Source organism: Oncorhynchus nerka, unplaced genomic scaffold (genome assembly GCF_034236695.1).
Source record: "Oncorhynchus nerka isolate Pitt River unplaced genomic scaffold, Oner_Uvic_2.0 unplaced_scaffold_1040, whole genome shotgun sequence".
In the NCBI taxonomy this organism is placed as follows: domain Eukaryota; kingdom Metazoa; phylum Chordata; class Actinopteri; order Salmoniformes; family Salmonidae; genus Oncorhynchus; species Oncorhynchus nerka.
In genome coordinates, this window is record NW_027040267.1 from 62,070 (window position 1) to 205,656 (window position 143,587).

The 143,587-nt window shown below is 48.2% G+C and overlaps 2 protein-coding genes across 3 annotated transcripts; one reads left to right on the forward strand and one right to left on the reverse strand.

Annotated features, from left to right (window-relative positions):
- The first annotated feature begins 41,068 nt into the window (after positions 1–41,068).
- LOC115122002 (serine/threonine-protein phosphatase 2A 55 kDa regulatory subunit B delta isoform) lies at positions 41,069–92,367 on the forward strand. 2 transcript variants are annotated; one of them, XM_065016311.1, is made up of 10 exons: positions 41,069–41,279; positions 41,528–41,602; positions 62,523–62,620; positions 62,780–62,945; positions 64,428–64,540; positions 69,844–70,021; positions 83,127–83,291; positions 85,602–85,771; positions 89,887–89,978; positions 91,091–92,367. In XM_065016311.1, exons 1-10 carry the CDS (start codon positions 41,273–41,275, stop codon positions 91,368–91,370), a joined length of 1,344 nt encoding a protein of 447 aa, XP_064872383.1. In that variant the 5' UTR covers positions 41,069–41,272; the 3' UTR covers positions 91,371–92,367. The 2 variants fall into 2 exon arrangements, with proteins under 2 accessions (XP_064872383.1, XP_064872382.1); XM_065016310.1 differs by lacking the exon at positions 41,069–41,279 and adding an exon at positions 41,347–41,439.
- A 4,909-nt stretch (positions 92,368–97,276) lies between these two features.
- LOC115117456 (BCL2/adenovirus E1B 19 kDa protein-interacting protein 3-like) lies at positions 97,277–112,770 on the reverse strand. Its single transcript, XM_065016309.1, has 6 exons — positions 112,422–112,770; positions 110,976–111,426; positions 110,561–110,636; positions 109,895–110,001; positions 106,257–106,406; positions 97,277–99,101 (listed from the first exon to the last, which is right to left on the reverse strand). Exons 1-6 carry the CDS (start codon positions 112,438–112,440, stop codon positions 99,053–99,055), a joined length of 852 nt encoding a protein of 283 aa, XP_064872381.1. The 5' UTR covers positions 112,441–112,770; the 3' UTR covers positions 97,277–99,052.
- Between the last annotated feature and the right edge of the window lie 30,817 nt (positions 112,771–143,587).

Consider the following 143,587-nt stretch of genomic DNA (forward strand, 5'->3'; position numbering starts at 1 on the left):
CAGCTCAGGTGATTGGCTGGTTTACTGGAGCCAGGAAAGAGGTAAGGTGTGTTGGTTTTGTATTCATCAGTCCATCATTTTGTTCTACAATTGCAGGTCAAAGTTGGGGTCGTTAAAAGCAGGGCCTTTTCTATGTGCTGACCCTGTTTAATAGCAGGGCCTTTCCTATGGGCTGACCTGTTTAATAGCAGGGCCTTTCCTATGGGCTGACCCTGTTTAATAGCAGGGCCTTTCCTATGGGCTGCCCTGTTTAATAGCAGGGCCTTTCCTATGGGCTGACCCTGTTTAATAGCAGGGCCTTTCCTATGGGCTGACCCTGTTTAATAGCAGGGCCTTTCCTATGGGCTGACCCTGTTTAATAGCAGGGCCTTTCTATGGGCTGACCCTGTTTAATAGCAGGGCCTTTCCTATGGACTGACCCTGTTTAATAGCAGGGCCTTTTCTATGGGCTGACCCTGTTTAATAGTCAGGGCCTTTTCTATGGGCTGACCCTGTTTAATAGCAGGGCCTTTTCTATCTGACCCTGTTTAATAGCTTTCCTATGGGCTGACCCTGTTTAATAGCAGGGCCTTTTCTATGGGCTGACCCTGTTTAATAGCAGGGCCTTTTCTATGGGCTGACCCTGTTTAATAGCAGGGCCTTTCCTATGGGCTGCCCTGTTTAATAGCAGGGCATTTCTATGGGCTGCCCTGTTTAATAGCAGGGCCTTTCCTATGGGCTGACCCTGGGACCTTGGTCTGGGTGTTGTGTTGTTGTGTGTATTTTCATTAACACTGCATTATCTGACAGAAGGTGAATGGGTTGGAATCTGCATTATCTGACAGAAGGTGAATGGGTTGGATTCTGCATTATCTGACAGAAGGTGAATGGGTTGGAATCTGCATTATCTGACAGAAGGGGAATGGGTTGGATTCTGCATTATCTGACAGAAGGTGAATGGGTTGGAATCTGCATTATCTGACAGAAAGTGAATGGGTTGGATTCTGCATTATCTGACAGACGGTGAATGGGTTGGAATCTGCATTATCTGACAGAAAGTGAATGGGTTGGAATCTGCATTATCTGACAGACGGTGAATGGGTTGGATTCTGCATTATCTGACAGAAGGGGAATGGGTTGGATTCTGCATTATCTGACAGAAGGTGAATGGGTTTGATTCTGCATTATCTGACAGAAGGTGCATGGGTTGGATTCTGCATTATCTGACAGAAGGGGAATGGGTTGGATTCTGCATTATCTGACAGAAGGGGAATGGGTTGGATTCTGCATTATCTGACAGAAGATGAATGGGTTGGATCCTGCATTATCTGACAGAAGGGGAATGGGTTGGATTCTGCATTATCTGACAGAAGGTACATAAGTTCGATTCTTTGTCAAGGTTTTTGTAGAGCGCGGTTCATTCATTCTGGTTGTGCAGGTTTAGTGAACGTTAACCACTACAGATGAATTTATAGGAGTCAAATTTGCAGGGAAAAAAAGTCCAAATTGACAGTCAAAGTATCACCATATGGTTGGTACACAGGTACTTGTTGAAGGTTTGGTTGTTGCAATGAGAGGCAAGAGATTGGATGAGCGCAACAGATGGAGGAATCAAGGACTTCCTGTAGTTCTAGAAGTGTGCCAGTGGTTTAATACTCCCCATCCACAAGACTGTAGTTTTTATTGGGAGTGTTTGTGGAGTAGATCTGTTGCCGTATGCTAAACGGTTTAGTATCTCAGTGTGAGTACACACACTCCAATAACCCTTGTCCCTAGCGATATTAGTTTCATCAAAACCAATACGCGATGCATCATCTTTTGACATATGTTCCTTCGTGGCGGACTCCTAACACAGAATCTGTGGTCTGTATAAAATGGAAAAGTGTTGCAGTACCGCGGAACTGAAATATCAATGGGACTGACGTCGTCACGGGAATAGCAGAGGCATCCAACCGCTCATCCGACGCACACAGAGCTGTCAGAAACACATGGTGTCAGATATCACCCCAGCCCGGAGAAGACGTAATACCGTTGGAGATATTGTGGTGACCTCGGGGCCCGTGTGTTACCAATGATAGGACGAGAGCAGACAGCAGATGGATGGAGAGCATTACACCGTCCCATGGAGACCTACTGTACTCAGCAGCAGGCTCGATCTACAGAGAGGAGGGGGTGGGGGAGGGACACGTGCTGTATGGAGCCAAAGATAGACCAACTGTTATGGACAACAGCAGTGTTGGGGTAATAGTTGTTTTGCTATGGACCTAAATGATACCCAGATTGTTCATGCCAAGGGTATGTTAAGGGTGTGTTACATTTGTTTTGAATACCTCTCTCTGTCTCTGTCTCTCTCTTTCTCTGTCTGTCTGTCTTTCTCTCTCTGTCTCTGTCTCTCTCTCTCTGTCTGTCTGTCTTCTCTCTCTCTCTCTCTTCTCTGTCTGTCTGTCTTTCTCTCTCTGTCTCTCTCTCTATCTCTCTGTCTCTCTCTCTGTCTCTCTCTCTATCTCTCTCTCTGTCTCTCTCTCTGTCTATCTCTCTGTCTATCTCTCTGTCTCTCTCTCTCTCTCTCACTCTCTCTCTCACTCTCTGTCTCACCCACTCTCTGTCTCTCTCTCTCCTGTCTCTCTCTCTCTCTCTCTCACTCTCTGTCTCACCCACTCTCTGTCTTTCTCTCTCTGTCTCTCTCTCTGTCTATCTCTCGCTCTCTCTCTCTCTCTGTCTCTCTCTCTATCTCTCTCTCTGTCTATCTCTCTGTCTATCTCTCTGTCTCTCTCTCTCTCTGTCTCTCTCTCTATCTCTCTCTCTGTCTCTCTCTCTCTCTCTCTCTGTCTCTCTCTCTGTCTATCTCTCTGTCTATCTCTCTGTCTCTCTCTCTCTGTCTCTCTCTCTATCTCTCTCTCTGTCTCTCTCTCTATCTCTCTCTCTGTCTCTCTCTCTATCTCTCTCTCTGTCTCTCTCTCTGTCTATCTCTCTGTCTATCTCTCTGTCTCTCTCTCTCTCTCTCTCTCTCTCTCTCACTCTCTGTCTCACCCACTCTCTGTCTCTCTCTCTCTCATTATTTAACAATTCATAGTATAGGAAGTAATACAGTTTAAAATAGCTGTAATAAAATGTCCCAAACAATCTTCATCTTAATAATTAAGGACAAATCTCTGATGTGATGCAAAAAAAAAGAAGATAATTTGATGATGTTTAATTTAAATTGAATTTGAATATGATCCCTGATCAGCTGATACCATGACAACAGCTTGTCTTCCTGGGGTCCTACACAACGGTAATAAGACACGTATCAGCCAGTTCACTGCTTTCTGCCCTGGACACATGACACAGTGATAAATATTACATCTAGTCAAAATCATCTCCATGCTAATGGATAAATGACAAGGTAAAATGGACATGTTTTCCAAGTGGAGGCAGTAGGTCAGAAATAGAATACATACAGTGGAAAGTAAAAGTATGTGAACCCTTTGGGATTACCAGGCTGTTGATCGCCACACTGATAGGTAAGAGCTCGCCACTAAAACAACCCAAAATGGCACCCTATTCCCTTTATAGTGCACTACTTTTGACCAGGGCCCATAGGACACTATAGGGAATAGGATGCCATTATGGACTCAGGCACAGTCTGTCTCTACATGAGGCTCCGTTGTTGTAGTGTCCCCATTGGGTCAGTTATGAAGTCCTACTGAACTATGTACAATGACAGTCTGTCTCTATATAAGGCTTGTTGTAGTGTCCGTTGTTGTAGTGTCCCCATTGGGTCAGTTATGAAGTCCTAACTATGTACTGACAGTCTGTCTCTATATGACAATGACAGTCTGTCTCTATATGAGGCTCCATTGTTGTAGTGTCCCCATTGGGTCAGTTATGAAGTCCTACTGAACTATGTACAATGACAGTCTGTCTCTATATGAGGCTCCGTTGTTGTAGTGTCCCCATTGGGTCAGTTATGAAGTCCTACTGAACTATGTACAATGACAGTCTGTCTCTATATGAGGCTCCGTTGTTGTAGTGTCCCCATTGGGTCAGTTATGAAGTCCTACTGAACTATGTACAATGGAAAGTAAAAGCATGTGAACCCTTTGGAAATACCTGGATTTCTGCATAAATTGGTCATAAAATTGCATCTGATCTTCATCTAGGTCACAACAACAGACAAACACAGTGTGCTTAAACTAATAACACACACATTTTTGTATTTGTCTTGTCTATATTGAATACATAATTTAAACATTCACAGTGTAGGTTGGAAAACGTATGTGAACCCTAAGGCTAATGACTTCTCCAAAAGCTAATTGGAGTGAGGAGTCAGCTAACCTGGAGTCCAATCAATGAGACGAGATTGGAGATGTTGGTTTATTGCTGCCTTGCCCTATAAAAAACACTCACAAAATGTGAGTTTGCTATTCACAAGAGGCATTGCCTGATGTCAACCATGCCTCAAACTAAAGAGATCTCAGAAGATCTATTTTAAGAATTGTTGACTTGCATAAAGCTGGAAAGGGTTACAAAAGTATCTCTAAATGTCACGTGTTCTTCCTCTCCGGCCTCTAGGTCACCAGGATGCTCGTTAGGGCGCACATCTGTCACCAGCGTTACGCGCATATTGACACTCACCTGGACTCCATCACCTCCTTGATCACAACACTATGTGTGGAGAAAAGAAGGCCCAGCATACCAACATCAAAACCTCATTCCAACTGTAAAGTATGGTGGAGGGAGCATCATGGTTTGGGGCTGCTTTACTGCCTCAGGGCCTGACAACAATAACGTCATCAATATAAAAGGTAAACTAGAAAGGCGGACTCTCGGTTTTGCGCATGAAAAATCTCTGGGAGACTGAATGGTCCACTCATTCAGAGTGGTCTTGTTCTCTCATTTTTCAGAATACAAGTCTGAAACAATTACTAAAGACTGTTGACATCTAGTGAAAGCCATAGGAAGTGCAATTTGAGTCCTAAGTCAATGGATACTGTAATGGCATTCAATAGAAAGCTACAAATATTTAAAAAATACCACTTCCTGAATGGATTTTTCTCAGGTTGTTGCCTGCCAAATCAGTTCTGTTATACTCACAAACATTATTTGAACAGTTTTGGAAATGTAGAGTGTTTTCTATCCAAATCTACCAAGTATATGCATATCCTAGCTTCTGGGCCTGAGTAGCAGGCAGTTTACTTTGGGCACGCTTTTCATCCGGAGGTGAAAATAGCGCTCCCTACCCTAGTTAAGCAGACTATGTTTGTCTATTGTTATTAGATGAAGATGACTTAGATGAAGATCAGATCAAATCTGATGACCAATTTATGCAGAAATACAGGTAATTCCAAAGGGTTCACACACAGTACATGTACACAAACACCAACAAGGGGCCCCAGAATGATTATCCCCCAAAGGCATTGGGATGCATCCCAAATGAAACCCCATTCCCTACATAGTGCACTACTTTTGACCAGAGCCCTATGGGTCTTAGTTAAAGGTAGTGTACACTACTTTTGACCAGAGCCCTATGGGTCTTAGTTAAAGGTAGTGTACACTACATTTGACCAGAGTCCTATGGGTCTTAGTTAAAGGTAGTGTACACTACATTTGACCAGAGACCTATGGGTCTTAGTTAAAGGTAGTGTACACTACATTTGACCAGAGTCCTATGGGTCTTAGTTAAAGGTAGTGTACACTACATTTGACCAGAGACCTATGGGTCTTAGTTAAAGGTAGTGTACACTACATGTGACCAGAGCCCTATGGGTCTTAGTTAAAGGTAGTGTACACTACATTTGACCAGAGACCTATGGGTCTTAGTTAAAGGTAGTGTACACTACATTTGACCAGAGACCTATGGGTCTTACTTAAAGGTAGTGTACACTACATTTGACCAGAGACCTATGGGTCTTACTTAAAGGTAGTGTACACTACATTTGACCAGAGACCTATGGGTCTTAGTTAAAGTTAGTGTACACTACATTTGACCAGAGTCCTATGGGTCTTAGTTAAAGGTAGTGTACACTACATTTGACCAGAGTCCTATGGGTCTTAAAGTTAGTGTACACTACATTTGACCAGAGACCTATGGGTCTTAGTTAAAGGTAGTGTACACTACATTTGACCAGAGTCCTATGGGTCTTAAAGTTAGTGTACACTACATTTGACCAGAGACCTATGGGTCTTAGTTAAAGGTAGTGTACACTACATTTGACCAGAGACCTATGGGTCTTAGTTAAAGGTAGTGTACACTACATTTGACCAGAGTCCTATGGGTCTTAAAGTTAGTGTACACTACATTTGACCAGAGACCTATGGGTCTTAGTTAAAGGTAGTGTACACTACATTTGACCAGAGACCTATGGGTCTTAGTTAAAGGTAGTGTACACTACATTTGACCAGAGTCCTATGGGTCTTAAAGTTAGTGTACACTACATTTGACCAGAGACCTATGGGTCTTAGTTAAAGGTAGTGCACACTACATTTGACCAGAGTCCTATGGGTCTTAGTTAAAGATAGTGTACACTACATTTGACCAGAGCCCTATGGGTCTTACTTAAAGGTAGTGCACACTACATTTGACCAGAGACCTATGGGTCTTACTTAAAGGTAGTGCACACTACATTTGACCAGAGCCCTATGGGTCTTACTTAAAGGTAGTGCACACTACATTTGACCAGAGCCCTATGGGTCTTACTTAAAGGTAGTGTACACTACATTTGACCAGAGACCTATGGGTCTTACTTAAAGGTAGTGCACACTACATTTGACCAGAGTCATATGGGTCTTAAAGTTAGTGTACACTACATTTGACCAGAGACCTATGGGTCTTAGTTAAAGGTAGTGTACACTACATTTGACCAGAGTCCTATGGGTCTTAAAGTTAGTGTACACTACATTTGACCAGAGACCTATGGGTCTTAGTTAAAGGTAGTGTACACTACATTTGACCAGAGTCCTATGGGTCTTAAAGTTAGTGAACACTACATTTGACCAGAGACCAATGGGTCTTAGTTAAAGGTAGTGTACACTACATTTGACCAGAGACCTATGGGTCTTAGTTAAAGGTAGTGTACACTACATTTGACCAGAGTCCTATGGGTCTTAAAGTTAGTGTACACTACATTTGACCAGAGACCTATGGGTCTTAGTTAAAGGTAGTGTACACTACATTTGACCAGAGACCTATGGGTCTTAGTTAAAGGTAGTGTACACTACATTTGACCAGAGTCCTATGGGTCTTAAAGTTAGTGTACACTACATTTGACCAGAGACCTATGGGTCTTAGTTAAAGGTAGTGCACACTACATTTGACCAGAGTCCTATGGGTCTTAGTTAAAGGTAGTGTACACTACATTTGACCAGAGTCCTATGGGTCTTAAAGTTAGTGTACACTACATTTGACCAGAGACCTATGGGTCTTAGTTAAAGGTAGTGTACACTACATTTGACCAGAGTCCTATGGGTCTTAAAGTTAGTGTACACTACATTTGACCAGAGACCTATGGGTCTTAGTTAAAGGTAGTGTACACTACATTTGACCAGAGACCTATGGGTCTTAGTTAAAGGTAGTGTACACTACATTTGACCAGAGTCCTATGGGTCTTAAAGTTAGTGTACACTACATTTGACCAGAGACCTATGGGTCTTAGTTAAAGGTAGTGTACACTACATTTGACCAGAGACCTATGGGTCTTAGTTAAAGGTAGTGTACACTACATTTGACCAGAGTCCTATGGGTCTTAAAGTTAGTGTACACTACATTTGACCAGAGACCTATGGGTCTTAGTTAAAGGTAGTGCACACTACATTTGACCAGAGTCCTATGGGTCTTAGTTAAAGATAGTGTACACTACATTTGACCAGAGCCCTATGGGTCTTACTTAAAGGTAGTGCACACTACATTTGACCAGAGACCTATGGGTCTTACTTAAAGGTAGTGCACACTACATTTGACCAGAGCCCTATGGGTCTTACTTAAAGGTAGTGCACACTACATTTGACCAGAGCCCTATGGGTCTTACTTAAAGGTAGTGTACACTACATTTGACCAGAGACCTATGGGTCTTACTTAAAGGTAGTGCACACTACATTTGACCAGAGTCCTATGGGTCTTAAAGTTAGTGTACACTACATTTGACCAGAGACCTATGGGTCTTAGTTAAAGGTAGTGTACACTACATTTGACCAGAGTCCTATGGGTCTTAAAGTTAGTGTACACTACATTTGACCAGAGACCTATGGGTCTTAGTTAAAGGTAGTGTACACTACATTTGACCAGAGTCCTATGGGTCTTAAAGTTAGTGTACACTACATTTGACCAGAGACCAATGGGTCTTAGTTAAAGGTAGTGTACACTACATTTGACCAGAGACCTTAAAAGGGTCTTTTGAGTTAAAGGTAGTGTACACTACATTTGACCAGAGACCTATGGGTCTTAGTTAAAGGTAGTGCACACTACATTTGACCAGAGACCTATGGGTCTTAGTTAAAGGTAGTGTACACTACATTTGACCAGAGACCTATGGGTCTTAGTTAAAGGTAGTGTACACTACATTTGACCAGAGACCTATGGGTCTTAGTTAAAGGTAGTGCACACTACATTTGACCAGAGTCCTATGGGTCTTAGTTAAAGATAGTGTACACTACATTTGACCAGAGCCCTATGGGTCTTAGTTAAAGGTAGTGCACACTACATTTGACCAGAGTCCTATGGGTCTTAGTTAAAGATAGTGCACACTACATTTGACCAGAGACCTATGGGTCTTACTTAAAGGTAGTGCACACTACATTTGACCAGAGCCCTATGGGTCTTACTTAAAGGTAGTGCACACTACATTTGACCAGAGCCCTATGGGTCTTACTTAAAGGTAGTGTACACTACATTTGACCAGAGACCTATGGGTCTTACTTAAAGGTAGTGCACACTACATTTGACCAGAGTCCTATGGGTCTTAAAGTTAGTGTACACTACATTTGACCAGAGACCTATGGGTCTTAGTTAAAGGTAGTGTACACTACATTTGACCAGAGTCCTATGGATCTTAAAGTTAGTGTACACTACATTTGACCAGAGACCTATGGGTCTTAGTTAAAGGTAGTGTACACTACATTTGACCAGAGTCCTATGGGTCTTAAAGTTAGTGTACACTACATTTGACCAGAGACCTATGGGTCTTAGTTAAAGGTAGTGTACACTACATTTGACCAGAGACCTATGGGTCTTAGTTAAAGGTAGTGTACACTACATTTGACCAGAGTCCTATGGGTCTTAAAGTTAGTGTACACTACATTTGACCAGAGACCTATGGGTCTTAGTTAAAGGTAGTGTACACTACATTTGACCAGAGACCTATGGGTCTTAGTTAAAGGTAGTGTACACTACATTTGACCAGAGTCCTATGGGTCTTAAAGTTAGTGTACACTACATTTGACCAGAGACCTATGGGTCTTAGTTAAAGGTAGTGCACACTACATTTGACCAGAGTCCTATGGGTCTTAGTTAAAGATAGTGTACACTACATTTGACCAGAGCCCTATGGGTCTTACTTAAAGGTAGTGCACACTACATTTGACCAGAGACCTATGGGTCTTACTTAAAGGTAGTGCACACTACATTTGACCAGAGCCCTATGGGTCTTACTTAAAGGTAGTGCACACTACATTTGACCAGAGCCCTATGGGTCTTACTTAAAGGTAGTGTACACTACATTTGACCAGAGACCTATGGGTCTTACTTAAAGGTAGTGCACACTACATTTGACCAGAGTCATATGGGTCTTAAAGTTAGTGTACACTACATTTGACCAGAGACCTATGGGTCTTAGTTAAAGGTAGTGTACACTACATTTGACCAGAGTCCTATGGGTCTTAAAGTTAGTGTACACTACATTTGACCAGAGACCTATGGGTCTTAGTTAAAGGTAGTGTACACTACATTTGACCAGAGTCCTATGGGTCTTAAAGTTAGTGAACACTACATTTGACCAGAGACCAATGGGTCTTAGTTAAAGGTAGTGTACACTACATTTGACCAGAGACCTATGGGTCTTAGTTAAAGGTAGTGTACACTACATTTGACCAGAGTCCTATGGGTCTTAAAGTTAGTGTACACTACATTTGACCAGAGACCTATGGGTCTTAGTTAAAGGTAGTGTACACTACATTTGACCAGAGACCTATGGGTCTTAGTTAAAGGTAGTGTACACTACATTTGACCAGAGTCCTATGGGTCTTAAAGTTAGTGTACACTACATTTGACCAGAGACCTATGGGTCTTAGTTAAAGGTAGTGCACACTACATTTGACCAGAGTCCTATGGGTCTTAGTTAAAGATAGTGTACACTACATTTGACCAGAGCCCTATGGGTCTTACTTAAAGGTAGTGCACACTACATTTGACCAGAGACCTATGGGTCTTACTTAAAGGTAGTGCACACTACATTTGACCAGAGCCCTATGGGTCTTACTTAAAGGTAGTGCACACTACATTTGACCAGAGCCCTATGGGTCTTACTTAAAGGTAGTGTACACTACATTTGACCAGAGACCTATGGGTCTTACTTAAAGGTAGTGCACACTACATTTGACCAGAGTCCTATGGGTCTTAAAGTTAGTGTACACTACATTTGACCAGAGACCTATGGGTCTTAGTTAAAGGTAGTGTACACTACATTTGACCAGAGTCCTATGGATCTTAAAGTTAGTGTACACTACATTTGACCAGAGACCTATGGGTCTTAGTTAAAGGTAGTGTACACTACATTTGACCAGAGTCCTATGGGTCTTAAAGTTAGTGTACACTACATTTGACCAGAGACCTATGGGTCTTAGTTAAAGGTAGTGTACACTACATTTGACCAGAGACCTATGGGTCTTAGTTAAAGGTAGTGTACACTACATTTGACCAGAGTCCTATGGGTCTTAAAGTTAGTGTACACTACATTTGACCAGAGACCTATGGGTCTTAGTTAAAGGTAGTGCACACTACATTTGACCAGAGTCCTATGGGTCTTAGTTAAAGATAGTGCACACTACATTTGACCAGAGCCCTATGGGTCTTACTTAAAGGTAGTGCACACTACATTTGACCAGAGACCTATGGGTCTTAGTTAAAGGTAGTGCACACTACATTTGACCAGAGTCCTATGGGTCTTAGTTAAAGATAGTGTACACTACATTTGACCAGAGCCCTATGGGTCTTACTTAAAGGTAGTGCACACTACATTTGACCAGAGACCTATGGGTCTTAGTTAAAGGTAGTGTACACTACATTTGACCAGAGTCCTATGGGTCTTAAAGTTAGTGTACACTACATTTGACCAGAGACCTATGGGTCTTAGTTAAAGGTAGTGCACACTACATTTGACCAGAGTCCTATGGGTCTTAGTTAAAGATAGTGTACACTACATTTGACCAGAGCCCTATGGGTCTTACTTAAAGGTAGTGCACACTACATTTGACCAGAGACCTATGGGTCTTACTTAAAGGTAGTGCACACTACATTTGACCAGAGCCCTATGGGTCTTACTTAAAGGTAGTGCACACTACATTTGACCAGAGCCCTATGGGTCTTACTTAAAGGTAGTGTACACTACATTTGACCAGAGACCTATGGGTCTTACTTAAAGGTAGTGCACACTACATTTGACCAGAGTCCTATGGGTCTTAAAGTTAGTGTACACTACATTTGACCAGAGACCTATGGGTCTTAGTTAAAGGTAGTGTACACTACATTTGACCAGAGTCCTATGGATCTTAAAGTTAGTGTACACTACATTTGACCAGAGACCTATGGGTCTTAGTTAAAGGTAGTGTACACTACATTTGACCAGAGTCCTATGGGTCTTAAAGTTAGTGTACACTACATTTGACCAGAGACCTATGGGTCTTAGTTAAAGGTAGTGTACACTACATTTGACCAGAGACCTATGGGTCTTAGTTAAAGGTAGTGTACACTACATTTGACCAGAGTCCTATGGGTCTTAAAGTTAGTGTACACTACATTTGACCAGAGACCTATGGGTCTTAGTTAAAGGTAGTGCACACTACATTTGACCAGAGTCCTATGGGTCTTAGTTAAAGATAGTGCACACTACATTTGACCAGAGCCCTATGGGTCTTACTTAAAGGTAGTGTACACTACATTTGACCAGAGACCTATGGGTCTTAGTTAAAGGTAGTGCACACTACATTTGACCAGAGTCCTATGGGTCTTAGTTAAAGATAGTGTACACTACATTTGACCAGAGCCCTATGGGTCTTACTTAAAGGTAGTGCACACTACATTTGACCAGAGACCTATGGGTCTTACTTAAAGGTAGTGCACACTACATTTGACCAGAGCCCTATGGGTCTTACTTAAAGGTAGTGCACACTACATTTGACCAGAGCCCTATGGGTCTTACTTAAAGGTAGTGTACACTACATTTGACCAGAGACCTATGGGTCTTACTTAAAGGTAGTGCACTACATTTGACCAGAGTCCTATGGGTCTTAAAGTTAGTGTACACTACATTTGACCAGAGACCTATGGGTCTTAGTTAAAGGTAGTGTACACTACATTTGACCAGAGTCCTATGGGTCTTAAAGTTAGTGTACACTACATTTGACCAGAGACCTATGGGTCTTAGTTAAAGGTAGTGTACACTACATTTGACCAGAGTCCTATGGGTCTTAAAGTTAGTGTACACTACATTTGACCAGAGACCAATGGGTCTTAGTTAAAGGTAGTGTACACTACATTTGACCAGAGACCTATGGGTCTTAGTTAAAGGTAGTGTACACTACATTTGACCAGAGTCCTATGGGTCTTAAAGTTAGTGTACACTACATTTGACCAGAGACCTATGGGTCTTAGTTAAAGGTAGTGTACACTACATTTGACCAGAGACCTATGGGTCTTAGTTAAAGGTAGTGTACACTACATTTGACCAGAGACCTATGGGTCTTAAAGTTAGTGTACACTACATTTGACCAGAGACCTATGGGTCTTAGTTAAAGGTAGTGTACACTACATTTGACCAGAGACCTATGGGTCTTAGTTAAAGGTAGTGTACACTACATTTGACCAGAGTCCTATGGGTCTTAGTTAAAGGTAGTGCACACTACATTTGACCAGAGACCTATGGGTCTTAGTTAAAGGTAGTGCACACTACATTTGACCAGAGTCCTATGGGTCTTAGTTAAAGATAGTGTACACTACATTTGACCAGAGCCCTATGGGTCTTACTTAAAGGTAGTGCACACTACATTTGACCAGAGACCTATGGGTCTTACTTAAAGGTAGTGCACACTACATTTGACCAGAGCCCTATGGGTCTTACTTAAAGGTAGTGCACACTACATTTGACCAGAGCCCTATGGGTCTTACTTAAAGGTAGTGTACACTACATTTGACCAGAGACCTATGGGTCTTACTTAAAGGTAGTGCACACTACATTTGACCAGAGTCCTATGGGTCTTAAAGTTAGTGTACACTACATTTGACCAGAGACCTATGGGTCTTAGTTAAAGGTAGTGTACACTACATTTGACCAGAGTCCTATGGGTCTTAAAAGTTAGTGTACACTACATTTGACCAGAGACCTATGGGTCTTAGTTAAAGGTAGTGTACACTACATTTGACCAGAGTCCTATGGGTCTTAAAAAGTTAGTGCACACTACATTTGACCAGAGACCTATGGGTCTTAGTTAAAGGTAGTGTACACTACATTTGACCAGAGACCTATGGGTCTTAGTTAAAGGTAGTGTACACTACATTTGACCAGAGTCCTATGGGTCTTAAAGTTAGTGTACACTACATTTGACCAGAGACCTATGGGTCTTAGTTAAAGGTAGTGTACACTACATTTGACCAGAGACCTATGGGTCTTAGTTAAAGGTAGTGTACACTACATTTGACCAGAGTCCTATGGGTCTTAAAGTTAGTGTACACTACATTTGACCAGAGACCTATGGGTCTTAGTTAAAGGTAGTGCACACTACATTTGACCAGAGTCCTATGGGTCTTAGTTAAAGATAGTGTACACTACATTTGACCAGAGCCCTATGGGTCTTACTTAAAGGTAGTGCACACTACATTTGACCAGAGACCTATGGGTCTTACTTAAAGGTAGTGCACACTACATTTGACCAGAGCCCTATGGGTCTTACTTAAAGGTAGTGCACACTACATTTGACCAGAGCCCTATGGGTCTTACTTAAAGGTAGTGTACACTACATTTGACCAGAGACCTATGGGTCTTACTTAAAGGTAGTGCACACTACATTTGACCAGAGTCCTATGGGTCTTAAAAGTTAGTGTACACTACATTTGACCAGAGACCTATGGGTCTTAGTTAAAGGTAGTGTACACTACATTTGACCAGAGTCCTATGGGTCTTAAAGTTAGTGTACACTACATTTGACCAGAGACCTATGGGTCTTAGTTAAAGGTAGTGTACACTACATTTGACCAGAGTCCTATGGGTCTTAAAGTTAGTGTACACTACATTTGACCAGAGACCTATGGGTCTTAGTTAAAGGTAGTGTACACTACATTTGACCAGAGACCTATGGGTCTTAGTTAAAGGTAGTGTACACTACATTTGACCAGAGTCCTATGGGTCTTACTTAAAGGTAGTGTACACTACATTTGACCAGAGACCTATGGGTCTTAGTTAAAGGTAGTGCACACTACATTTGACCAGAGACCTATGGGTCTTACTTAAAGGTAGTGCACACTACATTTGACCAGAGCCCTATGGGTCTTAGTTAAAGGTAGTGCACACTACATTTGACCAGAGCCCTATGGGTCTTACTTAAAGGTAGTGTACACTACATTTGACCAGAGACCTATGGGTCTTACTTAAAGGTAGTGCACACTACATTTGACCAGAGCCCTATGGGTCTTACTTAAAGGTAGTGCACACTACATTTGACCAGAGACCTATGGGTCTTAGTTAAAGGTAGTGTACACTACATTTGACCAGAGTCCTATGGGTCTTAAAGTTAGTGTACACTACATTTGACCAGAGACCTATGGGTCTTAGTTAAAGGTAGTGCACACTACATTTGACCAGAGCCCTATGGGTCTTACTTAAAGGTAGTGTACACTACATTTGACCAGAGCCCTATGGGTCTTAGTTAAAGGTAGTGCACACTACATTTGACCAGAGACCTATGGGTCCTAGTTAAAGGTAGTGTACACTACATTTGACCAGAGCCCTATAGTTAAAGGGAGTGTACACTACATTTGACCAGAGTCCTATGGGTCTTAGTTAAAGGTAGTGTACACTACATTTGACCAGAGACCTATGGTTAAAGGTAGTGTACACTACATTTGACCAGAGTCCTATGGGTCTTAAAGTTAGTGTACACTACATTTGACCAGAGACCTATGGGTCTTAGTTAAAGGTAGTGTACACTACATTTGACCAGAGTCCTATGGGTCTTAAAGTTAGTGTACACTACATTTGACCAGAGACCTATGGGTCTTAGTTAAAGGTAGTGTACACTACATTTGACCAGAGTCCTATGGGTCTTAAAGTTAGTGTACACTACATTTGACCAGAGACCTATGGGTCTTAGTTAAGGTAGTGTACACTACATTTGACCAGAGACCTATGGGTCTTAGTTAAAGGTAGTGTACACTACATTTGACCAGAGTCCTATGGGTCTTAAAGTGAAGTGTACACTACATTTGACCAGAGACCTATGGGTCTTAGTTAAAGGTAGTGCACACTATTTGACCAGAGTCCTATGGGTCTTAGTTAAAGTAGTGCACACTACATTTGACCAGAGCCCTTTGATCTTAAAATGGAAAAATAATCCAGGCATTTGAAGAGACCTATGGGTCTTAGTTAAAGGTAGTGTACACTACATTTGACCAGAGTCCTATGGGTCTTAGTTAAAGATAGTGTCACTATGATTTGACCAGAGCACCTATGGGTCAACACCCCAAAGGTAGTGCACACTACATTTGACCAGAGACCTATGGGTCTTACCTTCCTAAGGTAGTGCACACTACATTTGACAGATCCCTATGGGTCTTACTTAAACGTAGTGATGACTCATTTGACCAGAGCTATGGGTCTTACTTAAAGGTAGTGTACACTACATTTGACCAGAGACCTATGGGTCTTACTTAAAGGTAGTGCACACTACATTTGACCAGAGTCCTATGGGTCTTAATGTTAGTGTACACTACATTTGACCAGAGACCTATGGGTCTTAGTTAAAGGTAGTGTATTACATTTGACCAGAGTCCTACTTAAAACTTAGTGTACACTACATTTGACCAGAGACCTATGGGTCTTAGTTAAACCTGTAGTGTACACTACATTTGACCAGAGTCCTATGGGTCTTAACCTGTAGTTAGTGTACACTACATTTGACCAGAGACCTCTTAGTTAAGGTAGTGTACACTACATTTGACCAGAGACCTATGGGTCTTAGTTAAACCTGTAGTGATACACTACATTTGACCAGAGTCCTATGGGTCTTAAAGTTAGTGTACACTACATTTGACCAGAGACCTATGGGTCTTAGTTAAAACCTGTAGTGTACACTACATTTGACCAGAGACCTATGGGTCTTAGTTAACTGTAGTGTACACTACATTTGACCAGAGACCTATGGGTCTTAGTTAAAGGTAGTGCACACTACATTTGACCAGAGTCCTATGGGTCTTAGTTAAAGATAGTGTACACTACATTTGACCAGAGCCCTATGGGTCTTACTTAAAGGTAGTGCACACTACATTTGACAACAGAGACCTATGGGTCTTACTTAAACCTGTAGTGCACACTACATTTGACCAGAGCCCTATGGGTCTTACTTAAAGGTCCTACATTTGACCAGAACCCTATGGGTCTTATTAACAACCTTTAGATGGTAGTGTACACTACATTTGACCAGAGACCTATGGGTCTTACTTAAAGGTAGTGTTGATTTGACCAGAGTCCTATGGGTGTATCCTTAGGTCCTACATTTGACCATAACCTGTGGGTCTTGATGTTAACCAAGTGTACACTACATTTGACCAGAGTCCTATGGGTCCATAACCTTAGTGTACACTACATTTGACCAGAGACCTATGGGTCTTAGTTAAAGGTAGTGTTGATTTGACCAGAGTCCTATAGGTCTTAAAGTTAGTGTCCTACATTTGACCAGAGACCTATGGGTTAGTTAAAGGTAGATGTGACACTACATTTGACCAGAGTCCTATGGGTCTTATAACCTGTAGTGTAGTGTGAAACAACATTTGACCAGAGTCCTATGGGTCTTAACCTTAAAGTGTAGATGTGACACAACATTTGACCAGATCCCTATTTGAACCTGTAGTGTTGATGTGAAACAACATTTGAGACCCTATGGGTCTTACTTAAAGGTAGTGTACACTGAAACATTTGACCAGAGACCTATGGGTCTTAACCTTAAAGGTAGTGTACACTACATTTGACCAGAGTCCTATGGGTCTTGTAGTGTTGATGTACACTACATTTGACCAGAGACCTATGGGTCTTAGTTAAAGGTAGTGTACACTACAACCCAGAGACCTTGACCAGATGTATCCAGAGTCCTATGGGTCTTAACCTGTAGTTAGTGTACACTACATTTGACCAGAGACCTATGGGTCTTAGTTAAAGGTAGTGCACACTACATTTGACCAGAGCCTATGGGTCTTAGTTAAAGATAGTGTAAACAACATTTGACCAGAGCCCTATGGGTCTTACTTCCAAACCTGTAGGTAGTGCACACAACATTTGACCAGAGACCTATGGGTCTTACTTAACCTGTAGGTAGTGCACACTACATTTGACCAGAGCCCTATGGGTCTTAACCTTAAAGGTAGTGACACTACATTTGACCAGAGCCCTATGGGTCTTACTTCCAAACCTGGTAGTGTACAACATTTGACCAGAGACCTATCCTTAGGTCTTACTCCATAACCTGTAGGTAGTGAACAACTACATTTGACCAGAGTCCTATGGGTCTTAAAGTTAGTGTTGACTACATTTGACCAGAGACCTATGGGTCTTAACCTGTTAAAGGTAGTGATACACTACATTTGACCAGAGTCCTATGGGTCTTAAACCTGTTTGAGTGTACACAACATTTGACCAGAGACCTATGGGTCTTAACCTTAAAGGTAGTGTACACTACATTTGACCAGAGTCCTATGGGTCTTAAAGTTAGTGTACACTACATTTGACCAGAGCCCTATGGGTCTTACTTAAACCTGGTAGTGTACACTACATTTGACCAGAGACCTTGGGTCTTACTTAAACCTGTAGTGTTGACACTACATTTGACCAGAGCCCTATGGGTCTTACTCCATAAAGGTAGTGCACACTACATTTGACCAGAGCCCTAGATGGGTCTTACACCTACATTTGAACCAGAGCCCTATGGGTCTTACTTAAAGAAGTGCACACCTTTGACCAGAGCCCTATTCTTAGTTAAAGGTAGTGAAACAGATGTATCCCTATGGGTCTTACTTAAAGGTAGTGTACACTACATTTGACCAGAGACCTATGGGTCTTACTTAAACCTGTAGGTAGTGCACACTACATTTGACCAGAGCCCTATGGGTTGATTACTTAAAGGTAGTGCACACTACATTTGACCAGAGCCCTATGGGTCTTACTTAAACCTGTAGTGCACACAACATTTGACCAGAGCCCTATGGGTCTTACTTAAAGGTAGTGGAAACAACCTTTAGATGTATCCTTACACTACATTTGACCAGAGCCCTATGGGTCTTAGTTAAACCTGTAGTGCACACTGATGTGACCAGAGCCCTATGGGTCTTACTTTAGGTCCTACATTTGACCATAACCTGTAGTGGGTCTTAGTTTGATAGTGAAACAACCTTTGACCAGAGCCCTATGGGTCTTAGTTAAACCTGTAGTGCACACTACATTTGACCAGAGTCCTATGGGTCCATAACCTTAAAGGTAGTGTACACTACATTTGACCAGAGCCCTATGGGTCTTAGTTAAAGGTAGTGTACACTGACATTTGACCAGATGATCCTTAGTCCTACTTAATAACCTGTGGTGTCTTAGTTAAAGGTAGTGTACACTACATTTGACCAGAGCCCTATAGTTAAAGGTAGTGTACACTACATTTGACCAGAGTCCTATGGGTCTTACTTAAAGGTAGTGTACACTACATTTGACCAGAGACCTATGGGTCTTAGTTAAAGGTAGTGTACACTACATTTGACCAGAGTCCTATGGGTCTTACTTAAAGGTAGTGTACACTACATTTGACCAGAGACCTATGGGTCTTAGTTAAAGGTAGTGTACACTACATTTGACCAGAGTCCTATGGGTCTTACTTAAAGGTAGTGTACACTACATTTGACCAGAGTCCTATGGGTCTTAGTTAAAGGTAGTGTACACTACATTTGACCAGAGCCCTATAGGTCTTAGTTAAAGGTAGTGTACACTATCATGGGAAATCGGGAGCCATTTGAGTGCCATTTCTTTACTGTAAGTTACCATTTACTCGTTACAACACAGCGGCATCATTTCACCTTTGACCTTACAATATCGTGTAGGAGGCATGTGAAGTACACCGAGTTAAAAATGGATGCCAATGTCACAAGCCTGAAATGTAACAGCTCAATGTGAGACTTTCAACCAAGAGGCATTTGATCTTGAAAATGGAAAAATAATCCAGGCATGTGAAGGGTTATGATGCTGTTACATGTGTTCAATGTGTCAGGTCTATTGACTCTGCTGTCTGGCTGGCTACGTTAATGGTCATATGATTACCATCCACCATGTCAACACCCCCACACAGGGGGGCACCGACACAGAGCACTCTCTGCCTCTTGACTGACAGCCATGGTAATGATTGCTGGATCCTTCCTATAGAGAGGTGACTCTGTTTGCACACCAAGGGGGGGGGTTCTACTCCCACAACGCCATGTGATGAATCAGGGCTGACAGGAAATGTAGTGTTGATGTGAAACAACCTTTAGATGTATCCTTAGGTCCTACTCCTACATAACCTGTGGTGGAACTGTAGTGTTGATGTGAAACAACCTTTAGATGTATCCTTAGGTCCTACTCCTACATAACCTGTGGTGGAACTGTAGTGTTGATGTGAACCAACCTTTAGATGTATCCTTAGGTCCTACTCCTACATAACCTGTGGTGGAACTGTAGTGTTGATGTGAACCAACCTTTAGATGTATCCTTAGGTCCTACTCCTACATAACCTGTGGTGGAACTGTAGTGTTGATGTGAAACAACCTTTAGATGTATCCTTAGGTCCTACTCCTACATAACCTGTAGTGGAACTGTAGTGAACACGTGAAGGAGTGAAAACATTTTCACAAACGTACGATGGAGCTAAAGTCAAGGATTTTACATTGGAGGTTTCCCAGAATTAATATGTTCTTCATTTACATTCCTGATAATAACAACCTCTACTACCAGTCCTGTTAATAACAACCTCTACTACTACTAACCAGTCCTGTTAATAACAACCTCTACTACTACTAACCAGTCCTGTTAATAACAACCTCTACTACTACTAACCAGTCCTGTTAATAACAAACTCTACTACTACTAACCAGTCCTGTTAATAACAAACTCTACTACTACTAACCAGTCCTGTTAATAACAAACTCTACTACTAACCCTAACCAGTCCTGTTAATAACAAACTCTACTACTACTAACCAGTCCTGTTAACAACAACCTCTACTACTACTAACCAGTCATGTTAATAACAAACTCTACTACTACTTACCCTAACCAGTCCTGTTAATAACAACCTCTACTACCAGTCCTGTTAATAACAACCTCTACTACTACTAACCCTAACCAGTCCTGTTAATAACAAACTCTACTACTACTAACCAGTCCTGTTAATAACAAACTCTACTACTACTAACCAGTCCTGTTAATAACAAACTCTACTACTACTAACCCTAACCAGTCCTGTTAATAACAAACTCTACTAACCCTAACCAGTCCTATTAATAACAAACTCTACTACTACTAACCCTAACCAGTCCTGTTAATAACAAACTCTACTACTACTAATCCTAACCAGTCCTGTTAATAACAACCTCTACTACTACTAACCAGTCCTGTTAATAACAACCTCTACTACCAGTCCTGTTAATAACAACCTCTACTACTACTAACCAGTCCTGTTAATAACAACCTCTACTAACCAGTCCTGTTAATAACAACCTTTACTACTAATAACTCTAAACAGTCCTGTTAATAACAAACTCTACTACTACTAACCTCTAACCAGTCCTGTTAATAACAAACTCTACTACTACTAACCAGTCCTGTTAATAACAAACTCTACTACTACTAACCAGTCCTGTTAATAACAACCTTTACTACTAATAACAAACTCTAAACAGTCCTGTTAATAACAAACTCAACTACTACTAACCCTAACCAGTCCTGTTAATAACAACCTTTACTACTAATAACTCTAAACAGTCCTGTTAATAACAAACTCTACTACTACTAACCCTAACCAGTCCTGTTAATAACAACCTCTACTACTACTAACCCTAACCAGTCCTGTTAATAACAACCTCTACTACTACTAACCAGTCCTGTTAATAACAACCTCTACTACTACTAACCCTAACCAGTCCTGTTAATAACAAACTCTACAACGACTAACCAGTCCTGTTAATAACAAACTCTACTACTACTAACCCTAACCAGTCCTGTTAATAACAACCTCTACTACTACTAACCCTAACCAGTCCTGTTAATAACAACCTCTACTACTACTAACCCTAACCAGTCCTGTTAATAACAAACTCTACTACGACTAACCAGTCCTGTTAATAACAACCTCTACTACTACTAACCAGTCCTGTTAATAACAACCTCTACTACTACTAACCCTAACCAGTCCTGTTAATAACAACCTCTACTACCAGTCCTGTTAATAACAAGTATTACATAAGATCAAACATATTGAACATGAAGTTAAGATATCTTGTCTTGATGTTTACCACTATAGGATATAACTGTCACGAATCCGACCGAAGGACACTCCCCTTCCTGTTCGGGTGGCGCTCGGCTATACTAACGTCAGTCCTGTTAATAACCGGCTACTAGCTGCTACTGATTATTTCCTCCCCTCCTTATGTGTTGATTGAGTGCACCTGTTTTGAGTTAGGTAATATAGTAGTAGGCTTTATTAACCAGCCGGCCCACAGAGTTCCTTGTGGGGGATTAATTATTGTGACCATCTGTTTTAGTGTACTTGTGTGCACGTCTATGGGTTTTGTGTTTTTCCCATTTTGTGGGTTTTTCCTGGACCATTTAAGTCCCCCTGTTTGTTCATTACGCCGTGTGTGTTCGTGTGGGTTGGCTTATGTTACTACTACGTTTGTCCTGTTAATTAAAATGGCACTCACCTGAACTCTCTGCTTAATTGACTCCTCACCCACTACAACTCAGATCGTTAATAACAACACTGTCAACTCCTTTAAATTGACGTTTACCACTATAGAATATAATAGTGTCACTCCTTTAAATTGACAAACTTTACCACTATAGGATATAATACTGTATAGTATTACATAAGATCAAACATATTGAACATGAAGTTAAGATATCTTGTCTTGATGTTTACTACTAACCCTAACCAGGATATAATACTGTCAGTCCTTTAAATTGACGTTTACCACTATAGGATATAATACTGTCAGTCCTTTAAATTGACGTTTTACCACTATAGAATACAATACTGTGGCTGCTTTAAATTGATATTCACCAGCATAGAACAACAAGAATCAGAATCTCTATGTTCACAGCAGTCGGTAAAACTGAGAGGTGTTGTTGGTCTAGACCTTTCACTGAACCGTGTTTTGTAACATGTTTGAAATCAGACGTTGGAGTTGCATCAGGCCAGATTTCACGGAGGAGTCAGTCCTCAGACAGACAGACACAGATCTCCTGAGGAGACATTTCCATGTCAAAAGGAAGATCGCTGAGATTGAAAGTAAAGCAGTTTTCCACCTCTTTTCAAATATGATTTATTTTGGTAGAGTACCACACAGGAATAGAGATGTCACATTGCATTTCCCCACATAAGACATCCTGATATTTCATCCTCTCTACTCATCTAAAGCTTTATAAAACTCCTGTTAACTGTCAATCCACACATCTCAAGACAACAGGGTATCCCAAATGGCACCCTATTCCCTATACTAGTCCACTACTATGGCACCCTATTCCCCTGTATAGTGCACTACTACGGCACCCTAATCCCTAACCATAGTGCACTACTATGGCACCCTATTCCCTGTATAGTGCACTACTGTTAATACCCTAATCCCTATATAGTGCACTACTATGGCACCCTATTCCTACTAACCAGTCCTGTATAGTGCATTACTAACCACCCTATTCCCTATATAGCGTACTACTTTTGACAAGGGCCCATTTTCCCAACGCTAAGGTATCGTCAAATCTCAGAGTATATCATGTTCAATAAATTGATTGAGTTCTATTTTTCCACTTCTAGGCTACTGTCTGTTTATTTGTCTCAATATATGTTATGATGTGTAGCCTAGCATGTGCTAAATCTGGGATTTAGTGCGTTTGTGTTGGGTAAGAAAAACATTAGAATAAGCCATAGTAGTGCACTATGTAGGGAATAAGGTGCTGTTGGGGATGTATCCCAACAGGTATCAGTGATAAGAGTCTTCCTGATGCTCCATGAAATTGTCACACCCTGATCTGTTTGACCTGTCTTTGTGCTTGTCTCCACCCCCTTCCAGGTGTCGGCCATCTTCTCCATTATCCCCTGTGTATTTATACCTGTGTTCTCTGTTTGTCTGTTGCCAGTTCGTTTTGTTTCATGAAACCTACCATCGTTTGTTCCCCTGGTCCTGTCTCTTCTTGCTCCTGTTTTCTAGTCCTTCCTGGTTTTGACCATTCTGCCTGCCCTGACCGTGACCCTGAGCCTGCCTGCCCTGACCCTGAGCCTGCCTGCCCTGACCCTGTCCTGCCTGCCCTGATCCTGAGCCTGCTGTTCTGTACCTTACCCCACCTGTCTGGATTATTGACCCTGGTGAACCCTGACCCTGAAACTGCCTGCTGTTCTGAACCTTTTGCACCCTCTCTAGATTACTGACCCCTGCCTGCAACTTTGACCTGTCGTCTGCCTGTCTTTGACCTGTCGTCTGCCTGTCTTTGACCTGTCGTCTGCCTTCCTTTGACCTGTCGTCTGCCTGTCTTTGACCTGTCGTCTGCCTTCCTTTGACCTGTCGTCTGCCTGTCTTTGACCTGTCGTCTGCCTTCCTTTGACCTGTCGTCTGCTTTCCTTTGACCTGTCGTCTGCCTGTCTTTGACCTGTCGTCTGCTTTCCTTTGACCTGTCGTCTGCCTGTCTTTGACTATGGTGCTATCTACCAACCAGGACCTTTATATTAACCATGTTATCTACGGTGCTATCTACCAACCAGGACCTGTATATTAACCATGTTATCTATGGTGCTATCTACCAACCAGGACCTTTATATTAACCATGTTATCTATGGTGCTATCTACCAACCAGGACCTGTATATTAACCATGTTATCTATGGTGCTATCTACCAACCAGGACCTTTATATTAACCATGTTATCTAACCATAACCAGTGCTATCTACCAACCAGGACCTTTATATTAACCATGTTATCTACGGTGCTATCTACCAACCAGGACCTGTATATTAACCATGTTATCTATGGTGCTATCTACCAACCAGGACCTGTATATTAACCATGTTATCTATGGTGCTATCTACCAACCAGGACCTTTATATTAACCATCCTGTTATCTATGGTGCTATCTACCAACCAGTCCTTTATATTAACCATGTTATCTACGGTGCTATCTACCAACCAGGACCTGTATATTAACCATGTTATCTATGGTGCTATCTACCAACCAGGACCTTTATATTAACCATGTTATCTATGGTGCTATCTACCAACCAGGACCTTTATATTAACCATGTTATCTATGGTGCTATCTACCAACCAGGACCTTTATATTAACCATGTTACCTATGGTGCTATCTACCAACCAGGACCTTTATATTAACCATGTCTATGTTATCTATGGTGCTATCTACCAACCAGGACCCTTTATATTAACCATGTCTATGTTATCTAACTGGTGCTATCTACCAACCAGGACCTTTATATTAACCATGTCTATGTTATCTATGGTGCTATCTACCAACCAGGACCTTCATATTAACCATGTTATCTATGGTGCTATCTACCAACCAGGACCTTCATATTAACCATGTTATCTATGGTGCTATCTACCAACCAGGACCTTTATATTAACCATGTTATCTATGGTGCTATCTACCAACCAGGACCCTTTATATTAACCATGTCTATGTTATCTATGGTGCTATCTACCAACCAGGACCTTTATATTAACCATGTTATCTAACGTCCTATCTACCAACCAGGACCTGTATATTAACCATGTTATCTATGGTGCTATCTACCAACCAGGACCTGTATATTAACCATGTTATCTATGGTGCTATCTACCAACCAGGACCTTTATATTAACCATGTTATCTATGGTGCTATCTACCAACCAGGACCTTTATATTAACCATGTTATCTACTAACCAGTCCTGCTATCTACCAACCAGGACCTGTATATTAACCATGTTATCTATGGTGCTATCTACCAACCAGGACCTGTATATTAACCATGTTATCTATGGTGCTATCTACCAACCAGGACCTTTATATTAACCATGTTATCTACGTCCTGTGCTATCTACCAACCAGGACCTTTATATTAACCATGTTATCTACGGTGCTATCTACCAACCAGACCTGTATATTAACCATGTTATCTATGTGCTATCTACCAACCAGGACCTTTATATTAACCATGTTATCTATGGTGCTATCTACCAACCAGGACCTTTATATTAACCATGTTATCTATGGTGCTATCTACCAACCAGGACCTTTATATTAACCATGTTACCTATGGTGTATCTACCAACCAGGACCTTTATATTAACCATGTCTATGTTATCTATGGTGCTATCTACCAACCAGGACCCTTTATATTAACCATGTCTATGTTATCTTGGTGCTATCTACCAACCAGGACCCTTTATATTAACCATGTCTATGTTATCTATGGTGCTATCTACCAACCAGGACCTTCATATTAACCATGTTATCTATGGTGCTATCTACCAACCAGGACCTTCATATTAACCATGTTATCTATGGTGCTATCTACCAACCAGGACCTTTATATTAACCATGTTATCTATGGTGCTATCTACCAACCAGGACCCTTTATATTAACCATGTCTATGTTATCTATGGTGCTATCTACCAACCAGGACCTTTATATTAACCATGTTATCTACGGTGCTATCTACCAACCAGGACCTGTATATTAACCATGTTATCTATGGTGCTATCTACCAACCAGGACCTGTATATTAACCATGTTATCTATGGTGCTATCTACCAACCAGGACCTTTATATTAACCATGTTATCTATGGTGCTATCTACCAACCAGGACCTTTATATTAACCATGTTATCTACGGTGCTATCTACCAACCAGGACCTGTATATTAACCATGTTATCTATGGTGCTATCTACCAACCAGGACCTTTATATTAACCATGTTATCTATGGTGCTATCTACCAACCAGGACCTTTATATTAACCATGTTATCTATGGTGCTATCTACCAACCAGGACCTTTATATTAACCATGTTACCTATGGTGCTATCTACCAACCAGGACCTTTATATTAACCATGTCTATGTTATCTATGGTGCTATCTACCAACCAGGACCCTTTATATTAACCATGTCTATGTTATCTATGGTGCTATCTACCAACCAGGACCCTTTATATTAACCATGTCTATGTTATCTATGGTGCTTTATCTACCAACCAGGACCTTCATTATTAACCATGTTATCTATGGTGCTATCTACCAACCAGGACCTTCCATATTAACCATGTTTGTCTATTGCTATCTACCAACCAGGACCTTTATATTAACCATGTTATCTATGGTGCTATCTACCAACCAGGACCTTTATATTAACCATGTCTATGTTATCTATGGTGCTATCTACCAACCAGGACCTTTATATTAACCATGTTATCTACGGTGCTATCTACCAACCAGGACCTGTATATTAACCATGTTATCTATGGTGCTATCTACCAACCAGGACCTGTATATTAACCATGTTATCTATGGTGCTATCTACCAACCAGGACCTTTATTTTAACCATGTTATCTATGGTGCTATCTACCAACCAGGACCTTTATATTAACCATGTTATCTGTCTTTGACGGTGCTATCTACCAACCAGGACCTGTATATTAACCATGTTATCTATGACCTGCTATCTACCAACCAGGACCTTTATATTAACCATGTTATCTATGGTGCTATCTACCAACCAGGACCTTTATATTAACCATGTTATCTATGGTGCTATCTACCAACCAGGACCTTTATATTAACCATGTTACCTGGTGCTATCTACCAACCAGGACCTTTATATTAACCATGTCTATGTTATCTATGGTGCTATCTACCAACCAGGACCCTTTATATTAACCATGTCTATGTTATCTATGGTGCTATCTACCAACCAGGACCCTTTATATTAACCATGTCTATGTTATCTATGGTGCTATCTACCAACCAGGACCTTCATATTAACCATGTTATCTATGGTGCTATCTACCAACCAGGACCTTCATATTAACCATGTTATCTATGGTGCTATCTACCAACCAGGACCTTTATATTAACCATGTTATCTATGGTGCTATCTACCAACCAGGACCCTTTATATTAACCATGTCTATGTTATCTATGGTGCTATCTACCAACCAGGACCTTCATATTAACCATGTTATCTATGGTGCTATCTACCAACCAGGACCTTTATATTAACCATGTTATCTATGGTGCTATCTACCAACCAGGACCTTTATATTAACCATGTTATCTATGGTGCTATCTACCAACCAGGACCTTTATATTAACCATGTTATCTATGGTGCTATCTACCAACCAGGACCTTTATATTAACCATGTTATCTACGGTGCTATCTACCAACCAGGACCTGTATATTAACCATGTTATCTACGGTGCTATCTACCAACCAGGACCTGTATATTAACCATGTTATCTATGGTGCTATCTACCAACCAGGACCTTTATATTAACCATGTTATCTATGGTGCTATCTACCAACCAGGACCTTTATATTAACCATGTTATCTATGGTGCTATCTACCAACCAGGACCTTTATATTAACCATGTTATCTATGGTGCTATCTACCATCCAGGACCCTTATATGAACCATGTCTATGTTATCTATGGTGCTATCTACCAACCAGGACCTTTATATTAACCATGTTATCTACGGTGCTATCTACCAACCAGGACCTGTATATTAACCATGTTATCTACGGTGCTATCTACCAACCAGGACCTGTATATTAACCATGTTATCTATGGTGCTATCTACCAACCAGGACCTTTATATTAACCATGTTATCTATGGTGCTATCTACCAACCAGGACCTTTATATTAACCATGTTATCTATGGTGCTATCTACCAACCAGGACCTTTATATTAACCATGTTATCTATGGTGCTATCTACCATCCAGGACCCTTATATGAACCATGTCTATGTTATCTATGGTGCTATCTACCAACCAGGACCCTTTATATTAACCATGTCTATGTTATCTATGGTGCTATCTACCAACCAGGACCTTTATATTAACCATGTTATCTATGGTGCTATCTACCAACCAGGACCTTTATATTAACCATGTTATCTATGGTGCTATCTACCAACCAGGACCTTTATATTAACCATGTTATCTATGGTGCTATCTACCAACCAGGACCTTTATATTAACCATGTTGCCTATGGTGCTATCTACCAACCAGGACCTTTATATTAATCATGTTATCTATGGTGCTATCTACCAACCAGGACCAACCTGGGGAGGTACACTGGTTCTATTCCAGACAGTATCACAGCGGTCTGACTGAACATATTCAGTGATGACTGAACATAAATCCTCTGAGGGTTTTTAATATTTACTTGACTGTTTTCTATAGCAGGAACTTCTCTCTGCCACCTCACCTTTCTCTGCCTCCCCCACCTTTCTCTGCCTCCCCCACCTTTCTCTGCCTCCCCCACCTCTCTGCCACCTCCACCTTTGTCTGCCACCTCCACCTTTCTCTGCCACCTCCACCTTTCTCTGCCACCTCCACCTCTTCTCTGCCACTCCCACCTCTCTCTGCCACCTCCACCTTTCTCTGCCACCTCCACCTTTCTCTGCCACCCCACCTCTCTCTGCCTCCCCCTCATTTCTCTGCCAACTTCATCTCTCTCTGCCACCCCTCTCATTCTGCCACCTCCATCTCTCTCTGCCACCCCCACCTCTCTCTGCCACCTCCATCTCTCTCTGCCAACCTCCACCTTTCTCTGCCACCCCTGCCACCTCACCTTTCTCTGCCACCTCTCTCTGCCACCTCCACCTTTCTCTGCCACCTCACCTTTCTCTGCCTCCCCCACCTTTCTCTGCCACCTTCTCCTTTCTCTGCCACCTCCTCCTTTCTCTCTGCCAACCTCCTGCCATCTCTCTCTCTGCCACCTCCATCTTTCTCTGCCAATCCCACCTTTCTCTGCCAACTCCCCCCCCCAAAAAAGTGCCCTTATCAGATCACATAGGGCTCTTCAGGTTCACAGGTAAAGGTAGGGGTTGTCTCTACTTTAGGGGTGGGTGGGTGGTGTCATATGAGACTGGCTAGGTCCTGCCTGTTTATTGAATCGTCTGTCATCCAATAGAGAGTCTAGTTACTATAGCTGTAGAGACTGTTGGAGCTGGTCTCAGCAGTAAACCAACAGCTTGTTAAGTGAATAGAGATTCTAGTTACTATAGCTGTAGAGACTGTTGGAGCTGGTCTCAGCAGTAAACCAACAGCTTGTTAAGTGAATAGAGAGTCTAGTTACTATAGCTGTAGAGACTGCAGGAGCTGGTCTCAGCAGTAAACCAACAGCTTGTTAAGTGAATAGAGATTCTAGTTACTATAGCTGTAGAGACTGCAGGAGCTGGTCTCAGCAGTAAACCAACAGCTTGTTAAGTGAATAGAGAGTCTAGTTACTATAGCTGTAGAGACTGCAGGAGCTGGTCTCAGCAGTAAACCAACAGCTTGTTAAGTGAATAGAGATTCTAGTTACTATAGCTGTAGAGACTGTAGGAGCTGGTCTCAGCAGTAAACCAACAGCTTGTTAAGTGAATAGAGAGTCTAGTTACTATAGCTGTAGAGACTGTAGGAGCTGGTCTCAGCAGTAAACCAACAGCTTGTTAAGTGAATAGAGATTCTAGTTACTATAGCTGTAGAGACTGTAGGAGCTGGTCTCAGCAGTAAACCAACAGCTTGTTAAGTGAATAGAGAGTCTAGTTACTATAGATGTAGAGACTGTAGGAGCTGGTCTCAGCAGTAAACCAACAGCTTGTTATGTGACTAGAGAGTCTAGTTACTATAGCTGTAGAGACTGTAGGAGCTGGTCTCAGCAGTAAACCAACAGCTTGTTAAGTGAATAGAGATTCTAGTTACTATAGCTGTAGAGACTGTAGGAGCTGGTCTCAGCAGTAAACCAACAGCTTGTTAAGTGAATAGAGAGTCTAGTTACTATAGATGTAGAGACTGTAGGAGCTGGTCTCAGCAGTAAACCAACAGCTTGTTATGTGACTAGAGAGTCTAGTTACTATAGCTGTAGAGACTGTAGGAGCTGGTCTCAGCAGTAAACCAACAGCTTGTTAAGTGAATAGAGATTCTAGTTACTATAGCTGTAGAGACTGTAGGAGCTGGTCTCAGCAGTAAACCAACAGCATACAGTACCATCTACTGTATGCTGCTCTGTACCATCACTCATTCATATATCCTTATGTACATATTCTTTATCCCCTTACACTGTGTATAAGACAGTAGTTTTAGAATTGTTAGTTAGATTACTTGTTGGTTATCACTGCATTGTCGGAACTAGAAGCACAAGCATTTCGCTACACTCGCATTAACATCTGCTAACCATGTGTATGTGACAAATAAAAATTTGATTTGATTTGAACAGCTTGTTATGTGACTAGAGAGTCTAGTTACTATCGCTGTAGAGACTGTAAGAGCTGGTCTCTGCAGTAAACCAACAGCTTGTTATGTGCATTCTTATCATTCTGAGTTATTGTAGCTATATATAGTCCTTTGGTATTCCATGTATAGCATCTGTGTCGAGACACTGATCTAGGATCATTTTTGTCTTTTAGATCATAATGAATGAGAGGTTTATGGAAAAGGGAAGGCCTGATCCTAGATCAGTACTTCTACTACTCCTACTACTAGGAACTAGTACTTAATACAGGCCCAGGACATCATGCATCTGAAGATGTGGATTTAAAGTTTCCCTTTAGGTATGTTACCTTGTATAATGTTCATTTTAAAGGAGGTGGTTCACTTTTTTTTCTTCTTTTTTTTTTAACCAAATCTCTATTTTTGTCGTCATTCTGAACTTTATCCGGAATGTTATATTCCATTTTGTTGGACTCGAGCGATACTCTTCCGTGTGCGAGCATGCTTGTGTTTTCTCATTTCTCGTTACCATGACAACGGAAGCAGAAATCACACGGATGCTCGCACATGGAAAAGTATCGCTCGAGTTCAACAAAATAGAATATAACGTTGCTGATAATGTTCGGAAATAACACAATCTCACGAACATGCAAAGACTAGAATCACTATACTAAAAGCTTTTGTGTTTCTAAAATGGCTCCGGCAGCGCTGGACAGGCGGGAGCACCTGTAAGGATGAGACGGAGAGACAGCCTGGTTGGGGGGGATGCCACCGGAGGGCTGGTGCGTGGAGGTGGTACCGGATAGACCGGTACCGGATAACATTAAAAAAATGATATTTGGTCAAAGAAAAGTGAACCAGTCCTTTAAAGTAGGTTAGGTTCTAGAAGGTAAGAGCATTATGACAAGAGAGGAGGAACCATAGCTTGACTAAAGTGTCTAAATCAAATCAAATCAAATGTATTTATATAGCCCTTCGTACATCAGCTGATATCTCAAAGTGCTGTACAGAAACCCAGCCTAAAACCCCAAACAGCAAGCAATGCAGGTGTAGAAGCACGGTGGCTAGGAAAAACTCCCTAGAAAGGCCAGAACCTAGGAATAAACCTAGTGAGGAACCAGGCTATGAGGGGTGGCCAGTCCTCTTCTTGCTGTGCCGGGTGGAGATTATAACAGAACATGGCCAAGATGTTCAAATGTTCTACTGCTCTGAAACATCCAGGTAGGTCTCAAATGGCACCCTATTCCCTATGATAGGGCACTACTTTGTATTGTTGCCCTGCACTAGACAGGGAAAGGATGCGATTTGAGCCACGTCCACTGTCTCTTATGACCCAGGTATGAACATGACGGTGCTTTTCCCTGCCTTTTTCAGCTTCCCTTCTGACTCACACAGCTTTTATATCAGACAGAACGACAGAGCACAGAAAGGATGTCAGGGTAGAAGAGGAGTAAACACACTCCAGTCTCTCTCTCTCTCTGGGTTATTGAAGTCGTAAAGAGCTCATACGCCTTATCCTTCTTTTAGATTTCCACGTGTATATTTGTTTGATAATAAATGTATTTTATTTTATTTTATTTCACCTTTATTCAACCAGGTAGGCTAGTTGAGAACACCTTTATTTAACCAGGTAGGCTAGTTGAGAACACCTTTATTTAACCAGGTAGGCAAGTTGAGAACACCTTTATTTAACCAGGTAGGCAAGTTGAGAACACCTTTATTTAACCAGGTAGGCTAGTTGAGAACACCTTTATTTAACCAGGTAGGCTAGTTGAGAACACATTTATTCAACCAGGTAGGCTACATTTACATTACATTTAAGTCATTTAGCAGACGCTCTTATCCAGAGCGACTTACAAATTGGTGCGTTCACCTTAAGACATCCAGTGGAACAGCCACTTTACAATAGTGCATCTAAATATTTTAAGGGGGGGTGAGAAGGATTACTTTATCCTATCCTAGGTATTCCTGAAAGAGGTGGGGTTTCAGGTGTCTCCGGAAGGTGGTGATTGACTCCGCTGTCCTGGCGTCGTGAGGGAGTTTGTTCCACCATTGGGGGGCCAGAGCAGCGAACAGTTTTGACTGGGCTGCGCAGGAACTGTACTTCCTCAGTGGTAAGGAGGCGAGCAGGCCAGAGGTGGATGAACGCAGTGCCCTTGTTTGGGTGTAGGGCCTGATCAGAGCCTGGAGGTACTGAGGTGCCGTTCCCCTCACAGCTCCGTAGGCAAGCACCATGGTCTTGTAGCGGATGCGAGCTTCAACTGGAAGCCAGTGGAGAGAGCGGAGGAGCGGGGTGACGTGAGAGAACTTGGGAAGGTTGAACACCAGACGGGCTGCGGCGTTCTGGATGAGTTGTAGGGGTTTAATGGCACAGGCAGGGAGCCCAGCCAACAGCGAGTTGCAGTAATCCAGACGGGAGATGACAAGTGCCTGGATTAGGACCTGCGCTGCTTCCTGTGTGAGGCAGGGTCGTACTCTGCGGATGTTGTAGAGCATGAACCTACAAGAACGGGCCACCGCCTTGATGTTAGTTGAGAACGACAGGGTGTTGTCCAGGATCACGCCAAGGTTCTTAGCGCTCTGGGAGGAGGACACAATGGAGTTGTCAACCGTGATGGCGAGATCATGGAATGGGCAGTCCTTCCCGGGAGGAAGAGCAGCTCCGTCTTGCCGAGGTTCAGCTTGAGGTGGTGATCCGTCATCCACACTGATATGTCTGCCAGACATGCAGAGATGCGATTCGCCACCTGGTCATCAGAAGGGGGAAAGGAGAAGATTAATTGTGTGTCGTCTGCATAGCAATGATAGGAGAGACCATGTGAGGTTATGACAGAGCCAAGTGACTTGGTGTATAGCGAGAATAGGAGAGGGCCTAGAACAGAGCCCTGGGGGACGCCAGTGGTGAGAGCGCGTGGTGAGGAGACAGATTCTCGCCACGCCACCTGGTAGGAGCGACCTGTCAGGTAGGATGCAATCCAAGCGTGGGCCGCGCCGGAGATGCCCAATTCGGAGAGGGTGGAGAGGAGGATCTGATGGTTCACAGTATCGAAGGCAGCCGATAGGTCTAGAAGGATGAGAGCAGAGGAGGCTAGTTGAGAACACCTTTATTTAACCAGGTAGGCAAGTTGAGAACACCTTTATTTAACCAGGTAGGCAAGTTGAGAACACCTTTATTTAACCAGGTAGGCTAGTTGAGAACACCTTTATTTAACCAGGTAGGCTAGTTGAGAACACCTTTATTTAACCAGGTAGGCTAGTTGAGAACACCTTTATTTAACCAGGTAGGCTAGTTGAGAACACCTTTATTTAACCAGGTAGGCTAGTTGAGAACACCTTTATTTAACCAGGTAGGCTAGTTGAGAACACATTTATTCAACCAGGTAGGCTAGTTGAGAACACATTTATTCAACCAGGTACGCTAGTTGAGAACACATTTATTCAACCAGGTAGGCTAGTTGAGAACACATTTATTTAACCAGGTAGGCTAGTTGAGAACAAGTTCTCATTTGCAACTGCGACCTGGCCAAGATAAAGCATAGCAGTGTGAACAGACAACACAGAGTTACACATGGAGTAAACAATTAAAATGCATAATTTTCCCACAGCCATATAATGACTATACAGTGTACAGTATGTATGTATGTATGTATGTGTGTATGTATGTATGTATGTATGTATGTATGTATGTATGTATGTATGTATGTATGTATGTATGTATGTATTTATGTACAGGACCAGTCAAAAGTTTGGACACACCTACTCATTCAAAGGTTTTTCTTTATTTTATTTTACTATTTTCTACATTGTAGAATAGTAGTGAAGACATCAAAACTATGAAATAACACATGTGGAATCATGTACTGTCGTAATCAAAAAAGTGTTAAACAAATCAAAATATATTTTAGATTTTAGATTCTTCAAATTTACCACCCTTTGCCTTGATGACAGCTTTGCACACTCGTTGACTGGTACTATATATATAAATATATATGTAATTTATTTGCAGACTAAGAGACAATTTACGCTTTCTTTTGAAAATGTGGTCGGAGGCGTCGTAAGGATGGTGTGACTCAATTGCGGACCTTCCGGAGGCATGCAGAAGCCAAATTGAGCTCCGCACCGCATTGCCGTGCACCTCTCAAGTGTTGTAACAATACAGAGGGCTCCGTATAGCTCCGCGTTCATATGATTGGTTGACGTTAGCTGAGGGCGGGAGGTCCTGAATAAATACAAATACACTTCCTTGACAACAGCTCTGCGAAGCACAAGAAGTAGAAATGCCCTGACTTCTGCAGAAGGCATAACACCATAAATGCTGCACGCCCAATGCAGACGTCGGATTGACCATGAAGCGCCTGGAAAAAAACGACGTCCTGAAGAGACGGGGGCGAACCAAACGGAAGCAATCAGGGTAAAATGGGGAGAGATCTACCTAAATGTGTCCAATAAAAACTCGTTTTCATAGCAAAACATTTTCCTTTGCAAAACATTTTTCTACAGTGTGCACTAATGATGTCAGTGCGCACTACCCGATGTTGAGTTCACTGCTCCGTGTTGTGGCTGGGGAGAATTCACACCTCCATATATCTCTCCTGACATTCAATCCATAAAGATAAATCATTTTAAGAGCTGCTGCTTTCCCAGCCCAGGGGAGCCTGTATTGTTTCAAACTCTGATCATATATTATAGACAAAGTAAGTCCGGTGGGTAGAAAACACATTTCCAGGAAACTTTCTGATGTAGGTCTACAACATTGTCCGTTTTTAGATATGCCAGACATTGCCTGTTTCCCAAATCGCAGCCTATTCCCTATATAGTGCACTACTTTTGATCAGATCCCTAATTGCCCTGGTTAAAAGTAGTGCACTACATAGGGAATAGGCTGCCATTTGATAAACATCCTTGTTTGATCCTGACTTCCCAGAAAGGGCTGAGTAATACCTCATGTTGTCAGAGAAGAGGAACAGGATATAAATGACAGTAGGTCCATCAGGGCTTTCAAACTTAAAGAGAATGAATTTGACCAGAACATGTCTAATATTGGAAGAATGGGCACTGAAGCTGTAGACTACTGTGTTCTTACAACAAAAACAAAAACTCGAAATAACAGCGGGCTATGCTCTCATCTCTTCCACTCTCATCTCTTCCACTTTTCCAGGGTAATTTGTTTTTCAAAATAACAAGACCTGTTTCCAATGGGTTACAGAAAGGTTCCCCGAAGGCTGCCTCTTTTATAACCCTGCTAGTCATTATATAACAGTGGGACTCCAGGTGATGTTGTGTTTTAACAGTGGGACTCCAGGTGATGTTGTGTTTTAAGAGCCATTATATGACATGTCACTACACCTGATTGGACATCTGTCCCAAATGGCACCTTCTTTCCTTTTAAAGGACACTACTTTTGACCAGTGCCCATAGGACCCATAGGACCCATAGGACAATAGGACCCATAGGACCCATAGGACAATAGGACCCATAGGACAATAGGACCCATAGGACAATAGGAACCATAGGACAATAGGACCCATAGGACAACAGGACAATAGGACCCATAGGACACATAGGTCAATAGGACCCATAGGGCAATAGGACCCATAGGACACATAGGTCAATATGACCCATATAACAATAGGACAATAGGATCCATAGGACAATAGGACCCATAGGACCCATAGGACAATAGGACCCATAGGACAATAGGACCCATTGGACAATAGGACAATAGGACCCATAGGACCCATAGGACAATAGGACCCATAGGACAATAAGACAATAGGTCCCATAGGACAATAGGACCCATAGGCCAATAGGACCCATAGGACAATAGGACCCATAGGACAATAGGACAATAGGACCCATAGGACCCATAGGACAATAGGACCCATAGGACAATAGGACCCATAGGACAATAGGACCCATAGGACAATAGGACAATAGGACCCATAGGACCATAGGACCCATAGGACAATAGGACCCATAGGACAATAGGACCCATTGGACCCTTAGGACAATATATATGTGTGTGTGTGTGTGTGTGTGTGTGTGTGTGTGTGTGTGTGTGTGTGTGCGTGCGTGCGTGCGTGCGTGCGTGTGTGTGTGTTTGTGTATTTATATGTCCAGTCAGGAAAACATCCCCTTATTTCCATCATAATTATACAAAAAGGCACTTTGCTTTTGGCAAGCCTGGATCTTTTAGGAAGGCTTTTTATGCAGGAGATGTTGTGTTGTGTTTTAACAGTGGGACTCCAGGTGATGTTGTGTTGTAACAGTGGGACTCCAGGTGATGTTGTGTTGTGTTTTAACAGTGGGACTCCAGGTGATGTTGTGTTGTGTTTCAACAGTGGGACTCCAGGTGATGTTGTGTTGTGTTTTAACAGTGGGACTCCAGGTGATGTTGTGTTTTAACAGTGGGACTCCAGGTGATGTTGTGTTTTAACAGTGGGACTCCAGGTGATGTTGTGTTGTGTTTCAACAGTGGGACTCCAGGTGATGTTGTGTTGTGTTTTAACAGTGGGACTCCAGGTGATGTTGTGTTTTAACAGTGGGACTCCAGGTGATGTTGTGTTTTAACAGTGGGACTCCAGGTGATGTTGTGTTTTAACAGTGGGACTCCAGGTGATGTTGTGTTTTAACAGTGGGACTCCAGGTGATGTTGTGTTTTGTTTTAACAGTGGGACTCCAGGTGATGTTGTGTTGTGTTTTAACAGTGGGACTCCAGGTGATGTTGTGTTTTAACAGTGGGACTCCAGGTGATGTTGTGTTTTAACAGTGGGACTCCAGGTGATGTTGTGTTTTAACAGTGGGACTCCAGGTGATGTTGTGTTGTGTTTTAACAGTGGGACTCCAGGTGATGTTGTGTTGTGTTTTAACAGTGGGTCACCCATCGGAGGATAGCTTGCTGGAGTCGTGTTCTGGGGTTAGCTCTCGTTGGGTCACCCATCGGAGGGTAGCTTGCTGGAGTCGTGTTCTGGGGTTAGCTCTCGTTGGGTCACCCATCGGAGGGTAGCTTGCTGGAGTCGTGTTCTTGGGTTAGCTCTCGTTGGGTCACCCATCGTAGGGTAGCTTGCTGGAGTCGTGTTCTTGGGTTAGCTCTCGTTGGGTCACCCATCGGAGGGTAGCTTGCTGGAGTCGTGTTCTTCGGTTAGCTCTCGTTGGGTCACCCATCGGAGGGTAGCTTGCTGGAGTCGTGTTCTTGGGTTAGCTCTCGTTGGGTCACCCATCGTAGGGTAGCTTGCTGGAGTCGTATTCTTGGGTTAGCTCTCGTTGGGTCACCCATCGGAGGGTAGCTTGCTGGAGGCGTGTTCTTCGGTTAGCTCTCGTTGGGTCACCCATTGGAGGGTAGCTTGCTGGAGTCGTGTTCTTGGGTTAGCTCTCGTTGGGTCACCCATCGGAGGGTAGCTTGCTGGAGTCGTGTTCTTGGGTTAGCTCTCGTTGGGTCACCCATCGGAGGGTAGCTTGCTGGAGTCGTGTTCTTCGGTTAGCTCTCGTTGGGTCACCCATCGGAGGGTAACTTACTGGAGTCGTGTTCTTGGGTTAGCTCTCGTTGGGTCACCCATCGGAGGGTAGTTTGCTGAAGTCGTTTTCTTGGGTTAGCTCTCGTTGGGTCACCCATCGGAGGGTAACTTGCCGGAGTCGTGTTCATGGGTTAGCTCTCGTTGGGTCACCCATCAGAGGGTGGTTTGCTGGAGTCGTGTTCTTGGGTTAGCTCTCGTTGGGTCACCCATCGGAGAAAGTGTCATGTATTATGTTTGTACACCGCCAGTTCTGCAGTCTGAACGAGTCTGACATAAGTACATTGGCAGTCACTATAGTGCCATTGTTAAGACAGTAACCATTTTGTTGCAATATCGTTTGGCATATTTGTTCACATATTAGATCAATTTTAATTTAAACATATTTCTGACAAATACATTAAAATAAAACACATTTCACAAAACATTTCCAAATATGTTGATAAATACATGTGGAAATACATTGTAAAATAAATTCTTTAAAGGATTTCAGAATTTACTTTAAATACATTTTCTGATGTGTTTAATAACATGTACTATTTTTTTTAACTAGGCAAGTCAGTTAAGAACAAATTCTTATTTTCAATGACGGCCGGGGATTCAAACCTGCAACCTTTCTGTTACTTGTCCAACGCTCTAACCACTAGGCCACGCTGCCCCCCCCCCCCCACTTACTTTATGTGATATATACTCAGTGTACAACGCATTAGGAATATCTTCTTAATATTGAGTTGCACTTCCCCCCTTTTCCCTCAGAACTGCCTCAATTCGTCGGGGGCATTGGACTCTACAAGGTGTCGAAAGCGTTCCACAGGGATGCTGGTCCATGTTGACTCTGATGCTTCCCACTGTTGTGTCAAGTTGGCTGGATGTCCTGTGGGTGGTGGACCATTCTTGATAAACATGGGAAACTGTTGAGTGTGAAAAACCCAGCAGCCCCACAGTTCTTGATACACTCAAACCGGTGTGCTTGGCACCTACTACCATACCCCGTTCATTTAAAAATACCTTATTTGGACATTTTTATATCATTCACAAATGCATGTTTTTCCCCCGATTGGGTTGGAATTAATGAAGAGAGAAGCTACAACAAAGTAGATAGAGGATTACTCTGTCAGGCCGAGGAGGATTTCTAAAGGCTTTTAAGTCTAACAAGCAAATTGAATAAATATCTAAAAAATACATAGAGCAAACAAGCTTCTACTTTTAGCGGGAACTTAGTCACATTCAGCAGAACACTGGCGAGGAGAGGACACTACCTCTTCATAATGAGCAGAGAAAGATCTGAGGAGCCTCATCTTTTCTGGCTAAATACTGCACTCTACTGGCTGGATCTAGGTCTCTACAGTCTGCCTCAAAACAAGATTGTAAATTGACTGTCAGTGGTATGAGTAGCTTTGTTATTGTCGTAGTATTGACAAAGACTATTTATTATATTGACAAGATAGCCGACTTCCTGTAACTGCTATAGTTGTGATTTATCTCACACAATTGCATGGAGTAAATAATTTGTTAAAAAAATAAAAAAAGAAGGATGATTTACTTTACAGTTTCAACTAGTTTCACGATATCTAGAATCATGTTCATACCAGCACATCAGGAACGTAAAGGTTTACATCATTCAAACAAACAAAAACGTTATTACTTTTCGGTCTCTGAGCAATAGTAATGGAGTAGACATTAACTCCACCATTGGTTCGTGTGGTAAATCCTATGGGTAAATGAATGTAGTTTTTTGGGGGAGGTTCGGATAAACACCCAACATAAGGAGTGTGGTAAACACAGATTTAGGAGATCATTTTGTTCTATGAGATAATCTTCATCAGCTAACGTAACGTTTTGTGAATTTTTAAGCATTTGTGTAATTAAAAACAATAACATAAATGTTTCATAATTCATAAATGCCATGTTAACTGACTGATATTATGTCATAGAATAAAACGTATAATATATCCTAAGCCTGTGTTAACCTTTTCGCTGTTTATTCCAAAAACCTATTCTTTCCCGTGACTTTTCCCATAGGAATGGCTGAACGAACCAGTGGTAACTCATTTCCGGTTTTTAGGACTACAAACTGGAGAGCTCAATTCCCTGGTATATAAATGGTTGTGAAACACCAGCCAATGGCCTATGATTAAGGCTCTGTCTATTTCTTAGATTTCGATGCCTAATGACAATGTCTCTGACTTTGTGTCGAATGTCTTTATCTAAGTATGAAACCAAAAAAAATAAGATGTTTTGCAAAAAAACATTGAATGGTCATTACAGGGGAAAACAGAGAGATAATAGTCCACTTTCCCACGCCCTGTATCTGTCAGCTCGCCAAGGCCCTGCGAAGCTGCGCATAGACGGTGCGCCTCTGAGGCGGGCGAGCGCCTGAAATAGACTTCCGAAGCGTCGCAATGACGTCACCGTGTCACGTCGACTGTCACTGTGCGCCATTTTGGATTTTTGGAAATGAAATGAAAAAAAATCACGGGCATTTCTGTAAAGCCCATATTCACGACTCTAATAACTGTTTCCTTTTTAATAACCTTGTGCTGAAATTACAATCCTAACAACTCTAATCACTATCGGAAGACCCCCTCCCCCCTCCCAAAAAAAAGAAGCCAGTTGTGTTGCAGAAAGTGGCAATGGCAGGTAAGGTTGACAACTTTGTAGACGGGGGGCCCCCGCATCAGCGCGGCCTAAAAGCATTGCAAGTTTCTTGGCTAACAAGCAACCGAGCAGCTCTGACAATGTGTGCCAAAATGTACACTCCATAGTTAAGTAGTTGCTATGTTGAAGTACACATTTAAAGGTGGGAATTATTCCTCTGTATTTCTATAACATCTGCTCCTATTGTCTGGCTATTTATTCACCTTTATTCAATTTGTGATGTTTTGTAGGTGTCGGAGGAGGGAACGATTTCCAATGGTGCTTCTCTCAGGTGAAGGGAGCCATAGACGAAGATGTGGCTGAAGGTAAAGCTCGTTTCCATTTCAACAGATAGATGAACATTTTGAACGTTATTTATTGACCTAATCACGGGTGTTTTGTGCATGCTAACGTTAGCAAGCTAGCAACGTCGTTAATACAGATGGTTGCTATTTCACTATCTAGCTAGCCTGGTGCCTAAGTTGGCAACATTCAAACCTTGTTAACTCGCTAGCCAGTTATAGTAATGGCTATTTAGGGGAACTGTCTTGTTAGCTGCAAGTACTATTGTTTTGGCTAGCTAGATGTAGATGGTTGACCTATGTAGTTATTGCAAGCACATGGTAGGTTAACAACAGTTGTTCTCTCTTCACCAGGCAGAACAAGGTCAGATATTTGCTAACTACATCTGTCACTAAACATGGGCTTTAACTATATAGTTATATACCTATAGCTGTGAAAACACTGCAAGATCTTGTAACAACTGTCAGTGTTGGTGTGAAAGAGAATCATGGATACATTGCCCTTGCACACCCCTGTTATCTAAGACGGCATTGATTCGGATGTAGCGACACATTGATCTGGTCTGTAAGGCCTGCTATTGGCTGGCAGTGTGAAGGCTGACAATTATGGTGATGCTGGTCCCTCTGGTTTAAAATAAGGGGTGTCTCAGACATATAGGGGTGCCTTCCTGACTGTACAGTACGATACACACTGTACTGTGCGGGAATCTGTGGAACTAGCTAATCACCTTGGTCTCTCAAAGAGGAAAGATGTATGTTTATGTCTGTACAGGACTATCTTTGCCGCACTACTGTGATACTGATTCTGAAGCTATTCGGTTGTGTCGTTTGGGACTGGGACTACTTGTCGTACTGACATTATATTTTGCACCACAATTAATCGTCTGTTTTTGAAGAAAGGGATTGGTCTGTGTATCTGTTGTGGACTGGCAGGTGGCACACTGGGCTGGGGCATCCCAGGAGAAAGGGCAGGAGGGATAATGCTGTGCTACTGTCAGCTGGTCGTTTCCGGCTCCTCTCCTCCTCACTGCTGCTTTGTTATAAATAATCAAGTGGCCTTGCTGTGAGATGTGGCACTAAAAGAGACACAGAGAGAGAGAGAGAGCCCCCAGCATCACAGGGAGAGAGAGCCCCCAGCATCACAGGGAGAGAGAGCCCCCAGCATCACAGGGAGAGAGGGCCCCCAGCATCACAGGGAGAGAGGGCCCCCAGCATCACAGGGAGAGAGGGCCCCCAGCATCACAGGGAGAGAGGGCCCCCAGCATCACAGGGAGAGAGGGCCCCAAGCATCACAGGGAGAGAGGGCCCCCAGAATCACGGGGAGAGAGGGCCCCCGGCATCACGGGGAGAGAGGGCCCCCGGCATCACGGGGAGAGAGGGCCCCCGGCATCACGGGGAGAGAGGGCCCCCGGCATCACGGGGAGAGAGGGCCCCCGGCATCACGGGGAGAGAGGGCCCCCAGCATCAGCATTACGGGGAGAGAGGGCCCCCAGCATCAGCATTACGGGGAGAGAGGGCGCCCAGCATCAGCATTACGGGGAGAGAGGGCCCCCTGCATTACGGGGAGAGAGGGCTCCAGCATCACGGGGAGAGAGAGCCCTCCAGCATCACAGGGAGAGAGAGAGCCCCTCCCAGCATCACAGGGAGAGAGAGAGCCCCACCCAGCATCACAGGGAGAGAGAGAGAGCCTCCCAGTATCACGGGGAGAGCGAGAGAGCCCCACCGAGCATCACGGGGAGAGAGAGAGAGCCCCACCCAGCATCACGGGGAGAGAGAGAGAGCCCCCCCGCAGCATCACGGGGAGAGAGAGCCCCCACCAGCATTACGGGGAGAGAGAGAGAGCCCCCCCGCAGCATCACGGGGAGAGAGAGCCCCCACCAGCATCACGGGGAGAGAGAGCCCCCACCAGCATCACGGGGAGAGAGAGCCCCCACCAGCATCACGGGGAGAGGGAGCCCCCCCAGCATCACGGGGAGAGAGAGCCTCCCAGCATCACGGGGAGAGAGAGAGAGCCTCCCAGTATCACGGGGAGAGAGAGAGCCCCCACCCCAGCATCACGGGAGAGAGAGGGGAGAGCCCCACCCAGCATCACGGGGAGAGAGAGAGAGCCCCACCCAGCATCACGGGGAGAGAGGGAGCCCCCACCCCAGCATCACGGGGAGAGAGAGCCCCCACCACAGCATCACGGGGAGAGAGGGAGCCCCCCAGCATCACGGGGAGAGAGAGCCCACACCAGCATCATGGGGAGAGAGAGCACCACCCCCAGCACCACGGGGAGGAGAGAGCCCCCCAGCACCATGGGGAGAGAGAGGGAGAGAGAGCCCCCCCCCAGCACCATGGGGAGAGAGAGGGAGAGAGAGCGCGCCCCCAGCAGCACAGAGGGGCCATCTGAATCTTTCCTGCCCAGTCATCCATACTGCAGCCTCTCTATTCTTCATGAACAAGCCATACATGTGCATGAACACTGAAACAGAGAGAGACTACCTCAACTTGTTCAATAAAGAAACCCCTCGTTTTCATTCTCGGGTCGAAAGCTTTTGCTACGTTTACGTCCTAATGAATACGACCCCCTTGGCTCTGCATCATCATACTGTCTCAACCAGCACAGAGAATAAATAGATTTCCCTTTGCTGCAGTCTTGCTGTTCAGGCCGTGCTTATATCTTCCATGGCTGAGTGCATTTCCCTGATGTCAGCTTCATCCTTTAACCAAGGTACAGAGTCCTACTACCTCTTTATAATATGCTACAGGGGCTCTGCACTGCACCTGACCCATTGGCTTCCAGCCCAAGCGGGGGGGGGGGGTATCTAAGGTGTTTGGGTTGTGAGCATAGAGACATATATTAGTTATCTGTAAGTTAATGTACAACAAAGTACGTCTTATCAAAGACTCCAGTCACCCAAGTCATAGACTGTGTTCTCTGCTACAACACGGCAAGCGGTACCGGAGCACCAAGTCTAGGACCAAAAGGCCCCTTAACAGCTTCTACCCCCAAGCCATCAGACTGCTGAACAATTAATCAAATCACATTCATTAAAATTACATCCAGCCCCCTCACCTCAACCTCCATCTGACCACACCATCTAGTGTGACAGTTGAAACACTGATCAATGCACTTAGTCAGCTAAGTTAGACTTGTTTTAGCCTTGGTTTCTCTGCTACCTCACCGCAAGCGGTACCGGAGCGCCTAGTCTAGGTCCAAAAGGCTTCTTAACAGCTTCTTCCCCCAAGCCATCAAACTCCTGAACAAATAATCAAATACCACCCCCCCCTATTTGTTTTTACACTGCTGGTACTACCTACATGTACAAAATAACTTGACTAAGCTGTACCTCTGCACATTGACTCGGTACTGGTACCCCCTGTATACAGTCTTGTTATTGTTACTTTTTATTTTTATTTTACATTAGTTTATTTGGTAAATATTTTCTTAACTCTTTCTTGAACTGCATTATTAGTTAAGGGCTTGTAGATAAGCATTTCACGGTAAGGTCTACACCTGTTGTATTCGGTGCACGTGAACCCATAAGATGTGATGTCACGTGAACCCATAAGGTGTGATGTCACGTGAACCCATAAGGTGTGATGTCACGTGAACCCATAAGGTGTGATGTCACGTGAACCCATAAGATGTGATGTCACGTGAACCCATAAGTTGTGATGTCACGTGAACCCATAAGGTGTGATGTCACGTGAACCCATAAGGTGTGATGTCACGTGAACCCATAATCAAATGTCACGTGAACCCATAAGGTGTGATGTCACGTGAACCCATAAGGTGTGATGTCACGTGAACCCATAAGTTGTGATGTCACGTGAACCCATAAGGTGTGATGTCACGTGAACCCATAAGATGTGATGTCACGTCAACCCATAAGGTGTGATGTCACGTGAACCCATAAGATGTGATGTCACGTGAACCCATAAGATGTGATGTCACGTGAACCCATAAGATGTCACGTGAACCCATAAGGTGTGATGTCACGTGAACCCATAAGATGTGATGTCACGTGAACCCATAAGGTGTGATGTCACGTGAACCCATAAGGTGTGATGTCACGTGAACCCATAAGGTGTGATGTCACGTGAACCCATAAGATGTGATGTCACGTGAACCCATAAGGTGTGATGTCACGTGAACCCATAAGGTGTGATGTCACGTGAACCCATAAGGTGTGATGTCACGTGAACCCATAAGGTGTGATGTCACGTGAACCCATAAGATGTGATGTCACGTGAACCCATAAGGTGTGATGTCACGTGAACCCATAAGGTGTGATGTCACGTGAACCCATAAGGTGTAATGTCACGTGAACCCATAAGGTGTGATGTCACGTGAACCCATAAGATGTGATGTCACGTGAACCCATAAGGTGTGATGTCACGTGAACCCATAAGGTGTGATGTCACGTGAACCCATAAGATGTCACGTGAACCCATAAGATGTGATGTCACGTGAACCCATAAGATGTCACGTGAACCCATAAGGTGTGATGTCACGTGAACCCATAAGATGTGATGTCACGTGAACCCATAAGGTGTGATGTCACGTGAACCCATAAGATGTGATGTCACGTGAACCCATAAGGTGTGATGTCACGTGAACCCATAAGATGTGATGTCACGTGAACCCATAAGATGTGATGTCACGTGAACCCATAAGATGTGATGTCACGTGAACCCATAAGATGTGATGTCAAGTGAACCCATACGATGTGATGTTTCACCTAATGGCTAGCTAGACAGACATGACTGGAATAGACACTACTGTGTTCACTCGCAGAATTTTATCCAATCCAGTGGTTTTCAAATCAAATGTTATTTGTCTTCATGCTTGGTAAGCAAACAGTGTACAATCGTGGCCAAAAGTTGAGAATGACACAAATATTAATTTCCACAAAGTTTGCTGCTTCAGTGATTTAAAAAAAATATTTTTGTCAGATGTTACTAGGGAATACTGAAGTATAATTACAAGCATCTCAAAAGTGTCAGGCTTTTATTGACAATTACATGAAGTTGATGCAAAGAGTCAATATTTGCAGTGTTGACCCTTCAAGACCTCTGAAATCCTCCCTGGCATGCTGTCAATTAACTTCTGGGCCACATCCTGACTGATGGCATCCCAATCTTGCATAATCAATGCTCATAGTTTGTCAGAATTTGTGGGGTTTTGTTTGTCCACCCGCCTCTTGAGGATTGACCACAAGTTCTCAATGGGATTAAGGTCTGGGGTGTTTCCTTGCCATGGACCCAAAATATCGATGTTTTGTTCCCCGAGCCACTTAGTTATCACTTTTGCCTTATGGCAAGGTGCTCCATCATGCTGGAAAAGGCATTATTCGTCGCCAAACTGTTCCTGGATGGTTGGGAGTAGTTGCTCTCAGAGGATGTGTTGGTACCGTTCTTTAGTCATGGCTGTGTTCTTAGGCAAAATTGTGAGTGAGCCCACTCCCTTGACTGAGAAGCAACCCCACACATGAATGGTCTCAGGATGCTTTACTGTTGGCATGACACAGGACCGATGGTAGCGCTCACCTTGTCTTCTCGAACAATCGGAAAGGGGATTCAGCAGAGAAAATGACCCCAGTCCTCAGTAGTCCAATCCCTGTACCTTTTGTAGAATATCAGTCTGTCCCTGATGTTTTTCCTGGAGAGAAGTGGCTTCTTTGCTGCCCTTCTTGACACCAGGCCATCCTCAAAGTCTCCGCCTCACTGTGCATGCAGATGCACTCACACCTGCCTGCTGCCATTCCTGAGCAAGCTCTGTACTGGTGGTGCCCCGATCCCGCAGCTGAATCAACTTTAGGAGACGGTCCTGGCGCTTGCTGGACTTTCTTGGGCGCCCTGAAGCCTTCTTCACAACAATTGAACCGCTCTCCTTGAAGTTCTTGATGATCCGATAAATGGTTGATTTAGGTGCAATCTTACTGCCAGCAATATCTTTGCTTGTGAAGCCCTTTTTGTGCAAAGCAATGCTGACGGCATGTGTTTCCTTGCAGTTAACCATGGTTAACAGAGGAAGAACAACGATTCTATTCTGAGACTAGGCATCAGGATAGATAATAGACAGTAGCAGCAGCGTACGTGATGAGTCAAAAGAGTTAGTGCAAAGTGGGTCAGTGTAGATAGTTCAGGTAGCTGTTTGGTTAACTATTTATCAGTCTTGTGGCTTGGGGGGGTAGAAGATGTTCTGTTGGTCCCAGACTTGGTGCATCGTTTCTGCTATGTGAATGCAGAGAGAGAATAGTCAATGACCTGGGTGGCTGGAGACTTTAACAATGTTTAGGGCCTTTCCTCTAACACCGCCTGGTATAGATGTTCTGTTGGTCCCAGACTTGGTACATGCAGAGAGAGAATAGTCAATGACCTGGGGTGGCTGCAGACTTTAACAATGTTTAGGGCCTTTCCTCTGACACCGCCTGGTATAGATGTTCTGTTGGTCCCAGACTTGGTGCATCGTTTCTGCTAGGTGAATGCAGAGAGAATAGTCAATGACTTGGGGTGGCTGGAGACTTTAACAATGTTCAGGGCCTTTCCTCTGACACCGCCTGGTATAGATGTTCTGTTGGTCCCAGACTTGGTGCATTGTTTCTGCTATGTGAATGCAGAGAGAATAGTCAATGACCTGGGGTGGCTGGAGACTTTAACAATGTTCAGGGCCTTTCCTCTGACACCGCCTGGTATAGAGCGCTTGAATAACAGAGAGCTCTGCCCCAGTGATGTACTGGGTTGAACTCACTACCCTCTGTGGTACCTTGCGATCAAATGCCAAGCAGTTGCCATACCAAGCGGTGAGACAGCCGGTCTAGATTTTCTCAATGGTGGCAGGGTAGCGTAGTTGTTAGAGCGTTGGACTAGTAACCGGAAGGTTGCAAGGTTGCAAGTTCAAATCCCCGAGCTGACAAGGTACAAATCTGTCGTTTTGTCCCTGAACAGGGAGTTAACCCTCTGTTCCTAGGCCGTCATTGAAAATAAGAATTTGTTCTTAACTGACTTTCCTAGTTAAATAAATGTTAAAAATGGTGAAGCTGTGTAACATTTTGATGATCTGGTGGATGTGGATGGGGGCGTGGTCAGCTCTCCGTTTCCTGTGGTCCACGATCAATCTCCTTTTTGTCTTTTTAAGGCGCCATCCAATAGTGAGAGATAATACTGTGTTTCTATACTTTTAGTTATTACTTATTGTTTCTAGACTTGGGCTAATACCTCAGCATAATGACTTATTGTTTCTAGACTTGGGCTAATACCTCAGCATAATGACTTATTGTTTCTAGACTTGGGCTAATACCTCAGCATAATGACTTATTGTTTCTAGGCTTGGGCTAATACCTCAGCATAATGACTTATTGTTTCTAGACTTGGGCTAATACCTCAGCATAATGACTTATTGTTTCTAGACTTGGGCTAATACCTCAGCATAATGACTTATTGTTTCTAGACTTGGGCTAATACCTCAGCATAATGACTTATTGTTTCTAGACTTGGGCTAATACCTCAGCATAATGACTTATTGTTTCTAGACTTGGGCTAATACCTCAGCATAATGACTTATTGTTTCTAGACTTGGGCTAATACCTCAGCATAATGACTTATTGTTTCTAGACTTGGGCTAATACCTCAGCATAATGACTTATTGTTTCTAGACTTGGGCTAATACCTCAGCATAATGACTTATTGTTTCTAGACTTGGGCTAATACCTCAGTTTCATAATGACTTATTGTTTCTAGACTTGGGCTAATACCTCAGCATAATGACTTATTGTTTCTAGACTTGGGCTAATACCTCAGCATAATGACTTATTGTTTCTAGACTTGGGCTAATACCTCAGCATAATGACTTATTGTTTCTAGACTTGGGCTAATACCTCAGCATAATGACTTATTGTTTCTAGACTTGGGCTAATACCTCAGCATAATGACTTATTGTTTCTAGACTTGGGCTAATACCTCAGCATAATGACTTATTGTTTCTAGACTTGGGCTAATACCTCAGCATAATGACTTATTGTTTCTAGACTTGGGCTAATACCTCAGCATAATGACTTATTGTTTCTAGACTTGGGCTAATACCTCAGCATAATGACTTATTGTTTCTAGACTTGGGCTAATACCTCAGCATAATGACTTATTGTTTCTAGACTTGGGCTAATACCTCAGCATAATGACTTATTGTTTCTAGACTTGGGCTAATACCTCAGCATAATGACTTATTGTTTCTAGACTTGGGCTAATACCTCAGCATAATGACTTATTGTTTCTAGACTTGGGCTAATACCTCAGCATAATGACTTATTGTTTCTAGACTTGGGCTAATACCTCAGCATAATGACTTATTGTTTCTAGACTTGGGCTAATACCTCAGCATAATGACTTATTGTTTCTAGACTTGGGCTAATACCTCAGCATAATGACTTATTGTTTCTAGACTTGGGCTAATACCTCAGCATAATGACTTATTGTTTCTAGACTTGGGCTAATACCTCAGCATAATGACTTATTGTTTCTAGACTTGGGCTAATACCTCAGCATAATGACTTATTGTTTCTAGACTTGGGCTAATACCTCAGCATAATGACTTATTGTTTCTAGACTTGGGCTAATACCTCAGCATAATGACTTATTGTTTCTAGACTTGGGCTAATACCTCAGCATAATGACCTGTTATTGTTTCTAGACTTGGGCTAATACCTCAGCATAATGACTTATTGTTTCTAGACTTGGGCTAATACCTCAGCATAATGACTTATTGTTTCTAGACTTGGGCTAATACCTCAGCATAATGACTTATTGTTTCTAGACTTGGGCTAATACCTCAGCATAATGACTTATTGTTTCTAGACTTGGGCTAATACCTCAGCATAATGACTTATTGTTTCTAGACTTGGGCTAATACCTCAGCATAATGACTTATTGTTTCTAGACTTGGGCTAATACCTCAGCATAATGACTTATTGTTTCTAGACTTGGGCTAATACCTCAGCATAATGACTTATTGTTTCTAGACTTGGGCTAATACCTCAGCATAATGACTTATTGTTTCTAGGCTTGGGCTAATACCTCAGCATAATGACTTATTGTTTCTAGACTTGGGCTAATACCTCAGCATAATGACTTATTGTTTCTAGACTTGGGCTAATACCTCTAATACCTCAGCATAATGACTTTGTTTCTAGACTTGGGCTAATACCTCAATGACTTATTGTTTCTAGACTTGGGCTAATACCTCAGCATAATGACTTATTGTTTCTAGACTTGGGCTAATACCTCAGCATAATGACTTATTGTTTCTAGACTTGGGCTAATACCTCAGCATAATGACTTATTGTTTCTAGACTTGGGCTAATACCTCAGCATAATGACTTATTGTTTCTAGACTTGGGCTAATACCTCAGCATAATGACTTATTGTTTCTAGGCTTGGGCTAATACCTCAGCATAATGACTTATTGTTTCTAGACTTGGGCTAATACCTCAGCATAATGACTTATTGTTTCTAGACTTGGGCTAATACCTCAGCATAATGACTTATTGTTTCTAGACTTGGGCTAATACCTCAGCATAATGACTTATTGTTTCTAGGCTTATTGTTTCTAGACTTGCTAATACCTCAGCATAATGACTTATTGTTTCTAGACTTGGGCTAATACCTCAGCATAATGACTTATTGTTTCTAGACTTGGGCTAATACCTCAGCATAATGACTTATTGTTTCTAGACTTGGGCTAATACCTCAGCATAATGACTTATTGTTTCTAGACTTGGGCTAATACCTCAGCATAATGACTTATTGTTTCTAGACTTGGGCTAATACCTCAGCATAATGACTTATTGTTTCTAGACTTGGGCTAATACCTCAGCATAATGACTTATTGTTTCTAGACTTGGGCTAATACCTCAGCATAATGACTTATTGTTTCTAGACTTGGGCTAATACCTCAGCATAATGACTTATTGTTTCTAGACTTGGGCTAATACCTCAGCATAATGACTTATTGTTTCTAGACTTGGGCTAATACCTCAGCATAATGACTTATTGTTTCTAGACTTGGGCTAATACCTCAGCATAATGACTTATTGTTTCTAGACTTGGGCTAATACCTCAGCATAATGACTTATTGTTTCTAGATAATGACTTGGGCTAATACCTCAGCATAATGACTTATTGTTTCTAGACTTGGGCTAATACCTCAGCATAATGACTTATTGTTTCTAGACTTGGGCTAATACCTCAGCATAATGACTTATTGTTTCTAGACTTGGGCTAATACCTCAGCATAATGACTTATTGTTTCTAGACTTGGGCTAATACCTCAGCATAATGACTTATTGTTTCTAGACTTGGGCTAATACCTCAGCATAATGACTTATTGTTTCTAGACTTGGGCTAATACCTCAGCATAATGACTTATTGTTTCTAGACTTGGGCTAATACCTCAGCATAATGACTTATTGTTTCTAGACTTGGGCTAATACCTCAGCATAATGACTTATTGTTTCTAGACTTGGGCTAATACCTCAGCATAATGACTTATTGTTTCTAGACTTGGGCTAATACCTCAGCATAATGACTTATTGTTTCTAGACTTGGGCTAATACCTCAGCATAATGACTTATTGTTTCTAGACTTGGGCTAATACCTCAGCATAATGACTTATTGTTTCTAGACTTGGGCTAATACCTCAGCATAATGACTTATTGTTTCTAGACTTGGGCTAATATTGTTTCTAGACTCAATACCTCAGCATAATGACTTATTGTTTCTAGACTTGGGCTAATACCTCAGCATAATGACTTATTGTTTCTAGACTTGGGCTAATACCTCAGCATAATGACTTATTGTTTCTAGACTTGGGCTAATACCTCAGCATAATGACTTATTGTTTCTAGACTTGGGCTAATACCTCAGCATAATGACTTATTGTTTCTAGACTTGGGCTAATACCTCAGCATAATGACTTATTGTTTCTAGACTTGGGCTAATACCTCAGCATAATGACTTATTGTTTCTAGACTTGGGCTAATACCTCAGCATAATGACTTATTGTTTCTAGACTTGGGCTTGGGCTAATACCTCAGCATAATGACTTATTGTTTCTAGACTTGGGCTAATACCTCAGCATAATGACTTATTGTTTCTAGACTTGGGCTAATACCTCAGCATAATGGTATAAACGTTATATTTTGAAATACAGAAGGTATGATTTTGCAATACTGTTTGAAAAATAAATAGATTCATTTTTATGTTGAGTATAATTTTCAGATATCTAGGATGTTAATTGAATTATCCTGCTCAGGGCTCCAGCTATGCATTTGGTTTGCTAAGTGGCTAGATGTGAAGATGAAGCTTCTTGGTTACAACAGAGACATTCAACCCCCTCTTGGTAATAGCATATACTCCGGTATGGTACAGAAACTGTATGAAAATATGCAAACCACCCGACCCTAATTGAACCTCTGGCTGTTGGTTGTTTAAAGGCCGTAGTAGGTCATCTTGGTTGGAACCTCTGGCTGTTGGTTGTTTAACGGCTGTAGTAAGTCATCTTGGTTGGAACCTCTGGCTGTTGGTTGTTTAACGGCTGTAGTAAGTCATCTTGGTTGGAACCTCTGGCTGTTGGTTGTTTAAAGGCTGTAGTAAGTCATCTTGGTTGGAACCTCTGGCTGTTGGTTGTTTAAAGGCCTTAGTAGGTCATCTTGGTTGGAACCTCTGGCTGTTGGTTGTTTAAAGGCTGTAGTAAGTCATCTTGGTTGGAACCTCTGGCTGTTGGTTGTTTAACGGCTGTAGTAAGTCATCTTGGTTGGAACCTCTGGCTGTTGGTTGTTTAAAGGCTGTAGTAAGTCATCTTGGTTGGAACCTCTGGCTGTTGGTTGTTTAACGGCTGTAGTAAGTCATCTTGGTTGGAACCTCTGGCTGTTGGTTGTTTAACGGCTGTAGTAAGTCATCTTGGTTGGAACCTCTGGCTGTTGGTTGTTTAACGGCTGTAGTAAGTCATCTTGGTTGGAACCTCTGGCTGTTGGTTGTTTAACGGCTGTAGTAAGTCATCTTGGTTGGAACCTCTGGCTGTTGGTTGTTTAACATCTTGGCCTCTGGCTGTTGGTTGTTTAGTAAAGTCATCTTGGTTGGAACCTCTGGCTGTTGGTTGTTTAACCTCTGGCTGTTGGTTGTTTAAAGGCTGTAAAGTCATCTTGGTTGGAACCTCTGGCTGTTGGTTGTTTAACGGCTGTAGTAAGTCATCTTGGTTGGAACCTCTGGCTGTTGGTTGTTTAACGGCTGTAGTAAGTCATCTTGGTTGGAACCTCTGGCTGTTGGTTGTTTAACGGCTGTAGTAAGTCATCTTGGTTGGAACCTCTGGCTGTTGGTTGTGTTTAGAGCTGTGTTGTATCTGCTGGAGGGCCATATAAATATATATTTTTTGTGGCCTGATTCCATTTTCTCCATTTTTGGGGGCAACATTTTTGTATGTGTTCCATTCAGAGGATGAATGGGCAAGACAAAAGATGCCTTTGAAAGGGGTATGGTAGTAGGTGTCAGGTGCACGCACTGGTTTGTGTCAAGAACTGCAACACTGCTGGGTTTTTCACTCTCAGCGGTTTCCCGTGTGTATCAAGAACGGTCCACCACCCAAAGGACATCCAGCTAACTTGACAACTGTGGGAAGCATTGGGCGGCAGGGTAGCCTAGTGGTTAGAGCGTTGGACTAGTAACCGAAAGGTTGCAAGCTCGAATCCCCGAGCTGACAAGGTACAAATCTGTCGTTCTGTCCCTGAACAGGCAGTTAACCCACTAGGCCGTCATTGAAAATAAGAATTTGTTCTTAACTGACTTGCCTAGTAAAATAAAGGTACAAATTTTAAAAAATTAAATTGGAGTCAACGTGGGCCAGCATCACCGTGGAACACTTTGACACCTTGTCGTCCATGCCCACACACTGTGGCTGTTCTGAGGACGAAGGAGGGTGCATCTCAATATTAGGCAGGTGTTCCTAATGTTTTGTACACTCTGTGTATATACACTGCATTCGGAAAGTATTCAAACCCCTGGACTTTTTACACATTTTGTTACGTATTCTTATTCTAAAATTAATTTATTCAATATTTATTTAATCTACATGCACTACTCCTTAATGACAAAGCAATAGCAGGTTTTTAAAAATGTTTACAAATGTATTCAAAATGTATTTATTTTTTAAAATACCTAAGTATTCAGACCCTTTGTAAATGAGATTCGGATTTGATCTCAGTTGCATCCTGTTTTCATTGATCATTGATCATCCTTGATGTTTCTACAACTTCATTGGATTCAATCTGTGGTAAATTCAACTGATTGGACATGATTTGGAAAGGTAAACACCTGTCTATATAAGGTCCCACAGTTGACAGTGCATGTCAGAGCAAAAACCAAGCCATGAGGTCGAAGGAATTGTCCATATAGCTCCAAAACAAGATTGTGTCGAGGCACAGATCTGGGGAAGGGTACCAAAAGTTGTCTGCAGCATTGAAGGTCCACAAGAACACCGTGGCTTCCATCATTCTTAAATGGAAGAAGTTTGGAACCACCAAGACTCTTCCTAGAGCTGGGTGCCCGGCCAAACTGAGCAATCAGGGGAGAAGGGCCTTGGTCAGGGAGGTGACCAAGAACCCAATGGTCACTCTGAAAGAGCTTCAGAGTACCTCTGTGGAGATGGGAGAACCTTCCAGAAGGACAACCATCTCTGCAGCACTCCACCAATCAGGCTTTTATGGTAGAGTGGCCAGACGGAAGCCACTCCTCAGTAAAAGGCACATGACAGCCCGGTTGGAGTTTGCCAAAAGGCACCTAAAGACTCTCAGACCATGAGAAACAAGATGCTCTGGCCTGATGAAACCAAGATTGAACTCTCTGGCCTGAATGCCAAGCGTCGCGTCTGGGGGAAACCTGGTACCATCCCTACGGTGAAGCATGGTGGTGGCAGCATCATGTTGTGGGGATGATTTTCAGCAGCAGTGACTGGGAGACTAGTCAGGATCAAGGGAAAGATGAACAGAACAAAGTACAGAGAGGTCCTTGATGAAAACCTGCTCAGGACCTCAGACTGAGATGAGGGTTCACCTTCCAACAGGACAAAGACCCTAAGCACTCAGTCAAGACAATGCAAGTGTGGCTTCGGGACAAGTTTCTGAATGCTCTTAAGTTGCCCAGCCAGAGCCCAGACTTGAACTGTACAGCGACGCTCCCCATCAAACCAGACCGATTGATAGGATCTGCAGAGAAGAATGGGAGAAACTCCCCAAATACAGGTGTGCCAAGCTTGTAGGGTCACACCCAAGAAGACTCAAGGCTGTAATCGCTGCCAAAAGTGCTGCAACAAAGTACTGAGTAAAGGGTCTGAATATTTATGTAAACGTGATTTCTCTTTTTTTGCATAAATGTCTAAACCTGTTTTCGCTTTGTGATTATGGAGTAATCTGTCGTTCTGCCCCTGAACAGGCAGTTAACCCATTGTTCCTAGACCAGTTAACCCACTGTTCCTAGACCAGTTAACCCACTGTTCCTAGACCAGTTAACCCACTGTTCCTAGACCAGTTAACCCACTGTTCCTAGGCCGTCATTGAAAATAAGAATTTGTTCTTAACTGACTTGCCTGGTTAAATAAAGGTTAAAAAATATTTTTTTTAAAGATTGAAGATGAACATGTTTTATTTAATCCATTTTAGAATAAGGCTGTAACGTAAATTAAATGTGTAAAAAGTCAAGGGGACTGAATACTTTTCGAAGGCACTGTATATTTTAAGAGCATCTTTGAGAACTACTCAACAACAACAACAACAACAACTACAGACACTCAGACAGCATAAGCCATGGAAAAATGTGTAGAATTACAGGAAATTCACTTTATAAGAGAAAAATGTTGCTACTGTGGCCAAGAGGAGGGCTGAACATCTTTGGCAGTGGACTTCAGAACATAATTTAAAGCCTGGCTAGCCTACTTCTTGTATCGAGCATATTACGTATTTATCAGGAGACTAGCATGGCGCATGGTTGTTTTGTCTTGCTGTGAGGCCAAGTACCCCACTGAGCTGCTAGTGTTGTTGCAGTGGGTTCTCCACCCGGCACAGCCAGAAGAGGACTGGCCACCCCTCATAGCCTGGTTCCTCTCTAGGTTTCTTCCTAGATTTTGGCCTTTCTAGGGAGTTTTTCCTAGCCACCGTGCTTCTACATCTGCATTGCTTGCTGTTTGGGGTTTTAGACTGGGTTTCTGTACAGCACTTTGAGATATCAGCTGATGTAAGAAGGGCTATATAAATACATTTGATTTGATTTGGTTGTTTTGTGTTGTCATTATTTCCCAGTGAGCTGCTAGTGTTGTTTTGTGTTGTCATTATTCCCCCCGGTGAGCTGCTAGTGTTGTTGCAGTGGGTTGTGTTGTCATTATTCCCCCCAGTGAGCTGCTAGTGTTGTTTCAGTGGGTTGTGTTGTCATTATTCCCCAGTGAGCTGCTTGTGTTGTTTTGTGTTGTCATTATTCCCCAGTGAGCTGCTAGTGTTGTTGCAGTGGGTTGTGTTGTCGTTATTCCCCAGTGAGCTTCTAGTGTTGTTGCAGTGGGTTGTGTTGTCATTATTCCCCAGTGAACTGCTAGTGTTGTTGCAGTGGGTTGTGTTGTCATTATTCCCCAGTGAGCTGCTAGTGTTGTTGCAGTGGGTTGTGTTGTCATTATTCCCCAGTGAGCTGCTAGTGTTGTTTTGTGTTGTCATTATTCCCCCAGTGAGCTGCTAGTGTTGTTGATGTGGGTTGTGTTGTCATTATTCCCTAGTGAGCTGCTAGTGTTGTTTCAGTGGGTTGTGTTGTCATTATTCCCAAGTCAGCTGCTAGTGTTGTTGCAGTGGGTTGTGTTGTCGTTATTCCCCAGTGAGCTGCTAGTGTTGTTGCAGTGGGTTGTGTTGTCATTATTCCCCCAGTGAGCTGCTAGTGTTGTTGCTTTGGGTTGTGTTGTCATTATTCCCCATTGAGCTCCTAGTGTTGTTGCAGTGGGTTGTGTTGTCGTTATTCCCCAGTGAGCTGCTAGTGTTGTTTTGTGTTGTCATTATTCCCCAGTGAACTGCTAGTGTTGTTTTGTGTTGTCATTATTCCCCCCAGTGAGCTGCTAATGTTGTTGCAGTGGGTTGTGTTGTCATTATTCCCCAGTGAGCTGCTAGTGTTGTTTTGTGTTGTCGTTATTCCCCAGTGAGCTGCTAGTGTTGTTGCAGTGGGTTGTGTTGTCATTATTCCCCAGTGAGCTGCTAGTGTTGTTGCAGTGGGTTGTGTTGTCATTATTCCCCAGTGAACTGCTAGTGTTGTTGCAGTGGGTTGTGTTGTCATTATTCCCCAGTGAGCTGCTAGTGTTGTTGCAGTGGGTTGTGTTGTCATTATTCCCCAGTGAGCTGCTAGTGTTGTTTTGTGTTGTCATTATTCCCCCAGTGAGCTGCTAGTGTTGTTGATGTGGGTTGTGTTGTCATTATTCCCTAGTGAGCTGCTAGTGTTGTTTCAGTGGGTTGTGTTGTCATTATTCCCAAGTCAGCTGCTAGTGTTGATGCAGTGGGTTGTGTTGTCGTTATTCCCCAGTGAGCTGCTAGTGTTGTTGCAGTGGGTTGTGTTGTCATTATTCCCCCAGTGAGCTGCTAGTGTTGCTGCAGTGGGTTGTGTTGTCATTATTCCCCATTGAGCTCCTAGTGTTGTTGCAGTGGGTTGTGTTGTCGTTATTCCCCAGTGAGCTGCTAGTGTTGTTTTGTGTTGTCATTATTCCCCCCAGTGAGCTGCTAGTGTTGTTGCAGTGGGTTGTGTTGTCGTTATTCCCCAGTGAGCTGCTAGTGTTGTTTTGTGTTGTCGTTATTCCCCCCAGTGAGCTGCTAGTGTTGTTGCAGTGGGTTGTGTTGTCATTATTCCCCAGTGAGCTGCTAGTGTTGTTGCAGTGGGTTGAGTTGTCATTATTCCCCCAGTGAGCTGCTAGTGTTGTTGCAGTGGGTTGTGTTGTCGTTATTCCCCAGTGAGCTGCTAGTGTTGTTGCAGTGGGTTGTGTTGTCATTATTCCCCAGTGAGCTGCTAGTGTTGTTGCAGTGGGTTCTCCACCCGGCACAGCCAGAAGAGGACTGGCCACCCCTCATAGCCTGGTTCCTCTCTAGGTTTCTTCCTAGATTTTGGCCTTTCTAGGGAGTTTTTCCTAGCCACCGTGCTTCTACATCTGCATTGCTTGCTGTTTGGGGTTTTAGACTGGGTTTTTGTACAGCACTTTGAGATATCAGCTGATGTAAGAAGGGCTATATAAATACATTTGATTTGATTTGGTTGTTTTGTGTTGTCATTATTCCCCAGTGAGCTGCTAGTGTTGTTTTGTGTTGTCATTATTCCCCAGTGAGCTGCTAGTGTTGTTGCAGTGGGTTGTGTTGTCGTTATTCCCCCCAGTGAGCTGCTAGTGTTGTTGCAGTGGGTTGTGTTGTCGTTATTCCCCAGTGAGCTTCTAGTGTTGTTGCAGTGGGTTGTGTTGTCATTATTCCCCAGTGAACTGCTAGTGTTGTTGCAGTGGGTTGTGTTGTCATTATTCCCCAGTGAGCTGCTAGTGTTGTTGCAGTGGGTTGTGTTGTCATTATTCCCCCAGTGAGCTGCTAGTGTTGTTGCAGTGGGTTGTGTTGTCGTTATTCCCCCAGTGAGCTGCTAGTGTTGTTGCAGTGGGTTGTGTTGTCATTATTCCCCCAGTGAGCTGCTAGTGTTGTTGCAGTGGGTTGTGTTGTCGTTATTCCCCAGTGAGCTGCTAGTGTTGTTGCAGTGGGTTGTGTTGTCATTATTCCCGTGAGCTGCTAGTGTTGTTGCAGTGGGTTGTGTTGTCATTATTCCCCAGTGAACTGCTAGTGTTGTTGCAGTGGGTTGTGTTGTCATTATTCCCCAGTGAGCTGCTAGTGTTGTTGCAGTGGGTTGTGTTGTCATTATTCCCCCAGTGAGCTGCTAGTGTTGTTGCAGTGGGTTGTGTTGTCGTTATTCCCCCAGTGAGCTGCTAGTGTTGTTGCAGTGGGTTGTGTTGTCATTATTCCCCCAGTGAGCTGCTAGTGTTGTTGCAGTGGGTTGTGTTGTCGTTATTCCCCAGTGAGCTGCTAGTGTTGTTGCAGTGGGTTGTGTTGTCATTATTCCCGTGAGCTGCTAGTGTTGTTGCAGTGGATTGTGTTGTCATTATTCCCGCCAGTGAGCTGCTAGTGTTGTTTTGTGTTGTCATTATTCCCCCAGTGAGCTGCTAGTGTTGTTGCAGTGGGTTGTGTTGTCATTATTCCCCAGTGAGCTGCTAGTGTTGTTGCAGTGGGTTGTGTTGTCGTTATTCCCCAGTGAGCTGCTAGTGTTGTTGCAGTGGGTTGTGTTGTCGTTATACCCCCAGTGAGCTGCTAGTGTTGTTGCAGTGGATTGTGTTGTCATTATTCCCCCCAGTGAGCTGCTAGTGTTGTTGCAGTGGGTTGTGTTGTCATTATTCCCCCCAGTGAGCTGCTAGTGTTGTTGCAGTGGGTTGTGTTGTCGTTATACCCCCAGTGAGCTGCTAGTGTTGTTGCAGTGGGTTGTGTTGTCGTTATACCCCCAGTGAGCTGCTAGTGTTGTTGCAGTGGATTGTGTTGTCATTATTCCCCCCAGTGAGCTGCTAGTGTTGTTGCAGTGGATTGTGTTGTCATTATTCCCCAGTGAGCTGCTAGTGTTGTTGCAGTGGGTTGTGTTGTCGTTATTCCCCAGTGAGCTGCTAGTGTTGTTGCAGTGGGTTGTGTTGTCATTATTCCCCCCAGTGAGCTGCTAGTGTTGTTGCAGTGGGTTGTGTTGTCGTTATACCCCCAGTGAGCTGCTAGTGTTGTTGCAGTGGGTTGTGTTGTCGTTATACCCCCAGTGAGCTGCTAGTGTTGTTGCAGTGGGTTGTGTTGTCATTATTCCCCCCAGTGTGCTGCTAGTGTTGTTGCAGTGGGTGCTACAGTACAGGATGACGTGTGCCTGATAGGGTTCAGGCCTATACTGAGAGGGGGATGTTCAGGAGGCCCTGCTCTTTATAATATGATTGAAAAACCCACTGCTACGTCAGACTGGTCATCAATGATATTGATCATGTTTTTGTTTTGTGACGTAGACCTAACCTGTGTTATAGTGTGTCTTAAGGTCAGGTTTATTTATCATTATTTTATTACATATCCAAAAAAAAAAAACAGCCGACATAGAAGTGTTACACACTCATGACCTTGTTGTTGTTGTCTCTCTCAGCCGACATAGAAGTGTTACACACTCATGACCTTGTTGTTGTTGTCTCTCTCAGCCGACATAGAAGTGTTACACACTTATTACCTTTTTGTTGTCTCTCTCAGCCGACATAGAAGTGTTACACACTTATTACCTTTTTGTTGTCTCTCTCTCAGCCGACATAGAAGTGTTACACACTCATGACCTTGTTGTTGTCTCTCTCTCAGCCGACATAGAAGTGTTACACACTCATGACCTTGTCGTTGTTGTTGTCTCTCTCAGCCGACATAGAAGTGTTACACACTCATGACCTTGTCGTTGTTGTTGTCTCTCTCAGCCGACATAGAAGTGTTACACACTCATGACCTTGTCGTTGTTGTTGTCTCTCTCAGCCGACATAGAAGTGTTACACACTCATGACCTTTTTGTTGTTGTCTCTCTCAGCCGACATAGAAGTGTTACACACTCATGACCTTTTTGTTGTTGTCTCTCTCAGCCGACATAGAAGTGTTACACACTCATGACCTTTTTGTTGTTGTCTCTCTCAGCCGACATAGAAGTGTTACACACTCATGACCTTTTTGTTGTTGTCTCTCTCAGCCGACATAGAAGTGTTACACACTCATGACCTTGTTGTTGTCTCTCTCTCAGCCGACATAGAAGTGTTACACACTCATGACCTTGTTGTTGTTGTCTCTCTCAGCCGACATAGAAGTGTTACACACTCATGACCTTTTTGTTGTTGTTGTCTCTCTCTCAGCCGACATAGAAGTGTTACACACTCATGACCTTGTTGTTGTCTCTCTCTCAGCCGACATAGAAGTGTTACACACTCATGACCTTTTTGTTGTTGTCTCTCTCAGCCGACAGAAGTGTTACACACTCATGACCTTGTTGTTGTCTCTCTCAGCCGACATAGAAGTGTTACACACTCATGACCTTGTTGTTGTTGTTGTCTCTCTCAGCCGACATAGAAGTGTTACACACTCATGACCTTGTTGTTGTCTCTCTCTCAGCCGACATAGAAGTGTTACACACTCATGACCTTTTTGTTGTTGTCTCTCTCAGCCGACAGAAGTGTTACACACTCATGACCTTGTTGTTGTCTCTCTCAGCCGACAGAAGTGTTACACACTCATGACCTTGTTGTTGTTGTTGTCTCTCTCAGCCGACATAGAAGTGTTACACACTCATGACCTTTTTGTTGTTGTCTCTCTCAGCCGACAGAAGTGTTACACACTCATGACCTTGTTGTTGTCTCTCTCAGCCGACATAGAAGTGTTACACACTCATGACCTTGTTGTTGTTGTTGTCTCTCTCAGCCGACATAGAAGTGTTACACACTCATGACCTTGTTGTTGTCTCTCTCTCAGCCGACATAGAAGTGTTACACACTCATGACCTTTTTGTTGTTGTCTCTCTCAGCCGACAGAAGTGTTACACACTCATGACCTTGTTGTTGTCTCTCTCAGCCGACAGAAGTGTTACACACTCATGACCTTGTTGTTGTTGTTGTCTCTCTCAGCCGACATAGAAGTGTTACACACTCATGACCTTGTTGTTGTCTCTCTCAGCCGACATAGAAGTGTTACACACTCATGACCTTGTTGTTGTTGTTGTCTCTCTCAGCCGACATAGAAGTGTTACACACTCATGACCTTTTTGTTGTTGTTGTATCTCTCTCAGCCGACATAGAAGTGTTACACACTCATGACCTTGTTGTTGTTGTTGTCTCTCTCAGCCGACATAATCTCAACGGTTGAGTTTAACTATTCTGGAGACCTACTAGCGACGGGAGACAAAGGAGGTCGTGTCGTCATTTTCCAACGGGAACAAGAGGTCAGTTAACTATCAACTATCTACGCACCTTGAAAACAACATTAGTCGGATTCACCTTTTAATGTAGCATAATGTACAAAATCGTTTTTTTTTTTAAGTGCATTGTGGTGGTTGTGAAATATAGTCGTACTAATAATGAGCTGGGTTTATTTCTTTCAGAGTAAAAACCGTCCTCATTCCAGAGGAGAATATAATGTGTACAGCACTTTCCAGAGCCATGAACCCGAGTTCGACTATTTGAAAAGCTTAGAAATCGAGGAGAAAATCAACAAAATAAGATGGTTACCTCAACAAAACGCTGCACACTCTCTGCTCTCAACGAACGGTAAGTCGCGGAGCTCTCGTTCATATTTCTGATTGCGTTCGGTCGAGGTGATGACTCTTCAGCACCACAGACGTTCCAAGGAACTGCACTGAATATTGAACTGTAAAGGTCGCTTATTAACCTCTGTCGTGGAAATGTCCTGTATTACCAAATCCATGAGAGAGCAAACCACCACACAAGTCAGAGTTGTATCATAAAGTCCATCTTTTTAATTATATGAGCTTCACCATAAGCCCTGTGACTCTCAGATCAATTCAGTGTCTATAAATGAATTCTCTGAGAGTGCTTACAAAACAATTCTTAGTATCATTTATAGCCCAGACACACCCATCTGAACTCACATGACAAATAACAGATCTTAGGAACATTGCACAAAGGAAGACAGCATTAGCTATAAATTATTGTTCAGTTTACTCTCTTAGACGAGGTTCTACTTCTCGTTCTTGGTACAACATAGTACCAAAACATTACCTCATCCAATGGCATATATCAATTGTCAATCCTAGATACTCCCATCGTAAATACACCCCCTCCTGGACAAGCTCACCGAGACAGTGAGCCTCTTAGGTCATATACTAGATCAAGATAAGGTCAACCTCAGAGGGGACATGTAATAGTGAACCTCTTAGGTCATATACTAGATCAAGATAAGGTCAACTTCAGAGGGGACATGTAATAGTGAACCTCTTAGGTCATATACTAGATCAAGATAAAGTCAACCTCAGAGGGGACATGTAATAGTGAACCTCTTAGGTCATATACTAGATCAAGATAAGGTCAACCTCAGAGGGGACATGTAATAGTGAGCCTCTTAGGTCATATACTAGATCAAGATAAGGTCAACCTCAGAGGGGACATGTAATAGTGAACCTCTTAGGTCATATACTAGATCAAGATAAGGTCAACCTCAGAGGGGACATGTAATAGTGAACCTCTTAGGTCATATACTAGATCAAGATAAGGTCAACCTCAGAGGGGACATGTAATAGTGAGCCTCTTAGGTCATATACTAGATCAAGATAAGGTCAACCTCAGAGGGGACATGTAATAGTGAGCCTCTTCGGTCATATACTAGATCAAGATAAGGGCAACCTCAGAGGGGACATGTAATAGTGAGCCTCTTAGGTCATATACTAGATCAAGATAAGGGCAACCTCAGAGGGGACATGTAATAGTGAACCTCTTAGGTCATATACTAGATCAAGATAAGGTCAACCTCAGAGGGGACATACAACAGTTCCAGACACATTCCCATAAGAAGACCAGCCTGACCTCTCCCCTCTCTGGGGTCCAAGTAACTTTTCCCCCACATAAGCATTATTATGTAAATTAAACATCTTATTTAACTTTATTTATCAATGTTAACTAACTCATTCTGATTCTGCTACCACACTCTTTCCTCTGAAGTGTTTTGACAGACGGAAGGCCAAGGTGACTGTAAACCTGTGCTATAACACTGACATGGCCTTTTTCACAACCCAGACAAAACCATCAAGCTGTGGAAAATCAGCCAACGGGACAAAAGAGCAGAAGGCTACAACTTGAAAGACGAGGATGGAAGACTGAGAGATCCTTTTAGAATCACGTCGTTACGGGTATGTCCCCTCTCGTTCATCACCGTTTACCTGATATAGTTTGGAATGATCCCGTTCAGGGAAATATTATTGACATTTTACCCCCTTTTCTCCCCAATTTCATGGTATCCAATTGTTAGTAGTTACTATCTTGTCTCATCGCTACAACTCCCGTACGGGCTCGGGAGAGACGAAGGTCGAAAGCCATGCGTCCTCCGATACACAACCCAACCAAGCCGCACTGCTTCTTAACACAGCGCGCATCCAACCCGGAAGCCGCACCAAAGTGTCGGAGGAAACACCGTGCCCCTAGCGACCTCGTCAGCGTGCACTGCGCCCGGCCCGCCACAGGAGTCGCTAGTGCGCGATGAGACAAGGATATCCCTACCGGCGAAACTCTCCCCTAACCCGGACAACGCTGGGCCAATTGTGCGTCGTCCCATGGAGCCTGGGCTCGAACCCAGAGTCTCTGGTGGCACAGCGATGCAGTGCCTTCGACCACTGCGCCACCCGTTCAGGGAAATAAATAAAAAACACAAAGAAAAACGTAAAGTATTTGGAGTGAAAATGTGATGGAGAAAATACACGGCACCGAGTGACGGTCTGATATGAACCTGCCGTTCGTTCTCCGTTCGTTAGACGCAGTGTGTTTTAGCAGCCGCTCGCCGTTCTGACTGATGACATTTTCACAAGTTTGGACAAGTAGAATCAGTTCGCACTCGGTTCACAAATTACATCAAATCAAAAATCAAATGTATTTATATAGCCCTTCGTACATCAGCTGATATCTCAAAGTGCTGTACAGAAACCCAGCCTAAAACCCCCAAACAGCAAGCAATGCAGGTGTAGAAGCACGGTGGCTAGGAAAAACTCCCTAGAAATGCCCAAACCTAGGAAGAAACCTAGAGAGGAACCAGGCTATGTGGGGTGGCCAGTCCTCTTCTGGCTGTCCCGGGTGGAGATTATAACAGAACATGGCCAAGATGTTCAAATGTTCATAAATGACCAGCATGGTTGAATAATAGTAAGGCAGAACAGTTGAAACTGGAGCAGCAGCATGGCCAGGTGGACTGGGGACAGCAAGGAGTCATCATGTCAGGTAGTCCTGGGACATGGTCCTAGGGCCCAGTCCAGTTGAAACTGGAGCAGCAGCATGGTCAGGTGGACTGGGGACAGCAAGGAGTCATCATGTCAGGTAGTCCTGGGGCATGGTCCTAGGGCTCAGGTCCTCCGAGAGAGAGAAAGAAAGAGAGAATTAGAGAGAGCACACTTCAATTCACACAGGACACGAATAGGACAGGAGAAGTACTCCAGATATAACAGACTGACCCTAGCCCCCCGACACATAAACTACTGCAGCATAAATACTGGAGGCTGAGACATCCGGCACTCTGTTCAGAGGTGCCAAGTCCTCTTGGACGGCAAACGCTACCAGTGTGTCCGTGCCTATTTAAACTGTGATTATGTCATCCCTTCTGATCCATCTCTCCTGATATGTGATTGATTACCTGATATGTGATTTATTACCTGATATGTGATTTATTACCTGATATGTGATTGATTACCTGATATGTGATTTATTACCTGATATGTGATTGATTACCTGATATGTGATTGATTACCTGACATGTGATTGATTACCTGACATGTGATTGATTACCTGATATGTGATTTATTACCTGATATGTGATTGATTACCTGACATGTGATTGATTACCTGACATGTGATTGATTACCTGACATGTGATTGATTACCTGATATGTGATTGATTACCTGATATGTGATTGATTACCTGATATGTGATTGATTACCTGACATGTGATTGATTACCTGACATGTGATTTATTACCTGACATGTGATTGATTACCTGATATGTGATTGATTACCTGATATGTGATTGATTACCTGATATGTGATTGATTACCTGATATGTGATTGATTACCTGATATGTGATTGATTACCTGACATGTGATTGATTACCTGACATGTGATTGATTACCTGACATGTGATTTATTACCTGATATGTGATTTATTACCTGACATGTGATTGATTACCTGATATGTGATTGATTACCTGACATGTGATTGATTACCTGACATGTGATTGATTACCTGATATATGATTGATTACCTGATATGTGATTGATTACCTGATATGTGATTGATTACCTGATATATGATTGATTACCTGATATATGATTGATTACCTGATATATGATTGATTACCTGATATATGATTGACATATTATTGATATTATTTGTTAGTATAAAAAACAAACAATTAAAAGTATATAATATACAGTTCCTTCAGAAAGCTTCCACCCCCCCTCCGTGACTCCTTCCACCCCCTCCGTGACTCCTTCCACCCCCCCTCGTGACTCCTTCCACACCCCCTCCGTGACTCCTTCCACCCCCTCCGTGACTCCTTCCACCCCCTCCGTGACTCCTTCCACACCCCCCCCCCTCCGTGACTCCTTCCACCCCCTCCGTGACTCCTTCCACACCCCCTCCGTGACTCCTTCCACCCCCTCCGTGACTCCTTCCACACCCCCTCCGTGACTCCTTCCACACCCCCTCCGTGACTCCTTCCACACCCCCTCCGTGACTCCTTCCACCCCCCCTCCGTGACTCCTTCCACACCCCCCCCTTCCGTGACTCCTTCCACCCCCTCCGTGACTCCTTCCACCCCCCCCGTCCCCTCCGTGACTCCTTCCACAACCCCCCGTGACTCCTTCCACACCCCCTCCGTGACTCCTTCCACCCCCTCCCCCCCCTCCGTGACCCGTTCCACCCCTCCGTGACTCCTTCCACCCCCTCCTCCGTGACTCCTTCCACATCCCCCTCCGTGACTCCTTCCACCCCCCTCCGTGACTCCTTCCACCCCCCCTCCGTGACTCCTTCCACATCCCCCTCCGTGACTCCTTCCACACCCCCTCCGTGACTCATTCCACAGCCCCCTCCGTGATTCCTTCCACACACCCCTCCGTGACTCCTTCCACAGCCCCCTCCGTGACTCCTTCCACACACCCCTCCGTGACTCCTTCCACACACCCCTCCGTGACTCCTTCTACAGCCCCCTCCGTGACTCCTTCCACATCCCCCTCCGTGACTCCTTCCAGCCCCCTCCGTGACTCCTTCTACAGTCCGCCTCCGTGACTCCTTCCACACCCCCTCCGTGACTCCTTCCACACACCCCTCCGTGACTCCTTCCACACACCCCTCCGTGACTCCTTCCACACACCCCTCCGTGACTCCCTTCCACACACCCCCTCCGTGACTCCTTCCACACACCCCTCCGTGACTCCTTCCACACACCCCCCTCCGTGACTCCTTCCACACACCCCCTCCGTGACTCCTTCCACACACCCCTCCGTGACCGTGACTCCTTCCACACCCCTCCGTGACTCCTTCCACACCCCCCTCCGTGACTCCTTCTACAGCCCCCTCCGTGACTCCTTCCACACACCCCTCCGTGACTCCTTCCACACACCCCCTCCGTGACTCCTTCCACACACCCCTCCGTGACTCCTTCTACAGCCCCCTCCGTGACTCCTTCCACACACCCCTCCGTGACTCCTTCCACACCCCCTCCGTGACTCATTCCACACCCCGCTTTGCCACAGCCCCCTCCGTGACTCCTGCCACAGCCCCCTCCGTGACTCCTTCCACCACTCCGCCTTGCCACAGCCCCCTCCGTGACTCCTTCCACCACCCCGCCTTGCCACAGCCCCCTTCCGTGACTCCTTCCACCACCCCGCCTTGCCACAGCCCTCCTCCGTGACTCCTTCCACCACCCCGCCTTGCCACAGCCCCCTCCGTGACTCCTTCCACCACCCCGCCTTGCCACAGCCCCCCCCCTCCGTGACTCCTTCCACCACCCCGCCTTGCCACACACACCCCTCCGTGACTCCTTCCACACACCCCTCCGTGACTCCTTCCACACACCCCCTCCGTGACTCCTTCTACAGCCCCCTCCGTGACTCCTTCCACATCCCCCTCCGTGACTCCTTCCAGCCCCCTCCGTGACTCCTTCTACAGTCCGCCTCCGTGACTCCTTCCACACCCCCTCCGTGACTCCTTCCACACACCCCCTCCGTGACTCCTTCCACACACCCTCCGTGACTCCTTCCACACACCCTCCGTGACTCCTTCCACACACCCCCTCCGTGACTCCTTCCACACACCCCCTCCGTGACTCCTTCCACACACCCCCTCCGTGACTCCTTCCACACACCCCCTCCGTGACTCCTTCCACACACCCCTCCGTGACTCCTTCCACACACCCCTCCGTGACTCCTTCTACAGCCCCCTCCGTGACTCCTTCCACACACCCCCTCCGTGACTCCTTCCACACACCCCCTCCGTGACTCCTTCCACACACCCCCTCCGTGACTCCTTCTACAGCCCCCTCCGTGACTCCTTCCACACACCCCCTCCGTGACTCCTTCCACACACCCCCTCCGTGACTCATTCCACACCCCGCTTTGCCACAGCCCCCTCCGTGACTCCTGCCACAGCCCCCTCCGTGACTCCTTCCACCACTCCGCCTTGCCACAGCCCTCCTCCGTGACTCCTTCCACCACCCCGCCTTGCCACAGCCCCCTTCCGTGACTCCTTCCACCACCCCGCCTTGCCACAGCCCTCCTCCGTGACTCCTTCCACCACCCCGCCTTGCCACAGCCCCCTCCGTGACTCCTTCCACCACCCCGCCTTGCCACAGCCCCCTCCGTGACTCCTTCCACCACCCCGCCTTGCCACACACACCCCTCCGTGACTCCTTCCACCACCCCGCCTTGCCACACACCCCCCTCCGTGACTCCTTCCACCACCCCGCCTTGCCACAGCCCGAACCCAAAACGGACAGAACTGTAATCCATTTATGATCCCTTAGTTTAATTCGTCTTTTAAATACATATTTTAATCATTCTTCTCTGCTGCTAAATTGTTGACGCCCCCAAAAATATGGAAGATTAAATCATATTTCTGCCCACTTTGAAGAGGCTGGAACTGTCCACACTTACATTTCCTCTGCCGACAAGACTAGTGACGAACAGCAAATCAGACAACGCCATAGTAACACGAGAAACACAGCAGCGTTGCAGCCTGGCGCCTACGGCCATAGCTCGTTCAGAGGCACTTCAATATTTTGTCTTCACCCTCATATTTTTAGTCAAGTATCAATATAATATTGCGATATGTAACTGACCCCCCCCCCCCCCCCACTTCACTACTACATGTATTTGTCATGTTCAGAAAAGGAGCGAACTGCAGGGTTTTTAAACGTGCTATGTCTTTGTAATAAAAGGGTTCTTTGTTGTAGGTGCCTGTGCTGCTGCCTATGGACCGGATGGTGGAGGCCAGTCCGAGGAGGATATTCGCTAATGCACACACATATCACATCAACTCCATCTCTGTAAACAGTGATCACGAAACGTACCTTTCAGCTGATGATCTCAGGGTGAACCTCTGGCATTTACAAATCACAGATAGAAGTTTTAGTATCCTTTTTTTAATCACAAAACATACGCAACATGTATTTCATTTAAATGGGAAGATTTGTGTGTGTGTTTACGTGTGTGTGTCTACCTGTGTGTGTGTGTGTGTGTGGTGTGTCTGTGTGTGTGTGAGTGTGTGTCTACCTGTGAGTGTGTGTCTACCTGTGAGTGTGTGTCTACCTGTGAGTGTGTGTGTGTGTGTGTCTACCTGTGTGTGTGTGTGTGTGTCTACCTGTGTCTACCTGTGTGTGTGTGTGTGTGTGTGTGTCTACCTGTGTGTGTGTGTGTGTCTACCTGTGTGTGTGTGTGTGTCTACCTGTGTGTGTGTGTGTGTCTACCTGTGTGTGTGTGTGTTTGTACCTGTGAGTGTGTGTGTGTGTCTACCTGTGAGTGTGTGTGTGTGTCTACCTGTGAGTGTGTGTGTGTGTCTACCTGTGAGTGTGTGTGTGTGTCTACCTGTGTGTGTCTACCTGTGTGAGTGTGTGTGTCTACCTGTGTGTCTCTACCTGTGAGTGTGTGTGTGTCTACCTGTGTGAGTGTGTGTGTCTACCTGTGAGTGTGTGTGTCTACCTGTGAGTGTGTGTGTCTACCTGTGAGTGTGTGTGTCTACCTGTGAGTGTGTGTGTCTACCTGTGAGTGTGTGTGTCTACCTGTGTGAGTGTGTGTGTCTACCTGTGTGTGTGTGTGTTTGTACCTGTGAGTGTGTGTGTCTACCTGTGTGAGTGTGTGTGTCTACCTGTGTGAGTGTGTGCGTTTGTACCTGTGTGAGTGTGTGTGTCTACCTGTGAGTGTGTGTGTGTGTGTCTACCTGTGAGTGTGTGTGTGCGTCCACCTGTGTGTGTGTGTGTGTGTGTGTGTGTGTCTGTGTGTGTGTGTGTCTACCTGTGTGTGTGTGTGTGTGTGTGTCTACCTGTGTGTGTGTGTGTGTGTGTGTGTGTGTCTGTGTGTGTGTGTGTGTGTGTGTGTGTGTGTGTCTACCTGTGTCCTGTGTGTGTGTGTGTGTGTGTGTGTCTACCTGTGTGTGTGTGTGTGTGTCTACCTGTGTGTGTGTGTGTGTGTACCTGTGAGTGTGTGTGTGTGTCTACCTGTGAGTGTGTGTGTGTGTCTACCTGTGAGTGTGTGTGTGTCTACCTGTGAGTGTGTGTGTGTGTGTCTACCTGTGTGTGTGTGTGTCTACCTGTGTGTCTCTACCTGTGAGTGTGTGTGTGTCTACCTGTGTGAGTGTGTGTGTCTACCTGTGTGTGTGTGTCTACCTGTGAGTGTGTGTGTCTACCTGTGAGTGTGTGTGTCTACCTGTGAGTGTGTGTGTCTACCTGTGAGTGTGTGTGTCTACCTGTGTGAGTGTGTGTGTCTACCTGTGTGTGTGTGTGTTTGTACCTGTGAGTGTGTGTGTCTACCTGTGTGAGTGTGTGTGTCTACCTGTGTGAGTGTGTGCGTTTGTACCTGTGTGTGTGTGTGTGTCCCTGTGAGTGTGTGTGTGTGTGTCTACCTGTGAGTGTGTGTGTGTGTGTGTGTGTGTGTGTGTGTCCTGTGTGTGTGTGTGTGTGTGTGTGTCTACCTGTGTGTGTGTGTGTGTGTGTGTGTCTACCTGTGTCTACCTGTGTGTGTGTGTGTGTGTGTGTCTACCTGTGTGTGTGTGTGTGTGTGTGTGTGTCTACCTGTGTGTGTGTGTGTGTCTACCTGTGTGTGTGTGTGTGTCTACCTGTGTGTGTGTGTGTTTGTACCTGTGAGTGTGTGTGTGTGTCTACCTGTGAGTGTGTGTGTGTGTCTACCTGTGAGTGTGTGTGTGTGTCTACCTGTGAGTGTGTGTGTGTGTCTACCTGTGTGTGTCTACCTGTGTGAGTGTGTGTGTGTCTACCTGTGTGTGTGAGTGTGTGTGTCTACCTGTGTGAGTGTGTGTGTCTACCTGTGAGTGTGTGTGTCTACCTGTGAGTGTGTGTGTCTACCTGTGAGTGTGTGTGTCTACCTGTGTGTGTGTGTGTCTACCTGTGTGTGTGTGTGTCTACCTGTGTGTGTGTGTGTTTGTACCTGTGAGTGTGTGTGTCTACCTGTGTGAGTGTGTGTGTCTACCTGTGTGAGTGTGTGCGTTTGTACCTGTGTGAGTGTGTGTGTCTACCTGTGAGTGTGTGTGTGTGGTGTGTGTGTGTGGTGTGTGAGTGTGTGTCTACCTGTGAGTGTGTGTCTACCTGTGAGTGTGTGTCTACCTGTGAGTGTGTGTCTACCTTTGAGTGTGTGTGTCTACCTGTGAGTGTGTGTGTGTCTACCTGTGAGTGTGTGTGTGTCTACCTGTGAGTGTGTGTGTGTCTACCTGTGAGTGTGTGTGTGTCTACCTGTGAGTGTGTGTGTGTCTACCTGTGAGTGTGTGTGTGTGTCTACCTGTGAGTGTGTGTGTGTGTCTACCTGTGAGTGTGTGTGTGTGTGTCTACCTGTGAGTGTGTGTGTGTGTGTCTACCTGTGAGTGTGTGTGTGTCTACCTGTGAGTGTGTGTGTGTGTGTCTACCTGTGTGTGTGTGTGTGTCTACCTGTGTGTGTGTGTGTGTCTACCTGTGAGTGTGTGTGTGTCTACCTGTGAGTGTGTGTGTGTCTACCTGTGAGTGTGTGTGTGTCTACCTGTGAGTGTCTACCTGTGTGTGTGTCTACCTGTGTGTGTGTGTCTACCTGTGTGTGTGTGTCTACCTGTGTGTGTGTGTGTCTACCTGTGTGTGTGTGTGTGTGTGTCTACCTGTGTGTGTGTGTGTGTCTACCTGTGTGTGTGTGTGTGTCTACCTGTGTGTGTGTGTGTGTGTGTGTGTGTGTGTGTGTCTACCTGTGTGTGTGTGTGTACCTGTGTGTGTGTGTCTACCTGTGTGTGTGTGTGTGTCTACCTGTGTGTGTGTGTGTGTCTACCTGTGTGTGTGTGTGTGTCTACCTGTGTGTGTGTGTGTGTCTACCTGTGTGTGTGTGTGTGTCTACCTGTGTGTGTGTGTGTGTCTACCTGTGTGTGTGTGTGTGTCTACCTGTGTGTGTGTGTGTGTGTGTGTGTCTACCTGTGTGTGTGTGTGTGTCTACCTGTGTGTGTGTGTGTGTCTACCTGTGTGTGTGTGTGTGTCTACCTGTGAGTGTGTGTGTTGTACCTGTGAGTGTGTGTGTGTGTCTACCTGTGTGTGTGTGTGTGTGTACCTGTGAGTGTGTGTGTCTACCTGTGAGTGTGTGTGTGTGTCTACCTGTGTGAGTGTGTGTGTCTACCTGTGTGTCTCTACCTGTGAGTGTGTGTGTGTCTACCTGTGTGAGTGTGTGTGTCTACCTGTGAGTGTGTGTGTCTACCTGTGAGTGTGTGTGTCTACCTGTGAGTGTGTGTGTCTACCTGTGAGTGTGTGTGTCTACCTGTGAGTGTGTGTGTCTACCTGTGTGTGTGTGTGTGTCTACCTGTGTGTGTGTGTGTTTGTACCTGTGAGTGTGTGTGTCTGTGTGTGTGTGTGTGTCTACCTGTGTGTGTGTGTGTGTCTACCTGTGTGTGTGTGTGTGTTTGTACCTGTGTGTGTGTGTGTGTCTACCTGTGTGTGTGTGTTTGTCTACCTGTGTGTGTGTGTGTCTAGTGTGTGTGTCTACCTGTGAGTGTGTGTGTGTGTGTCTACCTGTGAGTGTGTGTGTGCGTCCACCTGTGTGTGTGTGTGTGTGTGTGTGTGTGTGTCTACCTGTGTGTGTGTGTGTGTGTCTACCTGTGTCTACCTGTGTGTGTGTGTGTGTGTGTGTCTACCTGTGTGTGTGTGTGTGTGTGTGTGTGTCTACCTGTGTGTGTGTGTTTGTGTGTGTGTGTCTACCTGTGTGTGTGTGTGTGTCTACCTGTGTGTGTGTGTGTGTCTACCTGTGTGTGTGTGTGTTTGTGTGTCCCTGTGAGTGTGTGTGTGTGTGTCTACCTGTGAGTGTGTGTGTGTGTCTACCTGTGAGTGTGTGTGTGTGTGTACCTGTGAGTGTGTGTGTGTCTACCTGTGTGTGTGTCTACCTGTGTGAGTGTGTGTGTGTCTACCTGTGTGTCTCTGTGTGTCTACCTGTGTGTGTGTGTGTCTACCTGTGTGTGTGTGTGTGTGTCTACCTGTGAGTGTGTGTGTGTGTGTGTGTGTGTGTGTGTCTACCTGTGAGTGTGTGTGTCTACCTGTGTGTGTGTGTCTACCTGTGTGTGTGTGTGTGTCTACCTGTGTGTCTCTAGTGTGTGTGTGTGTCTACCTGTGTGTGTGTGTGTCTACCTGTGAGTGTGTGTGTCTACCTGTGTGTGTGTGTCTACCTGTGAGTGTGTGTGTGTGTCTACCTGTGTGTGTGTGTGTGTCTACCTGTGTGTGTGTGTGTGTGTGTGTGTGTACCTGTGTGTGTGTGTGTGTGTGTGAGTGTGTGTGTGTCTACCTGTGTGTGTGTGTGTACCTGTGTGTGTGTGTGTGTCTACCTGTGAGTGTGTGTGTCTACCTGTGTGTGTGTGTGTGTGTCTACCTGTGAGTGTGTGTGTGTGTGTGTGTGTGTGTCTACCTGTGAGTGTGTGTGTGTGTGTCTACCTGTGAGTGTGTGTGTCTACCTGTGAGTGTGTGTGTGTCTACCTGTGAGTGTGTGTGTGTCTACCTGTGAGTGTGTGTGTGTGTCTACCTGTGAGTGTGTGTGTGTGTGTGTGTGTGTCTACCTGTGAGTGTGTGTGTGTGTGTGTGTGTCTACCTGTGAGTGTGTGTGTGTGTGTCTACCTGTGTGTGTGTGTGTCTACCTGTGTGTGTGTGTGTGTCTACCTGTGTGTGTGTGTGTCTACCTGTGAGTGTGTGTGTGTGTGTGTGTGTGTCTACCTGTGAGTGTGTGTGTGTCTACCTGTGAGTGTGTGTGTGTCTACCTGTGAGTGTGTGTGTGTGTGTGTGTCTACCTGTGAGTGTGTGTGTGTCTACCTGTGTGTGTGTGTGTGTGTGTGTCTACCTGTGAGTGTGTGTGTGTGTCTACCTGTGTGTGTGTGTCTACCTGTGTGTGTGTCTACCTGTGTGTGTGTGTCTACCTGTGTGTGTGTGTCTACCTGTGTGTGTGTGTGTCTACCTGTGTGTGTGTGTGTGTGTCTACCTGTGTGTGTGTGTGTGTGTACCTGTGTGTGTGTGTGTGTCTACCTGTGTGTGTGTGTGTGTGTGTGTCTACCTGTGTGTGTGTGTGTGTGTGTGTGTCTACCTGTGTGTGTGTGTGTGTCTACCTGTGTGTGTGTGTGTGTGTGTCTACCTGTGTGTGTGTGTGTGTGTGTGTGTGTGTCTACCTGTGTGTGTGTGTGTGTCTACCTGTGTGTGTGTGTGTGTCTACCTGTGAGTGTGTGTGTGTGTACCTGTGAGTGTGTGTGTCTACCTGTGTGTGTCTACCTGTGTGAGTGTGTGTCTACCTGTGTGAGTGTGTGTCTACCTGTGTGAGTGTGTGTCTACCTGTGTGAGTGTGTGTCTACCTGTGTGAGTGTGTGTGTCTACCTGTGTGTGTCTACCTGTGAGTGTGTGTGTGTCTACCTGTGAGTGTGTGTGTCTACCTGTGTGAGTGTGTGTGTCTACCTGTGTGAGTGTGTGTGTCTACCTGTGTGAGTGTGTGTGTTTGTACCTGTGTGAGTGTGTGTGTACCTGTGAGTGTGTGTGTGTGTGTGTCTACCTGTGAGTGTGTCTACCTGTGTGTGTGTCTACCTGTGTGAGTGTGTGTGTGTGTCTACCTGTGTGTGTGTGTTTGTACCTGTGAGTGTGTGTGTGTCTACCTGTGTGAGTGTGTGTGTCTACCTGTGTAGTGTGTGTGTGTGGGTCTACCTGTGTGTGTGTGTGTGTCTACCTGTGTGTGTGTGTGTGTGTCTACCTGTGTGTGTGTGTGTCTACCTGTGTGTGTGTGTGTCTACCTGTGTGTGTGTGTGTGTACCTGTGTGTGTGTGTGTGTGTGTGTACCTGTGTGTGTGTGTGTCTACCTGTGTGTGTGTGTGTGTGTGTCTACCTGTGTGTGTGTGTGTGTGTACCTGTGTGTGTGTGTACCTGTGTGTGTGTGTGTCTACCTGTGTGTGTGTGTGTGTGTCTACCTGTGTGTGTCTACCTGTGTGTGTCTACCTGTGTGTGTGTGTCTACCTGTGTGAGTGTGTGTCTACCTGTGTGTGTGTGTGTGTGTCTACCTGTGTGTGTGTGTGTCTACCTGTGAGTGTGTGTGTGTTTGTACCTGTGTGAGTGTGTGTCTACCTGTGAGTGTGTGTGTCTACCTGTGTGTCTAGTGTGTGTCTACCTGTGAGTGTGTGTGTCTACCTGTGTGTGTGTGTGTCTACCTGTGAGTGTGTGTGTCTACCTGTGTGTGTGTGTGTTTGTACCTGTGAGTGTGTGTGTGTCTACCTGTGTGAGTGTGTGTGTTTGTACCTGTGTGAGTGTGTGTGTCTACCTGTGTGTGTGTGTGTCTACCTGTGTGTGTGTGTGTCTACCTGTGTGTGTGTGTGTGTCTACCTGTGTGTGTGTGTGTTGTACCTGTGAGTGTGTGTGTGTGTGTGTGTCTACCTGTGTGTGTGTGTGTCTACCTGTGTGTGTGTGTGTGTCTACCTGTGTGTGTCTACCTGTGTGAGTGTGTGTCTACCTGTGTGAGTGTGTGTCTACCTGTGTGAGTGTGTGTCTACCTGTGTGAGTGTGTGTCTACCTGTGTGAGTGTGTGTGTCTACCTGTGTGTGTCTACCTGTGAGTGTGTGTGTGTCTACCTGTGAGTGTGTGTGTCTACCTGTGTGAGTGTGTGTGTCTACCTGTGTGAGTGTGTGTGTCTACCTGTGTGAGTGTGTGTGTTTGTACCTGTGTGAGTGTGTGTCTACCTGTGAGTGTGTGTGTCTACCTGTGTGAGTGTGTGTGTCTACCTGTGTGAGTGTGTGTGTCTACCTGTGTGTGTGTGTTTGTACCTGTGAGTGTGTGTGTGTCTACCTGTGTGAGTGTGTGTGTCTACCTGTGTAAGTGTGTGTGTGTGGGTCTACCTGTGTGTGTGTGTGTGTCTACCTGTGTGTGTGTGTGTGTGTCTACCTGTGTGTGTGTGTGTCTACCTGTGTGTGTGTGTGTCTACCTGTGTGTGTGTGTGTGTACCTGTGTGTGTGTGTGTGTGTGTGTACATGTGTGTGTGTGTGTCTACCTGTGTGTGTGTGTGTCTACCTGTGTGTGTGTGTGTTTGTACCTGTGTGTGTGTGTACCTGTGAGTGTGTGTGTGTCTACCTGTGAGTGTGTGTGTGTGTCTACCTGTGTGTGTCTACCTGTGTGTGTCTACCTGTGTGAGTGTGTGTCTACCTGTGTGAGTGTGTGTCTACCTGTGTGAGTGTGTGTCTACCTGTGAGTGTGTGTGTGTTTGTACCTGTGTGAGTGTGTGTCTACCTGTGAGTGTGTGTGTCTACCTGTGAGTGTGTGTCTACCTGTGAGTGTGTGTGTCTACCTGTGAGTGTGTGTGTCTACCTGTGAGTGTGTGTGTCTACCTGTGTGTGTGTGTGTTTGTACCTGTGAGTGTGTGTGTCTACCTGTGTGAGTGTGTGTGTTTGTACCTGTGTGAGTGTGTGTGTCTACCTGTGTGTGTGTGTGTCTACCTGTGAGTGTGTGTGTCTACCTGTGTGAGTGTGTGTGTCTACCTGTGTGTGTGTGTTTGTACCTGTGAGTGTGTGTGTGTCTACCTGTGTGTGTGTGTTTGTACCTGTGTGTGTGTGTTTGTACCTGTGAGTGTGTGTGTCTACCTGTGTGAGTGTGTGTGTGTCTACCTGTGTGAGTGTGTGTGTGTCTACCTGTGTGAGTGTGTGTGTTTGTACCTGTGTGAGTGTGTGTGTCTACCTGTGAGTGTGTGTGTCTACCTGTGTGAGTGTGTGTGTCTACCTGTGTGAGTGTGTGTGTCTACCTGTGTGTGTGTGTGTGTGTGTGTGTGTGTGTCTACCTGTGAGTGTGTGTGTCTACCTGTGAGTGTGTGTGTGTGTCTACCTGTGAGTGTGTGTGTCTACCTGTGTGAGTGTGTGTGTGTCTACCTGTGTGAGTGTGTGTGTCTACCTGTGTGAGTGTGTGTGTGTGTGTCTACCTGTGTGAGTGTGTGTGTGTCTACCTGTGTGAGTGTGTGTGTGTCTGTGTGTGTGTGTGTGTCTACCTGTGTGAGTGTGTGTGTGTCTACCTGTGTGAGTGTGTCTACCTGTGAGTGTGTGTCTACCTGTGTGTGTGTGTCTACCTGTGAGTGTGTGTGTGTCTACCTGTGAGTGTGTGTGTGTCTACCTGTGAGTGTGTGTGTGTCTACCTGTGTGTGTGTGTGTGTGTGTCTACCTGTGTGTGTGTGTGTGAGTGTGTGTGTCTACCTGTGTGTGTGTGTGTGTGTCTACCTGTGTGTGTGTGTGTGTGTCTACCTGTGTGTGTGTGTGTGTGTGTGTCTACCTGTGTGTGTGTGTGTGTGTGTCTACCTGTGTGTGTGTGTGTGTGTGTCTACCTGTGTGTGTGTGTGTGTGTGTGTCTACCTGTGTGTGTGTGTGTGTGTGTCTACCTGTGAGTGTGTGTCTACCTGTGAGTGTGTGTGTCTACCTGTGTGTGTGTGTGTGTGTGTCTACCTGTGTGTGTGTGTGTGTGTGTCTACCTGTGAGTGTGTGTCTACCTGTGAGTGTGTGTGTCTACCTGTGAGTGTGTGTGTCTACCTGTGAGTGTGTGTCTACCTGTGAGTGTGTGTGTGTCTACCTGTGAGTGTGTGTGTGTGTCTACCTGTGTGTGTGTGTGTGTGTGTGTGTCTACCTGTGTGAGTGTGTGTGTCTACCTGTGTGAGTGTGTGTGTGTGTCTACCTGTGTGAGTGTGTGTGTGTCTACCTGTGTGAGCGTGTGTGTGTCTACCTGTGAGTGTGTGTGTGTCTACCTGTGAGTGTGTGTGTGTCTACCTGTGTGAGTGTGTGTGTGTCTACCTGTGTGAGTGTGTGTGTGTCTACCTGTGTGAGTGTGTCTACCTGTGAGTGTGTGTGTCTACCTGTGAGTGTGTGTGTCTACCTGTGAGTGTGTGTGTCTACCTGTGTGTGTGTGTGTGTGTGTGTGTGTCTACCTGTGTGTGTGTGTGTGTGTGTGTGTCTACCTGTGAGTGTGTGTGTCTACCTGTGAGTGTGTGTGTCTACCTGTGAGTGTGTGTGTCTACCTGTGAGTGTGTGTGTCTACCTGTGAGTGTGTGTGTCTACCTGTGAGTGTGTGTCTACCTGTGAGTGTGTGTCTACCTGTGAGTGTGTGTCTACCTGTGAGTGTGTGTCTACCTGTGAGTGTGTGTGTCTTGTGAGTGTGTGTGTCTTGTGAGTGTGTGTGTCTACCTGTGAGTGTGTGTGTGTCTACCTGTGAGTGTGTGTGTGTCTACCTGTGAGTGTGTGTGTGTCTACCTGTGAGTGTGTGTGTGTCTACCTGTGAGTGTGTGTGTGTCTACCTGTGAGTGTGTGTGTGTCTACCTGTGAGTGTGTGTGTGTCTACCTGTGAGTGTGTGTGTGTGTCTACCTGTGAGTGTGTGTGTGTGTCTACCTGTGAGTGTGTGTGTGTCTACCTGTGAGTGTGTGTGTGTCTACCTGTGAGTGTGTGTGTGTCTACATGTGAGTGTGTGTGTGTCTACCTGTGTGAGTGTGTGTGTCTACCTGTGTAAGTGTGTGTGTGTGGGTCTACCTGTGTGTGTGTGTGTGTCTACCTGTGTGTGTGTGTGTGTGTCTACCTGTGTGTGTGTGTGTCTACCTGTGTGTGTGTGTGTCTACCTGTGTGTGTGTGTGTGTACCTGTGTGTGTGTGTGTGTGTGTGTACATGTGTGTGTGTGTGTCTACCTGTGTGTGTGTGTGTCTACCTGTGTGTGTGTGTGTTTGTACCTGTGTGTGTGTGTACCTGTGAGTGTGTGTGTGTCTACCTGTGAGTGTGTGTGTGTGTCTACCTGTGTGTGTCTACCTGTGTGTGTCTACCTGTGTGAGTGTGTGTCTACCTGTGTGAGTGTGTGTCTACCTGTGTGAGTGTGTGTCTACCTGTGAGTGTGTGTGTGTTTGTACCTGTGTGAGTGTGTGTCTACCTGTGAGTGTGTGTGTCTACCTGTGAGTGTGTGTCTACCTGTGAGTGTGTGTGTCTACCTGTGTGTGTGTGTGTCTACCTGTGAGTGTGTGTGTCTACGTGTGTGTGTGTGTTTGTACCTGTGAGTGTGTGTGTCTACCTGTGTGAGTGTGTGTGTTTGTACCTGTGTGAGTGTGTGTGTCTACCTGTGTGTGTGTGTGTCTACCTGTGAGTGTGTGTGTCTACCTGTGTGAGTGTGTGTGTCTACCTGTGTGTGTGTGTTTGTACCTGTGAGTGTGTGTGTGTCTACCTGTGTGTGTGTGTTTGTACCTGTGTGTGTGTGTTTGTACCTGTGAGTGTGTGTGTCTACCTGTGTGAGTGTGTGTGTGTCTACCTGTGTGAGTGTGTGTGTGTCTACCTGTGTGAGTGTGTGTGTTTGTACCTGTGTGAGTGTGTGTGTCTACCTGTGAGTGTGTGTGTCTACCTGTGTGAGTGTGTGTGTCTACCTGTGTGAGTGTGTGTGTCTACCTGTGTGTGTGTGTGTGTGTGTGTGTGTGTGTGTCTACCTGTGAGTGTGTGTGTCTACCTGTGAGTGTGTGTGTGTGTCTACCTGTGAGTGTGTGTGTCTACCTGTGTGAGTGTGTGTGTGTCTACCTGTGTGAGTGTGTGTGTCTACCTGTGTGAGTGTGTGTGTGTCTACCTGTGTGAGTGTGTGTGTGTCTACCTGTGTGAGTGTGTGTGTGTCTACCTGTGTGAGTGTGTGTGTGTCTACCTGTGTGAGTGTGTCTACCTGTGAGTGTGTGTCTACCTGTGAGTGTGTGTCTACCTGTGAGTGTGTGTGTGTCTACCTGTGAGTGTGTGTGTGTCTACCTGTGAGTGTGTGTGTGTCTACCTGTGAGTGTGTGTGTGTCTACCTGTGTGTGTGTGTGTGTCTACCTGTGTGTGTGTGTGTGAGTGTGTGTGTCTACCTGTGTGTGTGTGTGTGTGTCTACCTGTGTGTGTGTGTGTGTGTCTACCTGTGTGTGTGTGTGTGTGTGTCTACCTGTGTGTGTGTGTGTGTGTGTGTCTACCTGTGTGTGTGTGTGTGTGTGTCTACCTGTGTGTGTGTGTGTGTGTGTGTCTACCTGTGTGTGTGTGTGTGTGTCTACCTGTGAGTGTGTGTCTACCTGTGAGTGTGTGTGTCTACCTGTGTGTGTGTGTGTGTGTGTCTACCTGTGTGTGTGTGTGTGTGTGTCTACCTGTGAGTGTGTGTCTACCTGTGAGTGTGTGTGTCTACCTGTGAGTGTGTGTGTCTACCTGTGAGTGTGTGTGTCTACCTGTGAGTGTGTGTGTGTCTACCTGTGAGTGTGTGTGTGTGTCTACCTGTGTGTGTGTGTGTGTGTGTGTGTCTACCTGTGTGAGTGTGTGTGTCTACCTGTGTGAGTGTGTGTGTGTGTCTACCTGTGTGAGTGTGTGTGTGTCTACCTGTGTGAGCGTGTGTGTGTCTACCTGTGAGTGTGTGTGTGTCTACCTGTGAGTGTGTGTGTGTCTACCTGTGTGAGTGTGTGTGTGTCTACCTGTGTGAGTGTGTGTGTGTCTACCTGTGTGAGTGTGTCTACCTGTGAGTGTGTGTGTCTACCTGTGAGTGTGTGTGTCTACCTGTGAGTGTGTGTGTCTACCTGTGTGTGAGTGTGTGTGTGTGTGTGTCTACCTGTGTGTGTGTGTGTGTGTGTGTGTCTACCTGTGAGTGTGTGTGTCTACCTGTGAGTGTGTGTGTCTACCTGTGAGTGTGTGTGTCTACCTGTGAGTGTGTGTGTCTACCTGTGAGTGTGTGTGTCTACCTGTGAGTGTGTGTGTCTACCTGTGAGTGTGTGTCTACCTGTGAGTGTGTGTCTACCTGTGAGTGTGTGTCTTGTGAGTGTGTGTGTCTTGTGAGTGTGTGTGTCTACCTGTGAGTGTGTGTGTGTCTACCTGTGAGTGTGTGTGTGTCTACCTGTGAGTGTGTGTGTGTCTACCTGTGAGTGTGTGTGTGTCTACCTGTGAGTGTGTGTGTGTCTACCTGTGAGTGTGTGTGTGTCTACCTGTGAGTGTGTGTGTGTCTACCTGTGAGTGTGTGTGTGTGTCTACCTGTGAGTGTGTGTGTGTGTCTACCTGTGAGTGTGTGTGTGTGTCTACCTGTGAGTGTGTGTGTGTGTCTACCTGTGAGTGTGTGTGTGTGTCTACCTGTGAGTGTGTGTGTGTGTCTACCTGTGAGTGTGTGTGTGTCTACATGTGAGTGTGTGTGTGTCTACCTGTGAGTGTGTGTGTGTCTACCTGTGTGAGTGTCTACCTGTGTGTGTGTGTGTGTCTACCTGTGTGTGTGTGTGTGTGTGTCTACCTGTGTGTGTGTGTGTGTGTGTGTGTGTCTACCTGTGAGTGTGTGTCTACCTGTGAGTGTGTGTGTCTACCTGTGAGTGTGTGTGTCTACCTGTGAGTGTGTGTGTCTTGTGAGTGTGTGTGTCTACCTGTGAGTGTGTGTCTACCTGTGAGTGTGTGTGTCTACCTGTGAGTGTGTGTGTCTACCTGTGAGTGTGTGTGTGTCTACCTGTGAGTGTGTGTGTGTCTACCTGTGAGTGTGTGTGTGTGTCTACCTGTGAGTGTGTGTGTGTGTCTACCTGTGAGTGTGTGTGTGTGTCTACCTGTGAGTGTGTGTGTGTGTCTACCTGTGAGTGTGTGTGTGTCTACCTGTGAGTGTGTGTGTGTCTACCTGTGAATGTGTGTGTGTCTACCTGTGAGTGTGTGTGTGTCTACCTGTGAGTGTGTGTGTGTCTACCTGTGAGTGTGTGTGTGTCTACCTGTGAGTGTGTGTGTGTCTACCTGTGTGAGTGTCTACCTGTGTGTGTGTGTGTGTCTACCTGTGTGTGTGTGTGTGTGTCTACCTGTGTGTGTGTGTGTGTGTGTGTGTGTCTACCTATGAGTGTGTGTGTCTACCTGTGAGTGTGTGTGTGTCTACCTGTGAGTGTGTGTGTGTCTACCTGTGAGTGTGTGTGTGTCTACCTGTGAGTGTGTGTGTGTCTACCTGTGAGTGTGTGTGTGTCTACCTGTGTGTGTGTCTACCTGTTTGTGTCTATGCCCTTGCCATGTCTTGGTGGTGTTGATCCTTGATCGTGCCCCTCCCCCAGACATTGTAGATATAAAGCCTGCCAATATGGAGGAGCTGACAGAAGTCATCACAGCTGCAGAGTGCCATCCACACCAGTGTAATGTATTTGTGTACAGTAGCAGTAAGGGGACCATCCGCCTCTGTGACATGCGAGCTGCTGCCCTCTGTGACAGGCAAAGCAAATGTAAGTCGGTAATATCGTTGGGGTAAAACTTTACAGAAATGTCATTGTTTTAGATAGAATAATATATGTTGTTGCTAGCAAATCCTGCGAATCCTGTTATCAAAACTCAACTCGAAATAAGAGAACGGAGTTGAGCGTTCCTCAAACTAAGTCAGATGTGTTTTCACATACAAACTGTTTGGGTTAACTGGTCTAGGAACAGTGGGTTAACTGGTCTAGGAACAGTGGGTTAACTGGTCTAGGAACAGTGGGTTAACTGGTCTAGGAACAGTGGGTTAACTGGTCTAGGAACAGTGGGTTAACTGGTCTAGGAACAGTGGGTTAACTGGTCTAGGAACAGTGGGTTAACTGGTCTAGGAACAGTGGGTTAACTGGTCTAGGAACAGTGGGTTAACTGGTCTAGGAACAGTGGGTTAAGGAACTGGTTAACTAGGAACAGTGGGTTAACTGGTCTAGGAACAGTGGGTTAACTGGTCTAGGAACAGTGGGTTAACTGGTCTAGGAACAGTGGGTTAACTGGGTTAACTGGTCTAGGAACAGTGGGTTAACTGGTCTAGGAACAGTGGGTTAACAGTGGGTTAACTGGTCTAGGAACAGTGGGTTAACTGGTCTAGGAACAGTGGGTTAACTGGTCTAGGAACAGTGGGTTAACTGGTCTAGGAACAGTGGGGTTAACTGGTCTAGGAACAGTGGGGTTAACTGGTCTAGGAACAGTGGGGTTAACTGGTCTAGGAACAGTGGGGTTAACTGGTCTAGGAACAGTGGGTTAACTGTCTAACTGGGTTAACTAGGAACAGTGGGTTAACTGGTCTAGGAACAGTGGGTTAACTGGTCTAGGAACAGTGGGTTAACTGGTCTAGGAACAGTGGGTTAACTGGTCTAGGAACAGTGGGTTAACTGGTCTAGGAACAGTGGGTTAACTGGTCTAGGAACAGTGGGTTAACTGGTCTAGGAACAGTGGGGTTAACTGGTCTAGGAACAGTGGGTTAACTGGTCTAACAGGAACAGTGGGTTAACTGGTCTAGGAACAGTGGGTTAACTGGTCTAGGAACAGTGGGTTAACTGGTCTAGGAACAGTGGGTTAACTGGTCTAGGAACAGTGGGTTAACTGGTCTAGGAACAGTGGGTTAACTGGTCTAGGAACAGTGGGTTAACTGGTCTAGGAACAGTGGGTTAACTGGTCTAGGAACAGTGGGTTAACTGGTCTAGGAACAGTGGGTTAACTGGTCTAGGAACAGTGGGTTAACTGGTCTAGGAACAGTGGGGTTAACTGGTCTAGGAACAGTGGGTTAACTGGTCTAGGAACAGTGGGTTAACTGGTCTAGGAACAGTGGGTTAACTGGTCTAGGAACAGTGGGTTAACTGGTCTAGGAACAGTGGGTTAACTGGGTTAACTGGTCTAGGAACAGTGGGTTAACTGGTCTAGGAACAGTGGGTTAACTGGTCTAGGAACAGTGGGTTAACTGGTCTAGGAACAGTGGGTTAACTGGTCTAGGAACAGTGGGTTAACTGGTCTAGGAACAGTGGGTTAACTGGTCTAGGAACAGTGGGTTAACTGGTCTAGGAACAGTGGGTTAACTGGTCTAGGAACAGTGGGTTAACTGGTCTAGGAACAGTGGGTTAACTGGTCTAGGAACAGTGGGGTTAACTGGTCTAGGAACAGTGGGGTTAACTGGTCTAGGAACAGTGGGTTAACTGGTTAACTGGTCTAGGAACAGTGGGGTTAACTGGTCTAGGAACAGTGGGGTTAACTGGTCTAGGAACAGTGGGGTTAACTGGTCTAGGAACAGTGCTCTAGGAACAGTGGGGTTAACTGGTCTAGGAACAGTGGGGTTAACTGGTCTAGGAACAGTGGGGTTAACTGGTCTAGGAACAGTGGGTTAACTGGTCTAGGAACAGTGGGGTTAACTGGTCTAGGAACAGTGGGGTTAACTGGTCTAGGAACAGTGGGTTAACTGGTCTAGGAACAGTGGGTTAACTGGTCTAGGAACAGTGGGTTAACTGGTCTAGGAACAGTGGGTTAACTGGTCTAGGAACAGTGGGTTAACTGGTCTAGAAACAGTGGGTCAACTGGTCTAGGAACAGTGGGTCAACTGGTCTAGGAACAGTGGGTCAACTGGTCTAGGAACAGTGGGTCAACTGGTCTAGGAACAGTGGGTCAACTGGTCTAGGAACAGTGGGTCAACTGGTCTGGGAACAGTGGGTCAACTGTTTTTTAAGTCACTTGAGATAAAAGCATCTGCTAACTGGCCAATACGTTGCTGTTTTGATGAACTGGTTTGGAAAGGTTTGTATGTATTTGTTTCTCAGTCTTCGAGGAGCCAGAGGACCCTAGCAGCCGGTCCTTCTTCTCCGAGATCATCTCCTCAATATCGGATGTGAAGTTCAGTCACAGCGGCCGCTACATGATGACCAGAGACTACCTGTCGGTCAAGGTGTGGGATCTGAACATGGAAAACCGGCCTGTGGAGACCTACCAGGTACTGACTTTAACCTTACCTGTAGAGACCTACCTGTAGAGACCTACCAGGTACTGACTAGAACTTTACCTGTAGAGACCTACCAAATACTGACTAGAACTTTACCTGTAGAGACCTACCAGGTACTGACTAGAACTTTACCTGTAGCGACTTACCAGGTACTGACTGGAACCTTACCTGTAGAGACCTACCAGGTACTGACTTTAACCTTACCTGTAGAGACCTACCAGGTACTGACTTTACCCTTACCTGTAGAGACCTACCAGGTACTGACTTTAACCTTACCTGTAGAGACATACCAGGTACTGACTTTAACCTTACCTGTAGAGACCTACCAGGTACTGACTTTAACCTTACCTGTAGAGACCTACCAGGTACTGACTTTAACCTTACCTGTAGAGACCTACCTGTCAGTCAAGGTGTGGGATCTGAACATGGAAAACCGGCCTGTGGAGACTTACCAGGTACTGACTAGAACTTTACCTGTAGAGACTTACCGGGTACTGACTAACCTTACCTGTAGAGACCTACCAGGTTCTGACTGGAACTTTACCTGTAGAGACTTACCAGGTTCTGACTGGAACTTTACCTGTAGAGACCTGCCTGTAGAGACTTACCAGGTACTGACTTTAACTTTACCTGTAGAGACTTACCGGGTACTGACTTTGACCTTACCTGTAGAGACTTACCAGGTACTGACTGGAACTTTACCTGTAGAGACCTACCAGGTACTGACTGGAACTTTACCTGTAGAAACCTACCAGGTACTGACTGGAACTTTACATGTAGAGACTTACCAGGTACTGACTTTAACTTTACATGTAGAGACTTACCAGGTACTGACTTTAACTTTACCTGTAGACACCTACCAGGTACTGACTGGAACTTTACCTGTAGAAACCTACCAGGTACTGACTGGAACTTTACATGTAGAGACTTACCAGGTACTGACTTTAACTTTACCTGTAGACACCTACCAGGTACTGACTTTAACTTTACCTGTAGAGACCTACCAGGTACTGACAGGAACTTTACCTGTAGAGACTTACCAGGTACTGACTTTAAATTTACCTGTAGAGACCTACCAGGTACTGACTGGAACTTTACCTGTAGAGACTTACCAGGTACTGACTAACTTTACATGTAGAGACTTACCAGGTACTGACTTTAACTTTACCTGTAGAGACCTACCAGGTACTGACTTTAACTTTACCTGTAGAGACCTACCAGGTACTGACTTTAACCTTACCTGTAGAGACTTACCAGGTACTGACTTTAACTTTACCTGTAGAGACCTACCAGGTACTGACTGGAACTTTACCTGTAGAGACCTGCCAGGTACTGACTTTAACTTTACCTGTAGAGACCTACCTGTAGAGACCTACCAGGTACTGACTTTAACTTTACCTGTAGAGACCTACCTGTAGAGACCTACCTGTAGAGACCTACCTGTAGAGACCTACCAGGTACTGACTTTAACTTTACCTGTAGAGACCTACCTGTAGAGACCTACCAGGTACTGACTAGAACTTTACCTACATTCCTCTGGCTATAGAGCACTGTGTTGTGTAGTAGTATGTTTTTATCACATGTTGAATGAATTGCAGTGGTATGAAAACAGACTGAAACAAAATGTATAGTGAACAAAGATATAAACCCAACATGCAACAATTTCAACACTTTTACAAAAGAAATCAGTCAAATGAAATAAATCCAATGGGCCCTGATCTATAGATTTCACATGACTAGGCAGGTACAGCCATGGATGGGCCTGGGAGTGCATAGGCCCACCCACTGGGGAGCCAGGTACAGCCATGGATGGGCCTGGGAGTGCATAGGCCCACCCACTGGGGAGCCAGGTCCAGCCATGGATGGGCCTGGGAGTGCATAGGCCCACCCACTGGGGAGCCAGGTACAGCCATGGATGGGCCTGGGAGTGCATAGGCCCACCCACTGGGGAGCCAGGTACAGCCATGGATGGGCCTGGGAGTGCATAGGCCCACCCACTGGGGAGCCAGGTCCAGCCATGGATGGGCCTGGGAGTGCATAGGCCCACCCACTGGGGAGCCAGGTACAGCCATGGATGGGCCTGGGAGTGCATAGGCCCACCCACTGGGGAGCCAGGTACAGCCATGGATGGGCCTGGGAGTGCATAGGCCCACCCACTGGGGAGCCAGGTACAGCCATGGATGGGCCTGGGAGTGCATAGGCCCACCCACTGGGGAGCCAGGTCCAGCCATGGATGGGCCTGGGAGTGCATAGGCCCACCCACTGGGGAGCCAGGTCCAGCCATGGATGGGCCTGGGAGTGCATAGGCCCACCCACTGGGGAGCCAGGTACAGCCATGGATGGGCCTGGGAGTGCATAGGCCCACCCACTGGGGAGCCAGGTCCAGCCATGGATGGGCCTGGGAGGGCATAGGCCCACCCACTGGGGAGCCAGGTACAGCCATGGATGGGCCTGGGAGTGCATAGGCCCACCCACTGGGGAGCCAGGTACAGCCATGGATGGGCCTGGGAGTGCATAGGCCCACCCACTGGGGAGCCAGGTACAGCCATGGATGGGCCTGGGAGTGCATAGGCCCACCCACTGGGGAGCCAGGTACAGCCATGGATGGGCCTGGGAGTGCATAGGCCCACCCACTGGGGAGCCAGGTCCAGCCATGGATGGGCCTGGGAGTGCATAGGCCCACCCACTGGGGAGCCAGGTCCAGCCATGGATGGGCCTGGGAGTGCATAGGCCCACCCACTGGGGAGCCAGGTACAGCCATGGATGGGCCTGGGAGTGCATAGGCCCACCCACTGGGGAGCCAGGTACAGCCATGGATGGGCCTGGGAGTGCATAGGCCCACCCACTGGGGAGCCAGGTACAGCCATGGATGGGCCTGGGAGGGCATAGGCCCACCCACTGGGGAGCCAGGTACAGCCATGGATGGGCCTGGGAGTGCATAGGCCCACCCACTGGGGAGCCAGGTACAGCCATGGATGGGCCTGGGAGGGCATAGGCCCACCCACTGGGGAGCCAGGTACAGCCATGGATGGGCCTGGGAGTGCATAGGCCCACGCACTGGGGAGCCAGGTACAGCCATGGATGGGCCTGGGAGTGCATAGGCCCACCCACTGGGGAGCCAGGTACAGCCATGGATGGGCCTGGGAGTGCATAGGCCCACGCACTGGGGAGCCAGGTCCAGCCATGGATGGGCCTGGGAGTGCATAGGCCCACGCACTGGGGAGCCAGGTACAGCCATGGATGGGCCTGGGAGTGCATAGGCCCACGCACTGGGGAGCCAGGTACAGCCATGGATGGGCCTGGGAGTGCATAGGCCCACCCACTGGGGAGCCAGGTACAGCTAGTCAGAATGACTTTTTTCCTCACAAGGGCTTTATTACAGACATAAATACTCCTCAGTTTCATCAGCAGTCTGGGTAGCTGGTCTCAGACGATCCCACAGGTAAAGAAGCCGGATGTGGAGATCCTGGGTTGGCGTGGTTACATGTGGCCTGCTGTTGTGAGGCCGGTTGGACGTACTGCCAAATTCTCTAAACCGAATACATGGTATTTATATTGAGCTTTTAAAGGACTCAAAATCACTTTGCAATGTGAACCGATGTTGGAACATTCGATTCTCTGACAACAGCTCTAGTGTACATACCTGCAGTCAGCGTGCCAATTGCACGCTCCCTCAAAACTTGAGATATCTGTGGCATTGTGTTGGATGACAACTGCAGATTTTAGTGACCTTTTATTGTCCCCAGCACAAGGTTCACCTGTGTAATGATCATGTTTAATCAACATCTTCCTATATACCACACCTGTCAGGTGTATAGATAATCTTGACAAAGGACAAATGCTCACTAACGGGGATGTTAGTGCACAACATTTGAGAAAAATAAGCTTTTGATGCGTATGGAACATTTCTAGGATATTTTATTTCAGTTCGTCAAACAAGGGACCAACACTTTACATGTTGCATTTTATATTTTTGTTCAGTGTATATATGTTATTTAGTTAAATCTTTAAAATTCTTGTCTCAGGAATGAAAGACAAATTCTTCCTAAAGGCCAAATAAATGAACTGATCCAAACTGTTTTAAATGTGTTTTATATTTTGTATAGGTGCACGAGTACCTCCGTAGCAAGCTCTGCTCGCTGTATGAAAACGACTGCATCTTCGACAAGTTCGAGTGCTGCTGGAACGGTGCTGACAGGTACCGCAAACCAACCGACACTGAACTTTAGAATCAGTTTGAAAGTTATGTTCGGTCTCATAAATGGAACCACAACACGCAAATAACAAACACCTGCATTAGAATCAACGGCTGTATATACACAAAGCCCAGGATCACCTGACACCATTCATTCCTATGTGAAGACTCAACGCCACATTGAAGATAAAATAGTCGGTTAAGATGGCGTCTCATGGAGACGTGACATTGCGCCGTTTGGGCTACTCCAGGAAGTGATGTTGCAGGCTAGCTCAGTGTTGCCTCCTCATTGAGTAACTCTAGTTACAACATTACCCTTCTAGAGCCACAATGATGTTACAACATTACCCTTCTAGAACCACAATGGTGTTACAACATTACCCTTCTAGAACCACAATGGTGTTACAACATTACCCTTCTAGAACCATGCCGGTATTACAACATTACCCTTCTATAACCATGACGGTGTTACAACATTACCCTTCTAGAACCCCGATGGTGTTACAACATTACCCTTCTATAACCACGGTGACATTACATTACCCTTCTAGAACCCTGATGTTACAACATTACCCTTCTAGAACCACAATGGTGTTACAACATTACCCTTCTAGAACCACAATGGTGTTACAACATTACCCTTCTAGAACCATGCCGGTATTACAACATTACCCTTCTATAACCATGACGGTGTTACAACATTACCCTTCTAGAACCCCGATGGTGTTACAACATTACCCTTCTATAACCACGGCGACGTTACATTACCCTTCTAGAACCATGATGTTACAACATTACCCTTCTAGAACCACGATGCCGTTACAACATTACCCTTTTAGAACCACGGTGACGTTACATTACCCTTCTAGAACCATGACGATGTTACAACATTACTCTTACCCCTTTGATGGGTTGCTTTCTTTACACTAGATAAATAAATACATGTAAATCCTTTATCTAGTATTTTTGTCCAGCAGCGAATTTCTATTTCATAATAGGTCTTATAATAATACATGGTATTTATATTGAGCTTTTCAAGGACTCAAAATCACTTTGCAATTGTAGACATTTTTGGGATGTGCAATTCACCTTGTTTTGCTGTTCCTCCTCCCCAGTGCCATCATGACGGGCTCGTACAACAACTTCTTCCGGATGTTTGACCGGAACACGCGGAGGGACATCACGCTGGAGGCCTCTAGAGAGAACAGTAAACCTCGGGCCATCCTGAAGGCTCGCAAGGTGTCCACCGGGGGGAAGAGGAAGAAGGATGAGATCAGCGTAGACAGTCTGGACTTCAACAAGAAGATCCTACACACCGCGTGGCACCCAAAGGAGAACGTCATCGCTGTCGCCGCCACCAACAACCTCTACATATTCCAGGACAAGATCAACTAAACTTAACAACCCCCCCCCCCCCGAAACTGTTCCGACCCTCCCCGAACCCAGCCATCATACCTACCTAACGGGAATGGACAGAAATCTTGTACGTTGCATAGTTAAAGAATAGTCGTTAAATCTGTTTAAAGAAACAACAACAGCCTTGTCTGTCCTCCTAATGAAGAAGAAATGCACTTGTTTCGTTGTGTAGCCAGCCAGCCAGACGCCTGGTCGCCTGCTGGAGTCAGACGGCCTGTTTCTTTAGAGTCTGAGGTGTTGGTTGGTTGGTTGGTTGGTCCTGTCTCGTTGTGAGGGCAGACAGAGGCAGGCAGGAGCCCCAGGTCTGACTCTGGACAGACTAACCCGGGCCTGACTGCAGCAGAAAGATCCATGGACAGCGGCTCGACAAAGAGGCCCAAAAAAAAAAATGTCCGTTTAAAGTTTAGTGTATTTATTTAAAAGTCTGAGCCTTGTTTGACTTCCTATGATTCGATGACACATTATGGAATAAGGAGGAAATATGTGTCGGAAGTCAGGATGAGATATTAGTCTCTTAACTGTAAATCTGGGCCTTGGAAGAAACTGAAATTAAATTAGCTTAAATAAAGTAAGGTTGCAAATTCCCAGGTAACTTTCCGAAAAATCCCAAGGTTTTCCAGAAATCCCATTTGGAAGATTCCCAGAATCGGAAAGGAAATGATCCGGGGAATCCTGCCAACTAGGATGCTGGGAAAGTTAGGGGAAATGTTGCAGCCTTACTGATAACATTCCTCCTCCCTGGCCGACTCTCTCAGGCCTCCGTGTTGGACCTTGTTAAGCTCTTCAACACAGGTCTCCATGTTTGGTCAGTGGACAATTGTTTTTGGGTTATTTTTTTAAAGTTTTTGGTTATTATTATTATTTTTATCCTTCTTTTTTTTTCTTCTCATGTATAATAACATTTTACTCATTGACTGTATCTATATAACCACACCGTCTGGTGTCAACCACTTAATAAAAGTAAGGAAAACCACAACGACGCGTTCATTTACATTCTGAAATGAATCTGGGTTTATTCTGTTCTACTTTGCGTGTCATTTGGTAGATGTGGACAGTCAACCTACTGTGGCCACACAATGCCTTTTCTAAGGCACCTGATTGGCCATTCTCCATTATTAGGCAGCTCACTACTGGAACCTGTGAGAATCCTGTTATTGGCTTTGTCAGTATTTTTTTATATAACTAGGCAAGTCAGTTAAGAACAAATTGTTATTAACAATGACGTCCTAGGAACAACTGCCTTGTTCAGGGGCAGAACAGATTTTTACCTTTCGGTTACTGGCCCAATGCTCTAACCACTAGGCTACCTGGTTCTAACCACTAGGCTACCTGGTTCTAACCACTAGGCTACCTGGTTCTAACCACTAGGTTACCTGGTTCTAACCACTAGGCTACCTGGCTCTAACCACTAGGCTACCTGGTTCTAACCACTAGGCTACCTGGCTCTAACCACTAGGCTACCTCCTCTAACCACTAGGCTACCTGGTTCTAACCACTAGGCTACCTGGTTCTAACCACTAGGCTACCTGGTTCTAACCACTAGGTTACCTGGTTCTAACCACTAGGCTACCTGGCTCTAACCACTAGGCTACCTGGCTCTAACCACTAGGCTACCTGGTTCTAACCACTAGGCTACCTGGTTCTAACCACTAGGCTACCTGGTTCTAACCACTAGGCTACCTGGTTCTAACCACTAGGTTACCTGGTTCTAACCACTAGGTTACCTGGTTCTAACCACTAGGTTACCTGGTTCTAACCACTAGGTTACCTGGTTCTAACCACTAGGTTACCTGGTTCTAACCACTAGGCTACCTGGTTCTAACCACTAGGCTACCTGGTTCTAACCACTAGGCTACCTGGCTCTAATCACTAGGCTACCTGGCTCTAATCACTAGGCTACCTGCCTCCTCTAACCACTAGGCTACCTGGTTCTAACCACTAGGCTACCTGGCTCTAATCACTAGGCTACCTGGCTCTAATCACTAGGCTACCTGGCTCTAATCACTAGGCTACCTGGCTCTAATCACTAGGCTACCTGCCTCCTCTAACCACTAGGCTACCTGGTTCTAACCACTAGGCTACCTGGCTCTAACCACTAGGCTACCTGGTTCTAACCACTAGGCTACCTGGTTCTAACCACTAGGCTACCTGGTTCTAACCACTAGGCTACCTGGTTCTAACCACTAGGCTACCTGGCTCTAATCACTAGGCTACCTGCCTCCTCTAACCACTAGGCTACCTGCCTCCTCTAACCACTAGGCTACCTGGCTCTAACCACTAGGCTATCTGGCTCTAACCACTAGGCTACCTGGTTCTAATCACTAGGCTACCTGCCTCCTCTAACCACTAGGCTACCTGGCTCTAACCACTAGGCTACCTGGCTCTAACCACTAGGCTACCTGGTTCTAACCACTAGGCTACCTGGTTCTAACCACTAGGCTATCTTATTAACAATGACGTCCTAGGAACAGTGGGTTAAACTGCCTTGTTCAGGGGCAGAACAACAGATTTTTACCTTTCGGTTACTGGCCCAACGCCTGCCGTATTGTCGTCTTAGATCCTGATACTCTACATTGTAGTCCAGTAAGACAGGATGGCTTTAAGAAGGTTTCTACATCCTTAATCTCTGGAGGAGGAAAGCCCCGGTGATGTCCGCTGCACGTTTCAACTGTACCAACCAGGTTTTAAGTTGTGTAATAGCATCCGATATGTTCTACAGAAGACTACTGTCCTTTTTTAAAAACGTTTTTGCTTGAATGGGTTTGTTGTCCTGTCTGAACTCTGGTACAGTCAGGATCCTGTCTGAACTCTGGTACAGTCAGGATCCTGTCTGAACTCTGGTACAGTCAGGATCCTGTCTGAACTCTGGTACAGTCAGGATCCTGTCTGAACTCTGGTACAGTCAGGATCCTGTCTGAACTCTGGTACAGTCAGGATCCTGTCTGAACTCTGGTACAGTCAGGATCCTGTCTGAACTCTGGTACAGTCAGGATCCTGTCTGAACTCTGGTACAGTCAGGATCCTGTCTGAACTCTGGTACAGTCAGGATCCTGTCTGAACTCTGGTACAGTCAGGATCCTGTCTGAACTCTGGTACAGTCAGGATCCTGCGGTCGGTCTGCGGTGGAGGAGAGATGTTTTACTGTCGTGTCTCTACTATCCAGACATCATCCTCTCCTTCAGCTGTACTGATCTGTAACAACTGACCAGATGAAAGCCAGCTTCGTGGTGAGAGCTGTCTCGTCTTCTCCAATCAGTGTAGATGAGAGGAGACTAGGAGAGGACCGATTTTTAAGACGATTGGGAGAGCCATAGATCGTTCCTCTCCAACTGGATGTTGCAGGCGTTGCGTTTCATCAACCAATGGTTGCTTGCCACGTCATCGACTGTGCAGTAGGGCAACAAATTGCTATATATGATGTGGTTAGCCGATATGTTAAATACTATCCAGGCGTTGTAATAATCTGCCATGTGTCTGCAATGTTGTCGGGCAAGAACTCGACCAAAGAGTCCCAACAACTGCTGAGTGCCCTGCCTTCCTCCATGTATCTGCAATGTTGTCGGGCAGGAACTCAACCAGAGAGTCCCAACAACTGCTGAGTGCCCTGCCATCCTCCATGTGTCTGCAATGTTGTCGGGCAGGAACTCGACCAGAGAGTCCCAACAACTGCTGAGTGCCCTGCCTTCCCCCATGTGTCTGCAATGTTGTCGGGCAGGAACTCAACCAGAGAGTCCCAACAACTGCTGAGTGCCCTGCCTTCCTCCATGTATCTGCAATGTTGTCGGGCAGGAACTCAACCAGAGAGTCCCAACAACTGCTGAGTGCCCTGCCTTCCCCCATGTGTCTGCAATGTTGTCGGGCAGGAACTCGACCAGAGAGTCCCAACAACTGCTGAGTGCCCTGCCTTCCCCCATGTGTCTGCAATGTTGTCGGGCAGGAACTCAACCAGAGAGTCCCAACAACTGCTGAGTGCCCTGCCTTCCTCCATGTGTCTGCAATGTTGTCGGGCAGGAACTCGACCAGAGAGTCCCAACAACTGCTGAGTGCCCTGCCTTCCCCCATGTGTCTGCAATGTTGTCGGGCAGGAACTCGACCAGAGAGTCCCAACAACTGCTGAGTGCCCTGCCTTCCCCATGTGTCTGCAATGTTGTCGGGCAGGAACTCGACCAGAGAGTCCCAACAACTGCTGAGTGCCCTGCCTTCCCCCATGTGTCTGCAATGTTGTCGGGCAGGAACTCGACCAGAGAGTCCCAACAACTGCTGAGTGCCCTGCCTTCCCCATGTGTCTGCAATGTTGTCGGGCAGGAACTCGACCAGAGAGTCCCAACAACTGCTGAGTGCCCTGCCTTCCCCCATGTGTCTGCAATGTTGTCGGGCAGGAACTCGACCAGAGAGTCCCAACAACTGCTGAGTGCCCTGCCTTCCCCCATGTGTCTGCAATGTTGTCGGGCAGGAACTCGACCAGAGAGTCCCAACAACTGCTGAGTGCCCTGCCTTCCCCATGTGTCTGCAATGTTGTCGGGCAGGAACTCGACCAGAGAGTCCCAACAACTGCTGAGTGCCCTGCCTTCCTCCATGTGTCTGCAATGTTGTCGGGCAGGAACTCAACCAGAGAGTCCCAACAACTGCTGAGTGCCCTGCCTTCCTCCATGTGTCTGCAATGTTGTCGGGCAGGAACTCAACCAGAGAGTCCCAACAACTGCTGAGTGCCCTGCCTTCCTCCATGTGTCTGCAATGTTGTCGGGCAGGAACTCGACCAGAGAGTCCCAACAACTGCTGAGTGCCCTGCCTTCCCCCATGTGTCTGCAATGTTGTCGGGCAGGAACTCGACCAGAGAGTCCCAACAACTGCTGAGTGCCCTGCCTTCCTCCATGTGTCTGCAATGTTGTCGGGCAGGAACTCGACCAGAGAGTCCCAACAACTGCTGAGTGCCCTGCCATCCTCCATGTGTCTGCAATGTTGTCGGGCAGGAACTCAACCAGAGAGTCCCAACAACTGCTGAGTGCCCTGCCTTCCTCCATGTGTCTGCAATGTTGTCGGGCAGGAACTCGACCAGAGAGTCCCAACAACTGCTGAGTGCCCTGCCTTCCCCCATGTGTCTGCAATGTTGTCGGGCAGGAACTCGACCAGAGAGTCCCAACAACTGCTGAGTGCCCTGCCTTCCTCCATGTGTCTGCAATGTTGTCGGGCAGGAACTCGACCAGAGAGTCCCAACAACTGCTGAGTGCCCTGCCTTCCCCCATGTGTCTGCAATGTTGTCGGGCAGGAACTCGACCAGAGAGTCCCAACAACTGCTGAGTGCCCTGCCTTCCCCCATGTGTCTGCAATGTTGTCGGGCAGGAACTCGACCAGAGAGTCCCAACAACTGCTGAGTGCCCTGCCATCCTCCAGACTAAGCTGGCCAGCAGTCGTTCAGTCAACTCCGGAGGAACCGGGACCTCCATGAAGAAACCAGGGTACTTGTTATTGTACACCCAGTATACAATATCACCCAGCAATATACAATGGTCTGAAATCACTGAAAGAATATTTAAAAGGTTTAAAAGTACAACGTGGTATCGTTGCGATGCTCTTTAAATCAAGATCTAGTCGGGGTGAATTACAGTCTTCTGTTGAATGACCATGTTCCTTGTGTTATAATTAACATTGTGGAAATGTATTCATCTGTTTGGTTGTTTGTGATGGGAAGTTAGAGTTTACTTGTTGGCATGGTAAGGGGACACGTTTGAAAATATATTTGGTATGAATGACCCATTGTTGTACAAATCATTAGTGAGAATACACTGTTTGGGGAAAAAGGGCAATTTTAGGAAAATGTATTGACTGACATTTTGGATAATTACATTTTCCTTGTATGGTTTTCCAGAAACGAGCACAGAGGTGGATATTTTTATGATGCAACCATTTTATTTTTCAGAACAGTTTTTCAAATTCACATATACACTTGACATGTTGACCAGCTCTACAAGACATGCAGAAACAGATTGGTAAATGCCTTTTCAAGGCATAACTCAGAAAGCCTCTGTTGCTCTCTTCATTCTTAGAACAACAAATACTGAAGCATTCTGGATACTGAGATTTCGTATTTAATTAGGAGTGAAGTATAAGTAAGGCAAAAATAAAAGATTTCTAAATTCCCTCATAATTACAAGTGTGAAAGTCTATATTTTCCCCTAAAATATTTGATATGGAGATGTGTGGTCTTATGCAGTAGTGGTAGAAAAGCTGTTTTAGTGTATTTCAAATGGTCACGTAGACCAATAACATGCCACCGACCATAACACTTTCGGTTTACATAGTGCCACATCTAATGTACACAGCGTACAATCCTGCCCATACACATGTGTTCCACATGCATAATCAGTGAATGGGACACAACGTACAATCCTACCCATACACATGTGTTCCACATGCATAATCAGTGAATGGGACACCACATCTAATGTACACAACGTACAATCCTACCCATACACATGTGTTCCACATGCATAATCAGTGAATGGGACACCTTGTTGTGACAGAAAACAACCCTGAGTGAAAAATAACACCAATGAACTGAAAGGTGCCGACAGAACCAAAACCCTGACGCTCCTGTTCGACCTAATCTGGGATCTAATGGAAGATGCTCCATTACTTCCTCAAACGCTTTCAAGGTTTAATCTATTTCAAACCTTTTTTAAATTTCTCCTGAAACCTTGTTTTATTATTAAAGCCCTTTATGATCCATGAGAAGAATCCGGGTCAGAAATAACATTTTGGTTGAATGTCTTGATCCCTTTTTCCCCCGACCAAGGACATTCTGATAAAACCAGCAACAGCTCCCTAAAATACAACGTCCAGCTTTCTTGTCTGACCCACTCCCTTTTCTTCTCCGTACATATCTCAACGCTGAGAAATTCACAGTGCTTTTCTGTATCATCACCTTCTTACTGTAATATCATTACCTCAAAAGTCTTCTATTACAAAAATGTCTCAACTCAGAGCCAGATAAAATGGCTTGAAAATGACTGACAGTGAACGTTAGCTAGCTAGCTAGTCGTTGACAACAATGGCTCTTAAAAGGTTGATTATAAGATGGCCCCCCTACCCAGAGATCGTCCAGTGAGATGGAGGAGGAACACCGGGTTCTACTTTCCAGTGGAGCAGGGTTATTTAAAAAGCAGCTCTGGGAACTAAGGGAAAAGCCAACAGTATTCACAGGGGTACAATACAGATACAGGCAGGGTGGACTGCTCACCGCCAGGGGAAAACAAAAAGGTTGTGTGTCCCAAATGGAACCCTATTCCCTATATAGTGCACTACTTTTGATCAGAGTCCTATGGGAACTGGTCAAAAGTAGTGCACTATGTAGGGAATAGGGTGCCATCTATTGAGTGGAGTTGGGGGACACATGAAGATGTTGCCTATCTGTATCTAAATGGAACCCTATACCCTATATAGTGCATTACTTTTGATCAGAGTCCTATGGGAACTGGTCAAAAGTAGTGCACTATGTAGGGAATAGGGTGCCATTTTGAGCCATCATATTGAGTGGAGTTGGGGGACACATGACAGATGTTGCCTATCTGTATCTAATAAGCGCCACTTCAAAGCTAGCAGCAGTGGAAGGTAACGTGTTGGTGCCAAAAAACCATGTTGTTCCAGTCCAGCGGAGTGTCCCTTTAGAAGGTACTGGTCACTGAGGTAGTTAGACGTCTCCCAATGTACACCCTGAGGACAAAGAGGAAAGAACATCAACATACTAGTATAGTTCTGTACATATGTTGTCAGTTTTATTTTGTGCAACTTGGTAAACATGCTAATTTATTTTTTTTTTCAATTATTTTTGTCGGTTAGAGTTTCTTGAAAATCAGCAAGGCATTCTTCAGATGTTTCACTCTACAGTCCCCAGTGTATTTTATTATTTTATTTACTAGGATCACCCAATGGGCTGCTGCTAAGGCAGGGTCTGCTCTTCCTGGGGTCCAAACAGGAAACAACACATAAAACACACAGCACTACATTACAGTGTAGTCATTTAGCAGACGTTCCCATCCAGAGAGACCCACAGCACTACATTACAGTGTAGTCATTTAGCAGACGTTCCCATCCAGAGAGACCCACAGCACTACATTACAGTGTAGTCATTTAGCAGACGTTCCCATCCAGAGAGACCCACAGCACTACATTACAGTGTAGTCATTTAGCAGACGTGACCATCCAGAGAGACCCACAGCTAGAGCATCCATCTCAAGATAGCCAGGTGACACAACCAGGCATCACAGTTGTATCACCAACCATGTATCACAGTCATATCCCAACCACATACAGTTGAAGTCAGAAGTTTACATACACCTTAGCCAAATACATTTAAACTCCGCTTTTCTCAATTCCTGACATTTAATCCTAGTAAAAATGCCCTGTTTTATGTCAGTTAGAATCAGCACTTTATATTAAGAATGTGAAATGTCAGAATAATTGTAGAGATAATGATTTATTTCAGCTTTTATTTCTTTCATCACATTCCCAGTGGGTCAGAAGTTTACATACACTCAATTAGTATTTTGGTAGCATTGCCTTTACATTTTTTTTTTTACTTGGGTCAAACCTTTTGAGTTGCCTTCCACAAGCTTCCCACAATAAGTTGGGTGAATTTTGGCCCATTCCTCCTGATAGAGCTGGTGTAACTGAGTCAGGTTTGTAGGCCTCCTTTCTTGCACATGCTTTTTCAGCTCTGCCCACACATTTTCTATAGGATTGAGGTCAGGGCTTTGTGATGGCCACTCCAATACCTTGACTTTGTTGTCCTTAAGCCATTTTTCCACAACTGGAAGTATGCTTGAGGTCATTGTCCATTTGGAAGACCCATTTGCGACCAAGCTTTAACTTCCTGACTGACGTCTGGAGATGTTGCTTCAATATATCCACGTAATTTTCCTCCCTCATGTAGCCATCTATTTTGTGAAGTGCACCAGTCCCTCCTGCAGCAAAGCACCCCCACAACATGATGCTGCCACCCCCATGCTTCATGGTTTGGGATGGTGTTCTTCAGCTTGCAAGCCTCCCTCTTTTTCCTCCATACATAACGATGGTCATTATGGCCAAACAGTTTTGTTTCATCAGACCAGAGGACATTTCTCCAAAAAGTACGATCTTTGTCCCCATGTGCAGTTGCAAACCGTAGTCTGGCTTTTTTATGGCAGTTTTGGAGCCGTGGCTTCTTCCTTACTGAGCAGCCTTTCAGGTTATGTCAATATAGGACTCGTTTTACTGTGGATATAGATACTTTTGTACCTGTTTCCTCCAGCATCTTCACAAGGTCCTTTGCTGTTGTTCAAATCAAATGTATTTATATAGCCCTTCGTACATCAGCTGATATCTCAAAGTGCTGTACAGAAACCCAGCCTAAAACCCCAAACAGCAAGCAATGCAGGTGTAGAAGCATGGTGGCTAGGAAAAACTCCCTAGAAAGGCCAAAACCTAGCCTGGTTCCTCTCTAGGTTTCTTCCTATGTTGTTCTGGGATTGATTTACACTTTTCGCACCAAAGTACGTTAATCTTTAGGAGACAGAATGCGTCTCCTTCCTGAGCGGTATGACGGCTGCGTGGTCCCATGGTGTTTATACTTGCATACTGCTGTTTGTACAGATGAACGTGATACCTTCAGGCGTTTGGAAATTGCTCCCAATGATGAACCACACTTGTGGAGGTCTACAAAATTTTTTCTGAGGCATTGGCTGATTTCTTTTGATTGTCCCATGATGTCAAGCAAAGAGGCACTGAGTTTGAAGGGTAGGCCTTGAAATACATCCACAGGTACACCTCCTATTGACTCAAATTATGTCAATTAGCCTATCAGAAGCTTCTAAAGCCATGAGATTTTCTGGAATTTTCTAAGCTGTTTAAAGGCACAGTCAACTTAGTGTATGTAAACTTCTGACCCACTGGAATTGTGAAACAGGGAATTATAAGTGAAATCATCTGTTTGTAAACTATTTTTTGAAAAATTACTGTACAAGGTATATGTTCTAACCGACTTGCCAAAACTATAGTTTGTTAATTAACAAGAAATGTGTGAAGTGGTTGAAAAACAAGTTTTAATGACTCCAACCCAAGTGTATGTAAACCTCTGACTTCAACTGTATCACAGTTGTATCCCCAACCACGTATCACATATATAAAACAATGCAAAATGCATTAAAATGCCTGTCTCGGGCCTCCCGGGTGGCACAGTGGTTAAGGGTGCTGTACAGCAGCGCCAGCTGTGCCACCAGAGACTCTGGGTTCACGCCCAGGCTCTGTCGTAACCGGCTGCGACCGGGAGGTCCGTGGGGCGACGCACAATTGGCCTAGCGTCGCCCGGGTTAGGGAGGGTTTGGCCGGCAGTGCGCGCTAACCAAGGTTGCCAGGTGTTTCCTCCGACACATTGGTGCGGCTGGCTTCCGGGTTGAATGGCGCTGTGTTAAGAAGCAGTGCAGCTTGGTTGGGTTGTGTATCGGAGGACACATGACTTTCGACCTTCGTCTCTCCCGAGCCCGTACGGGAGTTGTAGTGATGAGACAAGATAGTAGCTACTAAACAATTGGATACCACGAAATTGTGGAGAAAAAGGGGTAAAATTCAACAAAAAATAAATAAATGCCTCTCTCTTCACAGCAAGGTGTTATTTCATCTGGTTTATGAACCTGGTTTTATTGCCAGCTTGAGTTACCTGCGGCAGGTAGCCTAGTTAGAACCAGGTAGCCTAGTGGTTAGAGCAGGTAGCCTAGTGGTTAGAGCAGGTAGCCTAGTTAGAGCAGGTAGCCTAGTGGTTAGAGCAGGTAGCCTAGTTAGAGCAGGTAGCCTAGTGGTTAGAGCAGGTAGCCTAGCAGGTAGCCTAGTGGTTAGAGCAGGTAGCCTAGTTAGAGCAGGTAGCCTAGTGGTTAGAGAAGGTAGCCTAGTGGTTAGAGCAGGTAGCCTAGTGGTTAGAGTAGGTAGCCCAGTGGTTAGAGCAGGTAGCCTAGTGGTTAGAGCAGGTAGCCTAGTGGTTAGAGCCAGGTAGCCTAGTGGTTAGAGCAGGTAGCCTAGTGGTTAGAGCAGGTAGCCTGGTTAGAGCAGGTAGCCTAGTGGTTAGAGCAGGTAGCCTAGTTAGAGCAGGTAGCCTAGTGGTTAGAGCAGGTAGCCTAGTTAGAGCAGGTAGCCTAGTGGTTAGAGCAGGTAGCCTAGTGGTTAGAGCAGGTAGCCTAGTAGTTAGAGCAGGTAGCCTAGTAGTTAGAGCAGGTAGCCTAGTGGTTAGAGCAGGTAGCCTAGTTAGAGCAGGTAGCCTAGTGGTTAGAGCAGGTAGCCTAGTGGTTAGAGTAGGTAGCCTAGTTAGAGCAGGTAGCCTAGTGGTTAGAGCAGGTAGCCTGGTGGTTAGAGCAGGTAGCCTAGTGGTTAGAGCAGGTAGCCTAGTTAGAGCAGGTAGCCTAGTGGTTAGAGCAGGTAGCCTAGTGGTTAGAGCAGGTAGCCTAGTGGTTAGAGAAGGTAGCCTAGTGGTTAGAGCAGGTAGCCTAGTGGTTAGAGCAGGTAGCCTAGTGGTTAGAGCAGGTAGCCTAGTGGTTAGAGAAGGTAGCCTAGTGGTTAGAGCAGGTAGCCTAGTGGCTAGAGAAGGTAGCCTAGTGGTTAGAGCAGGTAGCCTAGTGGTTAGAGCAGGTAGCCTAGTGGTTAGAGCAGGTAGCCTAGTGGTTAGAGCAGGTAGCCTAGTGGTTAGAACCAGGTAGCCTAGTGGTTAGAGCAGGTAGCCTAGTGGTTAGAGCAGGTAGCCTAGTGGTTAGAGCCAGGTAGCCTAGTGGTTAGAGCAGGTAGCCTAGTGGTTAGAGCAGGTAGCCTAGTGGTTAGGCCAGGTAGCCTAGTGGTTAGAGCCAGGTAGCCTAGTGGTTAGAGCAGGTAGCCTAGTGGTTAGAGCCAGGTAGCCTAGTGGTTAGAGCAGGTAGCCTAGTGGTTAGAGCAGGTAGCCTAGTGGTTAGAGCCAGGTAGCCTAGTGGTTAGAGCCAGGTAGCCTAGTGGTTAGAGCAGGTAGCCTAGTGGTTAGAGCCAGGTAGCCTAGTGGTTAGAGCAGGTAGCCTAGTGGTTAGAGCAGGTAGCCTAGTGGTTAGAGCAGGTAGCCTAGTTAGAGCAGGTAGCCTAGTGGTTAGAGCAGGTAGCCTAGTGGTTAGAGAAGGAAGCCTAGTGGTTAGAGCAGGTAGCCTAGTGGCTAGAGAAGGTAGCCTAGTGGTTAGAGCAGGTAGCCTAGTGGTTAGAGCAGGTAGCCTAGTTAGAGCAGCTAGCCTAGTGGTTAGAGCAGGTAGCCTAGTGGTTAGAGCAGGTAGCCTAGTGGTTAGAGAAGGTAGCCTAGTGGTTAGAGCAGGTAGCCTAGTGGTTAGAGCAGGTAGCCTAGTGGTTAGAGCAGGTAGCCTAGTGGTTAGAGAAGGTAGCCTAGTGGTTAGAGAAGGTAGCCTAGTGGTTAGAGCAGGTAGCCTAGTGGTTAGAGCCAGGTAGCCTAGTGGTTAGAGCAGGTAGCCTAGTGGTTATAGCCAGGTAGCCTAGTGGTTAGAGCAGGTAGCCTAGTGGTTAGAGCCAGGTAGCCTAGTGGTTAGAGAACGTAGCTTAGTGGTTAAACGCATTGGGCCAGTAACCGAAAGGTTGCTAGATTGAATCTCTGAGCTGACAAGGTAAAAAACATAGAAAATATCGGTCGTTCTGCCCCTGAACAACGCAGTTAACCCACTGTTCCTAGGCCATCATTGTAAATAAGAATTTGATCTTAACTGACTTAAATAAAGGTTAAATAAATATTGGGTGACAGAGTTCCATGTAGTCACGACTCTATTTAATACTGTGTGTTTCCCAGCCTCTGTTCTGGACCTGGGGACTGTGACAAGATCTCTGGTTGCACCGATGAGTGTCTGAACTGTGAAGAGATCTCTGGTTGCACCGATGAGTGTCTGAACTGTGAAGAGATCTCTGGTTGCACCGATGAGTGTCTGAACTGTGAAGAGATCTCTGGTTGCATGTCTTGTGTTGTACCGATGAGTGTCTGAACTGTGAAGAGATCTCTGGTTGTACCGATGAGTGTCTGAACTGTGACGAGATCTCTGGTTGTACCGATGAGTGTCTGAACTGTGAAGAGATCTCTGGTTGTACCGATGAGTGTCTGAACTGTGACGAGATCTCTGGTTGCACCGATGAGTGTCTGAACTGTGACGAGATCTCTGGTTGCACCGATGAGTGTCTGAACTGTGACGAGATCTCTGGTTGCACCGATGAGTGTCTGAACTGTGAAGAGATCTCTGGTTGCACCGATGAGTGTCTGAACTGTGAAGAGATCTCTGGTTGCACCGATGAGTGTCTGAACTGTGACGAGATCTCTGGTTGCATGTCTTGTGTTGTACCGATGAGTGTCTGAACTGTGAAGAGATCTCTGGTTGTACCGATGAGTGTCTGAACTGTGAAGAGATCTCTGGTTGCATGTCTTGTGTTGTACCGATGAGTGTCTGAACTATGTGCCAACTGCTTAAACAGACAGTTCTGTACCTTCAACACCTCGCACGAAGACCAATAGTGATGCAGTCAAACTCTCCTCAACTTTAAACCAGGAGAGATTGACATTCTCCCTCCGTATACACAGTGCCTTAAAGGCTCACAGCTCAAACTCTGGTGACTGAAGTGGATCAACTATTCCATTCTTCCCACAGTGAGCTGCGACCAGAAAACAAACGTAAGGCATCTGATCTGGGGCCTTAGCAGCACAGCTAAAACACACATCTGCTAGAATGCAGCTCTAGTCAACTCTCTGTTTGTGTGTGTGTGTGTGCTCTCCAGCACGTAGATATAGTTGATGATAAAAAATACTGTAATATAAAAATACTGTAGTATAGCCTTCTAATTCTACTCTACCCCCAACAGATTCTTTCCATCAGACCCGGGATTCGAACTGGCCACCGGTTGCTGGCTCGCCTCTAACCACTAGGCTACCTGCCGCCTCTACACTCTAACCGCTAGGCTACCTGCCACCTCTACACTCTAACCACTAGGCTACCTGCTGCCTCTACACTCTAACCGCTAGGCTACCTGCCACCTCTACACTCTAACCGCTAGGCTACCTGCCACCTCTACACTCTAACCGCTAGGCTACCTGCCACCTCTACACTCTAACCGCTAGGCTACCTGCCACCTCTACACACTAACCACTAGGCTACCTGCCGCCTCTACACTCTAACCACTAGGCTACCTGCCGCCTCTACACTCTAACCACTAGGCTACCTGCCGCCTCTACACTCTAACCACTAGACTACCTGCTGCCTCTACACTCTAACTACTAGGCTACCTGCCGCCTCTACACTCTAACCACTAGGCTACCTGCTGCCTCTACACTCTAACCACTAGGTTACCTGCTGCCTCTACACTCTAACCACTAGGCTACCTGCCGCCTCTACACTCTAACCACTAGGCTACCAGCCGCCTCTACACTCTAACCACTAGGCTACCTGCCGCCTCTACACTCTAACCACTAGGCTACCTGCCGCCTCTACACTCTAACCACTAGGCTACCTGCTGCCTCTACAATCTAACCACTAGACTACCTGCCGCCTCTACACTCTAACCACTAGGCTACCTGCTGCCTCTACACTCTAACCACTAGGCTACCTGCCGCCTCTACACTCTAACCACTAGGCTACCTGCTGCCCCTGGTATCTATGGTGCCGACAAAATAGTATACTGATCACCAAACTAGATTTGTGTTACTATAATCTCTCTACAGAGTGCAGATTATATCCCATACAAACACACAAGAGACCTATTTCACGTTCTGCTCTTTAACCCTTACAAATAATACATTCTTCATAATTAGCTTTTATTTTGTAAATGTTTTTTAAAATCATAACTCACCCCAGACCGATGGCCAGTACGTGGGATATGAGCAGAGAGGGAAGGAAAAGTTTGAGGAACTCTGCAGAGAAGATCCCTCCTTTCTTCATGACGCCGGTGTTTCTGATGCTGAGAGGGTTGATACGTTTGGGATGCTTCAGAACAAACTCCCTGCACCCAAAAGACAAGAGAGCACATTACAATGACCCTGGAAGTGGTTTGGGATGCCTCAGAACAAACTCCCTGCATCCAAAAGACAAGAGAGCACATTACAATGACCCTGGAAGTGGTTTGGGATGCCTCAGAACAAACTCCCTGCACCCAAAAGACAAGAGAGCACATTACAATGACCCTGGAAGTGGTTTGGGATGCCTCAGAACAAACTCCCTGCATCCAAAAGACAAGAGAGCACATTACAATGACCCTGGAAGTGGTTTGGGATGCCTCAGAACAAACTCCCTGCACCCAAAAGACAAGAGAGCACATTACAATGTCCCTGGAAGTGGTTTGGGATGCCTCAGAACAAACTCCTGCATCCAAAAGACAAGAGAGCACATTACAATGACCCTGGAAGTGGTTTGGGATGCCTCAGAACAAACTCCCTGCACCCAAAAGACAAGAGAGCACATTACAATGACCCTGGAAGTGGTTTGGGATGCCTCAGAACAAACTCCCTGCACCCAAAAGACAAGAGAGCACATTACAATGACCCTGGAAGTGGTTTGGGATGCCTCAGAACAAACTCCCTGCACCCAAAAGACAAGAGAGCACATTACAATGTCCCTGGAAGTGGTTTGGGATGCCTCAGAACAAACTCCCTGCACCCAAAAGACAAGAGAGCACATTACAATGTCCCTGGAAGTGGTTTGGGATGCCTCAGAACAAACTCCCTGCATCCAAAAGACAAGAGAGCACATTACAATGTCCCTGGAAGTGGTTTGGGATGCCTCAGAACAAACTCCCTGCACCCAAAAGACAAGAGAGCACATTACAATGTCCCTGGAAGTGGTTTGGGATGCCTCAGAACAAACTCCCTGCACCCAAAAGACAAGAGAGCACATTACAATGTCCCTGGAAGTGGTTTGGGATGCCTCAGAACAAACTCCCTGCACCCAAAAGACAAGAGAGCACATTACAATGTCCCTGGAAGTGGTTTGGGATGCCTCAGAACAAACTCCCTGCACCCAAAAGACAAGAGAGCACATTACAATGTCCCTGGAAGTGGTTTGGGATGCCTCAGAACAAACTCCCTGCACCCAAAAGACAAGAGAGCACATTACAATGTCCCTGGAAGTGGTTTGGGATGCTTCAGAACAAACTCCCTGCACCCAAAAGACAAGAGAGCACATTACAATGTCCCTGGAAGTGGTTTGGGATGCCTCAGAACAAACTCCCTGCACCCAAAAGACAAGAGAGCACATTACAATGTCCCTGGAAGTGGTTTGGGATGCCTCAGAACAAACTCCCTGCACCCAAAAGACAAGAGAGCACATTACAATGTCCCTGGAAGTGGTTTGGGATGCCTCAGAACAAACTCCCTGCACCCAAAAGACAAGAGAGCACATTACAATGTCCCTGGAAGTGGTTTGGGATGCCTCAGAACAAACTCCCTGCACCCAAAAGACAAGAGAGCACATTACAATGACCCTGGAAGTGGTTTGGGATGCCTCAGAACAAACTCCCTGCACCCAAAAGACAAGAGAGCACATTACAATGTCCCTGGAAGTGGTTTGGGATGCCTCAGAACAAACTCCCTGCACCCAAAAGACAAGAGAGCACATTACAATGTCCCTGGAAGTGGTTTGGGATGCCTCAGAACAAACTCCCTGCACCCAAAAGACAAGAGAGCACATTACAATGTCCCTGGAAGTGGTTTGGGATGCCTCAGAACAAACTCCCTGCACCCAAAAGACAAGAGAGCACATTACAATGTCCCTGGAAGTGGTTTGGGATGCCTCAGAACAAACTCCCTGCACCCAAAAGACAAGAGAGCACATTACAATGTCCCTGGAAGTGGTTTGGGATGCCTCAGAACAAACTCCCTGCACCCAAAAGACAAGAGAGCACATTACAATGTCCCTGGAAGTGGTTTGGGATGCCTCAGAACAAACTCCTGCACCCAAAAGACAAGAGAGCACATTACAATGTCCCTGGAAGTGGTTTGGGATGCCTCAGAACAAACTCCCTGCATCCAAAAGACAAGAGAGCACATTACAATGTCCCTGGAAGTGGTTTGGGATGCCTCAGAACAAACTCCCTGCACCCAAAAGACAAGAGAGCACATTACAATGACCCTGGAAGTGGTTTGGGATGCCTCAGAACAAACTCCCTGCACCCAAAAGACAAGAGAGCACATTACAATGTCCCTGGAAGTGGTTTGGGATGCCTCAGAACAAACTCCCTGCACCCAAAAGACAAGAGAGCACATTACAATGTCCCTGGAAGTGGTTTGGGATGCCTCAGAACAAACTCCCTGCACCCAAAAGACAAGAGAGCACATTACAATGTCCCTGGAAGTGGTTTGGGATGCCTCAGAACAAACTCCCTGCACCCAAAAGACAAGAGAGCACATTACAATGTCCCTGGAAGTGGTTTGGGATGCCTCAGAACAAACTCCCTGCACCCAAAAGACAAGAGAGCACATTACAATGTCCCTGGAAGTGGTTTGGGATGCCTCAGAACAAACTCCCTGCACCCAAAAGACAAGAGAGCACATTACAATGTCCCTGGAAGTGGTTTGGGATGCCTCAGAACAAACTCCCTGCACCCAAAAGACAAGAGAGCACATTACAATGTCCCTGGAAGTGGTTTGGGATGCCTCAGAACAAACTCCCTGCACCCAAAAGACAAGAGAGCACATTACAATGTCCCTGGAAGTGGTTTGGGATGCCTCAGAACAAACTCCCTGCACACAAAAGACAAGAGAGCACATTACAATGACCCTGGAAGTGGTTTGGGATGCCTCAGAACAAACTCCCTGCACCCAAAAGACAAGAGAGCACATTACAATGTCCCTGGAAGTGGTTTGGGATGCCTCAGAACAAACTCCCTGCATCCAAAAGACAAGAGAGCACATTACAATGACCCTGGAAGTGGTTTGGGATGCCTCAGAACAAACTCCCTGCACCCAAAAGACAAGAGAGCACATTACAATGTCCCTGGAAGTGGTTTGGGATGCCTCAGAACAAACTCCCTGCACCCAAAAGACAAGAGAGCACATTACAATGACCCTGGAAGTGGTTTGGGATGCCTCAGAACAAACTCCCTGCACCCAAAAGACAAGAGAGCACATTACAATGACCCTGGAAGTGGTTTGGGATGCCTCAGAACAAACTCCCTGCACCCAAAAGACAAGAGAGCACATTACAATGACCCTGGAAGTGGTTTGGGATGCCTCAGAACAAACTCCCTGCACCCAAAAGACAAGAGAGCACATTACAATGTCCCTGGAAGTGGTTAAGGTAGAAAGGAATATCAAATTCTGTTCTATATCATTCTATAATAGCGTGGAATTGTATATAAGTTGTATTCAATTCAATGATATTATTATTGTTTTCTATTACAAACTGGGCTGAGCAGAACTGAATTGAAAACACTTATAATAGATTTGACCCGTCTGTCTAGGATACTGAGGGGAATATATTGAGGGGGGTACTAACTTGCGTTGAATGTTCTCAGGTCTACTGGACCAGTCCCAGATCCAGTCTGCGTTCTTCTTCATCAGGTTCTCCACTTCACGTCTCCGTTCTAGGTAGTCTTCTTCAGACTGGAACAGAACATTTAAAAAAAATAAAAATACTTTATTTGTTAATTTGTTACAACGGGGGAAAACTGCTCTGCTCTCAACCTCTGAGAGGAAAAACTGCTCTTCTGCTCTGCTCTCAACCTCTGAGAGGAAAAACTGCTCTTCTGCTCTGCTCAACCTCTGAGTGGAAAAACTGCTCTTCTGCTCTGCTCTCAACCTCTGAGAGGAAAAACTGCTCTTCTGCTCTGCTCTCAACCTCTGAGAGGAAAAACTGCTCTTCTGCTCTGCTCTCAACCTCTGAGAGGAAAAACTGCTCTTCTGCTCTGCTCTCAACCTGTGAGAGGAAAAACTGCTCTTCTGCTCTGCTCTCAACCTCTGAGTGGAAAAACTAGGAATGTAAAAACAATATATTGCAGAATTAGAAATATTAGGTTATAACTTTTTTTTGTTTTTGTTCTCTAACCCTTGAAACCACCCTGCTGTGCCTCACCAACTACTTAGAGAGTAGTGCCCCACACAGAGTTTAATAGAATTATATTATATTTCATCTCTATGGTGTCCCTGGATAAGGGCTCCAAACCTGTGAGCTGTTCTTCTCTCCTGAGCTGTGCACTTCTGAGCCACGGCGGAGCAAAGGAGTCTGGGGTCTCGGAGGACTGAGTGGGGGGGTCGGGGTGGGGGAACACACACGAAGAGAGAGACTACATAAGTATTGGGGAAGAGCCCTCTTGACAGATCTATTGTGTTTCCATCATGACAAGCTTCATCTATTAAATCTGATCTAGAATGTACAGAGGCACTCATGCAGATGGCGGATAGGAGGTCAGAGGTCACTATAGTACCTACTGTGCTATAACTAGTGAATGACAGTGTCTCTTATCTCTTAGTCCTTTGTGTACAGATAGCTAATCAGTATAAAACGAATCCAAAATGATTTTGTCCTGATCGGTCATGTGATGGTCTATATGGCATGTGATTGGTGAGTGGAGAGACACCTGTCACAGGGCACACTGCCCCTGGAGCTGCTTCTTCCTGACTCGTGCTGGGCGTCTAACAACATCTTCTCCAAGTCCACCCCTCCCTGGACTGAGCCAGACGCAGACCCTGACCCAGGAATCAGGTCACCTCCCTGGGTAGAGGCAGAGAGAGACCCAGGCAGGACCGACGCAGAGGTAGACCCAGCCATCAGGTCTCCACCATGGACTGAGGCAGAGGCACCTAACCCAGAGCCTGGTAGGTCAGTGGCAGAGCCTGGTAGCTCAGTGGCAGAGCCTGGTAGCTCCGTGGCAGAGCCTGGTAGCTCCGTGGCAGAGCCTGGTAGCTCCGTGGCAGAGCCTGGTAGGTCAGTGGCAGAGCCTGGTACCTGCTCTTCCTCCACACCAGCAGCCCCATGTGCTGGTGAGCCACCACTGTTGCCATTGTTAAAGTGCAGCTCCACCCAGGAACCTTAAAGAAGAAAACATAAACATGACAAAATGGTGCAGAACATTGAGACATAGTTGATAATAGGCCAGTCATAAAGCAGGGATAAACAGCCTGCGTGTGCTGTGGGAGTGGTTGAGGAGGTGTGTTTAGCCTAGATAGCGTGGCACAGTCAGCCATCGCTAAATGCTTTGTTCTTTAAATAGCACCTGCTCAGTGCCCATGACAGTACTGCCCCCCTTATTGCTCAATGGTCCCTGTCCTCTGCCCACATTTTCCTTCCTGTGTGTATCCAATAGGAAAGCGAAGTGTTCAGCCCCTCCCCTTTTTGGCTGGCTATCCAATAGGAAAGCGAAGTGTTCAGCCCCTCCCCTTCATAGGCTGGCTATCCAATAGGAAAGCGACGTGTTCAGCCCCTCCCCTTCATAGGCTGGCTATCCAATAGGAAAGCGCCGTGTTCAGCCCCTCCCCTTCATAGGATGGCTATCCAATAGGAAAGCGACGTGTTCAGCCCCTCCCCTTTATTACATAACGGAGAAGCACACAACAGGTGGATGGGAGAATCATCTGGTTTGTTGTGTTTCTTATCGTAGCTGCATTGAACAATGCCAAACAGCATTGAGATTACGTCATTCAGAACACTGCGCTAAAGTCAATATCGACTTTACATCAGCTAGCTGACAATGTTATTCTAGGCCTGCCCTATAGCCCAACGTTACCTATCCTACTGTCTGATCTGTCTAATGTAGGACAGCCAGGCAACACGAGGAATGTTTACATGGCCGCGGAATTACTACCACCGCTGAAGAAACATTGTGGTGATACAATGTAGCAAAAAAACGAATATCTGTGTCTCCTCGGCGCAACACTGTTTCACCGTAATAATATGATGTACAATGACGTAGGCTACATGTCTCAGGAAGACAGCATGGCATCCTGAATATACTGCGATCATACGGTCCGTTGTTTTCACATTATGCAACATGCCATTATAGACTACGAGACAGTAATTAACTTACCCTGCAAATTTGCCTCCATGACACTTTGTTTTGTCTTCCGTTATGTTGATAAATAAGGGACGAAATGCGTATTTGATTGACTCCCCCTTTGCGTCGCGATCGTTCCGAGTCAAACGTCCTAAATATTTGGAAGAATCCTGTAATTACAAATCCGAATGTAGACAATATTATTCTGATGCCTCTGAATTGGGAGAAAGGTTTAGATCGAGTGCAGACCATTCAGGAAAGCACTAGACTACCAGAACAATAACAACAAGCATGTGACTAAACTTGGCCAGCTGTGTGGCATACACGGGTTTGCCCCATGAAAATCAGGTCCTTTATCACTGGTGTATTCATTAGTAGAATTCCGTTGCGAAACGTTTTGTAAAGGAAACCGTTTCAAAGAAAACGAGAGTTTCTATTGGACAAATTCAGGTAGATCCCTCCCCGTTCGTTCCGTTTGCTCTGTGCATTTGCTTCCGTTTGGTTCCTAGAGTAAACGGTAAACTGTTTCTACTGCAAAACATTGCCAGATGAAACGTTTCCCTGTGTGAAGCAACTCTCTGGGCTGTTGACCGAAATGAACGCTTCATGTGATTGGTTCAGAAAGTACTAGACGCGGTAGAGCTACATGTAAACAAACAGGAGCGTGCGTATTTAGGCATAAATAGCCTGATGTGATTGCTGTTATTGTATCATAATACCGGTTATGCATGAGCTTTCTAGGAAACATGCGGTATGTCTGACAACACTGGCAGGCGTTTCCTCCACCCACAAAGTTAGGCTGCAACACGTGAAGAAACAGCCTTCACCTGTTGACGTTTTCCAGACCATCCAAGACTGTTAGAGTGATGAATGCACTGACAGTGTCTATTTATAATGTATGTGTCTAAAACTAATGTCCTCTACTTTGTCCTCAGGGTAGCCTATGGCTTCTAGATATACCACGACAGCTCTTACAGACTCCACAACAGCTCTCACAAGCTAACGTCTACTTAAAGTTTACTACTTGTGGTGTCCATATAGAGTTGTGAATTCAGTCATGCGTTTGTGAGAAATATCTCATCCAGCTAATCAGACTGATCTAAGAATGTGTTCTCTGACACCATCTGCAGGATCAGTTTGTCCTGCTGAGGACTGAGTATTCCATCACAATGACACCCTCCCTTCCCTGCATCCAAATCAGTATTCCATCACAATGACATCCTCCCTCCCCTGCATCCAAATCAGTATTCCATCACAATGACATCCTCCCTCCCCTGCATCCAAATCAGTATTCCATCACAATGACATCCTCCCTCCCCTGCATCCAAATCAGTATTCCATCACAATGACACCTTCCCTCCCCTGTATCCTCCATCAGTATTCCATCACAATGGCACCCTCCCTCCCCCGTATCTTCCATCAGTATTCCATCACAATGGCACCCTCCCTCCCCCTGCAGGGGGGTGTCTGGAGCTGGGCTAGAGCCTGCAGGGGGTGTCTGGTGCTGGGCTAGAGCCTGACGGAGGCCAGGGGGTGTCTAGAGCTGGGCTAGAGCCTGCAGGGGGGTGTCTGGAGCTGGGCTAGAGCCTGCAGGGGCCAGAGGGTGTCTGGAGCTGGGCTAGAAACTGCAGGGGGGTGTCTGGAGCTGGGCTAGAGCCTGCAGGGGGGTGTCTGGTGCTGGGCTAGAGCCTGACGGAGGCCAGGGGGTGTCTGGAGCTGGGCTAGAGACTGCAGGGGGGTGTCTGGAGCTGGGCTAGACTCTGACCGAGGGGTGTCTGGAGCTGGGCTAGAGCCTGACGGAGACCAGGGGGATGTCTGGAGCTGGGCTAGAGCCTGACGGAGATCAGGGGATGTCTGGAGCTGGGCTAGAGCCTGACAGAGGCCAAGGGGGTGTCTGGAGCTGGGCTAGAGCCCGACGGAGGGGTGTCTGGAGCTGGGCTAGAGCCCGACGGAGGGGTGTCTGGAGCCGGGCTAGAGCCTGACGGAGGGGTGTCTGGAGCTGGGCTACAGCCTGCAGGGGCCAGGGGGTGTCTGGAGCTGGGCTTGAGCCTAACGGCGTGGTGTCTGGAGCTGGGCTAGAGCCTGACGGAGGGGTATCTTGAGCTGGGCTAGAGCCTGACTGAGACCAGGGGGGTGTCTGGAGCTGGGCTAGAGCCTGACAGAGGGGTTTCTGGAGCTGGGCTAGAGCCTGACGGAGGGATGTCTGGAGCTGGGCTAGAGCCTGACGGAGGCCAGGGGGTGTCTGGAGCTGGGCTAGAGCTTGCAAGGGGGTGTCTGGAGCTGGGCTAGAGCCTGCAGGGGCCAGGGGTGTCTGGAGCTGGGCTTGAGCCTGACGAGGGGTGTCTGGAGCTGGGCTAGAGCCTGATGGAGGCCAGACGGTGTCTGGAGCTGGGCTAGATTCTGCAGGGGCCAGGGGGTGTCTGGAGCTGGGCTAGAGCCTGACGGAGGGGTGTCTTGAGCTGGGCTAGAGCCTGACGGAGGCCAAGGGGGTGTCTGGAGCTGGGCTAGAGCCTGACGGAGGGGTGTCTGGACCTGGGCTAGAGCCTGACGGAGGGGTGTCTGGAGCTCGGCTAGAGCCTGCAGGGGCCAGGGGGTGTCTGGAGCTGGGCTTGAGCCTAACGGCGGGGTGTCTGGAGCTGGGCTAGAGCCTGACGGAGGGGTATCTTGAGCTGGGCTAGAGCCTGACGGAGACCAGGGGGGTGTCTGGAGCTGGGCTAGAGCCTGACGGAGGGGTGTCTGGAGCTGGGCTAGAGCCTGACGGAGGGATGTCTGGAGCTGGGCTAGAGCCTGACGGAGGCCAGGGGGTGTCTGGAGCTGGGCTAGAGCTTGCAAGGGGGTGTCTGGAGCTGGGCTAGAGCCTGCAGGGGCCAGGGGGTGTCTAGAGCTGGGCTTGAGCCTGACGAGGGGTGTCTGGAGCTGGGCTAGAGCCTGATGGAGGCCAGGGGGTGTCTGGAGCTGGGCTAGATTCTGCAGGGGCCAGGGGGTGTCTGGAGCTGGGCTAGAGCCTGACGGAGGGGTGTCTGGAGCTGGGCTAGAGCCTGACGGAGGGGTGTCTGGAGCTGGGCTAGAGCCTGACGGAGGCCAAGGGGGTGTCTGGAGCTGGGCTAGAGCCTGACGGAGACCAGGGGGTGTCTGGAGCTGGGCTAGAGCCTGACGGAGACCAGGGGGTGTCTAGAGCTGGGCTAGAGCCTGACGGAGACCAGGTGGTGTCTGTAGCTGGGCTAGAGCCTGCAGGGGGGTGTCTGGAGCTGGAATAGAGCCTGCAGGGGCCAGGGGGTGTTGAGCTGGGCTAGAGCCTGATGGAGGGGTGTCTAGAGCTGGGCTAGATTCTGACGGAGGGGTGTCTGGAGCTGGGCTAGAGACTGACGGAGGCCAGGGGGTGCCTGGAGCTGGGCTAGAGCCTGCAGGGGAGTGTCTGGAGCTGGGCTAGAGCCTGCAGGGGGGTGTCTGGAGCTGGGCTAGAGCCTGCAGGGGCCAGGGGGTGTCTGGAGCTGGGCTTGAGCCTAACGGCGGGGTGTCTGGAGCTGGGGTAGAGCCTGACGGAGGGGTATCTTGAGCTGGGCTAGAGCCTGACGGAGACGAGGGGGGTGTCTGGAGCTGGGCTAGAGCCTGACGGAGGGGTGTCTGGAGCTGGGCTAGAGCCTGACGGAGGGATGTCTGGAGCTGGGCTAGAGCCTGCAGGGGGGTGTCTGGAGCTGGGCTAGAGCCTGCAGGGGCCAGGGGGTGTCTGGAGCTGGGCTAGAGCCTGATGGAGGCCAGACGGTGTCTGGAGCTGGGCTAGATTCTGCAGGGGCCAGGGGGTGTCTGGAGCTGGGCTAGAGCCTGACGGAGGGGTGTCTTGAGCTGGGCTAGAGCCTGACGGAGGCCAAGGGGGTGTCTGGAGCTGGGCTAGAGCCTGACGGAGGGGTGTCTGGACCTGGGCTAGAGCCTGACGGAGGGGTGTCTGGAGCTCGGCTAGAGCCTGCAGGGGCCAGGGGGTGTCTGGAGCTGGGCTTGAGCCTAACGGCGGGGTGTCTGGAGCTGGGCTAGAGCCTGACGGAGGGGTATCTTGAGCTGGGCTAGAGCCTGACGGAGACCAGGGGGGTGTCTGGAGCTGGGCTAGAGCCTGACGGAGGGGTGTCTGGAGCTGGGCTAGAGCCTGACGGAGGGATGTCTGGAGCTGGGCTAGAGCCTGACGGAGGCCAGGGGGTGTCTGGAGCTGGGCTAGAGCTTGCAAGGGGGTGTCTGGAGCTGGGCTAGAGCCTGCAGGGGCCAGGGGTGTCTAGAGCTGGGCTTGAGCCTGACGAGGGGTGTCTGGAGCTGGGCTAGAGCCTGATGGAGGCCAGGGGGTGTCTGGAGCTGGGCTAGATTCTGCAGGGGCCAGGGGGTGTCTGGAGCTGGGCTAGAGCCTGACGGAGGGGTGTCTGGAGCTGGGCTAGAGCCTGACGGAGGGGTGTCTGGAGCTGGGCTAGAGCCTGACGGAGGCCAAGGGGTGTCTGGAGCTGGGCTAGAGCCTGACGGAGACCAGGGGGTGTCTGGAGCTGGGCTAGAGCCTGACGGAGACCAGGGGGTGTCTAGAGCTGGGCTAGAGCCTGACGGAGACCAGGTGGTGTCTGTAGCTGGGCTAGAGCCTGCAGGGGGGTGTCTGGAGCTGGAATAGAGCCTGCAGGGGCCAGGGGTGTTGAGCTGGGCTAGAGCCTGATGGAGGGGTGTCTAGAGCTGGGCTAGATTCTGACGGAGGGGTGTCTGGAGCTGGGCTAGAGACTGACGGAGGCCAGGGGGTGCCTGGAGCTGGGCTAGAGCCTGCAGGGGAGTGTCTGGAGCTGGGCTAGAGCCTGCAGGGGGGTGTCTGGAGCTGGGCTAGAGCCTGCAGGGGCCAGGGGTGTCTGGAGCTGGGCTTGAGCCTAACGGCGGGGTGTCTGGAGCTGGGCTAGAGCCTGCAGAGCCTGACGGAGGGGTGTCTTGAGCTGGGCTAGAGCCTGACGGAGACCAGGGGGTGTCTGGAGCTGGGCTAGAGCCTGACCAGGTGGTGTCTGAGGGGTGTCTGGAGCTGGGCCTGCAGAGCCTGACGGAGGGGTGTCTGGAGCTGGGCTGGGCTAGAGCCTGACGGAGGCCAGGGGTGCCTGGAGCTGGGCTAGAGCCTGCAGGGGAGTGTCTGGAGCTGGGCTAGAGCCTGCAGGGGGGTGTCTGGAGCTGGGCTAGAGCCTGCAGGGGCCAGGGGGTGTCTGGAGCTGGGCTTGAGCCTAACGGCGGGGTGTCTGGAGCTGGGGTAGAGCCTGACGGAGGGGTATCTTGAGCTGGGCTAGAGCCTGACGGAGACCAGGGGGGTGTCTGGAGCTGGGCTAGAGCCTGACGGAGGGGTGTCTGGAGCTGGGCTAGAGCCTGACGGAGGGATGTCTGGAGCTGGGCTAGAGCCTGCAGGGGGGTGTCTGGAGCTGGGCTAGAGCCTGCAGGGGCCAGGGGGTGTCTGGAGCTGGGCTTGAGCCTAACGGCGGGGTGTCTGGAGCTGGGCTAGAGCCTGACGGAGGGGTGTCTGGAGCTGGGCTAGAGCCTGATGGAGGCCAGGGGGTGTCTGGAGCTGGGCTAGATTCTGCAGGGGCCAGGGGGTGTCTGGAGCTGGGCTAGAGCCTGACGGAGGGGTGTCTGGAGCTGGGCTAGAGCCTGACGGAGGGGTGTCTGGAGCTGGGCTAGAGCCTGACGGAGGCCAAGGGGGTGTCTGGAGCTGGGCTAGAGCCTGACGGAGACCAGGGGGTGTCTGGAGCTGGGCTAGAGCCTGACGGAGACCAGGGGGTGTCTAGAGCTGGGCTAGAGCCTGACGGAGACCAGGTGGTGTCTGTAGCTGGGCTAGAGCCTGCAGGGGGGTGTCTGGAGCTGGAATAGAGCCTGCAGGGGCCAGGGGGTGTCGAGCTGGGCTAGAGCCTGATGGAGGGGTGTCTGGAGCTGGGCTAGAGCCTGACGGAGGCCAGGGGGTGCCTGGAGCTGGTCTAGAGCCTGCAGGGGAGTGTCTGGAGCTGGGCTAGAGCCTGCAGGGGGGTGTCTGGAGCTGGGCTAGAGCCTGCAGGGGCCAGGGGGTGTCTGGAGCTGGGCTTGAGCCTAACGGCGGGGTGTCTGGAGCTGGGGTAGAGCCTGACGGAGGGGTATCTTGAGCTGGGCTAGAGCCTGACGGAGACCAGGGGGGTGTCTGGAGCTGGGCTAGAGCCTGACGGAGGGGTGTCTGGAGCTGGGCTAGAGCCTGACGGAGGGATGTCTGGAGCTGGGCTAGAGCCTGCAGGGGGGTGTCTGGAGCTGGGCTAGAGCCTGCAGGGGCCAGGGGGTGTCTGGAGCTGGGCTTGAGCCTAACGGCGGGGTGTCTGGAGCTGGGCTAGAGCCTGACGGAGGGGTGTCTGGAGCTGGGCTAGAGCCTGATGGAGGCCAGGGGGTGTCTGGAGCTGGGCTAGATTCTGCAGGGGCCAGGGGGTGTCTGGAGCTGGGCTAGAGCCTGACGGAGGGGTGTCTGGAGCTGGGCTAGAGCCTGACGGAGGGGTGTCTGGAGCTGGGCTAGAGCCTGACGGAGGCCAAGGGGGTGTCTGGAGCTGGGCTAGAGCCTGACGGAGACCAGGGGGTGTCTAGAGCTGGGCTAGAGCCTGACGGAGACCAGGTGGTGTCTGTAGCTGGGCTAGAGCCTGCAGGGGGGTGTCTGGAGCTGGGCTAGAGCCTGCAGGGGGGTGTCTGGAGCTGGGCTAGAGCCTGCAGGGGCCAGGGGGTGTCTGGAGCTGGGCTTGAGCCTAACGGCGGGGTGTCTGGAGCTGGGGTAGAGCCTGACGGAGGGGTATCTTGAGCTGGGCTAGAGCCTGACGGAGACGAGGGGGGTGTCTGGAGCTGGGCTAGAGCCTGACGGAGGGGTGTCTGGAGCTGGGCTAGAGCCTGACGGAGGGATGTCTGGAGCTGGGCTAGAGCCTGCAGGGGGGTGTCTGGAGCTGGGCTAGAGCCTGCAGGGGCCAGGGGGTGTCTGGAGCTGGGCTTGAGCCTAACGGCGGGGTGTCTGGAGCTGGGCTAGAGCCTGACGGAGACCAGGGGGTGTCTAGAGCTGGGCTAGAGCCTGACGGAGACCAGGTGGTGTCTGTAGCTGGGCTAGAGCCTGCAGGGGGGTGTCTGGAGCTGGAATAGAGCCTGCAGGGGCCAGGGGGTGTCGAGCTGGGCTAGAGCCTGATGGAGGGGTGTCTAGAGCTGGGCTAGATTCTGACGGAGGGGTGTCTGGAGCTGGGCTAGAGCCTGACGGAGGCCAGGGGGTGCCTGGAGCTGGGCTAGAGCCTGCAGGGGAGTGTCTGGAGCTGGGCTAGAGCCTGCAGGGGGGTGTCTGGAGCTGGGCTAGAGCCTGCAGGGGCCAGGGGGTGTCTGGAGCTGGGCTTGAGCCTAACGGCGGGGTGTCTGGAGCTGGGGTAGAGCCTGACGGAGGGGTATCTTGAGCTGGGCTAGAGCCTGACGGAGACCAGGGGGGTGTCTGGAGCTGGGCTAGAGCCTGACGGAGGGGTGTCTGGAGCTGGGCTAGAGCCTGACGGAGGGATGTCTGGAGCTGGGCTAGAGCCTGCAGGGGGGTGTCTGGAGCTGGGCTAGAGCCTGCAGGGGCCAGGGGGTGTCTGGAGCTGGGCTTGAGCCTAACGGCGGGGTGTCTGGAGCTGGGCTAGAGCCTGACGGAGGGGTGTCTGGAGCTGGGCTAGAGCCTGATGGAGGCCAGGGGTGTCTGGAGCTGGGCTAGATTCTGCAGGGGCCAGGGGTGTCTGGAGCTGGGCTAGAGCCTGACGGAGGGGTGTCTGGAGCTGGGCTAGAGCCTGACGGAGGGGTGTCTGGAGCTGGGCTAGAGCCTGACGGAGGCCAAGGGGGTGTCTGGAGCTGGGCTAGAGCCTGACGGAGACCAGGGGGTGTCTGGAGCTGGGCTAGAGCCTGACGGAGACCAGGGGTGTCTAGAGCTGGGCTAGAGCCTGACGGAGACCAGGTGGTGTCTGTAGCTGGGCCAGAGCCTGCAGGGGGTGTCTGGAGCTGGAATAGAGCCTGCAGGGGCCAGGGGTGTCGAGCTGGGCTAGAGCCTGATGGAGGGGTGTCTGGAGCTGGGCTAGAGCCTGACGGAGGCCAGGGGGTGCCTGGAGCTGGTCTAGAGCCTGCAGGGGAGTGTCTGGAGCTGGGCTAGAGCCTGCAGGGGGGTGTCTGGAGCTGGGCTAGAGCCTGCAGGGGCCAGGGGTGTCTGGAGCTGGGCTTGAGCCTAACGGCGGGGTGTCTGGAGCTGGGGTAGAGCCTGACGGAGGGGTATCTTGAGCTGGGCTAGAGCCTGACGGAGACCAGGGGGGTGTCTGGAGCTGGGCTAGAGCCTGACGGAGGGGTGTCTGGAGCTGGGCTAGAGCCTGACGGAGGGATGTCTGGAGCTGGGCTAGAGCCTGCAGGGGGGTGTCTGGAGCTGGGCTAGAGCCTGCAGGGGCCAGGGGTGTCTGGAGCTGGGCTTGAGCCTAACGGCGGGGTGTCTGGAGCTGGGCTAGAGCCTGACGGAGGGGTGTCTGGAGCTGGGCTAGAGCCTGATGGAGGCCAGGGGGTGTCTGGAGCTGGGCTAGATTCTGCAGGGGCCAGGGGGTGTCTGGAGCTGGGCTAGAGCCTGACGGAGGGGTGTCTGGAGCTGGGCTAGAGCCTGACGGAGGGGTGTCTGGAGCTGGGCTAGAGCCTGACGGAGGCCAAGGGGGTGTCTGGAGCTGGGCTAGAGCCTGACGGAGACCAGGGGGTGTCTGGAGCTGGGCTAGAGCCTGACGGAGACCAGGGGTGTCTGGAGCTGGGCTAGAGCCTGACGGAGACCAGGTGGTGTCTGTAGCTGGGCTAGAGCCTGCAGGGGGGTGTCTGGAGCTGGGCTAGATTCTGACGGAGGGGTGTCTGGAGCTGGGCTAGAGCCTGACGGAGGCCAGGGGGTGCCTGGAGCTGGGCTAGAGCCTGCAGGGGAGTGTCTGGAGCTGGGCTAGAGCCTGCAGGGGGGTGTCTGGAGCTGGGCTAGAGCCTGCAGGGGTCAGGGGGTGTCTGGAGCTGGGCTTGAGCCTAACGGCGGGGTGTCTGGAGCTGGGCTAGAGCCTGACGGAGGGGTATCTTGAGCTGGGCTAGAGCCTGACGGAGACCAGGGGGGTGTCTGGAGCTGGGCTAGAGCCTGACGGAGGGGTGTCTGGAGCTGGGCTAGAGCCTGACGGAGGGATGTCTGGAGCTGGGCTAGAGCCTGACGGAGGCCAGGGGCTGTCTGGAGCTGGGCTAGAGCTTGCAAGGGGGTGTCTGGAGCTGGGCTAGAGCCTGCAGGGGCCAGGGGGTGTCTGGATCTGGGCTTGAGCCTGACGAGGGGTGTCTGGAGCTGGGCTAGAGCCTGATGGAGGCCAGGGGGTGTCTGGAGCTGGGCTAGATTCTGCAGGGGCCAGGGGGTGTCTGGAGCTGGGCTAGAGCCTGACGGAGGGGTGTCTGGAGCTGGGCTAGAGCCTGACGGAGGGGTGTCTGGAGCTGGGCTAGAGCCTGACGGAGGCCAAGGGGGTGTCTGGAGCTGGGCTAGAGCCTGACGGAGACCAGGGGGTGTCTGGAGCTGGGCTAGAGCCTGACGGAGACCAGGGGGTGTCTAGAGCTGGGCTAGAGCCTGACGGAGACCAGGTGGTGTCTGTAGCTGGGCTAGAGCCTGCAGGGGGGTGTCTGGAGCTGGAATAGAGCCTGCAGGGGCCAGGGGGTGTCGAGCTGGGCTAGAGCCTGATGGACGGGTGTCTAGAGCTGGGCTAGATTCTGACGGAGGGGTGTCTGGAGCTGGGCTAGAGCCTGACGGAGGCCAGGGGGTGCCTGGAGCTGGGCTAGAGCCTGCAGGGGAGTGTCTGGAGCTGGGCTAGAGCCTGCAGGGGCCAGGGGGTGTATGGAGCTGGGCTAGAGCCTGACGGAGGCCAGGGGGGTGTCTGGTGCTGGGCTAGAGCCTGACGGAGACCAGGGGGTGTCTGGAGCTGGGCTAGAGCCTGACGGAGGCCAAGGGGTGTCTGGAGCTGGGCTAGAGCCTGCAGGGGGGTGTCTGGAGCTGGGCTAGAGCCTGACGGAGACCAGGGGGTGTCTGGAGCTGGGCTAGAGCCTGACGGAGACCAGGAGGGTGTCTGGAGCTGGGCTAGAGCCTGACGGAGACCAGGGGGTGTCTGAAGCTGGGCTAGAGCCTGACGGAGACCAGGGGGTGTCTAGAGCTGGACTAGACCCTGACGGAGACCAGGTGGTGTCTGTAGCTGGGCTAGAGCCTGCAGGGGGGTGACTGGAGCTGGAATAGAGCCTGCAGGGGCCAGGGGGTGTCGAGCTGGGCTAGAGCCTGATTGAGGGGTGTCTGGAGCTGGGCTAGATTCTGACGGAGGGGTGTCTGGAGCTGGGCTAGAGCCTGACGGAGGCCAGGGGGTGTCTGGAGCTGGGCTAGAGCCTGCAGGGGAGTGTCTGGAGCTGGGCTAGAGCCTGCAGGGGGGTGTCTGGTGCTGGGCTAGAGCCTGACGGAGGCCAGGGGGTGTCTGGAGCTGGGCTAGAGCCGGCATGGGGGTGTCTAGAGCTGGGCTAGAGCCTGACGGAGACCAGGGGGTGTCTGGAGCTGGGCTAGAGCCTGCAGGGGGGTGTCTGGAGCTGGGCTAGAGCCTGCAGGGGCCAGGCGGTGTCTGGAGCTGGGCTAGACCCTGCAGGGGGGTGTCTGGAGCTGGGCTAGAGCCTGCAGGGGGGTGTCTGGTGCTGGGCTAGAGCCTGACGGAGGGGTGTCTGGAGCTGGGCTAGAGCCTGACGGAGGCCAGGTGGTGTCTTTAGCTGGGCTAGAGCCTGCAGGGGAGTGTCTTGAGCTGGGCTAGAGCCTGCAGGGGGGTGTCTGGTGCTGGGCTAGAGCCTGACGGAGGCCAGGGGGTGTCTGGAGCTGGGCTAGAGCCTGCAGGGGGGTGTCTAGAGCTGGGCTAGAGCCTGACAGAGGCCAAGGGGGTGTCTGGAGCTGGGCTAGAGCCCGACGGAGGGGTGTCTGGAGCTGGGCTAGAGCCCGACGGAGGGGTGTCTGGAGCTGGGCTAGAGCCTGACGGAGGGGTGTCTGGAGCTGGGCTAAAGCCTGCAGGGGCCAGGGGGTGTCTGGAGCTGGGCTAGAGCCTGACGGAGACCAGGGGGATGTCTGGAGCTGGGCTAGAGCCTGACGGAGACCAGGGGGTGTCTGGAGCTGGGCTAGAGCCTGCAGGGCGGTGTCTGGTGCTGGGCTAGAGCCTGACAGAAGCCAAGGGGTGTCTGGAGCTGGGCTAGAGCCTGCAGGGGGGTGTCTGGAGCTGGGCTAGAGCCTGCAGGGGGGTGTCTGGTGCTGGGCTAGAGCCTGACGGAGGGGTGTCTGGAGCTGGGCTAGAGCCTGACGGAGGCCAGGTGGTGTCTGTAGCTGGGCTAGAGCCTGCAGGGGAGTGTCTTGAGCTGGGCTAGAGCCTGCAGGGGCCAGGGGGTGTCTGGAGCTGGGCTAGAGCCTGACGGAGGCCAAGGGGGTGTCTGGAGCTGGGCTGGAGCCCGACGGAGGGGTGTCTGGAGCTGGGCTAGAGCCTGACGGAGGGGTGTCTGGAGCTGGGCTAAAGCCTGCAGGGGCCAGGGGGTGTCTGGAGCTGGGCTAGAGCCTGACGGAGACCAGGGGGATGTCTGGAGCTGGGCTAGAGCCTGACGGAGACCAGGGGGTGTCTGGAGCTGGGCTAGAGCCTGCAGGGGGGTGTCTGGAGCTGGGCTAGAGCCTGACGGAGACCAGGGGGTGTCTGGAGCTGGGCTAGAGCCTGGCGGAGACCAAGTGGTGTCTGTAGCTGGGCTAGAGCCTGCAGGGGGGTGTCTGGAGCTGGAATAGAGCCTGCAGGGGCCAGGGGGTGTCGAGCTGGGCTAGAGCCTGATGGAGGCCAGGGGGTGTCTGGAGCTGGGCTAGAGCCTGCAGGGGAGTGTCTGAAGCTGGGCTAGAGCCTGCAGGGGGGTGTCTGGTGCTGGGCTAGAGCCTGACGGAGGCCAGGGGGTGTCTGGAGCTGGGCTAGAGCCGGCAGGGGGGTGTCTAGAGCTGGGCTAGAGCCTGACGGAGACCAGGGGGTGTCTGGAGCTGGGCTAGAGCCTGCAGGGGGGTGTCTGGAGCTGGGCTAGAGCCTGCAGGGGCCAGGGGGTGTCTGGAGCTGGGCTAGAGCCTGACGGAGGCCAGCGGGTGTCTGGAGCTGGGCTAGAGCCTGCAGGGGGGTGTCTGGAGCTGGGCTAGAGCCTGCAGGGCGGTGTCTGGTGCTGGGCTAGAGCCTGACAGAAGCCAGGGGGTGTCTGGAGCTGGGCTAGAGCCTGCAGGGGTGTGTCTGGAGCCGGGCTAGAGCCTGCAGGGGCCAGGGGGTGTCTGGAGCTGGGCTAGAGCCTGCAGGGGAGTGTCTGGAGCTGGGCTAGAGCCTGCAGGGGGGTGTCTGGTGCTTGGCTAGAGCCTGACGGAGGGGTGTCTGGAGCTGGGCTAGAGCCTGACGGAGGCCAGGTGGTGTCTGTAGCTGGGCTAGAGCCTGCAGGGGAGTGTCTTGAGCTGGGCTAGAGCCGGCAGGGGGGTGTCTAGAGCTGGGCTAGAGCCTGACGGAGACCAGGGGGTGTCTGGAGCTGGGCTAGAGCCTGCAGGGGGGTGTCTGGAGCTGGGCTAGAGCCTGCAGGGGCCAGGGGGTGTCTGGAGCTGGGCTAGAGCCTGACGGAGGCCAGCGGGTGTCTGGAGCTGGGCTAGAGCCTGCAGGGGGGTGTCTGGAGCTGGGCTAGAGCCTGCAGGGCGGTGTCTGGTGCTGGGCTAGAGCCTGACAGAAGCCAGGGGGTGTCTGGAGCTGGGCTAGAGCCTGCAGGGGTGTGTCTGGAGCCGGGCTAGAGCCTGCAGGGGCCAGGGGGTGTCTGGAGCTGGGCTAGAGCCTGCAGGGGGGTGTCTGGAGCTGGGCTAGAGCCTGCAGGGGGGTGTCTGGTGCTTGGCTAGAGCCTGACGGAGGGGTGTCTGGAGCTGGGCTAGAGCCTGACGGAGGCCAGGTGGTGTCTGTAGCTGGGCTAGAGCCTGCAGGGGTGTGTCTGGAGCCGGGCTAGAGCCTGCAGGGGCCAGGGGGTGTCTGGAGCTGGGCTAGAGCCTGCAGGGGGGTGTCTGGAGCTGGGCTAGAGCCTGCAGGGGGGTGTCTGGTGCTTGGCTAGAGCCTGACGGAGGGGTGTCTGGAGCTGGGCTAGAGCCTGACGGAGGCCAGGTGGTGTCTGTAGCTGGGCTAGAGCCTGCAGGGGAGTGTCTTGAGCTGGGCTAGAGCCGGCAGGGGGGTGTCTAGAGCTGGGCTAGAGCCTGACGGAGACCAGGGGGTGTCTGGAGCTGGGCTAGAGCCTGCAGGGGGGTGTCTGGAGCTGGGCTAGAGCCTGCAGGGGCCAGGGGGTGTCTGGAGCTGGGCTAGAGCCTGCAGGGGGGTGTCTGGAGCTGGGCTAGAGCCTGACGGAGACCAGGGGGTGTCTGGAGCTGGGCTAGAGCCTGACGGAGACCAGGTGGTGTCTGTAGCTGGGCTAGAGCCTGCAGGGGTGTGTCTGGAGCTGGAATAGAGCCTGCAGGGGCCAGGGGGTGTCGAGCTGGGCCAGAGCCTGATGGAGGCCAGGGGGTGTCTGGAGCTGGGCTAGAGCCTGCAGGGGAGTGTCTGAAGCTGGGCTAGAGCCTGCAGGGGGGTGTCTGGTGCTGGGCTAGACCCTGACGGAGGCCAGGGGGTGTCTGGAGCTGGGCTAGAGCCGGCAGGGGGGTGTCTAGAGCTGGGCTAGAGCCTGACGGAGACCAGGGGGTGTCTGGAGCTGGGCTAGAGCCTGCAGGGGGGTGTCTGGAGCTGGGCTAGAGCCTGCAGGGGCCAGGGGGTGTCTGGAGCTGGGCTAGATTCTGACGGAGGGGTGTCTGGAGCTGCGCTAGAGCCTGACGGAGGCCAGGGGGTGTCTGGAGCTGGGCTAGAGCCTGCAGGGGAGTGTCTGAAGCTGGGCTAGAGCCTGCAGGGGGGTGTCTGGAGCTGGGCTAGAGCCTGCAGGGGAGTGTCTGAAGCTGGGCTAGAGCATGCAAGGGGGTGTCTGGAGCTGGGCTAGAGCCTGCAGGGGCCAGGGGGTGTCTGGAGCTGGGCTAGAGCCTGACGGAGGCCAGCGGGTGTCTGGAGCTGGGCTAGAGCCTGCAGGGGGGTGTCTGGAGCTGGGCTAGAGCCTGCAGGGCGGTGTCTGGAGCTGGAATAGAGCCTGCAGGGGCCAGGGGGTGTCGAGCTGGGCTAGAGCCTGATGGAGGCCAGGGGGTGTCTGGAGCTGGGCTAGAGCCTGCAGGGGAGTGTCTGAAGCTGGGCTAGAGCCTGCAGGGGGGTGTCTGGTGCTGGGCTAGACCCTGACGGAGGCCAGGGGGTGTCTGGAGCTGGGCTAGAGCCGGCAGGGGGGTGTCTAGAGCTGGGCTAGAGCCTGACGGAGACCAGGGGGTGTCTGGAGCTGGGCTAGAGCCTGACGGAGACCAGGTGGTGTCTGTAGCTGGGCTAGAGCCTGCAGGGGGGTGTCTGGAGCTGGAATAGAGCCTGCAGGGGCCAGGGGGTGTCGAGCTGGGCTAGAGCCTGATGGAGGCCAGGGGTGTCTGGAGCTGGGCTAGAGCCTGCAGGGGAGTGTCTGAAGCTGGGCTAGAGCCTGCAGGGGGGTGTCTGGTGCTGGGCTAGACCCTGACGGAGGCCAGGGGGTGTCTGGAGCTGGGCTAGAGCCGGCAGGGGGGTGTCTAGAGCTGGGCTAGAGCCTGACGGAGACCAGGGGATGTCTGGAGCTGGGCTAGAGCCTGCAGGGGGGTGTCTGGAGCTGGGCTAGAGCCTGCAGGGGCCAGGGGGTGTCTGGAGCTGGGCTAGATTCTGACGGAGGGGTGTCTGGAGCTGCGCTAGAGCCTGACGGAGGCCAGCGGGTGTCTGGAGCTGGGCTAGAGCCTGCAGGGGGGTGTCTGGAGCTGGGCTAGAGCCTGCAGGGCGGTGTCTGGTGCTGGGCTAGAGCCTGACAGAAGCCAGGGGGTGTCTGGAGCTGGGCTAGAGCCTGCAGGGGTGTGTCTGGAGCTGGGCTAGAGCCTGCAGGGGCCAGGGGGTGTCTGGAGCTGGGCTAGAGCCTGCAGGGGGGTGTCTGGAGCTGGGCTAGAGCCTGCAGGGGGGTGTCTGGTGCTTGGCTAGAGCCTGACGGAGGGGTGTCTGGAGCTGGGCTAGAGCCTGACGGAGGCCAGGTGGTGTCTGTAGCTGGGCTAGAGCCTGCAGGGGAGTGTCTTGAGCTGGGCTAGAGCCTGCAGGGGGGTGTCTGGTGCTGGGCTAGAGCCTGACGGAGGCCAGGGGGTGTCTGGAGCTGGGCTAGAGCCTGCAGGGGGGTGTCTAGAGCTGGGCTAGAGCCTGACGGAGGCCAAGGGGGTGTCTGGAGCTGGGCTAGAGCCTGCAGGGGGGTGTCTGGAGCTGGGCTAGAGCCTGCAGGGCGGTGTCTGGAGCTGGAATAGAGCCTGCAGGGGCCAGGGGGTGTCGAGCTGGGCTAGAGCCTGATGGAGGCCAGGGGGTGTCTGGAGCTGGGCTAGAGCCTGCAGGGGGGTGTCTGGTGCTGGGCTAGACCCTGACGGAGGCCAGGGGGTGTCTGGAGCTGGGCTAGAGCCGGCAGGGGGGTGTCTAGAGCTGGGCTAGAGCCTGACGGAGACCAGGGGGTGTCTGGAGCTGGGCTAGAGCCTGACGGAGACCAGGTGGTGTCTGTAGCTGGGCTAGAGCCTGCAGGGGGGTGTCTGGAGCTGGAATAGAGCCTGCAGGGGCCAGGGGGTGTCGAGCTGGGCTAGAGCCTGATGGAGGCCAGGGGGTGTCTGGAGCTGGGCTAGAGCCTGCAGGGGAGTGTCTGAAGCTGGGCTAGACCCTGACGGAGTCCAGGGGGTGTCTGGAGCTGGGCTAGAGCCGGCAGGGGGGTGTCTAGAGCTGGGCTAGAGCCTGACGGAGACCAGGGGGTGTCTGGAGCTGGGCTAGAGCCTGCAGGGGGGTGTCTGGTGCTTGGCTAGAGCCTGACGGAGGGGTGTCTGGAGCTGGGCTAGAGCCTGACGGAGGCCAGGTGGTGTCTGTAGCTGGGCTAGAGCCTGCAGGGGAGTGTCTTGAGCTGGGCTAGAGCCTGCAGGGGGGTGTCTGGTGCTGGGCTAGAGCCTGACGGAGGCCAGGGGGTGTCTGGAGCTGGGCTAGAGCCTGCAGGGGGGTGTCTAGAGCTGGGCTAGAGCCTGACGGAGGCCAAGGGGGTGTCTGGAGCTGGGCTAGAGCCTGCAGGGGGGTGTCTGGAGCTGGGCTAGAGCCTGCAGGGCGGTGTCTGGAGCTGGAATAGAGCCTGCAGGGGCCAGGGGGTGTCGAGCTGGGCTAGAGCCTGATGGAGGCCAGGGGTGTCTGGAGCTGGGCTAGAGCCTGCAGGGGGTGTCTGGTGCTGGGCTAGACCCTGACGGAGGCCAGGGGTGTCTGGAGCTGGGCTAGAGCCGGCAGGGGGTGTCTAGAGCTGGGCTAGAGCCTGACGGAGACCAGGGGTGTCTGGAGCTGGGCTAGAGCCTGACGGAGACCAGGTGGTGTCTGTAGCTGGGCTAGAGCCTGCAGGGGGTGTCTGGAGCTGGAATAGAGCCTGCAGGGGCCAGGGGTGTCGAGCTGGGCTAGAGCCTGATGGAGGCCAGGGGGTGTCTGGAGCTGGGCTAGAGCCTGCAGGGGAGTGTCTGAAGCTGGGCTAGACCCTGACGGAGTCCAGGGGGTGTCTGGAGCTGGGCTAGAGCCGGCAGGGGGGTGTCTAGAGCTGGGCTAGAGCCTGACGGAGACCAGGGGGTGTCTGGAGCTGGGCTAGAGCCTGCAGGGGGGTGTCTGGAGCTGGGCTAGAGCCTGCAGGGGCCAGGGGGTGTCTGGAGCTGGGCTAGATTCTGACGGAGGGGTGTCTGGAGCTGCGCTAGAGCCTGACGGAGGCCAGGGGGTGTCTGGAGCTGGGCTAGAGCCGGCAGGGGGGTGTCTAGAGCTGGGCTAGAGCCTGCAGGGGCCAGGGGGTGTCTGGAGCTGGGCTAGAGCCTGACGGAGGCCAGCGGGTGTCTGGAGCTGGGCTAGAGCCTGCAGGGGGGTGTCTGGAGCTGGGCTAGAGCCTGCAGGGCGGTGTCTGGTGCTGGGCTAGAGCCTGACAGAAGCCAGGGGGTGTCTGGAGCTGGGCTAGAGCCTGCAGGGGTGTGTCTGGAGCTGGGCTAGAGCCTGCAGGGGCCAGGGGTGTCTGGAGCTGGGCTAGAGCCTGCAGGGGGTGTCTGGAGCTGGGCTAGAGCCTGCAGGGGGGTGTCTGGTGCTTGGCTAGAGCCTGACGGAGGGGTGTCTGGAGCTGGGCTAGAGCCTGACGGAGGCCAGGTGGTGTCTGTAGCTGGGCTAGAGCCTGCAGGGGAGTGTCTTGAGCTGGGCTAGAGCCTGCAGGGGGGTGTCTGGTGCTGGGCTAGAGCCTGACGGAGGCCAGGGGGTGTCTGGAGCTGGGCTAGAGCCTGCAGGGGGGTGTCTAGAGCTGGGCTAGAGCCTGACGGAGGCCAAGGGGGTGTCTGGAGCTGGGCTAGAGCCCGATGGAGGGGTGTCTGGAGCTGGGCTAGAGCCTGACGGAGGGGTGTCTGGAGCTGGGCTAAAGCCTGCAGGGGCCAGGGGGTGTCTGGAGCTGGGCTAGAGCCTGACGGAGACCAGGGGGATGTCTGGAGCTGGGCTAGAGCCTGACGGAGACCAGGGGGTGTCTGGAGCTGGGCTAGAGCCTGCAGGGGGGTGTCTGGAGCTGGGCTAGAGCCTGCATGGTTCAGGGGTTGTCTGGAGCTGGGCTAGAGCCTGCAGGGGGGTGTCTGGAGCTGGGCTAGAGCCTGCAGGGGCCAGGGGGTGTCTGGAGCTGGGCTAGAGCCTGACAGAAGCCAGGGGGTGTCTGGAGCTGGGCTAGAGCCTGCAGGGCGGTGTCTGGTGCTGGGCTAGAGCCTGCAGGGGCCAGGGGGTGTCTGGAGCTGGGCTAGAGCCTGCAGGGGGGTGTCTGGAGCTGGGCTAGAGCCTGCAGGGGGGTGTCTGGTGCTGGGCTAGAGCCTGACGGAGGGGTGTCTGGAGCTGGGCTAGAGCCTGACGGAGGCCAGGTGGTGTCTGTAGCTGGGCTAGAGCCTGCAGGGGAGTGTCTGGTGCTGGGCTAGAGCCTGACGGAGGCCAGGGGGTGTCTGGAGCTGGGCTAGAGCCTGCAGGGGGGTGTCTAGAGCTGGGCTAGAGCCTGACGGAGGCCAAGGGGGTGTCTGGAGCTGGGCTAGAGCCCGACGGAGGGGTGTCTGGAGCTGGGCTAGAGCCCGACGGAGGGGTGTCTGGAGCTGGGCTAGAGCCTGACGGAGGGGTGTCTGGAGCTGGGCTAAAGCCTGCAGGGGCCAGGGGGTGTCTGGAGCTGGGCTAGAGCCTGACGGAGACCAGGGGGATGTCTGGAGCTGGGCTAGAGCCTGATTGAGACCAGGGGGTGTCTGGAGCTGGGCTAGAGCCTGCAGGGGGGTGTCTGGAGCTGGGCTAGAGCCTGCATGGTTCAGGGGGTGTCTGGAGCTGGGCTAGAGCCTGCAGGGGGGTGTCTGGAGCTGGGCTAGAGCCTGCATGGTTCAGGGGGTGTCTGGAGCTGGGCTAGAGCCTGACGGAGGCCAAGGGGGTGTCTGGAGCTGGGCTAGAGCCTGCAGGGGCCAGGGGGTGTCTGGAGCTGGGCTAGAGCCTGCAGGGGCCAGGGGGTGTCTGGAGCTGGGCTTGAGCCTGACGAGGGGTGTCTGGAGCTGGGCTAGAGCCTGACGGAGGGGTGTCTGGAGCTGGGCTAGAGCCTGACGGAGGGGTGTCTGGAGCTGGGCTAGAGCCTGACGGAGACCAGGGGGTTGTCTGGAGCTGGGCTAGAGCCTGACGGAGATCAGGGGATGTCTGGAGCTGGGCTAGAGCCTGACGGAGACCAGGGGGTGTCTGGAGCTGGGCTAGAGCCTGACGGAGGCCAAGGGGGTGTCTGGAGCTGGGCTAGAGCCCGACGGAGGGGTGTCTGGAGTTGGGCTAGAGCCCGACGGAGGGGTGTCTGGAGCTGGGCTAGAGCCTGACGGAGGGGTGTCTGGAGCTGGGCTAAAGCCTGCAGGGGCCAGGGGGTGTCTGGAGCTGGGCTTGAGCCTGACGGTGGGGTGTCTGGAGCTGGGCTAGAGCCTGACGGAGGGGTGTCTTGAGCTGGGCTAGAGCCTGACGGAGACCAGGGGGGTGTCTGGAGCTGGGCTAGAGCCTGACTTAGACCAGGGGGGTGTCTGGAGCTGGGCTAGAGCCTGATGGAGACCAGGGGGTGTCTGGAGCTGGGCTAGAGCCTGAAGGAGGCCAGGGGGGTGTCTGGAGCTGGGCTAGAGCCTGACGGAGACCAGGGGGTGTCTGGAGCTGGGCTAGAGCCTGACAGAGACCAGGGGGTGTCTGGAGCTGGGCCAGATCCTGACGGAGGCCAAGGGGTGTCTGGAGCTGGGCTAGTGCCTGACGGAGACCAGGGGGGTGTCTGGAGCTGGGCTAGTGCCTGCATGGTTCATGGGGTGTCTGGAGCGGGGCTAGAGCCTGCAGGGGGTTGTCTTGAGCTGGGCTAGAGCCTGCATGGTTCAGGGGTGTCTGTAGCTGGGCTAGAGCCTGACGGAGGCCAAGGGGGTGTCTGGAGCTGGGCTAGAGCCTGCAGGGGCCAGGGGGTGTCTGGAGCTGGGCTTGAGCCTGACGAGGGGTGTCTGGAGCTGGGCTAGAGCCTGACGGAGGGGTGTCTGGAGCTGGGCTAGAGCCTGACATTAGGGGTGTCTGGAGCTTGGCTAGAGCCTGACGGAGACCAGGGGGGTGTCTGGAGCTGGGCTAGAGCCTGACGGAGGCCAGGGGGTGTCTGGAGCTGGGCTAGAGCCTGACGGAGGCCAGGGGGGTGTCTGGAGCTGGGCTAGTGCCTGACGGAGGCTGACTGGAGGCAGGCAGAGACTGGCATTCAGCACATCCCCCAGAAGGGGAGCCACGCTCACAGCTCACAGCACACAGCTCACAGCTCACAGCACACAGCTCACAGCACATAGCTCACAGCACATAGCTCACAGCACACAGCACACAGCTCACAGCTCACAGCTCACAGCTCACAGCACACAGCACACAGCATACAGCACACAGCTCACAGCTCACAGCACACAGCTCACAGCTTACAGCACACAGCACACAGCACACAGCTCACAGCACACAGCACACAGCACACAGCACACAGCTCACAGCTCACAGCTCACAGCACACAGCTCACAGCACACAGCATACAACACAGAGCATCACTGGCTAGGCACACAGCACACACACACCCACACCTCCTCCTCCTTCTCCTCCTCCTCCACCTCCCCGCCTCCTCCTCCTTCTCCTCCTTCTCCTCCTCCTCCACCTCCCCTCCTCCTCCTTCTCCTCCTCCTCCACCTCCCTCCTCCGCCTCCTCCTCCTCCTCCTCCACCTCCCCTCCTCCTCCGCCCCCTCCTCCTCCTCCTCCTCCTTCTCCTCCTTCTCCTCCTCCTCCACCTCCCCTCCTCTGCCTCCTCCTCCTCCTCCTCCTCTGCTTCCTGTCTCCTACCGGCTGCCTGGTTCCCTCTCTCCACCAGGGAGGGCTGTGTGTTCACGGTAAGCATCACAATCCTCCTCCTCCTCCTGCTCTTCCTTCATCTCAACTGGATTTTCCCACTCTCCTCTTTTGTGCCTCCTCCCTTTTTGTGATGAATCATTATCCTCTCTCTGCCTGTGTTATTTCAGGGATTGTGGGTGCTGCTGTATGTGGAGGCTAGTTAGTCAGGGATTGCATGCAGGCAGCCTCCCATCTTTATTCTCCATTATCAGAGAGAGCGAGAGAGAGAGAGATGAGGGCTGTGACTCAGGGAAGCAGATCTGGCTGTACGGTAGAGACACTAGAGAGATAGACATGCAGAAGACTGTTCTGTGTTCATTTTAGGAGAATGTGCCACAGCTCATAGCAGAAAATGGCGATTCTAGCACAGTTCCCCAGCTAAGGCAGGCAAGGGAGCAGACAGACAGACAGCATTCACGTCACAAACTGGATCATGGTTTTAAGGTTGGTCTAACTCTAATCATACGCTTGTTTGAGTTCCTGTTGGAGAGAGGTAGAGAGAGAGAGGTAGAGGTATGTCAGAGAATGCTGCAGGGTGGAGCTGTTGCATACCTTCTGCTATCTGTAGGTGTGATGTGTATTTGTGACTGTGATGTGTAACTGTGACTGTGTTGTGTATCTGTGACTGTGATGTGTATTTGTGACTGTGATGTGTAACTGTGACTGTGTTGTGTATCTGTGACTGTGATGTGTATTTGTGACTGTGATGTGTAACTGTGACTGTGTTGTGTATCTGTGACTGTGATGTTTAACTGTGACTGTGGTGTGTATCTGTGACTGTGGCGTGTATCTGTGACTGTGGCGTGTATCTGTGACTGTGGCGTGTATCTGTGACTGTGATGTTTAACTGTGACTGTGATGTGTATCTGTGACTGTGATGTGTATCTGTGATGTGTGTCTGTCAGATAGCTTGTTGTTCTTCAGTATAATGGTAATGAGGATGCATGTGGGCCTTGTTGTGTGTTAAACCTCTCTGTTAGTGGAAGCTGCCGCAGCATCTCTCTCTCTCTCTATGTAAAACAATATGGGTCCAGCCAGCCAGAGATGTTGGTCGGGTCGCTCCAGTCTCTGTCAGCCAGAGAAGTTGGTCGGGTCGCTCCAGTCTCTGCCAGCCAGAGATGTTGGTCGGGTCGCTCCAGTCTCTGTCAGCCAGAGATGTTGGTCGGGTCGCTCCAGTCTCTGCCAGCCAGAGATGTTGGTCGGGTCGCTCCAGTCTCTGCCAGCCAGAGATGTTGGTCGGGTCGCTCCAGTCTCTGCTAGCCAGAGATGTTGGTCGGGTCGCTCCAGTCTCTGCCAGCCAGAGATGTTGGTCGGGTCGCTCCAGTCTCTGCCAGCCAGAGATGTTGGTCGGGTCGCTCCAGTCTCTGCCAGCCAGAGATGATGTAATTATTTTGACAGGCGCAAGATCCAAAACTGCCTGCAATTTGTATGTTCAAATCAAATCAAACTTTATTTGTCACATGTCGAATTCACAGTGAAATGCTTAGTTACAAGCCCTTAACCAACAGTTAACAGTTCAAGAAGAATTAAGAAAATATTTACCAAATAAACTAAAGTTAAACATTTATAAAAAATGAACACGATAAAATAACAATAACGAGTCTATATACAGGGGGTACCGGTACAGAGTCAATGTGGAGGCTATATACAGGGGGTACCTGTACAGAGTCAGTGTGGAGGCTATATACAGGGGGTACTGGTACAGAGTCAATGTGGAGGCTATATACAGGGGGTACTGGTACAGAGTCAATGTGGAGGCTATATACAGGGGGTACTGGTACAGAGTCAATGTGGAGGCTATATACAGGGGGTACCGGTACAGAGTCAATGTGGAGGCTATATACAGGGGGTACCTGTACAGAGTCAGTGTGGAGGCTATATACAGGGGGTACTGGTACAGAGTCAATGTGGAGGCTATATACAGGGGGTACTGGTACAGAGTCAATGTGGAGGCTATATACAGGGGGTACTGGTACAGAGTCAATGTGGAGGCTATATACAGGGGGTACTGGTACAGAGGCAGTGTGGAGGCTATATACAGGGGGTACTGGTACAGAGTCAATGTGGAGGCTATATACAGGGGGTACTGGTACAGAGTCAATGTGGAGGCTATATACAGGGGGTACTGGTACAGAGTCAATGTGGAGGCTATATACAGGGGGTACCGGTACAGAGGCAATGTGGAGGCTATATACAGGGGGTACTGGTACAGAGGCAATGTGGAGTCTATATACAGGGGGTACTGGTACAGAGGCAATGTGGAGGCTATATACAGGGGGTACTGGTACAGAGTCAATGTGGAGGCTATATACAGGGGGTACTGGTACAGAGTCAATGTGGAGGCTATATACAGGGGGTACTGGTACAGAGGCAATGTGGAGGCTATATACAGGGGGTACTGGTACAGAGGCAATGTGGAGGCTATATACAGGGGGTACCTGTACAGAGTCAATGTGGAGGCTATATACAGGGGGTACTGGTACAGAGTCAATGTGGAGGCTATATACAGGGGGTACTGGTACAGAGGCAGTGTGGAGGCTATATACAGGGGGTACTGGTACAGAGGCAGTGTGGAGGCTATATACAGGGGGTACTGGTACAGAGGCAGTGTGCAGGAGTACAAGTTAGTTGAGGTCATTTGTACATGTAGGTACAGTTGAAAACGCACTGTAGTTGTTCAACTAGCCTACCTGGTTAAATAAAAGGTGAAATGAAAAGGTAGGGGTGGAGTGACTGTGCAAAGATAATAAACAGCGAGTAGCAGCAGTGTACAAAACAAATGGTGGGAGGGGGGTTGATTAGCTGTTCAGCAGTCTGATGGCTTCGGGGTAGAAGCTGTTAAGGAGCCTTTTGGACCCAGACTTGGTGCTCCGGTACCACTTACCGTGCGGTAGCAGAGAACACAGTCTATGACTTGGGTGGTCTTTCCCGAGTTTGATAGAATGACACAGCATTTTATATAGGTCCTGGATGGTGACTTATAGCATGACACAGCATATTATATAGGTCCTGGATGGTGACTTATAGCATGACACAGCATATTATATAGGTCCTGGATGGTGACTTATAGTGTGTTAAGGATGTACATATTGTAGTTGTTCTGGGTACGTTCATGTGTGTAGAGACAGTTGAAACATATTGTAGTTGTTCTGGGTACGTTCATGTGTGTAGAGACAGTTGAAACATATTGTAGTTGTTCTGGGTATGTTCATGTGTGTAGAGATGGTTGAAACATATTGTAGTTGTTCATGTGTGTAGAGACAGTTGAAACATACTGTAGTTGTTCTTGGTACGTTCATGTGTGTAGAGACAGTTGAAACATATTGTAGTTGTTCTGGGTATGTTCATGTGTGTAGAGACAGTTGAAACATATTGTAGTTGTTCTGGGTACGTTCATGTGTGTAGACATGGTTGAAACATATTGTAGTTGTTCTGGGTACGTTCATGTGTGTAGACATGGTTGAAACATATTGTAGTTGTTCTGGGTACGTTCATGTGTGTAGAGACAGTTGAAACATATTGTAGTTGTTCTGGGTACGTTCATGTGTGTAGAGACAGTTGAAACATATTGTAGTTGTTCTGGGTATGTTCATGTGTGTAGAGATGGTTGAAACATATTGTAGTTGTTCATGTGTGTAGAGACAGTTGAAACATACTGTAGTTGTTCATGTGTGTAGAGACGGTTGAAACATACTGTAGTTGTTCTGGGTATGTTCATGTGTGTAGAGACAGTTGAAACATACTGTAGTTGTTCATGTGTGTAGAGACAGTTGTCACATGCATCGTGTCACATCAGTGTCACATCCATCATCTTAATACATTGATCTTGTTGACGTCGTCATGTGTTCAGATACGTAAAGCTGTAGTTCATCCAGACAACGCTATTAGAATAGGAGGACACACTGACACAGACCAAAATAACTGTGTTTGGTCACAGAACAACTCTGTAGTCTCTGTGGTGGGGTAGTTAGTCACCCTTATTACAGAACAACTCTGTGGTGGGGTAGTTAGTCACCCTTATTACAGAACAACTCTGTGGTGGGGTAGTTAGTCACCCTTATTACAGAACAACTCTGTGGTGGGGTAGTTAGTCACCCTTATTACAGAACAACTCTGTGGTGGGGTAGTTAGTCACCCTTATTACAGAACAACTCTGTGGTCTCTGTGGTGGGGTAGTTAGTCACCCTTATTACAGAACAACTCTGTGGTGGGGTAGTTAGTCACCCTTATTACAGAACAACTCTGTGGTCTCTGTGGTGGGGTAGTTAGTCACCCTTATTACAGAACAACTCTGTGGTGGGGTAGTTAGTCACCCTTATTACAGAACAACTCTGTGGTGGGGTAGTTAGTCACCCTTATTACAGAACAACTCTGTGGTGGGGTAGTTAGTCACCCTTATTACAGAACAACTCTGTGGTGGGGTAGTTAGTCACCCTTATTACAGAACAACTCTGTGGTGGGGTAGTTAGTCACCCTTATTACAGAACAACTCTGTGGTGGGGTAGTTAGTCACCCTTGTGGTGGGGTAGTTAGTCACCCTTATTACAGAACAACTCTGTGGTCTCTGTGGTGGGGTAGTTAGTCACCCTTATTACAGAACAACTCTGTGGTGGGGTAGTTAGTCACCCTTATTACAGAACAACTCTGTGGTGGGGTAGTTAGTCACCCTTATTACAGAACAACTCTGTGGTGGGGTAGTTAGTCACCCTTATTACAGAACAACTCTGTGGTGGGGTAGTTAGTCACCCTTAATACAGAACAACTCTGTGGTCTCTGTGGTGGGGTAGTTAGTCACCCTTATTACAGAACAACTCTGTGGTGGGGTAGTTAGTCACCCTTATTACAGAACAACTCTGTGGTGGGGTAGTTAGTCACCCTTATTACAGAACAACTCTGTGGTCTCTGTGGTGGGGTAGTTAGTCACCCTTATTACAGAACAACTCTGTGGTGGGGTAGTTAGTCACCCTTATTACAGAACAACTCTGTGGTGGGGTAGTTAGTCACCCTTATTACAGAACAACTCTGTGGTGGGGTAGTTAGTCACCCTTTCTACAGAGGGTAGATCCCTTTCTACAGAGGGTTCTACCTGGAACCCAAAAAGGTTCTCATACGGGGACAGCCAAATAACCCTTTTTTCCTATGAGTGTAGAACCGGGTTATGGCTTTGAAAATAAGTCAAGCTGGGAATGAGGTTTGTATTCATAGTTCAACTATAATGACCAATAAAACACACCTCTCTCTCTTCTCACCTCACCAAGAGAAGCATGCTGGTGACTGGGACGTTTAGGTTGTGACAGACACAACACACCTCTCTCTCTTCTCACCTCACCAAGAGAAGCATGCTGGTGACTGGGACGTTTAGGTTGTGACAGACACAACACACCTCTCTCTCTTCTCACCTCACCAAGAGAAGCATGCTGGTGCCTGGGACATTTAGGTTGTGACAGACACAACACACATCTCTCTCTTCTCACCTAAACCAAGAGAAGCATGCTGGTGCCTGGGACATTTAGGTTGTGTAGTGGACATTTCCTTAATTACCAAATGATGAGAGAGCAAATCACACACCAGTCAGAGTTATACTTAAACTTCACCTTTAATAATAATTAAGCTTTTGCAATAGCATTTGACTTTCAACAATTCACTATCTCTAATGAAAAGTTGAGAGTGTCAACATAATGGCAACTGTGATCCTTTATAGCAAAGATCCACCCCCCCTAGACGACATGACAAACCACAGGTCTTAGGAACTTACACAAAGAAAGACTTTACTTCAGAGAGGAGTATCCCCTAGCCAGACAGAGTTGGCTATAAATTATCGTTGAGTTTGCTCTCCTAATCAAAGCTCTTATCTCGTCCTTGGTACAAAATGGTACCAAGACATTACCCCCACCCAATGATATATATCAATTGTCGTTTTAGATACTCCCATCCCAAATACAACCAATTCTGGACAAGCTCACGGAGAGGAAAGTGAGGCTCTTAGGTCAAGATAGGGGCAACGAGAGAGGGAACATAGAAAGGTTCCAGACACTGCCATCCTCCTCTCCCCGATGGGAAAAGTAGGGAGTGACTGGCACACAGACATTGTGGAGCCAAGAGATAATTGGTTCCCCCTCAATCACCCCCTCACACGGTTTAAAATATACGTTTACATATGAAGACATGCTTGAACTCTCCCCTCTCTGCGGCCCAAGTAACTTAGTCCTGACAGAGAACAGATGACTGCAACCCGGCCACAGTATTATACAAAAATAGACATTCTGATGAGAAGTAACTTACAAAACATATGATGAATATAAAACATCTTATCTATGTTACCCAACTAATTCTGATTATTCCCCAACGTGCCTGGCACATTTAGGTTGTGACAGACACAACACACCTCTCTCTCTTCTCACCTAAACCAAGAGAAGCATACTGGTGCCTGGGAGGTTTAGGTTGTGACAGACACAACACTCCTCTCTCTCTTCTCACCTAAACCAAGAGAAGCATGCTGGTGCCTGGGAGGTTTAGGTTGTGACAGACACAACACACCTCTCTCTCTTCTCACCTAAACCAAGAGAAGCATGCTGGTGCCTGGGACATTTAGGTTGTGACAGACACAACACACCTCTCTCTCTTCTCACCTAAACCAAGAGAAGCATGCTGGTGCCTGGGAGGTTTAGGTTGTGACAGACACACACACCTCTCTCTCTCTTCTCACCTAAACCAAGAGAAGCATGCTGGTGCCTGGGACATTTAGGTTGTGACAGACTCAACACACCTCTCTCTCTTCTCACCTAAACCAAGAGAAGCATGCTGGTGCCTGGGACATTTAGGTTGTGACAGACACAACACACCTCTCTCTCTTCTCACCTAAACCAAGAGAAGCAGGCTGGTGCCTGGGACATTTAGGTTGTGACAGACACAACACACCTCTCTCTCTTCTCACCTCACCAAGAGAAGCATGCTGGTGCCTGGGACATTTAGGTTGTGACAGACACAACACACCTATCTCTCTTCTCACCTAAACCAAGAGAAGCATGCTGGTGACTGGGAGGTTTAGGTTGTGACAGACACAACACACCTCTCTCTCTTCTCACCTCACCAAGAGAAGCATGCTGGTGCCTGGGACATTTAGGTTGTGACAGACACAACACACCTCTCTCTCTTCTCACCTCACCAAGAGAAGCATGCTGGTGCCTGGGAGGTTTAGGTTGTGACAGATGATTTTCTCGTCCCCTCTGCTGTCAGGGTGATATGCTTGTATTTGTGTCTGTAGTTTAGATGTGTAGTTTTAGTTGGTACAGCACAGCAGTATTAAATGCTGTCAGGGTGATATGCTTGTATTTGTGTCTGTAGTTTAGATGTGTAGTTTTAGTTGGTACAGCACAGCAGTATTAAATGCTGTCAGGGTGATATGCTTGTATTTGTGTCTGTAGTTTAGATGTGTAGTTTTAGTTGGTACAGTACAGCAGTATTAAATGCTGTCAGGGTGATATGCTTGTATTTGTGTCTGTAGTTTAGATGTGTAGTTTTAGTTGGTACAGTACAGTACAGCAGTATTAAATGTCTGCATAGCTGGCAGTATGAATAAATATAAAATGAGGAACCTTCCTCCTACGACAGGATCTCAGGGAGACATGCTCATTAAACAAATGCTGTATCAGCTAGCCTGACACACACACATATCTCTCTCTCTACTCCACCTGCTGTCTCAACCTCCGAATGCTCGGCTATGAAAAACCAACTGACAACTGTTAGACTAGCTAATAGTGTGTTCAGAGGTTTTAGACTAGCTAACAGTGTGTTCAGAGATGGTAAACTACCTAGCAGTGTGTTCAGAGATTTTAGACTAGCTAATAGTGTGTTCAGAGGTGTTAGACTAGCTAACAGTGTGTTCAGAGGTTTTAGACTAGCTAGCAGCGTGATCAAAGGTTTTAGACTAGCTAGCAGTGTGATCAGAGGTTTTAGACTAGCTAGCAGCTAGCAGTGTGATCAGAGGTTTTAGACTAGCTAGCAGTGTGTTCAGAGGTTTTAGACTAGCTAGCAGTGCTAGCAGCTAGCAGTGTGATCAGAGGTCTTAGACTAGCTAACAGTGTGTTCAGAGATTTTAGACTAGCTAGCAGTGTGATCAGAGCTGGTAAACTACCTAGCAGTGTGATCAGAGGTTTTAGACTAGCTAGCAGTGTGATCAGAGGTTTTAGACTAGCTAGCAGTGTGATCAGAGGTTTTAGACTAGCTAGCAGTGTGTTCACAGCTGGTAAACTACCTAGCAGTGTGATCAGAGGTTTTAGACTAGCTAGCAGTGTGATCAGAGGTTTTAGACTAGCTAGCAGTGTGATCAGAGGTTTTAGACTAGCTAGCAGTGCTAGCAGCTAGCAGTGTGATCAGAGGTTTTAGACTAGCTAGCAGTGCTAGCAGCTAGCAGTGTGATCAGAGGTCTTAGACTAGGTATCAGATGATAGACTAGGTATCAGGTGTTAGACTAGGTATCAGGTGTTAGACTAGGTATCAGGTGATAGACTAGGTATCAGGTGTTATCAATTTGTAAGTCGCTCTGGATAAGAGCGTCTGCTAAATGACTTAAATGTAAATGTAAATGTAAATGTGTTAGACTAGGTATCAGGTGATAGACTAGGTATCAGGTGATAGACTAGGTATCAGGTGATAGACTAGGTATCTGTGTGATCAGAGGTGGTAGACTAGGTATCAGATGATAGACTAGGTATCAGGTGTTAGACTAGGTAGCAGGTGATAGACTAGGTATCAGGTGTTAGACTAGGTATCAGGTGTTAGACTAGGTATCAGGTGTTAGATTAGGTATCAGGTGTTAAACTAGGTATCAGGTGATAGACTAGGTATCAGGTGTTAGACTAGGTAGCAGGTGTTAGACTAGGTATCAGGTGATAGACTAGGTATCAGGTGTTAGACTAGGTATCAGGTGATAGACTAGGTATCAGGTGTTAGACTAGGTATCAGGTGATAGACTAGGTATCAGGTGATAGACTAAGTATCAGGTGATAGACTAGGTATCAGGTGATAGACTAGGTATCAGGTGTTAGACTAGGTATCAGATGATAGACTAGGTATCAGGTGATAGACTAGGTATCAGGTGATAGACTAGGTATCAGGTGTTAGACTAGGTATCAGGTGTTATACTAGGTATCAGGTGATAGACTAGGTATCAGGTGATAGACTAGGTATCAGGTGTTAGACTAGGTATCAGGTGTTAGACTAGGTATCAGGTGATAGACTAGGTATCAGGTGATAGACTAGGTATCAGGTGTTATACTAGGTATCAGGTGTTAGACTAGGTATCAGGTGTTAGACTAGGTATCAGGTGTTAGACTAGGTATCAGGTGATAGACTAGGTATCAGGTGATAGACTAGGTATCAGGTGATAGACTAGGTATCAGGTGTTAGACTAGGTATCAGGTGATAGACTAGGTATCAGGTGATAGACTAGGTATCAGGTGATAGACTAGGTATCAGGTGATAGACTAGGTATCAGGTGTTATACTAGGTATCAGGTGTTAGACTAGGTATCAGGTGATAGACTAGGTATCAGGTGATAGACTAGGTATCAGGTGATAGACTAGGTATCAGGTGATAGACTAGGTATCTGTGTGATCAGAAGTGTTAGACCTGGTTTCCAGGGTGTCTGTGTCCCAAATGGCACCCTATTCCCTATGTAGTGCATTACTTTAGACCAGGGCCCTATTCCCCATAGCACTACTATCTCCATAGGGCTCTGGCCAAAAGTAGCACACAGGATAGGGTGCCAATTCCCAATCTTGTCCTCAAACCATCACCTTATCATTCATGTACTCAACTAGGTAAGTCAGTTAAGAACAAATTCTTATTTACAATGACCGCCTATCGGGGAACAGTGGGTTAAACTGCTTTGTTCAGGGGCAGAATGACAGATCGAATGTCAGCTCTGAGATTCGATCTAGCAACCTTTCCGTTACTGGCCCAACGCTCTAACCACTAGGCTACCTGCCTCCTCTCTGTATTCCTCCTCTCTGCCCCAGTTCACAATTGGCCCTCATTCATCCCCTCCCTCTGTATCTCTCCCACTGTCCATTCTCCTGACTGGTAACTGTCAGTATTCCTCCTCTCTGTATCCCTCCTCTCTGTATCCCTCCTCTCTGTATCCCTCCTCTCTGTATCCCTCCTTTCCTCCTCACTGTATCCCCTCTCCCTCTCTGTATCCCTCCTCTCTGTATCCCTCCTCTCCTCCTCTCTGTATCCCTCCTCTCCTCCACTCTCTGTAATTCCCTGTCAGACATCCCTCCTCTGTATCCCTCCTCTCCTCCTGGTATCCCTCCTCTCTGTATCCCTCCTCTCCTCCTCTCTGTATTCCTCCGCTCTGTATCCCTGTCAGACAGCTGGTCTGTTTCCTCTCTGTATTCCTCCTCTCTGTAACTGTCAGACAGCTCAGGGTTTGTGAAGGGGAATAGTCACATCTGTTACGTGGACTAGATTGTGACAGTACTTTGGGCACTGAACTGTCAGACAGCCTAGGTGTTTTGGTAACTGTCAGACAGCTAGTGTTTTGGTAACTGTCAGACAGCTGGTGTTTTTGGTAACTGTCAGACAGCTGTCAGACAGCTGTGTTTTGGTAACTG

Coding starts and splice junctions, on each gene's coding strand:
- LOC115122002 (XM_065016310.1), top strand. CDS start 41,418: ATGTTGAAGTACACATTTAAAG. Junction 62,946..64,427: donor CTCTCTGCTCTCAACGAACG/GTAAGTCGCGGA, acceptor TTCACAACCCAG/ACAAAACCATCAAGCTGTGG. Junction 89,979..91,090: donor TGCTGGAACGGTGCTGACAG/GTACCGCAAACC, acceptor CCTCCTCCCCAG/TGCCATCATGACGGGCTCGT.
- LOC115117456 (XM_065016309.1), bottom strand. Junction 110,002..110,560: donor GAGAGAAGAACAGCTCACAG/GTTTGGAGCCCT, acceptor GTTCTGTTCCAG/TCTGAAGAAGACTACCTAGA. Junction 99,102..106,256: donor GTACTGGCCATCGGTCTGGG/GTGAGTTATGAT, acceptor CTTTGTCCTCAG/GGTGTACATTGGGAGACGTC.